The sequence below is a fragment of the Bufo gargarizans genome, chromosome 3 (assembly GCF_014858855.1).
Source record: "Bufo gargarizans isolate SCDJY-AF-19 chromosome 3, ASM1485885v1, whole genome shotgun sequence".
Taxonomy (NCBI): Eukaryota; Metazoa; Chordata; class Amphibia; order Anura; family Bufonidae; genus Bufo; species Bufo gargarizans.
Window position 1 is genome coordinate 286,906,316 of NC_058082.1, and position 144,179 is coordinate 287,050,494.

The 144,179-nt window shown below is 42.4% G+C and overlaps 1 protein-coding gene across 1 annotated transcript; it reads right to left on the bottom strand.

Moving 5' to 3' along the window:
* Window positions 1–15,412: 15,412 nt before the first annotated feature.
* On the bottom strand, window positions 15,413–103,635 carry APPBP2 (amyloid beta precursor protein binding protein 2). The gene is made up of 13 exons (XM_044286242.1): window positions 103,235–103,635; window positions 53,470–53,558; window positions 52,103–52,254; window positions 50,862–50,985; window positions 48,067–48,235; window positions 46,314–46,403; window positions 35,589–35,656; window positions 35,392–35,497; window positions 22,504–22,628; window positions 20,641–20,726; window positions 19,428–19,618; window positions 19,084–19,249; window positions 15,413–17,972 (listed from the first exon to the last, which is right to left on the bottom strand). The coding sequence occupies exons 1-13, from the start codon at window positions 103,370–103,372 to the stop codon at window positions 17,716–17,718; spliced, it is 1,761 nt and encodes a 586-aa protein (XP_044142177.1). The 5' UTR covers window positions 103,373–103,635; the 3' UTR covers window positions 15,413–17,715.
* Between the last annotated feature and the right edge of the window lie 40,544 nt (window positions 103,636–144,179).

Sequence of the window (144,179 nt, forward strand, 5' to 3'; positions counted from 1 at the left end):
CTAAGGCTACTTTCACCCTAGCGTTCGGGGCTCCGCTTGTGAGTTCCGTTCAAAGGCTCTCACAAGCGGCCCGAACGCTTCAGTCCAGCCCTAATGCATTCTGAGTGGATGCGGATCCGCTCAGAATGCATCAGTCTGGCACCGTTTGTCCTCCGCTCCGCTCAGCAGGCAGACACCTGAACGCTGCTTGCAGCGTTCAGATGTCCGCCTGGCCGTGCGGAGGCAAACGGATCCGTCCAGACTTACAATGTAAGTCAATGGGGACAGATCCGTTTGAATATGACACACTATGGCTCAATTTTCTAACGGATCCGTCCCCTATTGACTTTCAATGCAAAGTCTGGACGGATCCGTCTGAGGCTACTTTGACACTTAGAATCTTTTTTACAATATAATGCAGACGGATCCGTTCTGAACGGATCCACCGTCTGCACTATATGAGCAGATCCGTCTCAGACGGATCCTCTCTGAACGCAAGTGTGAAAGTAGCCTAAGACTCATAACTCTTATTTTTCCTCCAGTGTATCTGACGGAACCCTGTAACCCTGCTCCATCAGGATCATGCAATTGCGTTATGGGTGCCAGATGGGGGATAGAGTGAGATCGCTCCATCTTTAAACTCCTTAGCTACAGCATTTGCTAAAGACCGCAGCATCTATGGGTTACATAGCCAGTAATGGTGCTGGCACTGATTTCAGCTGTTGCAGCAGGGTGTATGTTACTGAAATGCTGTAAATGTTTGGCATGGTGCATTAATGTTCAGCTCACCACGCCATACGTTTACAGCATAGAGTGGGAAGGGGCTACAGGAGTTGTCGCAAATGTTTCAGAATATTCTCAAAATGACAACCTCAGATTGACTTCTAGAATTTTATGGGGTAACAGAACAATAATCCATGATCAAGAGAACACTTCTATAGACTGAGAGCTTGTAATACAAATAAGTCTACCCTATGGTCAGTGAAAGTCAAATAAACTATCTGCAGAACAATCATGGGAGCTAATGTAAGACCATGCTGACCTCTTGTGGTGGATTGCAAAAATGCAATACCCAAAATAACAAGTGTGTTTTCTGGGTTCATTACATAAAAATAAAAAAATTGATTTCTTTATCATCATCTGCAGCAACAATCAGTTTTGGTTCCAATCTGATCTAGGACAGAACATAATAAAAAGCAATAAGTAAACAAACACTGAATAGAACAGACCTAAACCTCACTATAAAATCATCAACTCCGATCAACACATTCCATTTTTGTTCTGCTGCCTTTAAAGGGAACCTGTCATCACAACTAGCTACATGTAGTATTGTCAGGCAGGCTGATTGGATCCCTTTCTTGCTTCTGTGTAAAAATTTAGCATTTTGGAAAAACACAGTATCAGTGTAATGCCAGCGCTGTCAGGCAGGAGTCTGATATAGTCATGATATGCAGGCTTCCCTGCCTGGCAGCCTTTGATTAACACTATTATCTCTATATAGTAATTAGGGAGAAAGCTGTCAATCAGCGGCATGAAGGATGTGGGGGCCTTTATGAATAACTCAGACTCCTGTCTGACAGTGAGTGAATTATGCTCAGTCTGTATGGATGGGCAGTATTTTCCTTTTTGAATGTGTTTTTTGCCTTCTTGTTTTTAACTGACAATTGCCTATCTTATTGATGTTCGTCTCTTCTTCTGTCCCTAATGTACAGCTCAACATCTGAAGATGTCTGTGCTAACTATGCCACAGTATTTAGAGGAATTGTCCTTAGAAAAACGGGTGTTTTTTTTAGGGGTGCACCGAAATGAAAATTCTGGTCCGAAACCGAAACCGAAAATTCAGGATGCCCTTGACCGAAAACCGAAACCGAAAAATGCCTTTTTGCCCAAATACTTTTAAAATACTTTTTTTAAGTAAAAAAAAAGGAAAGTGAATTAAAATATAAAGTTAAACAGATACATAGATATTATACACACAATGCCACCCAAAGGCGTTATTTAAAAAAAAAATGTCACTCTCCCCCTCCCTCCTTTGTCACTCTCTTCCCCCCTCCCTCCCTTGTCACTCTCATTTCCCCCCCTCCCTTGTCACTCTCATTCTACCCCCCCTTGTTACTCTCATTCTACCCCCTCCCTTGTCACTCTCATTCTACCCCCCCTTGTCACTCTCATTCTACTCCCCCCCTCCCTTGTCACTCTCATTTTACACCCCCCCCTTGTCACTCTCATTTTACACCCCCCCTCCCCCTCCGTTGTCACCTCTAGTGTAGCCTGTGTAGCGTGGCCGAGCTCTGTTCGGTCCGCGGTACAGGAGCATTTGTTTCTTGTACCCGGCCAGACTGAAAGGAAGTGCACACTAAGTGAGCACTTCCTGTCAGTCCGGCCGGGTACAGGAAACAAAAGCTCCTGTACCGCGGAACGAACAGAGCTCGGCCACGCTACACTAACAGCAGTAGCACAGAGCAGACAGAGCAGACACAGCAGGCTGCGCAGCACTGAGCCGGAGATTCTTGGCAAGCGTTTAGGAGGCACAGCATGAGGGGCGCCGCCGGCCGGCCGCCCGAACTTATATAACCCATATTTTCTGCCGATATGTACCAATATCGGCCGAAATGGATTAGGCCCATTTTCGGCCGCCGGAATTTCGGTGCACCCCTATTTTTTTTTTTTATTTCTCCTGGCTTAAAAGCCAATTAACACATTTAAGGAGGGATCTGCTACTTATAGCTTTAAAATATTTTTCTATGAGTAAAAAGACTTCAGATTCTGGGCAAGAGAGATCTAACTATACCAAAATAGTGAATTCAAAGTTATGACCCAAAGTTAGACAATAATTTTCTATTCAGGAAAGAGAATGGGGCAAATTTATTAATGCTGTCTAAAATTAAGACAGTGTAAACTTAACTAGACAGTCTTAAACTGTGCCAGATTTATCACAGTGGCTGATGCTGGATGATAAATCTGGCACATCTATAGGATTGTCTAGTTTAGGTTTACACCACCTATTTGTTGTCGTAAGGTCCATTTACACAGCTCAATTAAGCAGACGATTGTCGGGAAGGAAGGGTTCCTTCCTGGCAATCGCCTGCTCATCAGTGAAGGAGACCGCTGCATTTACATGCAGCCATACGCACGTCCCCATAAAGAAATATTGTTTGCTGGCAAGATTGCGTTTAGACAGCATGGTCTGCTGCTGGTAAATGATGAACGAGCAGTCACCTTTACACCAGCAGATAATCGCTAATGAGCGTTCCAGTGATTATCTGGCCTATTCTTAGCCAATGTAAAGGGGCCTTCAGTTTACTTAAAAAAATGGGCCAATTTTTGGCGCACGGTGTTGCATTTTAAACAACACCCCTTTCTGGTAAGCTTCAGTCATGGCCAAAATGCTACAATGGCATTTCACTTGTTGCCATTCTACCGTGTGTGCCAGAGTTGGCAGCTTGTGGGTTTAAATTGAGGCCATTATGTTCAATGGAGGTTCATATTGCCACTGCTTCCTGTATCCTGATGTGGGTTCTTGTGGGTATGAATTCTGCCATTTGCTTGTATCTCTGCTCTAGGCCATGTGATCAATGTACAATGACATCACATGTCCTAGGTAGAGGCCACAGCACTCAGTGCCGGCGTCTTCTAACAGCAGATCGGTAGGGTCCAACACCTGGGATCCCCAACGATATGATATTGATGACCTAACCTGAGGATAGGTCATCAATATTATCAGATAACCCTTTTAAATCTGCTATATAAGTTCCGAGTTCTGTGTCAGTCTGTAGATGTCTCGGGTGCTGTGACCTGTCCTGCTTGTGCAATTTGATAAATATAAAATATATGGAGTCTGTCTGTGCCCTGTGTTGGAGTTTATATCTCAAGTTTTTGTCTGAATTTGACCTAGTGTTGTATGCCATTATCCTATGTCTGTGCTATGCATTTTGCTTGACCTTGCTTTGGATTGTATGCGCTCTGTTAAAGTCTGTATGGAGTTTTCTATCTCTGTGTATGCTGGCTTTTGTCCGTATTTCTGTAACTGCTGTGTCTAAACTCTGTCCTAGTATTCTGTACCTGTTCTTGCTAAGTTTTTGCTCATGTATCTGCTATGTCTGAACTGTGTCCGAGTTCCAGAAGTCCACTCCAGTAGTCTGTATGTTTGGCTTATTTAGTCTGCCTGCATGGATTCCTGATCTGTTCGTTTGCCAGTGTTCCATGTATTGTGCCATGCCTGTGTCTCTGGTGTTTTTACCAGTGCTGCTGACCTCAGTAGGTCAAGCTGCCAAGTATACCGGGACCATCGCAAGAGATAGCGGTCTGGTTGCTAGCTCACAGTGAAGTCCATCCTCATACAGTGGTTAAAGGATGAATACCGGCAAGGCGTCAGAACAACATCTTTAGTGTTTGGCCCAATGTCAAACCAGTTACTTGGCACAGACGTTCCACAGCCATTGTACATACGCAAGTCTATAACACAAAACGTTTTGAGACTGACAGAAAATTTAGTTTCCACAAAGTTTGCCTTCATTTTCAAGACTTCTGCAATTCACTCTGGCATGCTGGAGACCGTGGAGAGCAGCTTCTGGGCCAAATGCTGACTGATAACTGATTTTTGTCTGTCATCTGTGATTTTTGTTTGTCCAGATGCTTTTTGAGAATTGATCACAGATTCTCAATGGGATTAAGATCTGTGGAGTTTCCTGACCATGGACCCAAAATTATGTTTTGTTCACCGAGCCACTTAGTTATCACTTTTGCCTTGTGACATGGTGTTTCATCATGCTGGAAAAGGCATTGCTTATAACCATATTGCTCCTGGAACATTGTGAGAAGTTGGTCTTGTAGGATGTTTTGATACCATTTTTATTTATGGTGGTATTTTTAGGCAAAATTGAGAGTGTTCCCACTCCCTTGGCTAAAAAGCAACCCCACCGTTCTTCTCCAATCATTTATCCAGATGTCCCAAATAGGCTGAAGGTAGCTTCATCAGAGAAAATAACTTTGGAGTCCAATCCCTGTATTTTCTGCCAGAATGTCAGTCTGTCCGTGCAGTTCTACTTAGGAGGGAATTGGCTTCTTTGTTGGCCTTCTTGATTCCAGGCCATCCTCCAAAAGCCTTCACTTGTGTGTGCCAGCAGTAAAGCATGCTGAGATATATGTGGGCTTGCTTCTCAATATTGCAATGTTCCAGCAGTCTTCCAACATTTTGCTACTGAAATGTTTTGTTTTCTTACCACTGCATCCTGGTCTTCTACAAGGATTTGCTTTCTTACCAGCAACAAGGGCAAACACACACTCTTTCTGCTATTCTGCACTAGCCTTGTACTGTGGGTCTGAAGGCACTTGTTTGGAATTCACTAACTGCTACTGACAGTTCACTCGAGAATTCTCCTGTCCAAAGTTCCCCTTAGCTTACTTATAAAATGGATAATAGTAATTCTTGGTCAAATTCACAACTCAAGAGATACTTCACATCTCTCCTAGTCCTCTCCCGTCCTGGTGTTCTTTGTTAAAGTAAAATTCTATTTTGTGGGATAGGCAGCTGTCCTGTCCCACAAATTTACTAATGGGAAACTCCGTCCTTGTGCCATCTTTTTCAAAATAAATTCTATGCTGCTGACAGAGCAAAATTATTACTGAAGACAGTCTCTGTCTGTCAAGTTAATGTTGGAGTAAGCATGACATCTCTTACAGGTGGTTAAGTGCACTCATTGACACAAAAATAATGCACCAAGAAGTTGTTGGAATTGAATGAAAATTAATATGTGTTAATGTAATAAGGATATATCTAACGTATTACAATATTAGAGTGATAGGGTAAGTGTATTGAGGAAAACTACAATTAAAGAGAGGCTCTAGTGCCCTGTTGGGCCACCTCTAGCCTGGATACAGTATGAGATATGGTTGGGCATGAAGGCTTACATGTTTTGGATTGTATCCTGCAGCACATTTGCTCACAGATGTTGCAGCTGGGCCTGTAGATCCTGCACTCTTGTAGGTTGCCGAAGCTGGCGTCCCAGCTAGTTCCATAAATATTCAATTGGTGAATCTGGAAAATGGGCAGGCCAAGGAATGGTTGCAATCTGGCTCATATATTCCTGTAAAAAACCCTTTCTGTATGTGTGTGACTATTATCCTGCTGAAAAATGCCAGTTAAAAGCCTTGTCATGAGAGGCTACACATGTGGCCGCAGGATCTCCTGCACATATCGCTCAGCTGTTAGTGTCCTTTGCATCACTATTGGGGGGTGACCGGTTAACATACGTGATGGCTCACCAGATCATCACACCAGTAGATGAAGCAGTGTGGTACTTCACAGCAAAGGCAGGATTGAGCACTTGCCACAAAGCCTCCACAGTTAAACCCGACCGTCAAATTTCAAACAGAACCTGGATTTGTTAAAGACAATGCTGCCCCAGTCCGTAGCAGTCCAATTTTCTTGTTCAGGACACCACTGCAAATGAAGGCAATGGTGGCTGGTTGTTAAAGGGACTCTGTCACCAGTTTCTAACCCCCCCTTTTATAACTATGGTTCTCTCCATGGTCCCCTTCTCATTACAAAGCTGTTGTTATAAGTTAAATCCGCCATGTAGTTTTCATAAAAATCGCTTTTATCTAACCTGTCAATCTTCAGGATAAGGTGCCCAGGGCGTTTCTGATGGTCTGAATCTGCCGCTTTTCGCCGCCGCCGTTGGTGCCCAGCTCCTCCCATGATCCTTTCAGCGCCACCTCGATGTAATGCAATCCGCCTCCGGCTCTCCTCAGTGCCCCCTCCTCCTTTTCAAAGATCTCGCGCGTGCGCACAGGCCTGTGCCTGATGCGCCCGTGCGGACGTTTAGATTCTGCCTCGTTGAGCGAAGTGCGCATGCGCGAACATGCGCGAACGCGCCCAAATGCGCACTTCGCTCCACGAGGCAGAATCTAAACGTCCGCACGGGCGCATCAGGCACAGGCCTGTGCGCACGCGCGAGATCTTTGCAAAGGAGGAGGGGGCACTGAGGAGAGCCGGAGGCGGATTGCATTACATCGAGGTGGCGCTGAAAGGATCATGGGAGGAGCTGGGCACCAACGGCGGCGGCGAAGAGCGGCAGATTCAGACCATCAGAAACGCCCTGGGCACCTTATCCTGAAGATTGACAGGTTAGATAAAAGCGATTTTTATGAAAACTACACGGCGGATTTAACTTATAACAACAGCTTTGTAATGAGAAGGGGACCATGGAGAGAACCATAGTTATAAAAGGGGGGGTTAGAAACTGGTGACAGAGTCCCTTTAATGCCAAGACACCATTTCCTTTTGCTAAGCACCTGGTACGGCTAGAGATGGGTGTGTTGAAGGAGGCTTGAAGGTAATGAAGGGGTCACTTGTGTCTGGATGGCAGACAACAAAATTGTGGGAGCAGCTTGTGCTGGTTGTCAGATCAAATGATCCTTTCTACTGGTTGTATGTCTGGAGCCTGTTTGCCATGTGTGCATGCCCTCACATATTCACTGCTCCCAACTAGGTCAGAAGGGCCTAGATAACAGGCAATTCACCAAAACAACCATCCTGCTTCTCTCAGTCAAATCTGTTCCCTCTCAAAAGTCAACTGGGCAAAATCAAGTGTGCTGTAGAGGCATGTTCAGCAGTCAACAATCTCCCACCAAGAGGTACAGAGTGAGAGTTCTGTACAGTATTAGAATGTATTGGCTCCGATGAGCCTCTTTGTGCACCGTAGTTGCCTTGTCATACATTTGATGTAGACGCGGCTTACAACCAATTTTATTACAAACTTAACAGTAAAACTAAGATATGCATTGAGATCCATATTTAGTTTTTATTCGCATAAGTAAAAAAACAGTTCACATACTAGCATATAGTAGAAGAAACATATTTGTTTATTTAGTCAGTATCTTTTTTTATCTTTTTATTTTTAGCAATGCAATTACATGTTCTCACAATGCCAAATACAAACATTTTCAGTATGGCTGGATGAACACAAGTAACCTGGCATGGACAAATGCCTAGAATGGTATGAAAGTTATTCTTCACACAAATAGAACATCAAGATATGTCTCATTTTGGGTAAAACTGTGAACCAGTAGCAGATATAATTTAGTAATTTTTTTCAATATTATAACAAATATATTATTGAGGACATGAAAAACTTTTGGTTTATAAAGAATATGAAAAATATTAGTGAGGTGTGCAGCCACACACCTGCACAGACATACCCATCATACACGCAAGTCACCATTTGTCATCATATAGAACGTCTCAAGTGACAAATATTGAATTAGAAATTACTGTACCACTCACGAGTCAATCAATACAAGCAGTTTTCATTAATAAACTTGTGCACCAATAATTTTTTTTCTCTAGATACCTATGTATATAGTTTTAGTTTTTCTTGAAATGTACATTAAAAAAAACAGTTTATTACAAACTCACTAAGGCCACTCATGCATTAAATATGGGTAGCAGCTTCATCTATCTCAGATACAAGGACCTTAGAAAAATGCTTGGTTAGTGAATTCTGGCATATAATGTTTAGTTTGCCTTTACGTGTGGTGTTTTTTTGGGGGCATTCTCCGAGTGTTTAATACTGATGGGCTCAGGATAGGTCAGCAGTATGTGATCTGTTGGCTCTGACTCCCAGCATCCCTATCTATCAGCTGGATGAGGAGGCAATGAGGCTCTGTTGGGCGCCGCAACTTACTGCGAGTGCTTGGTAGTGCAGCTCAGCCCAATTCACTTGAATGGAACTAAGCTGCAACTAGGCAGTGTGACTAATGAAGAGGGCGTCTCTACAAAGAGCTGATCGTCGGGTTGACACCCCCCCCCCCCCCCCCCACACACTCAGTATTAAACACTCTGACAACCTATTCAACCTGGTTGACTCTTTTATCCCTCTATACGAAAAAGTGCCAGACTGTCAAGCCTGATGTAAAACACCACAGACCACCTGCATGAGATACAGAAACGGATTCAATAGATAGCATGTGACCATCAAAAGCACACCCTGTAGAAAGCATTATGCACAGTACACAAACTACATTACTAGAAGACTGGCACGGTATCAGTCATCATATGACCGGAAATACAAATTCGACAAAGTCAAACCACTTGAACCTCAGTGCAAAATGTAACGTAACTGTATTCCAAAACACAAGGACCTCTTTGTATACATTACTTAAAAAAATGTGGCTAATGGAAAAAATATCTCCAATTACTATCCAATAAGAAATCTCCCGTTCGGATAGTATTTGCACATATCCATGCAGATAAGAAGCAAACACATACAGTCTAACAATGGCATTTTAAGAAATACAACAGGATTATCGCATAATGAAAAGTCAAGCTTAATAGTTAAGCCGTGCAATTTCTGTACAGTTTTCATGTAAACAGCTGATACACAAAAATTTATGATGCAGTAAGATTGGAAGGACACTTATGGGCGAGAAAGGGCAACTTAAACAAAAATCAGCCGGTGTGACATTATTCAAGCAGATAAAAGAAATACATGCCAAGACAGCCCAATGTACTTAAAGCTGTGCAAGTACATATTTCATTATCAGTATTATAAAATGTGTGCCTAACAATCTCATTCTAACAAACCTTAATAAAAAACTCAATATAATAATGTGTTGTGACATAGGGTTAACTACCATATGGAAACCTTCAGAATCCCATTATCTTAAAACATCAAAAAGAAAGACCCATACGAGGTAAACGTAAGCTCTGGGTTCTCAGAGTATAGGAAGTGTCATATTAAAATACATATCCCTATGTGCTCTAACAGAATCGTAGAAGAAACTCTTGCCCAAAAATTAATCTCCCTATTGTAACTGTCCTTCATACGTCTAAGGAACACGTTTTGCCAACCCTGAGCCTGCTACATAGCAGCGAAAAGGTTTCAAGTGGCTGTCTGAACTGATGCCACGGCCAGTGAATAAAACCACCAAAAGTCCACTCTACTACAGACTCAATACTTGGGTCTTCCCAATGCCACAGCATGGATTGTCAGATAATTTTGTTTTTAAAACATTTTATACAAAGCAAGAACATTTTTGGTTTAGTGGTCCTTTAATGTTATGATGTAGAAGCCATTCACAAAATATTGAAGTGCTATTTAAAATAATTCTGCAGATATAACCTAAAATATATCCTCTAATGTATTAGGCTACTTTCACACTGGCGTTTTGGCTTTCCGTTTGTGAGATCCGTTCAGGGCTCTCACAAGCGGTCTAAAACGGATCAGTTTTGCCCTAATGCATTCTGAATGGAAAAGGATCTGCTCAGAATGCATCAGTTTGCCTCCGTTCCGTCTCCATTCTGCTTTGGAGGCGGACAGCGGGTGTCCACCTGACGAAACTGAGCCAAACGGATTAGTTCTGACACACAATGCAAGTCAGTGGGGACGGATAAGTTTTCTATGACACAATCTGGTAGAATAGAAAACGGATCCGTCCTCTATTGACTTTCAATGGTATTCAAGACAGATCCGTCTTGGCCATGTTAAAGATAATAGAAACTGATCGGTTCTGAACAGATGAAGACGGTTGTATTATCTGAAAGGATCCGTCTGTGCAGATCCATGACGGATCCGCACCAAACGAGAGTGTGAAAGTAGCCTTATTTACAATGGGGTTGACAATGTAGAGATCTTTAAGCAATATTTCTGGTTCTTGCAAAGTATTATCATGGAGTATAACCATGGTAAAGCAGGCAAGGGTATGCCTAGAAATCTCTACATCCCAATACCCCCCAGGTAAGAAAGAAAAAAACAAAAAAACTTAAGTTGTAATTTGGGTTCCACAAAAACAGTTTTCAAACCACAACCTGGATCTGAATACTATTGTAATTGCGTGTAATTAAAACGTATTATAGCTACCAGTGGCGTAGCTAGAAATGACTGGGCCCCACAGCAAATTTTTGAATGGGGCCGCCCTCCCCCAGTATTTGTTTCGCAACCCCTTCCTTTCATGCCGCCCCCAGTCCTGTGGCTAGTAAAGATCGCTCTCTCAGACCAGGGCCGGCAGCTGGACCATCCGTCTATACTGCCACTGTATATAATGTCATTGTGTAATACTGTTGAGGGGGTCCTGACAAAATCTTTTAGTCCTCCTCCTCCTCCTTAATGGGCCTCAAAGCAGCCGCTTCCCCTACTTCCCTTATAGCTACGCCCCTGATAGCTACTGATTTATTCATTGAAATCTATTTGTATAGCGCCATCTGCTGTTTGCTCTTTTCTTATTTCTCTGTCCTGCTCACATGCTCAGTTCCATCCCTCAATTGCCACTAGCTGCAGCAGAATGGACACATCCCCTGAGCTGCCAGCTTCAAATAAATTTAGCAGAACAATTGGAGCAATGAATGGGGAGCGCTCTCTGGAACCATAGGAGGTACAGGGCTGTAGCTTTGTTGTAAAAAATGAAAAATCATACATGACAACCTCTTTCTATCAATCATGGGATAACCCCTTTATCTTTGCCAATTCCTTATAATACATGCACAATACATGTTTAAATCAGAAAAAAAAAGCAATAATGGAGTAAGTCCTAGCCAAATAATGGATTGTACAATAGCTAAATTGCTATGAAGATATGATTGCAGAATTGTGTGTTAAATCTATAAACCGAACATTAGCTAAAAACAGGAAACTCACATACTTACTATAAATAAAAACACTATACAAGAGCGTACAAACAAATATGAAAATCAGCATTATGTGATGTTTCAGATGGAATAGAAAACAGCCTTTTTTTAAATGCCAATCAATGGGAAAATGGAATGTATGCGAGATGTAGGAAAATAAGTATAGGTTTTTTAAGTACGAAAAAAAAGTCTCAAAAAGTTTAACATGTCAAAACATAAGGCATTTACAAAACATCATTCTATGGGGAAGGGGTTCTCTCTCTATGATGTTCAATACATAGGTTACCATCATCATTATGGCACCAAATAGCTTCCAATATACTACCCACTTATTGGGGGTGGGCTCAAGTGATAAAAATAAACTTCTTAAGAGTGAGAGTGCTTGTGTGCTTCTTCTAGACCAACTGTCTCCAACCTGTTGCTCTACCTATGGCGGAACTACAATAACTACCATGCTTTCAGAGGCACAAGAGGTTAAAGCATACTCAACAGCTGGAGACCAGGGATGCCCTACCTGCGGCCCTCCAGCTGTTGCAAAACGACGACTCCTAGCTTGGACAGCCTACAGACATCAGTTCCTGTTGGGAGTTGTAGTTCTGCAACAGCTGGAGGGCTGCCGGTTGGGCATGACTACTCTTGACAGACACTTTTAAAGGAGTTGTCTGGGATTGAAAAAAAATGTCTGCTTTTTTCCATTCTAGAAAGAGCCCCTGTAGTCCAAGACCTATGCCTGATATTGCAATGAAGCTCCGTTCAAAATAGATGGGATTAAGAGCCATCCCATCTATTTGAACAGATACATGACATGGACCATACACAAGGGTGGCACAGCTTATTGTATTAAACATACAAAAAAAAAAAAAAAAAAAAAAAAACTTGCTAAGCCTGACAAACCCATTAGGGTGAGGGCGTGCAAAGTCATTGAATATCCCAAAGGATAGGGGATAACTATTAGATCAGTGAGGATCCTACCTACGCGAGTCACCCCCCACATGAATGGAGCGGCAGGTCAGGCATTAATCTCTATGGGAGTTCCAGAAGTGGCTAAGAGCTGTACGCACAACTCTATGAAACTCCCATAGAGATGAATGGAGTGGAAGTGTGCATGCCCAACCTGCATCTCCCTTCATTTCAGGGGGGACACCCACAGGGTAAAGGATCCTACCGCTGGGACCCCCACCAATCTAACAGTTATCCCCTATCCTGTGGATAGGGGATAACTTTTCACAACCAGAATACTCATTTAAAGGAATACTCCTAGAAGACCTGTATTCAAGCCCTTTAGTATGTTCAACATAGTGGGAAAAAAAAGGTAGAAGATCTTATTGTGAGCTAACAGTTCAGCGCTTTCACAATCAAAATCCATATTTCAGTTTCCAGGCATAGGGTAGAAAAGCAGAGAAGCGACGAGGACGGTCACTATGAGGCCTAATGCACCTATGAACACAGTAAGCAGGCAGAATACAGGGCTGGGAGACTTTGTAAAAAGAATCATCGTAAAGGAGCACTTCTCACACATAGGCTTGAACCTGAACTAGTCATAACTTGATCAAACAATAATTGACAGAAATAATACACTGAAGGGATTCTGGGAGTCCCTTTTACAGATCATATACTTGACTAACGTACAAGTTACATTTACCACTGATTTTGCATTCACATTGTGTGACAATAATAGTATTAATTCTGAAATTATACATTACTCAGCATTTATATAAGAATGTCTACTGCTGAAATGCATAAAACGTATCACTACAATTTTATTATAGAAACTGCCGCCAACATAAAAGACCAAAACAAAATACACAATTCTGTTGGACATACATAGGGTACAGTGATCAGATTTATTACTGAAAGCACCTTCATAAAACAGGTACATATAAGAAATATGAAACTTAGTGTGAGATTTGGATTCCAACACTGAAGTACGCAAAGAAATGTCTGACAAACTTATTTTGTGGACCACATTAAAGCTACAAAGATACACATATATTACAATAATACTGTAGCTTTTTATATTGCAGTAAGCCATCTATAACTAGTTTAAGCAGAAAAGTGCATATTTACTATAAATTCTAAAAAATATTAGCTAAAGGAGGTGAGATGCAGGTCATAATGTACACGTGATAGATTTTACGATACCAAACATCATATTAGTGTGCACTTAAGTTGCAAGTACAATTTATTCAGCAAAACACTAATAAAAAAAATATTTTAAAAAAAAATTAAAAATATCGAATTGTACTTTTTAATAAAAAAATGCCCCTATTATGTGTACAAACACTGCTATTTCTAAGTGTTATGAGACAAAAAGCACTTTAAAGCCATGCCTGCCATCTATCTGAAAAGGACATTTCGGATGACCACCACCCAGGGCGGGTGGACTGGCTAATTTGCCCTAAGCACAGTGCTCCTTCCCAAAGATCCTTTTCAGTTGGATGTGAGGCACAGAATACGGTACTCAAAGTTTTGGTTACTGGAAAGTGTATCTTACTGGAAAGGTCTGCCATGGATTTTGATGTAAATCCACAACGACTTCCGCACAAGTTACATAAGGTTTAGATCCAAATTTAAAATCCACACCACATCAATTTCTAGGCTGGTTTTTCTAATGCAGAGTGTGGAGGAGATCAGCTTAAATTTCATCCACTTTATGGCTACAGTAAAATGCAGCAGATTTTCCACAGCAGAAAATCTGCAGATTACACACTGTGTGGATGTACTATTAAGTGTGTAATTTAGTAAGAGCCTAGCTCATTTTATCTAGATGAAGTGTAACCATGGTGAGAAACAAATTTCATATATTATAAATTCTAATTCTCCATTGTAAAAAAAAAAAAAAAAAAACTGATATAAAAGGGTATGGCCAGTTTACATTACTAGCTGCGCATATGCTGGAAACCTATGCTGGTGCACATGTGCTAGTTCCGATGAAGTGAATGGAGGGCGCTGACTGATGGTACCCTCCATCAGCGGCCATGTTCGGAACGAAGCACCCAGAAGAAGGGGAGCGCATCTGCATGTAAATATGCATTAGAGTTTGGCTATATGGCGATCTTGGTCGTCTGCAAGGATCTTAGTGTAGTGTTGTAAGCATAGAACCCAGAATTGCAAAAAACCAACACTCCTGGATTTTTTTGCGATTCTGGGGTTGCCGTCAACTTGAGTCGCACTTGACTTAATTTAATTCTATTTATCTAGCCGAACATTTAGTCTTCTTAAACTATCGGACATCAGTGCCGATGGTTTAACAATGCTTATTACTAGCTGCATGCATGTGATGTTCCTAGCTCATGTGCAGCTAGTAATGTAAAGTAGCCAACCCTTTTGAGAAACAATGTAATGCCAGTACTCATATCTAAGGGCTTGTTCACATCAGTGCTGTATTTTCGGTAATTTAGAAAACCAGGAAAAAAATAATTATATGTTAAATAGATTGAATGATGGATACAAATATAATTCTATAAGTCAGTTACCGACTTCAATGTTTGGAAAAAAGACCAACAAATCGTAAACAGAAAGCTTTGTTCCATTAGGTTTCAGTTTTTTTATTTTTAGGAAAAAACAGCAATAGGCAGGACTTTTCTCCCATCAAAAATAACCGAAACTGACAGAACAGATATAAACTGCACATAACTGATGCCCAAAATAACCCACTCAAACCAATGTGGATTAAAGCAAATGTTTTTCTGTTCCTGATGGAAAAGAAATAGGGAAAACACATGACGTGAAGAAGCCCTTGTATTTACACTAGATATGAACTTTGTGTTTTCTTTATTTTTTAACTATATGCACAATTAAGGTATGTCCACTTATCACAATTTAGACAACAGCGAATACAAATGGAGCAGATGCTGACACATGAGAACTCCTTTTCTTGTTTTCTATGCTCTCAAGCTTTTTTTTTTTTTTTTCACGTGAAATGTAGTCTAAACCAAAAGTAAGTGAAAATATGATTGTTTTATTTATTTTACTTTATACCTACATTATAATTCCAAGAGAAGAAAGAACACGAATGTACATGCCACCTAAGTGCTGTATTTTAGGAGACTTCCTAAAGGAAAATGAGGTCATTGTTGGCTAAAAATGCGCAAAGATACGCACTCTGTTCAGGTTTTACTCCATTCTATTATATGTTCCATCAAAGCCTGGCAATGTTCATATATTATATATTTTATATACTGTTTATATACTTTTTATATATATTTTACAGCCAGGATTTTTTATTTTATTAGTGGGTATATGTATCTGCTTAGTCCTATCTATAAACTAAATTTCTCTGTCTGCTAACATCATAAATGTGAAAAGCAGAAAGAGGCACTTACTGGTTATACCAGTGAAAAGTGGAAAAGGCACAAAACTTTCACCCAGTACGCCTACTAAAGTTAAGCAGCAAATACAGACCATTGGGTACGGACATTTCATAGCCACCAATCCCTAAGCTCATGTCAAAGTTCTAGAAGACATATTCTGTCAAAGGCAAATTATGCTGGGACTAAGACAGGGACATTTGTGACTTGTGTTACACACATACATGAGAAGAACTCTCCCACTTTAGGAGGAAGAGGGGAAAAAAATTGACTAAAATAAAAGTGCAATGGGATGTTAGCTATAGTAGCAGCCCAAAAAGTCATCTACAGTACAAAAAGCTCCCAAAAATTTTTCACTGCACATTATCGATAACAGATACCAGGTGTGGGTGGACGTTGGGTGGCCCTCTGAGGATCTGTCCGAAACTGTGCAACCCATTTACATATATGGCCTTGCGCATGGGGTGAGATTTTATAGATGATAAAATAGCTTTGTGCATAACTGTAGTCCACAAGCAAAACTTAGCTCAGGATCTGTAACGGATACTTACAAATCTTTATTTTATAAGGATATGCTTATATAGGTTAAGTGTTTTTGTACTTCTTCCATTTCTAAATATCTTATTAGATATAAATATATAAATAATTGTTTTTTCGGTCTGTATCTCCTCAAACCTTCTTGCCCAATGGGTCACTGCCAACCGTCAATTCTACAGCTTGCTGGTCAAATGTTACGACAATTTAAGATTCAGTTTGCATTGCTTGTGCTTGATGGCCTACGCAGTGTTTTTTTGGCATTTACCCAACACATGATGAATGTGGTCCTAATACACAGCTCACATACACACTACAGCATACTAAAATCAAGAACTAATAACATGTAACATTAGAAGAAAAAAAAAGTGAATTGCTGCAATACGTGAAAGACAATACAGGTTTTAGGGCTCCTTGGCACAGACAATTTGACTATTCCTTATAGTACTTCATAATAGTATAAAAGTTCTGTTAAATTGTACAGTTAGTAATGAAAAACATTAGTACTAAGGCGCTGCAAGAAAAAAATAAAATACAGAAAATAAAATGAGTTAATTAGAATAGATTTCCTTCAAACCCAAAGAAAGACAGATTTATTGCTGTATGGAGAATGGTACCATCGTTATCTATGTGAGTATTTTCTTGGTAGTGAATGTTAATGAGCTGAACTTACAGCATTCCGAGATGTCAAAATCCGCCGGAAATGGATTACGTAGAAGCGGTAAGGTATTGTTTAGCATGCGCTGTGAGCAAAAGGAAGCAGCTAAAAGGGAGAGCAGACTATTGCCCTACAGGATTTCTATGAACACTATTTTTTCTCCTTCAAGATCTGGCATTAACAAGACACAGAAGAACATTAACTGGAGTCAGCCATTTTGAAAACAGAGCTCCCGCGATCATGAAATAATAGGTGGAGTGAACGATCAGTACATCATATGTAACACCCTGCCCCAATGAAACAGGGAAACGCATCTCTTATAAACTCTTAAACAGTTTTATTTGCATCTGCTTCTTGGAGCTGCAAAAGAAATGGAAACACTAGTTCTTTGTCCTGTGACTTTAAGTAGAAATGGTGGATTACGATGTGAACATTCCTTATGGGACTAGGCATCAAGCAGACACGTGACGGTTATCCAGGCCATTTTTCCATAGGACAAAGCTAGAGTTGCATCTGTGTGTTTGCTTGCAATTTCACAGTATGAACTTTCCCAGTACGTTGAGAAAAACAGCTGGCATAGCTGAAGAGTTTTTTTGTTTTTCCTTTAATTAACAAGTCGGCCCTTCCGTGGTGCTCTGTGACATGAGAAAGGATTGCACAACTTCTTCTGTTGACAAGGGACTGGCATTTACATCCTCAAGGGCATCAGTGACTGAAAACTGACGATCTCGCAATCGGTTCCAGTTTGCCAATATATTATGGTATTCAAACACTTTCTCAAAATTACCCACAGAATTGTACAGTTTAATGAGGCCCCTGTAGTCATATTCCAGTCCACTGTAACCTTCACCAAATAACTTCTTACCTGGAGAAAATACATAAAAAGACACACGCTATCAAACCAAAATCAGTAATGGAGTACTAACTGAAATAATATTACACCATTGTTAAAGCGGTTGTCTGAAAACTAGAATCTTAAGCGGCCCCTGTAAACAGGAGTGCACCACCAATGAGGCCAGGTGAGGCCATGGCCTCAGGCACCACCAGGTAGGGGCAAGAGGCGGGCAATGGAAGGGCCATGGACAATAAGCCCTTTCAAGTGGTTAGGTTAAAAAAAAAAAAAAAAAAAAAAAATGCCAATGGGGGGAGAAGGGGGGTGCAGTTTCATTTTTTTCGCCTCAGGCAGCAGAAAGGCTAGGTGCTCCCCTGCCTGGAAATTGTCTAAAATACCAAAAGAATCAATACCCCGTCCCCTTTCTCCACTGATTCTTTAAATCGCTGAGCTCCAGTCCAGATGTCATCTTCCTGGCTGCAGCGTTGGTGTTCCATGCAAAAAGCACGCAGCCAATCACTGGCCTCGACAGTGTATGGGAGGTCACTGCTGAGGCCAGTGAATGGCTGCAGCGGTGACCTGTTTGCATGGGACATTACCATTGCAGTCAGGAAAACAAACAGCAGTGGGTAGGACCAGAGTAATGCAGGAAGAAGCAGTGGAGAAAAGGGGTGAGTAGCGATTCTTTTGTTATTTTAGACTATTTACAGGGAATGCTTCAGTTTCTATTTAACTCTTGCCCACCGGTAGCCAATCAGTATTACAAATGTTGACCATTTATAAAAACCATTACTGCAAAGAGGTATTTCCCAAGAAAGAGAACCATCTTGCCAGCTCCACCTATTGGAAGTGGCTCCCTATGAGTCAAGATCCAACTTTCCAACAAACCTTGTCTAGTCCCAAGGCTTGTTAAAAATTGGATCTTGACTCAGAGCCACTGGTGGCACTGGCAAGAGGGTTCTCTTTCTTGGGAGACACAGTTTTATATATTTGTTTCCCATGGTGCACTGCCAATAAGTCTCCATACCATGGTGTACTTCCAGTAAGTCTCTATACAGGACTGGTTTCTAAAGAGATTCTGCACCGTTCCTGAGCAGTTAACACCATTGGAAAAGACATTACAGTGAAATCCTGCTCTACATACCAATAGCTATAGACCGAAGGTAGAGCTTCTCTGCATTTTCATACTGATTCATGTCATAATTATAGAGAGAGGCCAAATGTCCCACTGAGAGTGCTACTTCATAGTCTTCTTGGCCAAGCAGTTGCTCCTTAATCTGAATAGCCTTGATGTGCATTTCCTCAGCCTCCTAAGTGACAAGTCAGAAAGTATGTCACTAAGGTTATAATCACTGCCAGCAAATATTACAGATTAGGTTGTCACTAAAAAGACTTCACAAATGGAGAATTTAGAAGTGGACTGCTTAGAAGTATCAGCTTAAAAAAAGTACCCAAAAACAATTGGAAGTGCTGAGAGTATATGCTCACCTTAAACTTTCTCATGGACTGATACAGCCTGCCAAGATTTCCGTAGTGTTTTGCTGTCTGTACATTGAACTCACCAAAGGCTTTTTTAGCAAGTTGTAGTGAAGAAAGGTGAAGATCATGAGCTTCTTGAAGAAGTTTTTGCTCAGTCTCCTTGTTGTGACAATCTATAGCAATCTCCTCTAAGATTAGTGCTTTGGATGGAGAAGAGGAGAGAAAGTTAAATATAATAAAACTGCAACATTTACAATTCAATAAAATGTACTATAAAAATTACTGAAGTTGATATTTACACAGGTACTATACATATACAGGTAGCATACAAAATACTCTTCCTAGTAGTGCTAGTATATCTTTTGTGGTAAACCAATGAAATAGTACATAGACTGAAAACTATTTCTTTTGACCATGTGTGTTGTTGATCCTCTGTTGCAGACGAGGTGGTCAGAGGGTGGACTGCCTGAGCATAGTTTTCAGGGACTCACTTATGGGCAACTTCTGTTTCCCTCTGCAACCATGTAAAGTCAATAAAAATTTATAAGGAAATGCTCAATACAATCTGAAATCTGTAGTAGTGCCACAATTTTACTTTAGATCCCAGGTGAACCTGTAAAGATCTAGCTGTAGAGCCATGTGGTCTCCCATTTTTGTCCCGAATCCTGCATGACTGTGGCTATAAAAACTGTGTTTAATCACAAACTGCATTAATAAACATCAACTGCTGAAATCAATTATACCACTAATAGGGAGATCTTTAATATAGGATATGCCATACATGTCTGATAGGAGCGGAGAACAATCTTACAAATGGGAACCTAAAGGGAATGGAGAGCAAGGCACTCATTTGGGGGCCATCCTCCATTCACCACTATGGGACTTACGAAAAAAGGTAAGAGCTGGCTAGGCTACTTTCGGTAGACCATTAGCAGTGAATGGAGGAGTGGCTTGGCGTGCATGTCCTGCTCTCCATTCAGTGCTAGGGGACTTCCATACACAGCCTAGTCTGCTTGGTCAGCTATTTTCAGTAGTTCCATAACTGTGAATGGGGAGGACACCGCACATGCTCAGTGAGCTCTCGATTCATGGAGGGGCCCTGTTCTTGAAACATTTATCGCACATCCCATACATGTCCCAGATGGGACAACCCCTTTAATATTGAGTAAGAAAAAGAACTACAAGTAAAGAAAATAAAAAAAATAATGGAAATTATGCATACCTTTAACTCTTTTTGAAGAAGCTAATAAAAGATGGTCTTCTGGGAGTATATGAGTGATGATATCTATGGCACGTTCTGCATGAAATCTAAAATAAAACACAAGTTATATATACAATAAGACATTACCGTAAACATTAGAGGGGTTATCTGGGAATTGGTGGGGGTCTGACACCAGGGACCCCCCCGTTGATCAGCTACCTAGTTGCAGCTCAGCCCCATTCAAGTGAATAGGACTGGGCTGCAATACCAAGCACAGCTACTATACAATGTACAGCACTGTGCTTAGAGAGCAGGCTGCCCTCGCCAGAGTTCCAGTAAGCACAGCGCCTCCTTGAGGCACCTGATCAGTGGAGGTGCGAGGACTCTGACCCTCACTGATGTGATAATGATGACCTATCTTGAGGATGAGTTATCATTATCAATTCCTCGATAATCCCTTTCCAAGTTCCACTGCAATCCCAATTTTTTTTAAAAACCCAATTGTCTTGCTTTAGAAACAATCACAACCTTCTTAAAGGGGTTGTTATGATTAGAAAACATAGCTGTTTTTCCCCCAGAAACATAATCACACCTTTCTAGATGTTAAAGAAAAATTATGTTTTCTAATCCTGGAAATACCTTTAAGCAGGCTGTGATTGGTTCTGATAAAAGAAAACCCTCATTGTCTTGTAAGGTCAATCACAACCTACTTAAAGGGGTTGTCCGGGATTAGAAAACCTAGCTGTGCCCCTTTTTTGTGTGTAAAGTATTGCAGACCAGCCCCAGTTGTGATGCAGTTGGGCTGCAATACCAAACACAGTCACTAGCCAAGTGTGATGCTGTATCTAATCATGTACAACCCTCCTGCAACCATGAGAAGTGACTAGCAAGATATGGCATCACAATGATTTTGGAGGTGCCAATCTCAGCTGTCAAGTAAGGAAAAGCTTTTTTCCCTGTACAGCTGTGTACCCGTTACCCACGGAGCGGAGAACAGCAGCAGTCAATGGGAATGTGTTGCAGCTGCCTGCTACGTCCATGCAGGGAAAACCTGTTAAGGAGCCACAGCGCTTAAAGGGGTTGGCCACTTTCTGGTTCTTGTCACCAATGTGTATGCAAGACAAATAAATGCCTCTTAATATCAACAAAGGCTATTTTAGTATGTACCATTTTGTATATTTTAGAAGCCGTGTCCTCTTGTTAGGCAAATCTTTTGTACTGTTCGCGTAGAGGTCCTGTCCATAAGATGGCTGCAGATTGAGGGTCATGTGACAGATCAACTCTATTCAAACACACTGCACCTGCTCTAAACATCCAACAGTGAAGCGCAGATAGCAGGGGCAGTGTATTTGAAAAGAGGAGACATCACACAGAGGTGATATGCCTGGTCACATGACCCTCCATCAGCAGCCATTTTATAGATATGACCTCTATGAGGACAGCACAAAAGACCTGGCCATCAAGCAGACATATCTTATGAAAAATAGAAAATGGCACAGAATTTCAGACTATATTAGTAAGTGCCATATAGACATCTAATAAACACATTGGTCAACAGTAACCAGAAAGTGGCCAACCACTTTAACTAGCACTGCCAACCACTTTAACTAGTTCTTCTAAAGTGCACCGTCCCACGCAACATTTGCCGTATTTACAGTGTTCCTCATTACATAAATGTGGAAGTTTAGGATGGGAATTCTCCGCTTAAACAGACATTTTTCACTTTATTTTCTGCTCATTCCCCAAACCAATTTTGGCAAGAAAAAAAAAAAATAATCCAGACCGGAACACAGACCAAAATACAACTATGTAAAAGTATTCCTTACTCACAAGTACTGTGAAAGAGACAATGGCAGGTAAAAAGAAATAGCAGAAAATACTCACAATGCATTATCAAACTTCCCTGAACTGTACTGATGGACATAAGAAGAGTAGGCCAAGTCTTCATGAGCTGTTGCCACGTGGATATTTTTTCCTCCAAATACTGACTGTCTGATATCAAGGGCAGTCTAAAATCATCCAGAGGAGATATTTTAAGGATTAAAAGGGCCACTAAATCCAGAATTCAAACACAAAATAAGAACAACCAACAAAACCAGTTGTGTGCCTTTGTTCTTTGCTTTTGTTTTGCAAGAAAAATACAATAGAAAAGCAGTCCATTGTTCTGTCAGGCTGCAGCCATGTCTTCTCCCCCCTCTGATGCTAGCGCAGGTGATACAGGAAAATTAGGAGTTGGGGGGCTGGGTTTGGTCTGGATAATTTTGTCTACAGAGGGAGCGTGGTCATTTTGTTGGAAGGAATCTCTTAGTAATAGTACAAAATAGATTTGTTAACAGCACCAACTGTAGTATCAGATGTAGTATATATATTGTAACACCCAGCTTTCCCAGACTGCTGAATTACACAATTTGCCTTATTAAGTGGTGATAAATCCCTTCATATAGCTAGACCAACTTGCCATTCAGGGTCCTGGAAAAGCTAAGTGGCAAGACTGTGCAGCTAAATTGGTGACAACAGATTATGTTGCTTTGGTATCATATGACAGATTCACACAATATATCAGGGGGGCATTGTGTGTATTTTATATAACCAATACTCCCTCATCACTGCCCCACAATGATCGTTACCCAGCTTTCCCAAACGGCAGAATGCCAGATCACTTTCAAATAAAATATTCCCGGAGCTCTTCTCCATAATAATAAAAAAAAAAATGATGATTTATTTAATCTTTGTTAAAACGTTTTCCACTACTATATATGTGATAACTAAAATGACTTGCGCGTTTCAGTTAACTCCTGTATACTTACTCATGGCCTGAATAGTATATACTAAAATGTTTCATGTTGACATGTCAGCTGCAATGAGCCATTTTTTACAGACACATAATTGGGATTTGACATACTTACTAATATATGGTTGTAAAAACATTTTTAGACCATGACTAGGGCATGGACATTACATAGAAACATAGAATGTGTGGGCAGATGAGAACCATTTGGCCCATCTCGTCTGCCCAATATATGTATTTTAATTGAAAGGCACAATAAGTACAGTATATATTATATATTCTATTCTCTTGCCAAATAATATATCTGGCATACACATGAAATGTTTTGTGTCTACACATAAAATGTTTTGTGTCCTTCATAGACAGGGTTAATTTTTAGTGATGTGTTCTATGCACACCTGACCTGTGAACAGCAATGGGTGGGAAAGTATTACGAGACTTAAATGAGTTGGGGTACACACACACACACACACACACACACACACACACACATACACACACTATTCAGAACATGAGAAAGGATACAGGAGGTGGGATCCGCGTCCCCACCTATCCCTTGGTTGAACTTGATGGACGTTTGTCTTTTTTCAAACGTATTAACTATGTAACTATGAGTTGTTTTTCGAAACGCGTAGAATGTTTTATTAATCACATATATGGTTGTGGAAGATTTTAGAACATTAACCACCTCAGCCCCCCTAGCTTAAACCCCCTTAATGACCAGACCACTTTTTACAATTCTGCACTACACTACATTCACGGTTTATTGCTCGGTCATACACCTTACCACCCAAATTAATTTACCTCCTTTTCTTCTCACTAATAGAGCTTTCATTTGGTGGTATTTCATTGCTGCTGACATTTTAACTTATTTTTTATATAAAATCTAAATTGACCGAAATTTTTTCAAAAAAATGACATTTTTCACTTTCAGTTGTAATTTTTCAAATAAAACTACATTTCTATATACATTTTTCTCTAAATTTATTTTTCTACATGTCTTTGATAAAAAATGCAATAAGTGTATATTTATTGGTTTGCGCAAAAGTTATAGCGTTTACAAACTATGGTACAAAAATGTGAATTATCGCATTTTAAAGCAGCTCTGACTTTCTGAGCACCTGTCATGTTTCCTGAGGTTCTACAATGCCAAGACAGTAGAAACACCTCACAAAAGACCCCATTTCGGAAAGTAGACACCCTAAGGTATTTGCTGATGGGCATAGGGAGTTCATGGAAGTTTTTATTTTTTGTCACAAGTTAGCGGAAAATGATTGTAATAAAAAATAAAAAATAAAATAAAGTCTCATATTCCACTAACTTGTGACAAAAAATAAAATTTTACATGAACTCACCACACCCCTCACTGAATACCTTGGGGTGTCTTCTGTCCAAAATGGTGTCACTTGTGGGGTATTTATACTACCCTGGCATTTTAGGGGGACCTAAAGCGTGAGAAGTAGTTTGAAATCCAAATGCGTAAAAAATGCCCTGTGAAATCCTAAAGGTGCTCTTTAGAATTTGGGCCCCTTTGCGCACCTAGGCTGCAAATAAGTGTCACACGTGGTATCGCCGTACTCAGAAGAAGTAGGGCAATGTGTTTTGGGGTGTATTTTTACTTATACCCATACTGGGATGAGAGAAATATCTCTGTAAAAGTCAACTTTTCCCATTTTTTTTATACAAAGTTGTCATTTTACAGAGCTATTTCTCTCACCCAGCATTGGTAGATGTAAAAATACACCCCAAAACACATTGCCCTACTTCTCCTGAGTACGGCGATACCACATGTGTGACCCTTTTTTGCAGCCTAGGTGCGCAAAGGAGCCCAAATTCCAATGAGTACCTTTTAGGAGGGCATTTTTAGACATTTGAATTCCAGACTTCTTCTTACGCTTTAGGGCCCCTATGCCAGGGCAGTATAAATACCCCACATGTGACCCCATTTTGGAAAGAAGACACCCCAAGGTATTCCGTGAGGGGCATGGCAAATTCATAGAATATTTTCTTTTTTAGCACAAGTTAGCGGAAATGGATTTTTTTTGTGTTTTTTCTCACAAAGTCTCCATTTCCGCTAACTTGGGACAAAAAGTTCAATCTTTCATGGAGTCAATATGCCCCACAGCGAATACCTTGGGGTGTCTTCTTTCCAAAATGGGGTCATTTGTGGGGTGTTTGTACTGCCCTGGCATTTGAGGGTCTCCACAATCATTACATGTATGGCTAGCATTAGGAGTTTCTGCTATTCTCCCTATATTGAGCATACGGGTAATGAGAATTTTTTTTTCCGTTCAGCCTCCGGGCTGAAAGAAAAAAGTGAACGGCACAGATTTCTTCATTCGCATCGATCAATGTGGATGAAAAAAATCTCTGCCAAAAATGGGGAAGGCGTCTGTCAGGACACAGGAGCTCCGCCCAACATCCAAACCCACTCAGCTCGTATGCCCTGGCAAACCCGATTTCTCCATCTACATCAATCAATGTGGATGAATAAATCATTGCCAGAATTTTTTATTTTTTTATATACAAAGTGTTTGCCAAAGCATATGAACACCGCCCCTCAGCTCATAAGCCTCGGCAAACTTATCTTTTTTACTGCAGAGGAGAAATAACAGAAAGAGAAAAAACAGGCCGCAACGCAATACATTTATTAACTTTAGATAACATTTGAAACAGAACATCAACTTTGAAAAACTTTATTGAACTTTTGGAACATTAACTTTTTTGCTTACCTGTGATTTTATTTTATTTTTTTTAACCTTTATAGGACAAACCTCTCCTTCCCCATGGGACAATGTGCAAAGTACAAATCGCCCAGAGATGTGGCGAAGTACATTATGCACTTTGTCCCAGGTGAAAGGAGAGGTTCGCAGCAGCTGTGAGTGAAAGGGCCCCAAGAGCCCTGTGTGCCTGTCCTGTGTGACGCAATCCCTATACTAATAGTGTACCTGTGTGTGGTACTCCCCTAAACATAGGGCAGGGTGGTCAGGGCAGTCAGGACAGAAATAGCGGGTGTCACGCCTTATTCCACTCCTGCTACAAACACAACATTTTTTTCGGGGTGGCGGTTGGTTTGAGGTACCAGCAACGACATTGGGGAAATGTCGCTCGTGTAGACTGCTCACTACACTGGTGGTTGGGGCCACAGAATCTCCTGGATACAGGAGGTTCTCAATGATCTCTTCCTGAAATTTGAGGAAGGATCTTGTCCTCCCAGCCTTACTGTAGAGAACAAAACTATTATACAGTGCCAATTGAATTAAATATACAGACGCCTTCTTATACCAGCATCTGGTCCTGCGAAAAAGTAAATAAGGAGCCAACATCTGGTCATTGAAGTCCACCACTCCCATAAGCGAATTATAGTTGTGGACACAGAGGGGCTTTTCAAATGACTCCAGTTGCTCGTTCAATTTCGATTGTCGGGTCTGCGTGAATGGAGGAGAGCATGTAAACGTCACGCTTGTCTCTCCATTTCACCGCGAGCAGTTTTTCGTTACATAAGGCAGCCCTCTCCCCCCTTGCAAGACGGGTGGTAACGAGCCTTCGGGGGGGAAGCCCCGGCGACTAGGTCGCGCGGTGTCACAGCAGCCAATCTGTTCTAAATGCCTGAAGAAGGGCACACTTGTGTAGAAATTGTCCACATAAAGATGGTACCCCTTGCCGAATAAGGGTGACACCAAGTCCCAGACTGTCTTCCCACTGCTCCCCAGGTAGTCAGGTCAACCGACCGGCTCCAGGGTCTGATCTTTACCCTCATAGATCCAAAATTTGTGTGTATAGCCTGTGGCCCTTTCACAGAGCTTATACAATTTGACCCCATACCGGGCACGCTTGCTTGGGATGTATTGTTTGAAGCCAAGGCGCCCGGTAAAATGTATAAGGGACTTGTCTATGCAGATGTTTTGCTCAGGAGTATACAAATCTGCAAATTTCTGGTTGAAATGGTCTATGAGGGGCCGAATTTTGTGGAGCCGGTCAAAAGCTGGGTGGCCTCTGGGACAAAAGGTGGTGTTGTCACTAAAGAGCAGGAAACGCAGGATGGTCTCAAATCGTGTCCTGGACATGGCAGCAGAGAACATGGGCATGTGATGAATTGGGTTTGTGGACCAATATGACCGCAATTGATGCTTTTTTGTCAGGCCCATGTTGAGGAGAAGGCCCAGAAAAGTTTTAATTTCGGAAACTTGGACGGGTTTCCACCGGAAAGACTGGGCATAAAAGCTTCCCGGGTTGGTATAAATTGAGTGGCATACCGGTTTGTTTCTGCCACAACTAAGTCCAATAGCTCCGCAGTCAAGAACAGCTCAAAAAACCCCAGTGCCGATCCGATCTGAGCCGTCTCAACCCGAACTCCAGACTGGGCGGTGAAAGGGTGAACTACTGGTGCGGCTGTAGTTGGGGGCTGCCAATCAGGGTTTGCCAGCACCTTAGGGACTCTAAGGGCCTCTCTGTGCGGTGGCTGCGACGGGGGAACTAATGCATGTGCCACCGTACCAGCTTCAACTGCCCTTCTGGTGCTCGCCACTTCACCATGTTCTACGGCAGTGCTGGTACTAGGTCCAGGATGGGCTGCGCTGCTGGTGTATGCCTCACCACGTAATCTGACAGCGCCAGCCCCACTCTGCTGACCTTGAAGCGGATCCTGCGCAACCTGTGGTCTAGCAACACGGGGTCGGGCACGCCTGGTGGTATCAGGGACCTCAACCTCATCGTCCGAACTTTGGGTCAGACTGCCACTGCTTTCTACAGGTTCGTATTCTGACCCGCTGGATTCGTCAGATGAGGGTTCCCATTCCTCATCCGACTGGGTCAGAAGCCTGTAGGCCTCTTTAGAAGAATACCCCTTACTTGCCATTTCGTCAACTAAATTTAGGGGGCATTTCCTGAGACTACCCAAGAAAAAATGCAAGCCTGTCTTACAAATGGGAGGCTAGCGAAGTACCAGAAGCCGCTGCAATTGATAAAAAAAAATATCAAAAATGATTTTTTTTATCGCCGCAGCGCTTGTAAAGTGATTGTGCAGTGATAAAAAAAAAATAATAAAGAATTTTTTGTCACTGCGGCAGGGCGGGCGTGGGTGAACGCACATGTGGGCGACCGATCAGGCCTGATCAGGCAAACACTGCGTTTTGGGTGGAGGGCGATCTAAGGAGACACTAATACTATGATAGATCTGACTGTGATCAGTTCTGATAACTTACAGATACTATAAAAGTACCAATGCTGATTAGCAATAAGCTAATCAGAAAATCAGTGACTGTGGTGCGGTGGGCGCTAACCGACACCAACTACCTAACAAAGGGGCCTAAACTAATCTAAAACCTAACAGTCAATACTAGTCAAAAAATAAAGTGACAGTTTACACTGATCAATTTTTTCCCTTTCACTAGTGATTGACAGGGGTGATCAAGGGGTTAATTGGGGTGATCTGGGGCTAAGTGTAGTGTTTGGTGTACTCACAGTGATAGGTGCTCCTCTGCTGGGACCAACCGACGAAAAGGACCAGCAGAGGAGTACAGAAGCCATTTAACACCTTATATTTATAAATATAAAAGGTGTTAAAAAAAATTGAATCAGAAGCCATTTAAAAGTCACCAACCTGCCAGTGCTGATCATTGGCTCCGACGAACTTCTGATTTAACGATTCCCGGCCCGCACTGCGCATGTGCGGGCCGGCTCTGCCCGAAATCTAGCGTCTCGCGAGAAGACGCATCGGCGCATCTAGGAGGAACAACAGTGCCGCCGCCAGGAAGCAATCCTGCGTGCGGCTGTCCTGAGGTGGTTAAATAATGAAATAAATAAAGCATCAAATTTTTTTTTATGGAGAAGAGTGCTGGGAATATTTGACTTGCAAGTGGTTGAACTGGATCTGAAACGGAGGAGCCCGTGCACAGCTCTCATGCGCTGGGAGGATTGTGAAATTACAAACAGGGCTGCGGTGAGCTGTAACATTTACTTATTCTTTAGTACTTAACGCAAGAATGCCAGATCAGCCTATTTATGAATAGGTAAATCCCCAGGGTTGTGGAATACCTAGCTGGATTTGCTAGCCTCGGTCTGTAAAAGCCGAGTAAGAATCCCCGTCACAATTACACCTTGCCGTAGGATAGCTAGACAGATTTGTCATCCAGGGTCCCCGGAAAGCTGGGTAACATATAAGGAGCTGTAATAGGGACTGCTAAATACTAAGTCTGCCTAAATAAATCCTTCTTCTCCCTCCTAAATAGTGACACAACTAGGCAGATTTGCATTTTTGAGTCATCAGAAAGCTGGATTAAAACCATGTGGAGCTGTAAAACAAAATTCAGAATACTAACTTTACCAATATCAATTCCCCTCCTTATTCCTAAGTAGTGCCATAGTGAGGCAGAATTGCCCTTCAGGGTCCTAAGAAATCTGGGTTATAAACCATGTGGAACTGTTACACTGAATCTACAATGATAAATCCCCCTCCCCACTCAAATACATACAAATGCAACCCAGACAATGGTTTGTAGCAACAGTCAGTGAGAGAAAAACGCCTGTTCTGTCGAAACCTTTGCATCTGTCAGAAATGTAGGAGATCTTACTCTCTAGTGATCATTACTGGAGCATGTAAGGCTGTGTTCACATCACGTTTTTGTCCTACGTTTAAACATATACACATTATGTATACGGCTGCCTCAGAATGTCATACGGGGTCAGTTACCATAGGGTTTTATTGTAAAAAATAAATAAAAAATTATACATCAGCATATACTTTTTTTTGCTGGACTTTGGAAAACTACGCTTTTCCATCCTGCAAACATATCTATTTATATGTTAAACTTGGGAGAAAAACATAATGTGATCAGCCCCTAATGGGTATCGCTAGAGAAGTGCTCTGCAGGATTTGTGGTAAAGATCCAGTATGGACAGGAGGACAGTGTAATGTGAAGGCTTTACTGATGTCTGTATGTTTGGTGTGACAAATCTGACAATCAGGACGTGGGTGCATTTCTGGGACATGACTTAAATAAAACTGTGTCATTCGGCACAGAGGGGACTAGATGGCGAGTGATTCTCGGAATACTTTTCTGGGGGAAATAAATCCATATGTCACAATCAGAGAGCAAGCATGCTCTGACTGATGGGAAGACTGATTACATGCACAAAAGTCCATGTTCGCTTTCTCCCACATATGTACGGGAGGGCTCCATCAGGAGCCCCTGTTGCAAATTATGTTAAACATATAGAAAAGAATAACACAGCATTCTACGCCTTCTTGTCTGTTAAAATGCTACATACACACACACACACACACACACACATATACACACACAAGCTTTCATCCTTTACAAAAAACACATCCATATAATGTACTGGTATATACAAAGAGCTGTAGCTGTAGAAACCAGTTAATTGTACTTCAGGACATATCAAAGATGGGAAGAGTGAGGTTTAGGGCCTATTCACACAACCAAATTTTTGGTCCGAGTTCAATACGTATTTTCTACAGATCTATAAATTTTTATGGGGCCACAAAAATGTGGACAGCACATGGAAATCATTCATTTTGCGGACAAGAATTGTCATTTTTTTTCCAATGGGGACCACAAAAAAAAACACAGGATGCACACGAACCGCATACAAATTTTGCGAATCCGCGATTTGCAAACCGCAAAATTAATACACAGTCATGTGAATATTAATAACAGTGCACTCTGTAGCCTACTGATTATAGCATAAAGCCTCATTCACACGTCCGTGCTCAAATCTGGTGGTCAGTGAGGCATCTGTGAAGCTGTCTGTAAAGGATCCATGTTGGGTCTGCGTGTCCGTTTTTTGCTGTCTATGTTTCCATGTTTCACTGAAAAGCTGAAAAATCATTTTCAAAAGCATCTTTTCTTAATGATAAGGGAAACACGGATGGCATCTGTGGTTTTCACGGACACATAGATTATAATGTACGTGATGGGTCTGTGAACAAATACAAAATAGAGCATGCATCTGTGCTAAAAACACAGACCCATGGACTGGGCTAAAGCACTGATGTCTAAAAACACACATTAATATGAATAGGGACGTGTGCTGTCCGTGGAGAACACATACAGCACATGTCCGTGAAACACTGACGTGTAAATGGGTCTTCAATACAGAAGGGTCAAGACCCTGCAGTGACCATTTAAAAGTAGAGACAGATAAAAAAAGTTAAATATACAAAGGTATCCCCAAGCATATATGGAGTCAGCCAGAGAGCAGGGACTCCCAAGCCATATCCATGAACTATATATGGAGTCAGAGCATACAACTTTGCGAAAATCAGTAATACAAGTGACCACAAGAAACTTGGTAATATGTGAGAAATGTTCTCCTGTTATCAGTTTTGGGAAGCACCTTGGAGATAAAGCGGTGTGCGCACTATAGATTAACCGTATTTGTGTTATTTATGTTTTTCAGAGTTTAGTGTCCCTTTAACCCCTTCTACCCTGGGCAGGTTTTCGCTCTTCTGCCCAGGCCATTTTTATTTACAAATGTGTCACTTTATGTGGAACACTTTTACTTATCCAAGCCATTCCGAGATTGTTTTCTCGTGACACATTGTACTTCACGATAGTCATAAATGCGAGTCAATATATTTCACCTTTATTTGTAAAAAAAAAAAAAATCCAAAATTTACAAAATTTTTTGAAAATTCCCAAATTTAAAAGTAGAGAAATAGAAATTTGAAAAACAGTTAGTTATGCCTCCTAAAATAGTTATTACTTCACATTTCCCATATGTTTACTTCATGTTTGGATCATTTTGAAAATGACATTTTATTTTTGGGGACGTTAGAAGGCTTAGAAGTTTGGAAGTAAATCTTGAAATTTTTCAGAAAATTTCCAAAACCCACTTTTTAAGAACCAGTTCAGGTCTGAAGTCACTTTGTGAGGCTTACATAATAGAAACCATCCAAAAATGACCCCATTTTAGAAACTACACCCATCACGGTATTCAAAACTGATTTTACAAACTATGTTAACCCTTTAGGTGTTCCACAAGAATTAATGGAAAATAGAGATGAAATGTCAGAATTTCACTTTTTTTGCAGATTTGACATTTGAATCCATTTTTCCAGTAGCAAAGCAAGGGTTAACGGCCAAACAAAACTCAATATTTATTACCCTAAATCTGCGGTTTACAGAAATACCCCACATGTAGTCGTAAACTGCTGTATGGCAACACGGCAGGGCGCAGTAGGAAAGGAACGCCATATGGTTTTTGGAAGGCAGATTTAGCTGAACTGGTTTGACGCCCCCCTGATGCACCCTTTGAAAACCACGGGATAAGGTGCCAGTTTTATTGGTACTATTTTGGGGTACATATGATTTTTAATTGCTCCATATTACCATTTTTGTGAGGCAAGGTAACCAAGAAAAATTGATGTTTTGGCACCATTTTTATTTTTAACAACATTCATCTGAAAGGTTAGATCATGTGCTATTTTTTATAGAGCAGGTTGTTACGGACGCAATGATATCAAATAGGTCCACTTTCTATGATGTTTGTTTCAGTTTTACATAAATAAAGCATTTTTGAAAACAAAAATTAGTTTTTTGTATCTGCATTTTCTGAACGCCCTATTTTATTTTATTTTTCTGCCGATCGTCTTGTGCAGGGGCTCGTTTTTTGCAGGAAGGATTGATGTTTTTATCGGTACCATTTTTGGGTACATATGATTTTTTGATCATTTATTATTACAAGGTGACCAAAATATTGGTTGTTTTGGCGCAGTTTTTATTTATTTAAATTTTTACAGCGTTTACCTGAGGGATTAGGTCATGTGACTTTTTTTATAGAGCAGATCGTTACTGACGTGGAAATACCCAATATGTCTACTTTTTCTTATTTAAGTTTTACACAATAATAGCATTTTTAAACCGAAATAATTATATTTTAGTGTATCCATAGTCAGAGCCATAGCTTTTTTTATTTTTTGACTAATTGTCTTAGGTAAGGACACATTTTTTGCGGGATGAGGCGACGGTTTGATCGCTTGGTGTTGCAAATTTTTTTTTTACAGTTATTTTTTTATTTTTATTTTAGAGCTGGTTGTTATGAACGTGGCGATACCCAATATGTATTATTTTTTTATGCATTTCACTTTAGCACAATAATAGCAGTTTTGAAACAAAAAAAAAAAAAAGATGTTTTAGTGTCTCCATGTTCTGAGAGCTATAGTTTTTTATTTTTTGGGCGATTGTCTTAGATAGGGACTCATTTTTTGCAGGATGAGGTGACTGTTTTATTGATACCATTTTGAGGGACATATGCCTTTTTGATCGCTTGGTGTTGCACTTTTTGTGATGTAAGGTGACAAAAATTGCTTCATTTTTTTTTTTAACACCTTTTGAATTTTTTATTGGTGTTTATCAGACAGGGTGGATCATGTGATATATTTATAGAGCCGGTCATTATGGACGCGGCGATACCTAATGTGTTTTTTTTTCAGTTTTTTATTATAAAATAAGGTATACAAGTTATACATTTTATCACTTTATTTTTGATGTTCACTTTTGAGGGTCTGATCTCCTCTGCAATGCATTACAATACATTTGTATTGTAATGCATTGCCTGTTCGTGTACAACAGTGAGTAGCACACTAACAGGTTGCCTAGGAGACCCAGCCTGAGGCTGCATCTCCTCAGCACTCGTAGAAGGCAGGTCCCGATGGCGTGCAAGGCATTGGGCAGCCTCTGCATGGCATCGGGCTGCCTTCTGACACATCAAGTACCCGCCACAGCAGCGCGGGGACTCGATGCGCTCCCTTACCCGACACAAACCCCTTCTATGTCACGGACAGCGGCACAGAAGGGGTTAAAGGTACTTTCACACTTTCGTTATTCTTTTCCGGCATAGAGTTCTGTCAAAAGGGCTCTATGCCGGAAAAGAACTGATCAGGCATAGCCCAATGCATTCTGAATGGACAGAAATCCGTTCAGTTTGCATCAGTATGGCTTCCGTTCAGTCACTGTCAGGCGTTTTGGCCGGACATAATATTGCAGCATGCTGCAGTATTATGTCTGTCCAAAATGCCTGATCAGTTGCCGGAATGCCGGATCCGGTATAAATTCCCATTGACTTGCATTAGTGCCGGATCATTGCAAAACAACTGAAGGACGGATCAGTCCTTCCGGTCTGCGCATGTGCAGACCGGAAAAACTGTGAAAAAGACTGCAAGACGGATCCGTCCATCCGCATGACATGTGGAGAGACGGATCCATTCTTGCAATGCATTTGTAGACGGATCCACACCCGGATCAGTCTACAAATGCTGTCAGTTGTCACACTGATCGGCAGATCCGGCAGGCAGCTCCAACGACGGAACTGCCTGCCAGATCACAATAACGCTAGTGTGAAAGTACCCTAATCCGCCGGCATTGGCTTTTACAGCGATGCTGGCGGATACAGCAGGGGCCTAGCTACTAGGGACTGCCGGGCCCATACAGTGATCGCGCGCACACTGCTCCAGTGCCCGCCCGATCATCATGACGTACCATTACGTCAAATTGCGGGAATGCAGTGGCTTCCATGACGTAAAAGTACATCATGTGTTGGAAGGGGTTACGAGGGAACAATGTATTTAACATATAACCTCCCAAAAGAAACTATACATAAACTAAGAAATATTAAATCATGTGATAATAGTTAATTACTGAAAAGCTTATTCATATGGGGAGTTACCGTACTGTTAGTCTGTGCATTTTCTAAGTGTAGCAACAGAGGGTTGGGATCAATCAAGCATCATTTGCACTACATTTTTGTTCCACATGCAAGTCTAGCTTTCACCATATGGGAGTTTGCAAATGTCTGCTCTGATGAAAATACTGGAGCACTTGTGACGGTCTGTAAATAGCTTTCACACTAAATTTCAGAATCTGAGCATTGCTTGGACTAGTACTGTACAAGATGGCACATAAGCTTGCAAATTTCTAGCCTCCTATTCTCAGCAACAAGTGGGCAAATTATTACCAATGTACCTGATATATTGCAACGGACTGGCATATGTTGTCAACATTGAGAAGGTAAAATCCATAATCTAGTAATGTGTCCGAATATTTAGGATGCTTGGAGCCAAAATTTTCCCTAAACAAAAAGCAAAATACAAAAACATTGGTTAGCATAAAAAAAAATGACCATCGATAGTAAAGGTGTCAGAAAACAACTCTAGTCTTACCGGGCAAGGTATACTGCATGCTTTATTAACTGTTCAGCTTTCTTGAACTCTCGCTTCACTACACATGCCTAAAGGGAACATTAAGATATAGTAAATTAGATGCAAATATAGGAACAATTTCATTTTCAAAATCTCTAAAAAAGAAGGTGATTTTTTAGAAAATATACACAATACACTGACTATTGTGCACATTACTGGGAAAGATTATCAGTATGGTGCTGGCCAGTAACCACCCAGGGGGCTGATGCACAGCAACATAAAAACAGAAGTCTTGTGTTTTAATGGAGATTACCGGAAGTTAGAAAGATTACCCAAGAATGACTAATCACCCATCTATAGGACAGGGACCCCTTTACATTGGCAAATTCAGCAGGCGATTGTTGGAAAGAAAAACGTTCCTTCCTAGCAATCGGCGGCTCATTAGTGGAGAAGACCGCTGCTATTACATGCAGTAATCTCCTCCTCAGTATAAAGACACGTTGTATGCCGGCAGCAGAGCGTGTTTTGCTCGGTCAACGGGTAATCTACACCGCCAGATAATTGCTAATGACGTTCCTATGAATGCTCGTTACCGATTATCTGGTGGATTCATGGCCTGTGTAAAGGGCACTTAGGTGAATCTGACTGGCGGGGGCTCCTGTCATTTGACTAGAGCAGCATTCGAGCATGTACACTGCGGCTCTATTCAACATCTATGAGACAGAAGGAGACAGAGTACAAAGTATATATCCAAAAGAAAAATACATGTGCAATTAAGTGTAGGCATTACCAATTCATTCATCCAAAAGTGTTATCAAATATAAGCACATTACACACTATTTAACTATTTATACGGGTCGGCAATAACAAGCCTAAAACTCCACAAAACCCCCTCCAATCCAATAGCGAACTCCCTCAACAACAATCAAAAACATGAAGGGAACATCACCATATGCAATAAATAGCACAATATAAGGAGCTATGTTAATTGTCAATCCTACAATAGTGCAAATAAATACAGCCAAAAAATAAATATACCTAACCACCAAAGAGAAAAGATAAGCCAGAGGCAGATGTAGGAGGGGGTTTGAGACAGAGCCCCACACATACTGCCTCTCAACCAGTGATTTCCTACAGGACTGCGGGGAAACAGCTGAGCGTTGTACTCTATTTCTGAGTGACTGGCAGTGACCATCACTCCATTCAAATGGGGACATTCTGCGGTCAGACATTTATCACCTATCCTGGGCATAGCTGATAAGCTGTCATTCTGGGCCATCCCCTTTAATAGGCTTTAGGCTGTAAGCTCTCATAGGCACAAAACTCAAGGATTTGTTTTAAATTTACGTTTTATTTTATGCTATTATGCTACAGGCATCACAATGCATATAATTGATTAAAAAAGAAAGAAAAGAAGAGTAAAGTATATGACCACAAGAAGAAGAAGAGGAATGGGGACACAACTGGGGGACACTGAAATATAGTACATTTCTATTAGCTAGAAATAGACACCATCACTTGTTAAAGCCACTTAAAACCCCAAAAAAAACAGCCACACATCTCAATATGATGGACCACCCCCCAACATATCAACAAGTCCAAGTCCTATAACACATGACAAGGGGAGGAAAAACAATGTAAGCAAATAGCAAGGCATTTGCATGCTGATAAAGCAGAGGTGGAAAAAAAAAAAAAAAAAAAAAAAAGCACTGGGTCTATTCACACGTCCGTAGTGTATTGCGGATCCACAATACACCGGGCCGCACTAAATAGAGAAGTCCTGTTCTTGTCCGCATCTGCGGACAAGAATAGTACATGATCTATTTACTTGCGGAGCTGCGGACTGGAAGCTCGGGGCCGCACTCCGGAAATGCGGATGCGGAAAGCACATAGTGAACTCTCCGCATCCATTCCGTCCCCATAGAGAATGAATGGGTCGGCACCCGTTCCGCACAATTGCAGAACGAAATGTTTCCATTCACATAGCTGTATTGTGGCTTGTTTTTGCAGGAATTTCTAATGGCACCACTTAATAGTCCATATGATGTAGTAGGACACTGAAGAAAAATTCTAAAAAGGGTGGAATTGTGGATAAAAATGCAATTTCACCATTCTTTTATGGGTTTCATTTTTATTGTGTTACTTATGAGGTAAAACCGATTTGTTAACTTCATTATGCGGATCAGTACGATTACAGCAATATCAAATTGTTATAGTTTATCTTGTGTTTTTATACCGTTAAAAACTAGTCTCGTTCGTATGTTTAACCACTTCAGCCCCGCTAGCTAAAACACCCTTAATGACCAGGCCACTTTTTACACTTCTGCACTACACTACTTTCACCGTTTATTGCTCGGTCATGCAACTTACCACCCAAATGAATTTTACCTCCTTTTCTTCTCACTAATAGAGCTTTCATTTGGTGGTATTTCATTGCTGCTGACATTTTTACTTTTTTTGTTATTAAATCGAAATTTAACGATTTTTTTGCAAAAAAATGACATTTTTCACTTTCAGTTGTAAACTTTTGCAAAAAAAAACGACATCCATATATACGTTTTTCACAAAATTTATTGTTCTACATGTCTTTGATAAAAAAAAATGTTTGGGTAAAAAAAAAAAAATGGTTTGGGTAAAAGTTATAGCATTTACAAACTATGGTACAAAAATGTGAATTTCCGCTTTTTGAAGCAGCTCTGACTTTCTGAGCACCTGTCATGTTTTCTGAGGTTCTACAATGCCCAGACAGTAGAAAAACCCCACAAATGACCCCATTTCGGAAAGTAGACACCCTAAGGTATTCACTGATGGGCATAGTGAGTTCATAGAACTTTTTATTTTTTGTCCCAAGTTAGCGGAAAATGATGATTTTTTTTTTTCTTACAAAGTCTCATATTCCACTAACTTGTGACAAGAAATAAAAACTTCCATGAACTCACTATGCCCATCACAAAATACCTTGGGGTGTCTTCTTTCCAAAATGGGGTCACTTGTGGCGTAGTTATACTGCCCTGGCATTCTAGGGGCCCAGATGTGTGAGAAGAAGTTTGCAATCAAAATCTGTAAAAAATGACCGGTAAAATCCGAAAGGTGCACTTTGGAATGTGTGCCCCTTTGCCCACCTAGGCTGCAAAAAAGTGTCACACATCTGGTATCACTGTACTCAGGAGAAGTTGGGGAATGTGTTTTGGGGTGTCATTTTACATATACCCATGCTGGGTGAGATAAATATATTGGTCAAATGCCAACTTTGTATAAAAAAAATGGGAAAAGTTGTCTTTTGCCAAGATATTTATCTCACCCAGCATGGGTGTATGTAAAATGACACCCCAAAACACATTCCCCAACTTCTCCTGAGTACGGCGATACCACATGTGTGACACTTTTTTGCAGCCAAGGTGGGCAAAGGGGCACACATTCCAGAGAGCACCTTTCGGATTTCACCGGTCATTTTTTACACATTTTGATTGCAAACTACTTAACACACATTAGGGCCCCTAGAATGCCAGGGCAGTATAACTACCCCACAAGTGACCCCATTTTGGAAAGAAGACACCCCAAGGTATTCCGTGAGGGGCATGGCGAGTTCCTAGAAAAAAACATTTTTGTCACAAGTTAGCGGAAAATTATGATTTTTTCTTTTTATTTTTGTTTCTTACAAAGTCTCATATTCCACTAACTTGTGACAAAAAATAAAAACTTCCATGAACTCACTATGCCCATCACAAAATACCTTGGGGTGTCTTCTTTCCAAAATGGGGTCACTTGTGGCGTAGTTATACTGCCCTGGCATTCTAGGGGCCCATATGTGTGAGAAGAAGTTTGCAATCAAAATCTGTAAAAAATTACCCGTGAAATCCAAAAGGTGCACTTTGGAATGTGTGCCCCTTTGCCCACCTAGGCTGAAAAAAAGTGTCACACATCTGGTATCGCCGTACTCAGGAGAAGTTGGGGAATGTGTTTTGGGGTGTCATTTTACATATACCCATGCTGGGTGAGATAAATATATTGGTCAAATGCCAACTTTGTATAAAAAAATGGGAAAAGTTGTCTTTTGCCAAGATATGTATCTCACCCAGCATGGGTGTATGTAAAATGACACCCCAAAACACATTCCCCAACTTCTCCTGAGTACGGCGATACCAGATGTGTGACACTTTTTTGCAGCCTAGATGCGCAAAGGTGCCCAAATTCCTTTTAGGAGGGCATTTTTTGACATTTGGATCCCAGACTTCTTCTCACGCTTTAGGGCCCCTAAAAAGCCAGGGCAGTATAAATACCCCACATGTGACCCAACTTTGGAAAGAAGACACCCAAAGGTATTCAATGAGGGGCCTGGCGAGTTCATAGAATTTTTTTTTTGGGCATAAGTTAGCGGAAATTGATTTTTTTTTTGTTTTTTCTCACAAAGTCTCCCTTTCCGCTAACTTGGGACAAAAATTTAAATCTTTCATGGACTCAATATGCCCCTCAGCAAATACCTTGGGGTGTCTTCTTTCCAAAATGGGGTCATTTGTGGGGTGTTTGTACTGCCCTGGCATTTTAGGGGCCCTAAAGCGTGAGAAGTCTGGAATATAAATGTCTAAAATATTTTACGCATTTGGATTCCGTGAGGGGTATGGTGAGTTCATGTGAGATTTTATTTTTTGACTCAAGTTAGTGGAATTATTTGTAAGAAAAAATTAAAAATTTCCGCTAACTTGGGCCAAAAAAATGTCTGAATGGAGCCTTCCAGGGGGGTGATCAATGACAGGGGGGTGATCAATGACAGGGGGGTGATCAGGAAGTCTATATGGGAGATCACCCCCTTGTCATTGATCACCCCCCTGTAAGGCTCCATTCAGACGTCCGTACGTGTTTTGCGGATCCGATTCATGTATCCGTGGATCCGTAAAAATCATACGGACATCTGAATGGAGCCTTACAGGGGGGTGATCAATGACAGGGAAGTGATCAGGAAGTCTATATGCGTGATCACCCCCTTGTCATTGATCACCCCCCTGTAAGGCTCCATTCAGACGTCCGTATGTGTTTTGCGGATCCGATCCATGGATGCGTGGATCCGTAAAAATCATACGGACGTCTGAATGGAGCCTTATAGGGGGGTGATCAATGACAGGGGGGTGATCAATGACGGGGGGGGGGGGGTGATCAGGGGTTCATAAGGGGTTAATAAGTGACAGGGGGGGTGTAGTGTAGTGTGGTGTTTGGTGCTACTTTGCACAGCTACCTGTGTCCTCTGGTGGTCGATCCAAACAAAAGGGACCAGCAGAGGACCAGGTAGCAGGTATATTAGACGTTGTTATCAAAACAGCGTCTAATATACCTGTTAGGGGTTAAAAAAAATCACATCTCCAGCCTGCCAGCGAGTGATCGCCGCTGGCAGGCTGAAGATCCACTCACTTACCTTCCGTTCCTGTGAGCGCGCGTGCCTGTGTGTGCGCGTTCACAGGAAATCTCGCGTCTCGCGAGATGACGCGTATATGCGTCGCTGAGCGCAGGGCTGCCACCTCCGGACCGCAGATCTGCGTTAGGCGGTCCAGAGGTGGTTAAAGAGGACCTTTTACCGCTCCGGACATTCCTGTTTTAATAGCTTCATGCATTCCCCACATACTAACAATTCTGGAACATCTATTCTTATGTCTGTATGTTGTGTCATTCCTTTATTATTTCTACTAGAAGTTATAAATTAATTGCTGTAAGGGTACAGAGGGTTGTTACCAGTTGGGGGTGTCCCTGTACACACTCACTCTATCCAATCAGTGCTGACATTTTCAGACTGTGCAGGTACACACCGCCAACTGGTTACCTCCCCTCTGTACCCTTACTGCACACCCCTAGCAATTATTCATAACTTCTAGTGGAAATAATAAAGGAATGTCACAACATAGAGCCATAAGAATAGATGCTCCAGAATTATTAGTACATGGGGAATGCATGAAGCTATTAAAATAGGCATGTCAGGGGTGGTGACTGGTCCTCTTTAAGTCTATGGAGCTGTGTAAGGGTTCATTTTTTGTGGGGCGAGCTGTAGATTTTATTGATACCATTTCTGGGTGTGCATGAATCTTTCATCACTTTTTCTCCAATTTATTTTTTTATTTTTTAAAGCTGAAGCGAACAATAAATAGGTCAGCCATTTTGATTTTTGATTTATTTTTTTCTCATCACCATACGGGATAAATAGTTTAATATTTTAGTAGTTCAGGCATTTTCAGATGAAGCGATACCAATGATCTTTTTTTTTCTTTGAGATTTTTAAAAACTTTTGAAACTTCTTTTTAATTTCATTTTTAGTCCCCCTGGGGGGCTTTAACATGTGTTCATTAGGAAAAGCACTGTGTAGGACTTTACTATTGCATACACAAAGACAGAAGATTGCAGCTCTCACCTCAGATCCCTGTGAAGCACGGAGGATAGGGCTTGAACCCAGCCACATTTGAAATGTCCAAAAACAAAGGATCGACTCCAGCTTCTGACGTATAAAAATAATTGGTTCTTTATTGGCTTCCAAAATTTAACATCCGACATACATCACATGGAAAGACAAGTTGTAGTTGTGACGCGTTTCGGGCTATGGTATTGAGCCCTTAATTCAAGACAATACAACATGTACTAAAAGCAAGTACTTATATACAACACAGTTACAATCCTCCTCCTTTTTCGATTGGCTGACGGTCACACCCCCAGCCCAGGTGTTCCTGGGTTAGGTGAGAGAATCAGCCAGGGAAAAGATGGGAGGGGGAGGCAATGAATTTAACATCATGAATTAAAAGTCACAGACTGATGAACTACATATATTGCAATGTTAAGTCATATTTTCTGTTTAAACCCTTCGGTGTACAGGTATCCAAAATAAACATCCAAAATGTTTCTCTGCTTAATAACTTCTGTTTACGATCACCTCCTCTAATAGGTGCAGAGACAACCTCCACGCCCTGCACAGAAAACGCAAAGGTGTCGCCTTTATGAACAGTGGCAAAATGCATAGTTGCCGCTGAAACATTCCGGGACATAAAATGAGGGACATCACTTAAATGCTTCCTTATCCGAACTTTTAGATCATTTGTGGTACAGCCCACGTATTGCAATCTACAAATTTTGCATGTTATAACATATATTACGTGGTCTGTATTGCAATTTATATACTGCTTCAACACATGTCTATTATTATTAGCCATAGATATGACCTTTCGAGATACACATGTGTTGACAGCAGATACATCTTCTGCTACCACATTTATAGTTTCCATTGGTTTTTGGCCAGGTACATATTTTGGGGATCTTTTCCATAAATAAACTTGGACTGATTTTTTGTCCCATAGTGGGAGCTCTTTTTGCTATACATCTTATTCCTGCAGATGCTATATTTCTCCATTCCTCATTATAGTTCAAAACCGGAAGATGTTTCCGTAAAATTTCACATATCCTAAAATAATCTCTACTGTAATTAGTGATGAAGGAGATAGGTTCATCTTTATTCACATTTTTTTATTTTATTTTTAGTCTTTTTATGCTTATTCCCTTTTCTTTTATTTTCATTTTTGTTGCCATTACTTTTATCATTCCCATTAGGGAAGATGAGGGTCTTTCTGTCTTGCTAACTGTATGCCTTTTATTTATGCTGGTTTGGGTATATCCTCTCATCTTAAGTCTAGCTGCAATACTATGGACTTCTCTTTCAAATAATTCCTTGGTGGAGCAGTTCCTTTTTGCCCTTATCATTTCCCCCTTAGGGATATTTTTTTATAACGTGTGGAGGATGGCAGGAGGAGGCAGAGAGAATAGTATTACCAGCTGATGGCTTCCTATGGGTGTATGTAATCACCTCATTACTGCCCTTATCCACTTCCAGACACAGATCCAGAAAGACAATTTTATCCAGATCGCTGGAAAGGGTTAATTTTATGGATGTGGTACAATTATTCAAGTATTCTATACATTCACCTATTCTCTCTTTGTCCCCCTGCCAAACCCACAACATATCGTTGATAAATCGACCATACCATTTAAAGTGTTCTCTATAGGGGTTATCATCAGAAAAAAGATACCTGCTTTCCCACCACGCCATATATATATTTGCGATCGATGGTGAGTACTTCGCTCCCATAGGGATTCCTGATTGCTGAAGGTAATATTTTTTTTATTAAACATGAAAAAGTTATGTTTCATCAAGAAATCTATGCATGAACATAAAAAATCCTGCAACTCTGGAGTATAGTTACTATAACATTCTAGGAACCATTTTAAGGCAACAATAGCCGACTGATGTGGTATATTCGTATACAATGCAGTAATATCTGCTGTTACCCAGGTAAAATTCGTATGCCACTCAAAAGAAAAAAAGTTTTTTAATACTGTGCCTGTATCCCTCAGATATCCTGGTATGAACGGTACAAGTGGTTGTAGCAGGAAATCTGCCCATTCCGATAAATTTTCGGAATATGAGCCGATGCCTGCCACAATCGGACGTAATGGAGGTGGAAAACCTGGTTTATGAACTTTTGGAAGCGCATGGAATATTGGTGTAATGGCATGTTCTACATATATAAGTTCAGTTTCTTTTTTACACCTGGGCTGGGGGTGTGACCGTCAGCCAATCGAAAAAGGAGGAGGATTGTACCTGTGTTGTATATAAGTACTTGCTTTTAGTACATGTTGTATTGTCTTGATGAAGGGCTCAATACCATAGCCCGAAACGCGTCACAACTACAACTTGTCTTTCCATGTGATGTATGTCGGATCTTAAATTTTGGAAGCCAATAAAGAACCAATTATTTTTATACATCAGAAGCTGGAGTCGATCCTTTGTTTTTGGACAGGTCTTTACTATTGTAGACCTTGGGGCCTTCAGAAGGCCCCATGCTGCTATACCAAATGACTCCCACAACCTAATTGCGGGGACCATTGTTAGCACTGCTCTCGTTAATTAACCTCTCAGATTACTATGGTCATAATCATCTACGGCATCTGAGGGGTTGAAAGTCTGATCGGAGCAGTTTCCAATCACAGACTCTACCAGCAGCTGTCTGCTTTGTAAAAAAAAAACTGGATGTAAACTTCAGTTGATGCTATTGCAGTGCCCCTCGAGGTGCAAACCCCCTTTAAAGATCAGACTGCCATGGCTTTGGCATTTTTGCACTGGCACTTCTTGGTGTATTTTTTGGCGCAAAAATACTAGCTGAACGTCTATGTGAAACGCAGGACATACATGAGATTCTATTTTGCTACAGATGTTTGATGTTTTTGTTAATTGTGTGGGGGTGGGGTTGTCTCTCAGCAAGATGAAGCTTTTGGTGTATTTTTTCCATACATCTCCTTCCCTACAGGGGGAAAAAATAACACCAGGAAAAAAAATGTGTTGTTCACACAGTGGTATAGAAAATGCCATAAAAACTGCATGCAGTATGGAAAAACACGCAGTTTCTATGGAGTTTTTTTAGTGAGCAAAATACATCAGAACAAATCTGAGTATTAGGGGGCCCAAAAGTACAAAAAAAAAAAAAATGCACCTCTGTTCCAGCTACAACTAGCCTCTTATGTTAATGGCCTTGGACTACTTTGATTATATATTGGGGGTGATCAAAATGTAAACCTATGAGAGATATTTAATCCAACTGAACAGTACAAGATTAAAAGCTGGTAGGCGCTTTACCAGATTCACCCTAGCCAACAGTGGACTGACCATATCCGGTATGTATGGTGTACATATGTACACTTTACATTTTCTGCAGTAATAAAAATACAAACAAAATTTTACAGTCACATTAGAGTTCATATAACATTGTACAAGATGAAAAAAATCTAACTATAGGGCCCGATATCTGACGTAGTTTGGTGGTTGATTTATGTCCAGCATCAGGAACACCATGCTAAAAGAACAATATTTGGGACGTCCAGAGTAACAATTAAAAGAGTGGTTCAGAAACCCCGGGAACTCCAGTTGTTTGGACACTACAAATTCCAGCATGCTTCATTCATTTCTATGGGAGTTGCGAGTACAGCCGAGCTGGAGTGCCGGAGGCGGCTGCTGTTTGCCGGATTACTGATGTCTTGTGTTTTCCTCCTTTCCTTGGGATAGAATCTATACATTTCTAGTGCCACTTGGTAAGAAATGCCATGTAAACAAAGAAGACTGACATCTGCGGCACAGCTCTCCAACAGGCTGTTCCGTCTAGCCGGATGTAAGCGCACACCCGCCAGCCCCATTGACCAGGATCCGGCCGGACAAACATAATTGTGTGCAGCATTTTTTGTGAGGCCAAATCTTGGCTTATTTGCTGGGTAGCGGATGGATCTCCGCCAGACGCATTAACATCCGGCTTACCACTAGAGCTCTGGCTGGCTGTTCTCTGCCGGAAAAACCTGCCATGGAGTTCAAACACTAGTTTGAAAAAACTCCATAAGGATTATTAATTTGAGGGTCATTTAGAGTCCCAATTGAGCCATTTCTGCCCCAGTGGTTTCTAAGCCGTGGCCTGATTATGTTTGGCCAGTTGTTTATCAATGTCGGCCACAGAGTAATAAATACAGATCTCCAAGCTCTTGTGGAGCACATCTGGATACATCACCCACATTTTCCTATGTGCTGCAAAGTCGTCAAGGTTTGGCTGCTGTTTTTCCCCCACAAGTAGCTTTTATGGAAAAGGCAAAAGATGCAGCAACCACAGTGTCTACAAGACCAGATCAGTGCACTCTTCAGGTGCAATTTACATTTACAGCGAAAAATCTAAAACTTGCAAGTACCTTAGATGCTTGTCTCAACACATCGACTATCACCTTCACAGGAAGCCCGCTGGTAATTTCTTTCATGGCTTCTATACACCATTTATAAGCCTAGTAAATAAGAGAATCAGGGAACATTACTTTTCTACCATGTTAAAGAAACAAAGTAAGTGTCAGTGCCCTGCAATTACGGTTATGGTCAGAGATGATTAAAGGCGCTTTCCCAGTCATTATTCATTCAGCAGGAAAAGCTCTCTAAATTAGTGGGAAGGGCACTTTGCACTTGGCAAAGCATCACGGCCACATCAATCACATGACTGGCAGAAGTCAGACCCATTCCGATTTACCCAAGGATAGGCCATCAATAGCAAATTCACAGACAACCCCTTGATGTACATGTATGGAACAGGTGTGTGAAGGGTGTATTGATTGGAATCCGAAGCTGAGCTGTTATTTTCAAAATTGGTCCTGGAGGGGTTAATACAATTGACAAGGAAGCATTAGAATCATTTCACTTTGAGAACTACCTTTGTCAGCAATAAAAAAAATAAAAAATGCTTAAAATGGGTTCTCTCACTTCTGTAAAGAACTTACGTAGAGAAAGTTATTACAAGGCACTTACCAATGTATTCTGTTTGCCCATAGTGTTTCCTTGGCTGGCTGGATTCATTTTTGCATCACATTATAAACTGCTTGTAACCAGGAGGTATGAACACCCTGCAATCCAGTAGCGGTGGCCGTACTTGCACACTGTAGAGAAAAATTCCGGCCAGGACTGTAGGAACACGCATACACAGCTGCTTCCGTCCCAGCCACCTCATATCTCACCTGCAGCGGTGGCCATAGCCCCTGGATATGAGCAGTGTATAATGTGATGGAAAAATGAATCCAGCCAGCAAGGGAGCCAATATGGATAATAACAATACATTAGTAAGTGCCTTGTATTAACTTTCTCTACATGATAAATGCCACTTGCTGAAGCGAGACAACCCCTTTAAATGGAGTAATGGGCAAGCAGAAGCCCCTGCTGGACTAGTATAAAAGGGAAAATATAAAGTGTTCACCACAATAACCACTTGCAAATGCAACTTATGCACTATGGTATCAAAGGTAAATTACTCAACCTCAAATTATACTATAAGTACACCGTTTAAACATAAGCTATACTTTAAAGGATATGGACACCTTTGACATGGAAATTGATTTTTACATATGCTTGCGGTTACAGAGTTTAAAAAATTTCAGGCTGCAATTTTCCTTTGATAGATCATTATCAGAAACCTTGATAAGCGGTTTGCAACCTGCTTCTAGTTTTAGACTTTTCTTATTTGCATGTCCCTCCCTGTAACACAAGCTGGATGGATGCAAGACCAGGATGCTGCTGCCTTCACTAGCTCTCATATAGATTTATTCCCGAATAGACTTGCTTTACGACCTTTGCACTTACAGATACTGATGCTGAGGAATGTGTGAGAGTCAGCTTCTCTCTGTTGGGAGCAGTCTGCTGTTGGATTGTCAGATTCAGAAGAGCAGTCAGTTGAATGAGTGACTCTAATAACAGTAAACTTGTAAGATTCTTTAAATAAAGGCTACTTAAAAGTTGGATCATTTTGGATTTAAGAAGAAAAATAAGCAATAAACAGGGCAATGGTGTCCATATCTTCTAAATTTGTAAAAAATTAGAGAGGCAAGCTTTTTTGCACAATTTAGGAAGATAGATATATATCTCTATCTCTTAACTATATATCAATCACAGTCGAGAAGAAGCACATACCTCATCATAATGACTTTTTGCAAATAGCAGAGCACACAACTCGCCATACAAAGCAGCTTTGTTTGCATGCTGTCCGTGCTTTGCTAGCTTCTCCATATAACTCTGTGCAAGTTTAAAGGTTTCTTCTCCCAGGTGGTATTTGCAGTTCCCATTTCGAACATGCAGCAATCTAGGAAGAAAACAAAACAAACAATACTTACACCACAGAATACATATTTATCAAAATCATTTGAGCCCATCTACCATGGCAAGGTGACCTCTTTGTAGATGGGATCCTCTCTTTAATGGCTTCTTTCTTTATGCCAACAGGCCTCAAATTAATTCAAGGAGAGCAGGCTCTCCCTATATACTGCACTAATGTAAAACAGCCTGTAGGAAAGACGAGTTTGTTAGGAGTGCATGACCAAGACTGAAGCAGTCACACGAATATGAAAAATTCCCATGTGACGGACATTTAAGTAACATCCATTAGGCCATTTTTACAACCAGTTGAAGTCTATACACATAGCTGAATAGCAACCGTCAAAAAAAACAGGACATGTCCTATTTTTGGCCATTTTGACAGCCAGATGAACACCACTGAAATCAATGGGCCTGTTTAATGGCCCTTTAGACAGGAGTGCACCCATCTAATCACCGTTAAAAACAAGTGCATTATGTTAAAAGAAAAAGCCATTCAGGGGTTACAATACAAAAGGTATCAACTCATCTACTTGATGGCACTTCATGTAAAGCCATGATACTGGAAGAGCCAGGGCCTGATGTCTCCAGTGAGGAGGGAGCATTCCCATGCATGCAAGTGGATGGAGTTTTTTTTTTGGCACAGGCAGAATGGGTGAATAAGGGGACAATTTTTTTATACTGTGGGGTACTAATGGGGCATTAATAATACTGGTGTCACTAATGTGGGCATTATTAATACTGGGAGGCACTAATGGTGGAATTAAAGGTGTTGTCCAGGATCAGGGTGGAACCCGGACATACCCATATTATCACCCAGGCAGCCCTCTAATGTTAGCATCGGAGCATTTTATGCTCCGATGCTCTCCCTTGCTCTGCGCTAGATCACGCAGGGCAAGGGCTTTTTTATTTACAATAACACACTGCCGGACGGAAGCTTCCACCCAGCAGTATGTTCGGTGACGTCACCGGCTCTGATGGGCAAAGAAGAGCACCGGGAGAATGAAATGCTCCGATGCTCTTGTCAGGGGGGCTGCCTGGGTGAAAATATGGGTATGTCCAGGTTCAGCTCTGAACCCGGACAACCCCTTTAATCTTACTGGGGGCACTATAGCGGGCATTACATATATTAAGGGCTCTCCAGGGTTTGGGATAAAAAAAATAAAAATAAAATTGAATTCCATTGGTTTTTAATGCCAATTAAAAACAGACGCAAAATGGCAGGTAAAAATGGACAGACAGAAAATGGATCCACAAATAGTTTTTTAAAAAAATGGCCATAAAAAACGAAAAGCATGTCAGTTTTTTTAACAACTGTTTTGAATAAAACCCTTGTTTTTTGTTTTTCAGTCTGCATTTGGAGGGGTAGCTGCCTCCATCTTGGTTGTGCACGCCAAAGAAAACCCATCTTTCCATAGGCTCTTTTAGTTTGTGCAGTATACAGCTGTAGCCTGTTCTTCCTGAATTCATTTGAGGCCAGCTGGCACAAAGAGGAGTCATTATTGAGTAGAGTCCCATGTGAAAGACGTCACCCTGCCGTGGTAGACAGGCACAAATTATTTTTATTAAAATATATTTGCTAATTACCTCATATTCATGTATATGTTGCACACAGAACATGGCCTTTGTTCATATAGTCAATGTTTGTGTTCTGTACAGTTTTGTATTTTCAGCCATGGCGACAAAAACCTGCTTCATTTTACAGGATGTGCTGACTAACTTGGCGTTTTGTTTTTGCAGTAAACAATACCTACACAGTACACTACATCCATGGAAGATGATCCAGCATCTTAAGACGCCACAATGTCATAAATGTAATGTAAATGTCTCATGTACACATATCTATTACACTGTCCCTTTAAACAATTATATACACACACAAACAAACAGTATTCGGTTATAACTAATCAATGTCTGCTTATTATATTACAGGGGACTGTGTAATGGGGTGGGAGCTGGTGAAGCATGGCCTTGTAGTTCACCTGCTGCCTGTTGCTAGGCTGCCACCTAAATTGGCGTAGATGCTGCCTAACCAGAAGTGTTTTCAGAAATTATTCATTAAAAGGGAACCTATCACCTGGATTTTGTGTATAGAGCTGAGGACATAGGTTGCTAGATGGCCACTAGCACATCCGCAATACCCAGTCCCCATAGCTCTGTGTGCTTTTATTGTTTAAAAAAAAACTATTTGATACATATGCAAATTAACCTGAGATAAGTCCTGTCCCTGACTCATCTCACCTACAGGACTCATCTCAGGTTAATTTGCATATGTATCAAATAGTTTTTTTTTACATAATAAAAGCACACAGAGCTATGGGGACTGGGTATTGCGGATGTGCTAGCGGCGATCTAGCAACCCATGTCCTCAGCTCTATACCTAAAATCCAGGTGACCGGTTCCCTTTAAGTACTCTAAGGCTCTTTAATCAGTCATTTCAATAGGATGCTCTTTTTTTTTTAGCAGTATTTCAACTGAAGTTTTATTTTTATCTCATAGGATTTTTAATACTCCAACTCTGTCACTGTAGATCGGGCATTCCGGCTGTTGTGAAACTACTACTCCCAGCATGCTCTATATAAATATATAGATCAAATAACTTCAGCTCCCTATACCTGACACAGCACTCCACTGCACGAAACCAATGCAGCATTTCATTGTGAAGAGTGCAGAGCTGTAGACATGACAGGAACACCTTCTCAGCATCGCCGTACCAGCCTGCATCCGAGAGAAAGCCGCCTGCAATGTGAAAAAAGAAACCTATAAAACAAACCCTCATCGGTCTCCAAAACTCACCCAACCCCTCCCCAACGTGAAGGAAGCGAGGCGCGGCCCCACTCCATTCACTGCTGTGGGCGCTCCAAAATAGCTAAGTGCTGGCTTGCCATTTCTAGCAGTTTTATATAAGTAAATGGAAAGGTGGATGCGCATGCCCTGTGCACTCTTCATTCACGGCTATTGGACTTCCGAAAATAGCTTACTTGGCTGTTTTCGGCATTCTCATAGCAGTGAATGGAGAGCACCCATGCATGTGCGGTGTGCTCTCCTTCACTTCGGGGGCCCCATTCTTGAGACAGGACCAGGTCCCAGAGGTAGGACTGAACCTATGTGACTTTAATGGCATATCCTAGCAATATGCCATAAAAGGCTGAGACCCTTTCAAGGGGTTTTCCAGGCTCCTGATACTGATGATCTATCCTTTGAATAGAAGTGGCCGTGCTGGGTTACTGCAGCTCAGCTCCCATTCAAGTCAACAGTAACCCGCAATGGCAACTACACTTTGAACTGAGCTGCGCTTCCGGCTCTATTTAAAGTGCTAGTTCTGATGCCAAGGCTGCAGGGAAAAGCTGATTAGTGGAAATACAGTGTGTTGGATCCCCAGTGATAGGATATTGATGTCATAGATATCAGGAACCTGGAGATGCCCTTTAATGGGGGACACAATATGGATCATTATGGAGCCTGCCTTTGCGCACCTTCATAACAGATTTTCACCTCTCACATCCATAGCATGCGGTGCTCCACAGTTTCCACATAGATTATTAACAATGGTGCCATTCAACACTGCAGCACGCCATCAGTTCAAAAACTGTGCAGTGTCAGAAATACTCCCATCCTTGGCACAAAAGCCAATCATCATCCTTTTTGCAACTCTGATAAAATCGCCTTTTACCCTTGATAACAACGAGGGATATGTGTGCAGACAGCCTATCGCACACCTTACATATCCATCAAGCCAGCTCACGACACAACTTCTTTGGTGAGCTACACGCTACCAACGTCAAAAGTAAAAAGTGCTCATAATATTGTGACTCAACTGTGTATCATGTATGATGCTGTAAAACAAATGACTTACCAAGAACAAAACCAATCTGGATTGCCTTTTCCTTAACTTGAGCATCAGACTCTGCGATGTACGAGCACCGTCTGCTAAAAGAATATGCCAACACAGAGGCAACCTTCACTCCATGGTCCATTAAAGCCTGAAAGCAGTGATGTAGTAAATGTCTGTAGAGGACAAACAATGGTACAGGGGTTTAAAGGAAAACAATCCATTTTGGACCAAACATTCAAACAGTACAGCAGCTTCTAACCATGCAAAACTGCTGACAGCACTAGGTAGGGCTGGGGAGGGCAGTGCAATCATACCTTTTGTGGAGTTTGTATTATCAGAAGTAGTGCGAATATGAATTCTTATTCTGCTAGATTCTGCTCCTGCAAGTGCAATGAAGGCAGAGCTTCACTGTCAAGTGCTCTCAGCATTAAACGGCTTTACAGTCCCTACCCTCTGAGCCAATCTTATAGAGCGGCCCTCTGCTCTGGGTAAGGGTGGGTCCCGAGTTCCCCTCTATGACATCTACAGTCCATAACAGGATCTATGGACAGGAGTAATTGTTTTGGGTAGACAATTTAAATTACCTAATTTGAAGATGCATTCACCCATTAAATTGGAGATTGTAGAAATGAACAACGAATACATTTACCACAATCTTAGACGGACCAGAAACCTAAATTACAATGTATCTTAGGGGATGTTATGCCTAGGAGACAACAACCCCAATGTTCCTAATGGTTCCCCCAGTAAGGCATCGCTCAAGCAGATGTGACTGCCGAGGTGTGTGATTGGCGGCAGTGGTCATAGGACCAAGCCACTTCCTGGTCCTACGGGAACCGGAAGCACAGGCATGGCAGGAACATGGACAGGTGAGTGGCCTTTATTTATCCTTACATGGGGGACACACGAGATGCATTGGGTTTGTCTGCTCCTAGGCCATACAAAACCTTTAAGAAGTGGCACGCACACACCACATTAAGGCTCCATTCACACATCCGCAATTCCGTTCCGCATTTTCCGCATTTATTTCTATGGGGCTGCACGATGTGCAGCCCGGCTCCGGAAATGCGGACCCGCCCTTCCGGATCTGCAATTTCGATCCCGAAAAAAATAGAACATGTCCTATTCTTGTCCGCAATTGTGGACAAGAATAGGCATTTTCTATTAAGTGCCGGCGATGTGCGGTCCGCAAAATGCGGAACGCACATTGCCAGTGTCCGTGTTTTGCGGATCCGCAAAACACACACGGATGTGTGAATGGACCCTAAACCAGTGAGAAGTGAGAAGACTGCTTCAGAAGAACTGGGACAGCAAAATAAACAGGTCTAAAAATGCACTGGGAGCAACATGCAAAATTGTGGGAGCCTGGGGTTGTTTTGCTGACTTACCTTTTATCTAATGCGCGTAATACTTTTGCAAAAACTTCTAATTCACAGAACTCACTTCCAAGCTGGCAAAGTCTTCCTTGCTGGTAAAGCTGAAATAGAAGACAATGGCAGGTTTAGAGCTGTATTGAAGTGCAGAGAACGTACAGTGTAATGAACCTATACTTCACTGAGGCCTCATGCACACAACCATATTTTCTGTCCGTGTCTGATCCACCCATTAATTACTAAAGGGCCACGAAAAATGTGCGCAGCACACGGACATCATCTGTACAAGTGAAATTGTTCCTAGCCTCAGAAATGTATGGATTATCGGGCCAGTGCTTACTGCACCATTCCTCCCCACACAGCACCATTCTCATCGCATCACTGGACTCACTATTCACCAACAGACTGCCACTACAAGACAGTCCGAAACGTGACCTCCGTCTGCTTTCTTCAAATCTCAAAGTAGTAGTACTCAAAAATATAAAGCAGTCCTTCAAGTAGTCACAGATCCCACAGATAAATGAAAAAACAAAAACAACTAGACAAACAAAAATCTTAGGTGGAACAATACTGGCAGTAGGAGCACGTGGCAGAAGGATGGCAGTGGTTGGCACGGCTGTCTTGTAGAGAAATCGGATAGTTGGTTCCCCAGCCAAATGGCTACAAAGCATATACATGCAAAAGAGGGACACTCAATTGCAGGCCGCAGTATAGAAATGGAACAGTCACATTTCCTGCAGAAAGCGAGACATGCCATCTCAGTACCACAAACAAGCTGGAGAGGCATCATTGCTGTACGTGCAGTCTAAAGCCTTCTTTTTTACCATGGGTTGTTTTTGGGCATTTCCTCTGATAACCACGAGGCTTTCATCTAGTTTACAGCTACATGCTTGTCATTGATCTGTTCCTCTATTATTCTGATCGCTAATAACTGGCCAGCCATTAGATTTATTCCATCAACTTCAATGACCGATTTACATCAAGATCAGCATTGTCAAAAAGATATTGGGGGGGGGGGGGGGGGGGAGAGTCTATAGAACTAGTGCTCAGAACAGGAGAGCTGGAGCCTGAGTAAAGACCTTCAACCCACCTTCACAACCACCCCTCCGCCCGACCCACACACTCACTCACTTTATATGTATCTCCGGATTAGTTCAGCCTCCGGAATGTTAGGTTTCACCCCGCTTTCCCAACCTCTGTGCCTCAGAACAGCCTCCCATGGACAATCGCTGCCTACTGAGGGGACGGCGTACTCGTATTCCCCTCTATGGTCTCAGTAAGGTAAGGGACCATAGGTACAGTCAGGGGGACTGAACCGCCATCATCTTTATCACTGACAGGAGCCTATCTATATGAGTCACATGTAGATCCCCAAGCGTGGTTCACATTGTAGCTCGGCATCCTCCCCGGCACAGTATTTAGGCAGGTAAGAGACTGATGCATAGAAATCCGAGGACAGCGCCTGTAGGGAACACTGGCACATTGTAATCTATGGGACAATTCACAGCATGCATCGCTTAGGTCTGATTCTCCCACAAGACTTGTACATTATAGTGAACAGGGGTGCAAGAAAAAACAGACGTCATCCACATGTGGTCCGTTTTTTTTCAAGGATGAGTTGAAGCTTTTTGGTCTGAATGTGTCCTTAACCCCTTAGGGACACAGCCTTTTTACACCTTAGGACCAGGCCATTTTTTGAAAATCTGACCAGTGTCACTTTAAGTGATGATAACTTTAAAACGCTTTGACTTATCCAGGCCATTCTGAGATTGTTTTTTCGTCACATATTGTACTTCGTGACACTGGTAAAATAAAGTTAAAAAAAATAATTTTTTTTTGCATAAAAAAATGTCAAATTTACCAAAAATTTGGAAAAATTAGCAAATTTCAAAGTTTCAGTTTCTCTACTTCTGTAATACATAGTAATACCCTTAAAAATTGTGATGACTTTACATTCCCCATATGTCTACTTCATGTTTGAATTATTTTGGGAATGATATTTTATTTTTTGGGGATGTTACAAGGCTTAGAAGTTTAGAAGCAAATCTTGAAATTTTTCAGAAATTTACAAAAAAACTATTTTTAGGGACCACTACAGCTCTGAAGTCACTTTGTGAGGCTTACATAATAGAAACCACCCAAAAATGACCCCATTCTATAAACTACACCCCTCAAGGTATTCAAAACTGATTTTACAAACTTTGTTAACCCTTTAGGTGTTGCACAAGAGTTATTGGCAAATGGGGATGGAATGAGAATTTAATTTTTTTGCCTAATTTTCAATTTTAACCCATTTTTTCCACTAACAAAGCAAGGGTTAACAGCCAAACAAGACTGTATCTTTATTGCCCTGACTGCCGTTTACAGAAACACGCCATATGTGGCCGTAAACTACTGTACGGCCACACAGCGGGGCGTAGAGTGAAAGGTGCGCCGTTTGGTTTTTGGAAGGCATGTTTTGCTGGACAGTTTTTTTGACACCATGTCCCATTTGAAGCCCCCCTGATGCACCCCTAGAGTAGAAACTCCATAAAAGTGACCCCATCTAAGAAACTACACCCCTCAAGGTATACAAAACGGATTTTACAAACTTTGTTAACCCTTTAGGTGTTGCACAAGATTTAATGGAAAATAGAGATACAATTTCAAAATTTCACTTTTTTGGCAGATTTTCCATTTTAATATTTTTTTTCCAGTTACAAAGCAAGGGTTAACAGCCAAACAAAACTCGTTATTTATGGCCCTGAGTCTGTCGTTTACAGAAACACCCCATATGTGGTCGTAAACTGCTGTTCAGGCACACGGCAGGGCGCAGAAGGAAAGGAATGCCATACGGTTTTTGGAAGGCAGATTTTGCTGGACTGGTTTTTTTGACACCATGTCCCATTTGAAGCCCCCTGATGCACCCCTAGAGTAGAAACTCCAAAAAAGTGACCCCATTTTAGAAACTACGGGATAGGGTGGCGGTTTTGTTGGTACAAGTTTAGGGTACATATGATTTTTGGTTGCTCTATATTACACTTTTTGTGCGGCAAGGTAACAAGAAATTGCTTTTTTGGCATCGTTTTTTTTTTGTTATTTACACCATTTATCTGACAGGTTAGATCATGTGGTAATTTTATAGAGCAGGTTGTATACATTTTTTTTTATTTATGTACGTTTTACACAATAATTTCATTTTTAAAACAAAAAAAATGTTTTAGTGTCTCCATAGTCTAAGAGCCATAGTTTTTTAAATTTTTGGGCGATTATCTTAAGTAGGGTCTCATTTTTTGTGGGATGAGATGACTGTTTGATTGGCACTATTTTGGGGTGCACATGACTTTTTGATTGCTTGCTATTACACTTTTTGTGACGGAAGATGACAAAAAAATGGCTTTTTTTACACCGTTTTTATTTTTATTTTTTTACGGTGGTCATCTGAGGGGTTAGATCATGTGATATTTTTATAGAGCCGGTCAATACGGACGCGGCGATACCTAATATGTATACTTTTTTTTTATTTATGTAAGTTTTACACAATGATTTCATTTTTGAAACAAAAGAAATCATGTTTTAGTGTTTCCATAGTCTAAGAGCCATAACTTTTTCAGTTTTTGGGCGATTATCTTGGGTAGGGTATGATTTTTGCGGGATGAGATAACGGTTTGATTGTTACAATTTTGGCGTAGATGCGACTTTTTTGATCACTTTTATTACCTTTTTTGGGAAGTAAGGTGGGCAAAATCCAATTTCATCATAGTTTTTAATTTTTTATTTTTATGGCGTTCACCGTTCGGGTAAAGTAACATTACCGTTTTATAGATCAGGTCGTTACGGACGCGGCGATACCAAACATGTGTAGGGAATTTTATTTTTTTCATTTTTAATCAGTGATAAATGTGATTTTTGATTTTTACTTTATTTTTCACTTTTTTCACTTTTTTTTTGACCCAGACCCACTTGGTTCTTGAAGATCCAGTGGGTCTGATGTCTGCATAATACAGTACAGTACAATATATATTGAACTGTACTGTATTTTACTTACACTTTGTCTGAACAGATCTATGCTTTCAGCACAGATCTGTTCAGCACCATGGACAGCAGGACGCCTGAGAAGGCGTCCTGTTGCCATGGGAACCTTCCCCGTCTGCTCAGTAGTGGCCAGAACTGCGCAGACGGGGAAGGGTAAGGACGGGGCTTGGGGGTCTGCCTGGAAGCTCTCTCCCTCTCCATTCCGGGGACTGCAAAGGCACAGCAGCCCCCCGATCGGAGAGGGAGGGAGCTCCCTCTTACTGTTAACCTTTTCCATACAGCGGTCCGTACGGACCGCTGTATGGAAAGGGTTAAACGGCTGACATCGGTGATGCGATGTGCTGGCACCCTGGTATACCCACTAGACGCCAACGATTACGCAATGGGAGGCGGGCGGGGGATCGCGATCCCGCCTACCGCACCGCCCGCCTCCCGCACCGCCCGCAACCCTCCCCCTGCACCTCCCACCGTGCTCGAATAACTCAGGGGTGCAGGGGGGAGGGATACAGGAAACAATTTTTAATCCTAAAGTTTCTGATCCCCGCGGTCAGGGATTGCGGGGATCAGAAACTGCAGAAATCGCAGCAAACCGCAGGTCTGAATTGACCTGCGGTTTGCCGCGATCGCCGACATGGGGGGGTCACGGGACCCCCCGCGCATTTAGCCTAGGTGCCTGCTCAATGATTTGAGCAGGCACCGGGTTCCGATCACTGCCAGCCGCACGGCAGTGATCGAAAATGCCCAGGGCGTACATGTACGCCCTGTGTCCTTAAGTACCAGGGCACAAGGGCGTACCTGTACGCCCTGTGTCCTTAAGGGGTTAAAGGGGACGTTCCACAAGCAATATTCTTAAGTTTTCACACCAGCACCTGGATCCGAATACTTTTGTAATTGCATGTGATTAAATATTTAGCATAGCCACTGAGTTATTCAATAAAATGCATCTGTTTAGCGCCACCTTCTGGTTGTTCTTTTCCTTATTTCCCTGTCCACCTCGCTCAGTTCAATCCGTCAACGGCCACTATCTGCAACAGACAGTACGCACCCCCGAGAAAAGACATAACCCCTAAGCTGCCAGTTTGAAATAATTCTAGCAGAACAAATGGAGCAATGGGGAGATCTCTGGATCCATGTGAGGTACAGGGCCGGTTCTAGCTGTGTTAGAAAGAGATTATCATGTATTAGATTACGTACGATTTTCATGTTTCACATTAATAATGGTATTACTCCTTAAATAAACACATGGGAAACATTAGTTTCGGCTGAAGGGAAATCTCCCTTAGTGTGTGGATCCATTTACATCAATGTCTACAGTGGCTTGAATAGCGGCATATATGTTTATAGGTGGGCACAAGAATAAGGATGGTGACTAGAAAACGCCTATGGCAAAAGTGACAGAACCTAGAAGATGCAATGTGATCATCAAAACAGCACAATAACAGCTGTATATTCATTGACAACGCAGCATAGAATACAGTTTAGGCCTGCAGTAAATGATTATTTCAGTAATTGAGTATTCTATTGAATATTTTATATGATTAATTGAGTAATCTAATAAGAAAAAAAATGACTGTTCCTTTAAAAAAAAAAAAAAAAAAATCAGACCCCCTGCCATCAGTCCCCAACACCCTTCATTCCCCCCCTGTGCGATCAGCCCAAGTGCCATCAGCTCCACTATCCCCAAGTGCCATCAGCTCCACTATCCCCAAGTGCCATCAGCTCCACTATCCCCAAGTGCCATCAGCTCCACTATCCCCAAGTGCCATCAGCTCCACTATCCCCAAGTGCCATCAGCTGCACTGCCCCAGTGCCATCAGATCAGCCACTCCATGCCCCCCACTACCCCAGTGCCATCAGATCAGCTCCTCCATGCCCCCCACTACCCCAGTGCCATCAGATCTGCCCCTCCATGCCCCCCACTACCCCAGTGCCATCAGATCAGCTCCTCCATGCCCCCCACTACCCCAGTGCCATCAGATCTGCCCCTCCATGCCATCCATTGCCGGCTGTCCCCCTTCAGTGCCATGTCCCCTGCGCCAGTGAAATAAAATACTTACCTTTCCTGTAGGGACACCGCTCCACCGCTCCTTTCTCTTCTTCTCCGCGCGCTGCACTGTATCCTCACGTCACACATCGTCGGGTCATAGTGCGCGCTTACATGCACTATGTCCTGATGATGTGTCAGGATCCAGTGCAGCGCGGTATGGGCCGGCGGGTGACCACGGAGAGGTATGTAATAGCAAGCGCTTCACTCCCGCTCCGTGGTCACATGACACAAACAAATCATTGATGCAAAAAATTTGCATCAAATGATTTTTTGTGTCGAATTACTCGATTCAATCGAGTAATCGTTTCAGCCCTAATACAGTTTATAGGACATCCGTCAGCAGATTTGCACCTATGACACTGGCTGACCTGTTACATGTGCACTTGACAGCTGAAGACATCTGTGTTGGTCCCATGTTCACAGATGCCTTCAGCTGCCAAGTACACATGTAACAGGTCAGCCAGTGTCATAGGTGCAAATCTGCTGACAGATGCCCTTTACAGACTTTTTTAACATGTTCATTGTGCACTTATAAGGTTATTTTTGAAGTACAACATTGATCACCTATCCTTAGGATTTGACATCAATATCCGATCAGTAAGGATTCAACAACTGGCATTGCCACTGATCAGCTGTTTGGAGAAGCCATGGCACAGAGGAGAGTGCTGCATACAACCACAGGGCTATACGTTGGATAACCGCTGTGCTTGGTATTGCAGCCCATAACCATTCACTTGAATGAGATTCAGCCGCAAAAAGGACATGTGGCCCATGAGCGTGACATCACTGGCCTAGATAAAGGCCGCAGCTTATTTTAACAGCTGATATGTGGACCATCTTCCGGTACCCTGGCCTAAGGATAGGTCATCAATATTGTACTCCTGAAAAACCCCTTTAAAAGGCTTGTATTTTCTTTGGCAAATCCTTTTCTATGACGCATTATATTGATGTCTATAGGCAACATATCCCACTGTACACCTACATATGAAGAGTGTAATATATTATCGGTTTTATTGATCTTATCGGCCGATATTGAGGATTTTAACAGTTATCGGTATCGGCATTTATTTTGCCGATATTCCGATAACAAATCGGGAACACAGATCGCGCTGCTGACAGCGCTCTCCGTGTTCCCTCTGCAGCACAGGGGAGAAGGAGCAGTGTCTCCCTCCCCCCTGTGCTGCTGTTGCCGCTGTAGCCAATGGGAGGACAGGGAACAAGAGGAGAGGAGGAGCTATGGCCACTGCGCACCAATGAAGATAAGTTTCTCATTCATATACAGGAGGCGGGAGCTGGCTGCAGAATCACATAGCCGGCTCCCGACCTCTATGAGCGGTAGCTGCGATCTACGGTAGTTAACCCCTCAGGTGCCGCGGATCGCAGCTACCGCTCATAGAGGTCGGGAGCCGGCTATGTGATTCTGCAGCCAGCTCCCGCCTCCTGTATATGAATGAATGAGATTTATTTTCATTGGTGGCGCAGTGTGCCCGCGGCCCCCCCCCCAGTATTAATCATTGGTGGCAGTGGCCACAGGATCCCCTCCTCCTCCGATCGGAGTCCCAGCAGTGTAATGCTGGGGCTCCGATCGGTTACCATGGCAGCCAGGACGCTACTGAAGCCCTGGCTGCCATGGTAAGCTCCCTGCTGCTGTGTGCACTATGCACAGAGCAGCAGGGACAGTGTGAAGTCCTATTCACCCTGATAGAGCTCTCTATCAGGGTGAATAGGACAAGAGTTCTAGTCCCTAAGGGGGCTAAAAGTTAGTAAAAAATAAAAAAAAAAAAAAAAAACCCCACACCAAAATATTAAGTATAAATGAAAAAGAAAGATTTACAAAAAAATAAATAAAAAATAGACATTAACAATATTCATTCATTTTCAGCAGGAATTTTTTTTTTTTTTTTTTTAAACGAAAATTCACATAATATCGGTATAAATTATCGGCTATCGGCCTAAAAGTTCACAAATTATCGGTATCGGTCCTAAAAAAAATCAATATCGGTCGATCCCTAATATATACACACACACATACATATGTCAACTCTTCCTTCAAAAAAAACTAGCCCCTGCACAAGACGATCGGCAGAAAAAATAAAAATAGTGTGTTCAGAAAATGGAGATACAAAAGCCTAATTTTTGTTTTCAAAAATGCTTTATTATGTAAAGCTGAAGCAAACATCATAGAAAGTAGACATATTTGACATCATTGCGTCCGTAACAACCTGCTCTATAAAAATAGCGCATGATCTAACCTGTCAGATGAATGTAATAATAAAAAATAAAAAAACGGTTCCAAAACCTAAAAATTTTTGGGTTACTATGCCTCGCCAAAAACATAATATAGAGCAATTAAAAATCATATGTACCCCAAAATAGTACCAACAAAACTGCCACCTTATCCTGTAGTTTCCAAAATGTGGTCACTTTTTTATGTTTCTACTGTAGGGTGCATCAGGGGGGCTTCAAATGGGACATGGCATCAAAAACCAGTTCAGCTAAATCTGCCATCCAAAAACCATATGGTGTTCCTTTCCTACTGCGCCCTGCTGTGTGCCCGTACAGCAGTTTACGGTGTGTCTGTAAACCGCAGAATCAGGGTAAAAAATATTGAGTTTTATTTAGCTATTAACCTTTGCTTTGCTACTGGAAAAAAAAAAAAAGGAAAATCTGCCAAAAAAGTGAAATTCTGAAATTTCATCTCCATTTTCCATTAATTCTTGTGGAACACCTAAAGGGTTAACAACGTTTGTAAAATCAGTTTTGTATACGGGTGTAGTTTTGAAAATGGGGTAATTTTTCGATGGTTCCTATTATGTAAGCCTCACAAAGTGACTTCAGACTTGAACTGGTCTTTAAAAAGTGGGTTTTGGAAATTTTCCAAAAAATTTCAAGATTTGCTTCCAAACTTCTAAGCCTCCAAAAAATAAAATTTAATTTTCAAAATGATCTAAAACATGAAGTAGACATATGGAACATGTAAAGTTATAACTATTATATGAGGTATCACTATTATAAAAGTAGAGAAATTGAAATGTGAAAATTTGGGAATTTTTAAAAATTATTGGTAAATTGGGGATTTTTTTCACAAATAAAAGGTGAAATATATTGACTCAAGTTTATGACCATCATGAAGTACAATGTATCATGAGAAAACAATCTCAGAATGGCTTTGATAAGTAAAAGTGTTCCAAAGCTATTACCACATAGAGTGACATGTCAGATTAGCCAAAAATGGCCTGGGCAGGAAGGTGAAAACGGGCCTGGGGTTGAACGGTTAAAAAAAAAAAAAAAAAAAAAAAAAGTATATGGTCATACTAAATTATGTTTTGCGGTCCATTTTTCACGGATCCGTTGTTCCGTATCGGAGGTTCTTTTTTTTCTACGATTTAAGTCCTCTTCCGTTATTCCACAAAACATATCCGTATGGTTTCCGGATGCGACCCGTTTTTTGCGGATCAGAAACGGAAACAGTAACTTATTATCAAACACATGAGCAATATGGGCTGGGCATAGCATTTCTACAGTATGGATCAGCAAAAAACGGATGACATACGGATATTTTTGGCGGACCCATTGACTTAAATGGGGCCCTTGGACTGTGATTGGCGGACAATAATAGGACATGCACTACATTTTTGCGGAACGGAAACAGAATGCACACGGAGTACATTCCATTGTTTTTGTGGACCCATTAAAGTGAATGGTTCCGCATACAGTCCGCAAAAAAAAAAAATGGAACAGAAGCGGAAAGAAAATACGTTTGTGTGCATGAGCCCGAGGTAAAATAAGGAGATTAGCCACAAATGACCTACCCAGCCTCGGCACCATTATAAACGCTTTACAATCGGAGTCTATTACAGTGTTGTAATGACTTTTTTAGCATCGTAGAAACTGCTAGAAATCCAAACCAAAAATAGTCTGAAGAAACTGAAATAGCACTGAAATCATTTGCTAAACTGATTTTTACTGAGCAACCACAATAAAACTGTAACTGCGTGAGAAAGCGAGCGATGAAGCGATCCCCATGGATGATTTGGAAAACAGTCAGAAAGACATGTTTTTAAGCACGCCTTGCCAAACACTAGATCATTTTCTGAATCAGCCAAAATAGTGAATGTTTTCAGGCGCTCCTTTATACAATCTCTAGATTTGCTCTGGAGGATAAGGTTAAACTACGGCGTCTTTAGGACACAATGCAAAATAACTTAAAGAGTAACTAAAAACTTTTAATAAAGTTTTTAATAAAATGTCCTAAATAATACTTTTTGTAATATACATCATTAATGCATTTAGTATTTTTAATAGAGATATTCCCCGCCCCCCCCCCCCCCCCAAAACGCACCTACCACTGCACACTTAAAATCCACTTTACTCCACACCACTTACTGCTCAGCAGTGTACGGAGTACAGGCTCTACACTTTATGAATAGGGCAGCAGAGAACGGCGTACGGGCAGGAGCGCACATTGCTGTTCCTGCCTGCTCCCCCCCCCCTGCCTGCACCTGGTTCGATAAGCTAAAAGCAGAAGCCCTCTTAACTCAGCTAATCCCGGTATAGCATGTGGTTACAGGGTACCCATGTACTATGCCAGGATTTAGTGAACCTCGGGGGGAAGACACAGGCAGGAAAAGCAATGTGTGCCCCCTCTTGGGGGGTGTTTTGGAAAGCAAAATGCACTCCTGCCCGTACTTGCTGCTCTGCGGTCCCATTCATAAAGCGTAGACGCCGTACTGTCAGAACTATTGAGTATGAATAAAGTCCATAATTATAAGGCCTATATAAGTGAATGGACATGAGCCTAAGGGACAACCATTTTGTCTTATTTTAAGGCAGAGTGAATTCAGGATTTTTTTTTTTACTCTGAAATTGCTAACCTAAGGTTTACGATATATACCAAAGTGTTTACCTAAGTCTGTTTTGTGAGAAGGAGATGTCCCAAGGTCTAATGAAATGTGATGGCCTAGATAAGACAATGTATTTGAATTCTGATGATTTTAGTAAATAGAAAGACTCTAATCTTTCTTTGTGATTTTTATATTAATCAATATAGGAGTAGATTGATTTTATATAATCAATTTTAATAGGTGTGCTGAATATATAGTATATATATAAGAGTATAGTCCTCATAGATATATTCAATTGTAAGATTAGAAATGAGGTATAAACTCCTCTGTCATGTTTAGAATCTGTCTCAGTGGAACACACGAATTAATTATTTCTTTCCTGGAATGGATGTGGACACAGGTGATCATGAACAAACCCTGTCTCATCCAAGAACAATGAATTGAGATAGCCATATTTGTTTTGATTTAATCAAGTCTGGTCAAAAGACTTAAGGATACACAAGTTAGTTGACCAAGTATAAAACTCATTGTCTCTTTAAGATCTTCTCAAGGTTTCGTCTGAAACCTTAGATTAAATTTTATTGCTAGTATATGAAAAAGAGAAATAAATTAATGCTTCGATTTTTGTATGGAATACTAGTGCCATCTAGTGTTAGGGTAACAAAGATCTAGGGTATATTTTTCCCTAGAGGGAGGTTCTATTAATTATAAAGTGAGGTCACTAGTTAATGATAAAACTTGGCCAAGCCCTTTCTAAGAGAGGATAAAAAGATGGTATGGGCTGACAGAAGGGGTCGATCTCGCTCTCTCTCTGGACATCATCTTGACCATCTTGCCAGTCATTGGAGGCAGCCATCTTAGAACCATTGAAACTGATTTCTGCTAGCTGACATTTTGGTATAGTATAACCTTACCTATATTTTATAGGATAATTAATTAATATAATACATATCTATAGATATATTCAATTAACCATACTTTGTGTATAGTATCTGTTTTGGAATAAGATTGGGGTGTACCTGCAGCATCATCCTGAAAATTAATCCAATACAGGGAGATTAAAAAGATACTAGTGAAAACACGGTATTATCTCCAAGGAACTGAATTCAGTTCTAGGCCAGTATGGTTGATAATATATATATATTTATATAGATAAAAGATAAACCAGATTTGGGTTTAATCGGACATTTGTCGGCTGAGAGAAATCAAGTATTAAATTGACTTTTAAAATAAGTGAGGGGTATTATTATAAGAAGGCATAATTGTGTGTATATATATATATATATGTTCTCAATTATTTTTGTCTTTACCACTATTTTGCATATCATTGAGTGAATTTTATTACCGCCAATTTTATTATATATATTATTTTGCACTATAAATTGTATTAATAAATTACATATATATTTTGTCTGTAACTGGGTTTTGTCTTCAATTCAACGCAGATCACGAGCTTGTTTTAGCTTGATATTTATGATAATAAGTTAGAATCTCCTTTATTGCCGATTTTAATTTATTCACATAAATCATATAGACTGTCAATCGGAGACAGCATAAATATTCCGACATTAAATTGGAGGTCCCTACCGAGATCTGCTTGTAATAGAAACAAAATTTTGGGGTGCAAAATATATATTTGATAAAGTTATTGTGGTACTTGTAGTGCAACAAGTAAAAAAATGTCTGATAACAATGGCGAGGCTAGCCAAGGCATGCAGGCTGCTGCTGCAGTGGTAAAGACTGATATGCATGATAGAAAGACTCAAGAATTAATTGAATATATTGTGTTGGGTCATATGCATGACAGGTTGGATATTAAGAGAGAGTTAAAGGATTGGAGGTTTGAATTGGAAAAGAGAGCTGTAGAATATGCAGATGATATCTGGTCTGATAAATCCCGATTTGCTGATTATCTCTGTCACATTTCCCAAGCTAAACATAAGAAAGATAAGGATTCATTAATCCTTCAATCTTGGCCTGAATTTGTATATTTAGTTATTGAAATAGCAAAGCAATTAGAAAAAGCAAAATATAAAAATGTTGAACAGGCATATGAAATTGATAAATTTCAAAAAGATTTATCTGAAATGGAAAATAAGGCGGCCATGGTTTCTGGTGAATTAGCACAATGGTCTGCTAAATTATCAGAATATAATGACAGAGACAGTCAACAGCAGGAGGTTATTAGGACTCTGGAATGGAAATTAAGTCAGGCTACTAATGAATTGTCTAAATGTCAATTGTCTATGGTGGATCTAGATGAGGAATGTAAAAAGTTGTATAAGGACAATAGAAATTTACAAACAGAATTAGATAACCGGGATCTTGACCCTCTTCAATTCACACAGCCTAAGGATTCTAATAGAGTGCAGGTAAAATATTCCAGGGGGGAATTAGATGCAGAAAGTAAATATGACAACCCCTTTAATGGAGAAGAATTATTGGCTCTGAGAGAACATTCTCTTCCTAAATTAAGACCGATTTCACCTCCTAGGTCCTCTAAAAGTTCAGTACAGAGATCTTATCAACCCATGATAGACACTACTAAAGTGATCAAATTTCTCAAGGAAACTGTGGGTCAATTTGCAAAAAAGGGTTCACCCTCCATAATAAGTCATTTGGAAATATATGAGGAGGCCATGAAAACTTTACATTTAGAAAAGGACATACAGAAACTTGAATTTATTACCTGGGTTTTCGAACCAAAACACCGGTATTTTTTTAATTCCCTTAGAGATATGGGTAGGGATTCTTGGTCAGATGTGGTCGCAGAAATAAAAACTGAATTTGGTCCCTATAAGTCCACTACTGCTGCAAGGAGGGCCTTATTTACCCTGAAATGTAGACATAATCAAAGTCCCAGGGAATTTTTGTCAGTCCTCAAAAATGCCTATAGTTTATCTGAAAAAGATCCCAATTTTGAAGGTAGTGAATTTATCCAGTTATTTTATGACTCTTTGCCCAATAAAATAAAATTTATTTTGGCCAGGGATTACCATCCCACAAAGACTCTGGATTGGTTACTCACTGAGAGTACAACTCTGTACGCTGCAATACAAAATTGTGATGAGTCTCCTGATAGAAAATTTAAAAAAGCGAGTGAGGAAATAGCAGAAACTCACATAAAAAGAGATCAGGGAAAATTTGAAAGCCCTAAAAGAAGTTATGCTGATGTGTTAAAAACTCCTAGACCTTCTGAGCCAAATAAAATTCAGCCTAGGCCAGATGGGAATAAGGGTCCAAATGTTGCTGAAAAGAACCCAAACCACCAGAAGGAGTTTAGAAATAGACGGTTCCCTCCTTTTCAAAGATATCAGAATAATTATTATAGGGGATATCAACGTAGGCCAGAAAGGGCTCAAAGTGGTTCTGAGTCAGATGGTTCTGGGAGATCACAATCATATCGGTACCAAAATCAATCTCCCAAAGATTATGGGAGAAAGAGAAGTAACCTATATGATCGAATGGATCAAATCCAAGATCAGTTTGGTATGTTGATGCAGCGGATGGAGGAATTGTCTAAAACAATCACTGCTAACCCTAAAAATCCTTTTTTAGGGGTAACCCCTCCTATAGAGAATCCTCCCCAAATATAAAGGGGGAGAAGCAGGTAAGTATGTCAAATGTTGCAGAGGTTGATGACTTAAATGTATGTAAAGTGGAGCAATCTAATATAATTGTCTTTCCCTTTAAAAGGAATTTAACCCTTACAAAGCCACATGGCAAGGGGGAGGGGAAACCTGTTTGTTCTGTCTTACAGCACACAAAGTCTTCAGCTGCACAGAAGAAGACATGCGATCCTGCTCATAAAAGGAAGGAGGAGGAGTCGAGGACAAGTCTAACTGCTGAGCAGGAAAACCATTTCAATAATCATGCCAAATATCTTTGTTCCATACAGGAAATAGATAATAGATATTATATGAAAGTTGAATTATTTGATAATTTCTCGCCAATAATAGCCTTGATAGATACAGGTAGCCAAGCAACTTTATTATCTGTAAAATACTTCCAACAATTGCAGGATGTATCTTCTAACAGGTATAAGTTAAAAAGTTTTAATGCTAACCTGGTAAGTGTCTCAGGCAATGCCCTCAAGGTTTTAGGTAAAGCTTGGCTGGATTTTAAAGTAGGAAACAAAGTAATTAGCCATCCTACATTGATCGTGGATATGCCCATTGATAGATTAATTATTGGCATCGATTTCCTGAAAAGATTAAGTCCAGTTATTGATTTTATTAATAAGGTGATATGGTCTCAAGTGAGGATGCCCATTAATTATGAACAATCACAATCCTATCACAATAGGCGTAACTGCCATGTGATAGAGGAAAGGCCGGATTCCATTGAGGTACATTTCCGAAATAGCCAAGTCCCTGATGTCTCTTTCTTGCAAATCACGCCAAATTCCACTATAGGTGAACAGGAAGATAACACTATATGTGTGTCTCCTGAACGAGTAAAAGATGTCTGTTTGGAAGGGGATGTTCTTACAATCCACCTACACCCAGAAACTGACCCTATTGGGTTTAATGGTCACGAACAATTCCTAGTGGGAATGGAAAAGGTGGATGATGAGATGTTCTTCCCAGTACAGGTGAATGACTTAGGAAGAACTAAGAGGGCTAAATTGGATTTGCGCCATGAAAACAGTTATATTAGTAGGGATCTACTAAATCAAGTGGCCAATTCTAAAGTGATTCGATATCCAAATCCACAAGATAATTGGATACATGACTTAGATAATGATTCTGATGATCATAATATAATTGCAAAAAGTATATTAACCATTTCTATTGCAGGAAAATCGGCTACTCATTTATTCCTGGTGCTTGATGAACCCAGATATCCTATGTACATTGGCAATGATATTTTACATCGTTTTGCTATCCATGTGGATATAGTGAATTCCACATTGTGGACAAGATTAAAAGGGAATCCTGAAGGTTTTATGGATGAACATGAAGCACTCAAGTCATCCCAGATACTGCCTTATGCAGTCAGTGTATTAGTGCCACGAGATATAATCATCCCTCCAGGTACTAATAATTTCCTGTTACCCATTCAGGTATCAAAAGGCCAAAAATTAAAGAATAGTGATGCATTGATATGCCTATCAAACAGAATGCAACAATTAGGTATTTCAGTAAATCATACCCCTATGGTGAATTTACAAACCTTTAAAACCCAAATAATTGTGAATAATGGGATGCCAAATGAAGTTCATTTGTCTAAAGACACTATCATTGGTATGGCATTAGATTCAGATTATTATACTTTTGGGTTTCAGAATATAATTATTGGCCTAATACCTGAATCGTATCTAACAGAAGAACAATTGGTTGAACAAACATTTTATTCTTCTCCTGAAGGATTGTTCACCATTAGTTCAGTATATCCTTTTAATCTTAAAGAAGGTACCTGTAAGGTAGAGGAATCCTCTCTTACCTTTGATCATACAATCAATGAGCAGGAAGCCCAGGAATATCATGAGTTTGCTGAAAAAGCAGGTAAGTCAAATCATGACCTCACTGACAGGTTGGAGGAAACCTATGAAATAGGTCAACCAGAAGTTTTTCCAGGGTTTATGGAAATGGTCCAGCAACAAATTTCATTAGCTGATGGATGCTCCAATGACCCAGAGCGACAACAACTAAAGGAAGTTCTCTTAGAATTCAAGGATATCTTTGCTAAAGATTCCTTTGATTGTGGTCTGACTGACATACACATGGCCAGGATCCAGACTGATCCTGAGGCACCTCCCGTTTATATCAAGCAATATCGTCTTCCACTAGCTTGTTACGACTCGCTAGCGGAAATAATCCAAAATCTCAAGGAGAGAGGTATTATAAGACCAGTGCACAGTTCTTATAACAATCCTATTCTTGGAATTCTTAAACCGAATGGTCAATGGCGTTTATGTGCTGATCTTCGTCAGCTAAATAAACGTGTATATATGTCCGGGTGGCCCGTGCCGTATATAGACCAATGCTTGGTACAAATGCAAGGCGCTAGGATCTTTACCACCTTAGATTGCGCTCAGGGATATTGGACCATCAAAGTAAGCCCTGAAGATCAATACAAATTAGCCTTTACTTTTGGTAAAGAACAGTTTGCCTGGACTAGACTACCGTTTGGGTACATAAATTCAGGTCATGAATTTGCTGTATTTTTACATAAGGCTATGCCTGATGCCACAGAAAGAGGAAATTTAACTTATGTAGATGACATTTTGATGAAAAGTACTTCATTTGACCAGCATATTCAAGAAATTAGGCATGTACTGAATCAGTTGAAAGAGGCAGGTGTGAAAATTTCTTTACAGAAAGCCCAGTGGTGTCGAACTAAGGTAAATTTCCTTGGACATGAGGTTACCTGTGAAGGCCTGAATCCCCAGAAGAAAAAGGTGGAGGCTGTTATGAAATCTAAAATGCCTACCAACATTAGTGAATTAAGATCATTTCTGGGTATGATGAATTACTCCCGTAAATTCATTGATAACTATGCTGAGATTAGTAAACCATTGCGGACATTGTTAAAGAAAGGTGTACCCTGGACATGGGGGGAGGATCAGGAACAAGCTATGTCTGAGCTTAAAAGGAGACTCACCCAAGCCCCATGTCTAGCTTATCCCGAGGGGGGTAAACCCTTTTATCTGGAAACTGGTTTTACAAATCTTAGTATTAGTGCTGTCCTATGCCAAAAACAAGATAAATTGCATAAAGTTATAGCTTATGCAAGTAAATCACTGTCACCAGTAGAAATAAAGTTTAGCAACTGTGAAAAAGCTTTACTAGCCACAGTCTGGGCGCTTCAAAACTTTAGAAGTTTTATACAGGGTGAGAAAATCATTGTTGAAACGGCCCATCAACCCCTACAATATCTACAGAGTGATAAAATTAGGGATGGTAACTTGTCTAACAGCAGGATCACTGCTTGGACCTTGTCTTTACAAGGATGGCCGTTGGAAGTTCAGTATAAGCAAAATAAAAAGTGTCCAGTAGCCCAAGGACTTGCTGAACTGCATAATTGCGCTGATAATTCTCAAACGGAAGAACCGATAGATGATTTTCTAGAGGAACAAAAATCTTCCCCTTACAAAGTGTATGAAGACGACTATTGCTCTCTACTCCCCTGTGCGTACATAGATGGTTGTGCTTACCATGCCATTGTAGGGGATGAAAGAAAACTAGTGGCAGGAATTGGAATTACGTGGATAGATGGGTGCCCGAGTATTTCAATAGGTTATAGTATTGGTGCTAAGAGTAGCCAGGTAGCCGAATTAGCAGCTGTCTACAAAACCGTTAAAATTGCTATAGAGCACAATATAAAGGAATTCGTCATTGTTACTGATTCAAATTATGTGCGGAACAGCTTTGTAGAATATATGCCCACATGGAAGAGGAGTCATATGTTACGGTCCAATAACAAACCAGTGAAACACGCCAAGTTGTTTTGTGCCATAGATGAGCTAGTCCGACATAATGATCTAACCATTTATTGGAAAAAGACTAAAGGTCATTCCAAAACCCAAAATAAAGATAAAGAGGGTAATGACCTAGCTGATAAACTAGCTAAACAAGGAGCCATAAGTGGTGATCATGTGAATATAGATCATTTACTAGAGATGATTCCCATTGACGCTATCACTAGACAACAAACTAAGGCCCAAACTGAAAATAGTATAGTTCAGTGGAGCCAAGAATCTTCTAGTGAGGATCTGATTAAAAGCCAGAAGGAAGATCTTATATTGGGAATCTTCTATAAACATATTGAGGATCCTAATAATAATCCCATATCGGAGGATAATTATACCCAAAAAGAAGACCTCCGATTACTGATGAAATCCAAATCCCAATTTAGTATTCAGGATGGGTTATTAATGAGAACCTCTAAAAATGGTATTCAGCAGTGGGTAGTTCCTACTACATTTAGAGGTTTAATGTTACAGCATGCCCATGATGCACCTACAGCTGGTCATCGTGGAGAAAAGATTACATATGAGTCACTACGTGATTATGCCTACTGGCCTCATATGTTAAAGGATGTCCAAAGTTATTGTCAAGGTTGTTTGGTATGTGCGCAATTTCAACCGCAAGGTCCTAAACATCGTGCTCCACTCCAGAAGAAAGGTTTTTCATTACCATGGTCTGACATCCAAATAGATTTTATTGGTCCTGTTACCCGGTCATCCCGAGGAAATAAATACATGTTAACCGTCACTTGTGTGTTTACAAAATGGGTAGAGTGTCTACCGGCCCGCAATAACACAGCCGAGACCTGTGCATTTTTGTTGATTAACCATGTATTTTCCAGATTTGGGTTACCATTAAGGATTGATTCAGATCGTGGATCACACTTTGTAAGTGAGGTAATGGCGAAGATGTGGAAGATGTTGGGTGTGAAGAGAAAATTACACATTGCTTATCGTCCAACATCTAGCGGATCCGTTGAGCGCTATAACCAGTCTATTGTCAACATCCTTAAGAAATATGTTAAGGAGTCGGGTAAAGACTGGGATATAAGGTTACCATTAGTACTCATGGCCATTAGAGCTACTCCAAGTACGGCTACCCAGATGTCACCTTTTGAGCTGATGACAGGAAGAAGAATGGTACTTCCTCAACATCTGTTGTATCGCACATCAGATCATAACCTGATCAATGCAGCCACGACACATCAGTATGTGGAGGACCTTCGTAAGTATCTTCAACACGCGTTTGCTTTCGCGCAGAAGAATCTTGAGAAAGCCGCCGTAAGTAACAAAACTTATTATGACTTGAAAACTACCAAAAAGGAATATGAGGTAGGAGATAGAGTGTATCTCTATAACTTTGCCCGGGATCGGGTAAAAGAAAGAAAATTTCTACCATCATGGAAAGGTCCGTATGATGTAATTGATAAAATATCACCTGTAGTTTATAAGGTGAAAATTAATACCAAAGATGGTTTCATCGAGAAATGGGTCCATGTAAATCAATTGCGAGTATGTCATCCAAGATCAGAACTGAGAATCATAGAAGATGACGCTGAATAAGAGAATGAATAAGGATGCGTTAATCTGATTTCTCTCAGTTCACAGATGTTCCAATTCTGGGGTTTCCATATAAAGCATTTTACATAGCAACGCTAGGGAAACTGTATATCAAAAGAAAAAATAAATAAATATATATATATACTGTATTCATACTTTCATTTTCCTTTATAGAAAAAGGACGGGCGGAACCAGACGTGATTCCTGGCGATGATGATGACAACAAAGATACAGATATCGTGCAGATGGTGTTGATTCAGGAGGTCCAATTAAAGACGGAACTAATCATCAACCCGAATCTACAGTCGTGCTTCAGATGTCCCAGGATTGTGAATGATGGCTAAGAAGATTATATTTCAGGAATCTTTGCGAAACTGGATCCAAGGACATTCATTGGATGAAGATATCGGATATCACCATTTTAGCTTGGGAAAGGAACCAAATTGGTACATTATGCATGAGAACAAAGTCACAGCAATAATGGCATGATTGGTGCCAAGTTTTGCATTTTTCTCACATGCTAAAACCATTGGACACAGAATTTCTGTGATAATATACTTTTCCAGGATTGACGTTATGATGCGATAAAAGACTCAGATACAATATTGATGAACATGAAAATTCTTCCGACCTTCTCCCAGTTAGGTCTTAAGGGGATCCTTGACTAACGTGGGAAGAAGGGGGGGGGATTTGTCAGAACTATTGAGTATGAATAAAGTCCATAATTATAAGGCCTATATAAGTGAATGGACATGAGCCTAAGGGACAACCATTTTGTCTTATTTTAAGGCAGAGTGAATTCAGGATTTTTTTTTTACTCTGAAATTGCTAACCTAAGGTTTACGATATATACCAAAGTGTTTACCTAAGTCTGTTTTGTGAGAAGGAGATGTCCCAAGGTCTAATGAAATGTGATGGCCTAGATAAGACAATGTATTTGAATTCTGATGATTTTAGTAAATAGAAAGACTCTAATCTTTCTTTGTGATTTTTATATTAATCAATATAGGAGTAGATTGATTTTATATAATCAATTTTAATAGGTGTGCTGAATATATAGTATATATATAAGAGTATAGTCCTCATAGATATATTCAATTGTAAGATTAGAAATGAGGTATAAACTCCTCTGTCATGTTTAGAATCTGTCTCAGTGGAACACACGAATTAATTATTTCTTTCCTGGAATGGATGTGGACACAGGTGATCATGAACAAACCCTGTCTCATCCAAGAACAATGAATTGAGATAGCCATATTTGTTTTGATTTAATCAAGTCTGGTCAAAAGACTTAAGGATACACAAGTTAGTTGACCAAGTATAAAACTCATTGTCTCTTTAAGATCTTCTCAAGGTTTCGTCTGAAACCTTAGATTAAATTTTATTGCTAGTATATGAAAAAGAGAAATAAATTAATGCTTCGATTTTTGTATGGAATACTAGTGCCATCTAGTGTTAGGGTAACAAAGATCTAGGGTATATTTTTCCCTAGAGGGAGGTTCTATTAATTATAAAGTGAGGTCACTAGTTAATGATAAAACTTGGCCAAGCCCTTTCTAAGAGAGGATAAAAAGATGGTATGGGCTGACAGAAGGGGTCGATCTCGCTCTCTCTCTGGACATCATCTTGACCATCTTGCCAGTCATTGGAGGCAGCCATCTTAGAACCATTGAAACTGATTTCTGCTAGCTGACATTTTGGTATAGTATAACCTTACCTATATTTTATAGGATAATTAATTAATATAATACATATCTATAGATATATTCAATTAACCATACTTTGTGTATAGTATCTGTTTTGGAATAAGATTGGGGTGTACCTGCAGCATCATCCTGAAAATTAATCCAATACAGGGAGATTAAAAAGATACTAGTGAAAACACGGTATTATCTCCAAGGAACTGAATTCAGTTCTAGGCCAGTATGGTTGATAATATATATATATTTATATAGATAAAAGATAAACCAGATTTGGGTTTAATCGGACATTTGTCGGCTGAGAGAAATCAAGTATTAAATTGACTTTTAAAATAAGTGAGGGGTATTATTATAAGAAGGCATAATTGTGTGTATATATATATATATATATATATATATATATATATGTTCTCAATTATTTTTGTCTTTACCACTATTTTGCATATCATTGAGTGAATTTTATTACCGCCAATTTTATTATATATATTATTTTGCACTATAAATTGTATTAATAAATTACATATATATTTTGTCTGTAACTGGGTTTTGTCTTCAATTCAACGCAGATCACGAGCTTGTTTTAGCTTGATATTTATGATAATAAGTTAGAATCTCCTTTATTGCCGATTTTAATTTATTCACATAAATCATATAGACTGTCAATCGGAGACAGCATAAATATTCCGACAGTACTCTGTACACCGCTGAGCAGCCAGTGGTGTACAGAGAAGTACATTTCAAGCGCACAGGGAAAAGTGCACTTTTCCACCATTATACACTGCTCGTTTCCATAGTTATGACCACCCTGCATACCATGAGCGGTGGTCGTGCTTGCACACTGTAGGGGAAAAAAACGGCCTCTCTGGTGGTGCACATAGACTGGTGCTTTCTCTTATAGTGTGCAAGCACAGCCACCGCTGACGGATTGCAGGGTGGTCATAACCATGGAAACAAGTGTGTAATGTGATGGAAAAATGAATCCAGCCATTAAGGGGTGAGGGATCCCCTTAAAATTTTAAGAATTGCTTCTAAAATTCTGAGCCTTCTAACATCCTAAAAAAATAAAAAAAATAATGACATTTACAAATTGATGCCAACATAAATTAGACATATGGGGATTGTTAAGTAATAAATAAAATATTTTATGGAGGTATCACTTTGTTTTAAAAGCAGACAAATAGAAATTTTGAAAATTGTGAATTTTTCAAAATGTTTGTTAAATTTGGTATTTTTTCATAAATGAAAGGGGAAATATATTGACTAGAATTTATGACTGTCATGAAGTACAATACGTCACGAGAAAACTGTCTCAGAATGGCATGGATAAGTAAAAGTTTTCCAAAGTTATTACCACATAAAGTGACATGTATCAGATTTGCAAAAAAAAAAAATGGCCTGGGCAGAAGGTGAAAACTAGCCTGGGGTAGAAGGGGTTAAAGGAAGCAATATGGATAATAACATTACATTAGTAAGCGCCTTGTATTAACTTTCTCTACATAATAAATGCCTGTTACTGAAGTGACAACCTCAAATATACTACGGAGTACTAATCTCATTAGAACTAAATTCACATTTTATTAAAATTCATTATTAAACAAAAAAATCACAACACACTTTACATACAGAATGTAGAGTAAACCTACAGTTTAAAAGTACCAGCGCACTATCAAAATCCATCAGTTGATAGGGGACTGACACCCACACCGAGCAGAAGTTAACAGCTCCGTTCTCTGCACAGTGCTGAGCAGAGTTATGGGAGCTGAGCAGTAGAAACCCACCAAAGACACCAGTGGCTGCTGGAAACCGCTAATTGGTGAGGGTGTTGGACCCAAACTAGTTGAATTTTCATGACTTATCCCTAGGAATATATCTGTAGTCCTGAAAACCCATTAGTTACTACAATAGTGCGACACATGGTTATATGTCAGAATGGACCTGCGCCAACAAGAAAGAAATGGACAGAATGCATCTGGCAACACCTTACATTCTCATGGACCTGCAAGCGGACTTACTTGCTTCCCTTGCAGGCTTGCAATGCTCCACTGGGCTCCATTGATGTCAACATCCGGTTTGACATCGCTGCAGCCAATCGATGGAGCCCAGCGGTGCATCGCAGGTCTGCAAGAGAACAAGCAGGGAGCCAGCGCTGGAAAACAGTCAAGTCATCTTCCCTTTGAAGGACCGGCAGAATGGGATGTTTTGCTACCCCCCCCCCCCCCCCCTCTCTCTTGTACAACCAGGTTGTTAATGTACAGTTCAAGTCAAGCCAAATCCGTCACCCACACAATAGAAAATATGGGCCAATCTGTCTAAACGTGGAGGGATGTCCACGTAGGAATGAGGTTATAGCATTTTCCATCTTCAAGCATCTCTAACAAGTCTTCTGAAAAATGACTCACACTAACCAATCTTTCTTACCAAAAACAGATTTGTCAGTAACCAGTCATTGTGTGCCTTTATTTAGTGAGCAGTGCACATGTCAATGCCAATTTCCTTCACTGAAACAAATGTGGCCACATAGTTTTGGCAAAGTCATGAGCACAAAGGTTCACTTTTTTTCTCTGCACTCTGGATGGCTCTCAATAAGACACAAACGGTACAACTGTTTGTGTGCTACAAGCTTAGTTAGATTGTGTTTGGTCAACAACGGTGACAAAACAAAATGCTGACAGCACACCATATGTCTATTCTGCAGTCCCGCAAAAAAGGCAGAACATGTCCCATTCTTGTCCATTTTGCAGTCAAGGATGGGCATTGTTACAATAGGTCCGCAAAAACAAAACGGATGCAACACGTCATCCGTATTTTTTGTGAACCGGTAAATATATATGGTCATGTGAATGCACCCCAACAGAGCAAGTTTAGAAACCTACCCAAAATATCACGTGCTACACAAGGGTTCTGCTGTGGATTTGAAAAGCCTGCATGCTTTTTTTCTGCAATGTGTGAAAAAAAGTTTCAAAAACTCCATTTGCTAATATTGTACTGAAATGTGCTGCAGATTTTTTTTTATAAGGACTATAAAAATATGAAAGAAAAAAAAATGCCTTATAGGCATCTTAGAGATGTTACTTACTGTTGCGGTGACATGTTATAAGGACATAACTTGTAGATACTAAATTCCACATATCCAACCGCAGATATGCACCATTTAACAAGCTTAAAGGTGTTGGCCACTTTCTGGTTACTTTTGACCACTGTGTTTGTAAGATGACTATATGGCACTTACCAATATAGCCTTTGTTTGAAATTCTGCACATTTTCTATATTTCATAAGCTATGCCCACTTGTTTGCCAAACCTTTTGTAGTGTCCACACAGAGGTCCTGTCCATAAAATGGCCGCTGATTGAGGGTGATGTGATCTCCATGTGATGTCTTCTCCATTCAAATACACTACACCCTGCACCTGCACTTGCACTCTTTGACCCTGCACTTAAACTCCAATGTGTTTGAATGGAGGAGACATCACATGGAGCTGATTTGCCTGGTCACATGACCCTCCATCAGCAGCCATTTTATGGACAGAACTTGTGTGGACTAGGATTGTCACTAGTGTTGAGCGAAGCGAGCTTCGGGTGCTACATCCGAAGTCGCTTCATTCACAACTAAAGATTAATACTGTACAGAGATCCGTCTCTGTACAGTATTAGAATGTATGGGCTCCGATGAGCCCAAGTTAGTTTTCCGCAAAGTCGCGCGTGACTTTGTTGAATATGTTCGGTAGTTGATTATTTAAAAGGTGGAAAACCACTTTAAAATTTGAAACCAAACTCTGCTTCGGTTTCGACTAGTACTTGAACGGGTCCGCAATCAGTTTTCTGTTCGTGCCTCCACACCGCAAAAAAAAATAGAACTTATTCTATTTTTTTGTGGTGCAAACGGATCACGGACACATTCATGTTGAATGGGCCTGCATCTGTCTGTGCCAGACACACGGATGGTGCCCGTGCATTGGGGACCACAATTTGCAGTCCCCAATCCACAAAACAGGCAGGTTATTGCAGAATACAGCTGTAATACCCTGCACTGTCGCCACCAGAATACACTAGAGTTGTTGCGATACCAAAATTTTGATTCGATTTCGATACCATGAAAAAGTATTGCGATACTCGATACCATTCGATACCACGCGAAAATAAAATAAAAACACAAAAAAGCCTTTTGATTACAGTGCATTATTCACAGTGTCTCTCAACTTCATAGTGATTTGCTTGTGGCACAATGGCCACATGATTTAAGGTCGGTCAGTGTGGTTCTAGTTGTGAAAAAAAATTATGCATATTTTTCAATGGCTTACAGGGATTCTGCACTTTTATTTAACTATCCTCTGGATAGATCATCAGCTTCTGATTGGTGGGGGTTGGACATCCGCCGATCAGCTGTTTGAGAAGGCAGCGGCACTCCAGCAGCGCCGCGGCCTTATCACTGACGTCACCTCACGACTAGTATCAACTAGCGTGGGCGGGGCTAAGCTCCATTCAAGTGAAGAGCTTAGCCCCGCCCATGCTAGTTGTGATGTCACTGGGCCGGCAGTAAACAGTGATAAGGCCGCGGCGCTGCTGGAGCGCCGCTGCCTTCTCAAAAAGCTGATCGGCGGGGGTCCCGGGTGTCGGACCCCCGCCGATCAGAAGCTGATGATCTATCCAGAGGATAGATCAGTTAAATGAAAGTGCAGAACCCCTTTAAACCACACCTCATTCACTAGGTGGGGTGTGGGTGGTGGTTGGGGAGGGGGAATGGGCTTCACAAAAAACGACACAGATTGGGGTTGCAAGAGGCTGAGGTCAGCTGCTACATGATATACATTGTGGTGCTGGGGCCACGTTACATCAAAGGGTAATTGTGATGCACAATTGCACAGGTCCAACCGTTCCTGGTGACAACCCCCCCCCCCCCCCATGTGCCTCATAATAATGAAATAACCCTATCATCAACTATATTCATATTCTTGCATAATGGTCAACATGGGGATAATGTATGAGCTACAACAGTCAATTGCTATTTGGCAGCACAGTCTTATGAATTCAATCTATGTGCCTCATATTAATAATGACCTGTATTCTGCAACTGACATTAACCCTATGTTGCCTATTATGTTAGGCTACTTTCACACTAGCGCTCGGGGCTCCGCTTGTGAGTTCCGTTCAAAGGCTCTCACAAGCGGACCCGAACGCTTCCGTCCAGCCCTAATGCATTCTGAGTGGACGCGGATCCGCTCAGAATGCATCAGTCTGGCACTGTTTGTCCTCCGCAGGCGGACACCTGAACGCTGCTTGCAGCGTTCTGATGTCCGCCTGGCCGTGCGGAGGCGTGCGGATCCGTCCAGACTTACAATGTAAGTCAATGGGGACGAATCCGTTTGAATATGACACAATATGGCTCAATCTTCAAACGGATCCGTCCCCCATTGACTTTCAATGTAAAGTCTGGACGGATCCGTCTGAGGCTACTTTGACACTTAGAATTTTTTTTAACAATATAATGCAGACGGATCCATTCTGAACGGAGCCACCGTCTGCATTATATGAGCGGATCCGTCTCAGACACAAGTGTGAAAGTAGCCTTAGGCTACTTTCACACTAGCGTTCTGCTGTCCGCTCGTGAGCTCCGTTTGAAGGAGCTCACGAGCGGACCCGAACGCCTCCGTCCAGCCCTGATGCAGTCTGAATGGATGCGGATCCGCTCAGACTGCATCAGTCTGGCGGCGTTCAGCCTCCGCTCCGCTCGCCTCCGCACGGCCAGGCGGACAGCTGAACGCTGCTTGCAGCGTTCAGCTGTCCGCCTGGCCGTGCGGATCCGTCCAGACTTATAATGTAAGTCAATGGGAACGGATCCGCTTGAAGATGACACCATATGGCTCAATCTTTAAGCGGATCCGTCCCCCATTGACTTTACATTGAAAGTCTGAACGGATCCGCTCAGGCTACTTTCGCACTTAGAAATCCGTCTGCATTAATATGATCGGATCCGTTCAAACGCAAGTGTGAAAGTAGCCTTAGATGGTACTTTGGGGGTCACTTACTATTAATGTGAGGCACATGGGGTCCATTCCAAAGACTCCAAAAGCATGCGCCCAGCCTGACATTAAAAATAAGTGACCCCCATCATGTTTAAAACATGGGTAGTGGCAAGATTGGGGTTAATGAGTCACATTAACCCCAAATCTTGCTGGCTGTCTTCCTTATAGATATGGTTTTTGCCTGCCTTTATTTTGAGGCAGGTTAATCATCACTCTTGCACTGGGTCTGGCTGTGGGCTAGGCTAGGTACCTGCTATGCTGGGCTGGCTGCTTTTCAGTGCTCAGTCTCACTGACTCTGGGGCTCGGGCTGACGCTCACTCGTCTCAGTCAGACGGCGCAGCACACAAGACAAACGTGAGTGACTCAGTTAGGAGTCAGGACGGAGGAGGAGGCTGCTCTGCTGCCGCTGGTGCCGTTCACTGAGCTCAGCGCTCACTCATCCCAGTCAGACGGCGCAGCACACAAGACAAGTGTGAGTGACTCAGGAGGAGGAGGGACGGGGGAGGTAATAAACTGCTGCGCCGTCTGACTCTGAGACGAGTGAGCGCTGAGCTCAGCGCTCACTCGTCTCAGAGTCAGACGGCGCAGCAGTTTATTACCTCCCCCGTCCCTCCTCCTCCTTTAATTAAACGCACAGTCATTGGTGGCAGTGGTGCAGGCATCTTCAGAGCCCGCTTACTCCATTGGGCTCAGCGGCGGCAGCGTCATAGGAGGGAGGGAATCCCTCCCTCCTTCTCCCTCTCCCGCCTTCTCCACTGTCTTTCTGGCGGAGCGCCATGTTGTGTCATAGGAGATAATGGGCTGCGCAGCCCAGTATCGAAAAAGTGCAAATCACAGTACCGAATCGATACTTGTAAAAAAGTATCGATTGGGTATCGATTTTTCGATACCCACAACAACCCTAGAATACACATACACATTATATATAGAGAGACAGACATATGTATACTACTCACAAAAAGTAAAAAAAAAAATAAAAAAAAGTTAGGGATTGGCTTGTGGGTGAAATTTCAGGATGCACCTAACGGACTCCAACCTTTACAGGTGAACTTAATGGGTTTCTATCCTCAGAAATTCTGTTATGTAGCTGACTGACATTAGCGATGTGCTAATGTCAGGCCAGCAGTACATACGTTTTCTTTATACTTTTGTCCCTGCCGCCGTTCTCCTAAAAAACACACTTAAAATATGCTAATTGATATTTAAACAGTCCTCCTCATCATGCTGTTCATGTTTTGACATCATGAGACCAAGAAGACAGCTAACAATTGATCAACAGTACCTCGCCATTGCGAGGCTTCAAGCAGGATGTTCTCATACAGAAGTGGCCACTGAACTTAGAGTGTCATCAGCAGGTTGCAACAGATAGACTGGAAGAGTCACAGAAAGGCATAGAAGTGGACGTCATTTGGCCACATCCCACACTGATGAATGCTTCATTGTGAACAATGCCCTGCAGAACTGGATGATCAATGGCACACAACTCCAGGCACATTTAAGGGAGGTTAGAGGCACCCAAGTGTCATGTCAGACCATACAAAACCATTTACATCAGACACAGGCATCATCGTTTTGCATGGGCCACGGAGCATCTACGCTGGATGAGGTGGGCCTCAGTGCTGTTCACTGATGAAAGTTGATTCAGGCTGAGCAAAAATGATGGCTGCCAATTATGTTGGAGACGTCAAGGAGAGCGCTATACATCAAGCCTTTGGTGGTGGTGGTGTTAGTGTGGGCAGGTGTGTCTAGTCAATACAGAACTGCCCTACACTTTGTGAATGGTACAGTGACAAGCCCATACTACTGGAATAACATCATGCCTCTACATGAACAACACAGGCCTAATTTCATCTTCATGGAAGACAATGCTCCAGCTCATCGAGGTTGCGTCATTAGGGAACAGCTGCTGGAGACTGGGGTACATCAAATGGAGTGGCCTGTACTTTCTCAAGTCCCGAATCCCATTGAAAACCTACAGGATCAACCGAGTCGCCGTGTAGAGGCTCGTAACTCTGTACCTCAGACCTCAATGACCTCAGGGCTGTCCTTCAAGAAGAATGGGATGCCATGCCTCAACAGACAATAAGTCGACTTGTGAACAACATGAGACGTCGTTGTCAAGCTGTAATTGATGCTCGAGGCCACATGACAAGTTATTGAGACAGTGACATTTTTGTGGAGGCAAGTTTGAGATGAGGAAATCACCATTGCACGCTTCTACTTAAATGCCCTACTTTCATAATATAATATCACTACAGTGTGAACTTTTTTACGCTTGGCATAAATTTCACCCAAAAGCCAAATATCCCTTTTTGTGAGACTATATATAGATCCATATTTCACCTAGCGGCACAGTAGTACTGTCACTGTGTGGAGCACTTTGTTTCTGCTTTCTAGCACCTACTGATCATCAGGACAGGACTGACAACTATCCGAAAAAGTCTCTGTGGGGACAGTCTCAAGTCATGTGCTGAATAAACAATTTGGGCTGCACTCACTGTCCAGGTAATGAGGTGCTTTGGTGGAGTGGATATAATCCAGGCATAAACAATAAGAAAACCACCGCACACTCGAGTGTTGTATGCCAAATAAAGTTTTGTTTCATTATGTAACCATAAATCCTCCAAAAAGGCAAAAAGTGGAACAATGGCCAATAATTAAGTTGTGACTGTTTTTCTTGATGTTTCGGTCACAGATGGACCTTGATCACAAGAGTCACTAAGGGAAAAGAAGAACACATTAGTGATAAGGGAAAGGGAGGATGGGGATTGGTCTGCTAGAAGTCAGATGTATCAGTAGAAAGGGTGGTTTGGTAACAGGTGGAGCCTGTATAGAAGGTAGTAAGGCTGTCCTAGATAGAAAAGTTATAGAGGGGTATATGTTGCTATATGTATCAGTGTAATGCGGTCACCTTGGTAAGGGTGCAGCTGAAGATCATAATAGAAAGGTAATTAAAAGTGAGGCATAGATATTGCAAAATTAAATAAAATAACACGTCGCTAGTGAATGCAGCATATTATTTGGGCAAGTAAAACGTGTGTGTGGGGGGGCACATAATGGCAATAGCTTAAGGGTGACCCATGATAAATAGTATGTAGACAATTATGCAGTGGAAGAGGGGATGATGGTAACAGGTGAGGGGTAGCACAAAATAATATGCAGACAATTATACAGTAAAAGAGGCAAAGGAGGCTTACCAGTGGGAGGATAAGGCAAACAAGGTGGTCCCCGTGGCACAGCTTGTAAGCGCTGCGGGCAAAGTTGGAGGCATGTGCAGCACTCCAGATGGCGACTAAAACGGTCGCCAATGCGCCTTAAAATTTGCAGACGGCGACCAAACTTTTTAGTCTTGTGGCCAGTTGCGAGTGGACCGCACTCAGCCCTGCAGCTGAAGAGCATATCGGGTTTTACTATTTAATGATACTAGGCTGCACAGCCAAGTATCTGTTTGAGAACATGGCAAGCGCCGCTCTCAGCGCGCGCCATGTTCTCCTCAGCAGCACAGGGGAGAAGGAGGCAGTCCCTCCCCCCGTGCCGCTGCTGCCTCTGCCGCCAATGGACTGATAGCAGGGAGGGACTGCGGCCACTGTGCCACCAATGAATATAATTTAAAGGGTAACTGTCATATAATTTTTATTTTTTTATGCAATTGGATTGGTCTAAGTTTACCTTAGTTCCCTAGTTAATACTTATGTATAGGTATTACATTACCTAGTAATTGCAGCATGTTCTTTCCTCCCCCAGGCATTTTAGTGGTGCAGCTAAAACAGTGTTGCTAGGTGTCCTCCGTCTCCTATCTTCTATATACAGAGGACATAGTAGTGGGCAGTCCAGAACGCTGCCTGCGCGCTTCTGTCGGACTGGGATAGTGCAGATATTCACGCTAATAATTCGCAATCAACTACTCAGGAGGAAGAGGGCGTGTTTAAGTCTGAAGAAAGCCGATTGGCTGGGGTGAGGCTGCGCGTTACAGAGATGAGATGAATGAATTCTGGGTAGTTAGGGAGGGAGGTCTTAGCCTCAGGGTAAGGGCATCGGCTGCCATCTTTAGAAGATAGTCAGAAAAAAAAAAGTCTTCTTAGGAGCGGTTGCTATGGATAGATTCTTATTAAACAAGTGGTATGTGAACACTATAATTAGTGATTATGGATTATCACCACAGCAGCAACAACATATGAAAATTGAATTTTAAGTGAAAATATGACAGTTATCCTTTAAGTGTAGACAGCGGGTGCCGGAAGCGGTATCACATGCACGGCACCCGCCCTCTATGACATGGCGCTGCAATCCCCCCTCCTGCCGTGCATGTGATAGCGCTGCCAGCACCCGCTGCCTACACTTACATTAATGTGTTAATTATATTTATTGGTGGCGCAGTGCGCCCCCAAACCCCCCAGTATTATAACTATTATACTCATTGGTGGCAGTGGCCACAGGCTCCTCTCCCCTCCTCATTGGTGGTGCAGTGGTAGCTCTGATCGGAGCCCCAGCAGCGTAATCCTGCTCCCTGTTGCCGTGTGCACAAAGCACAGGGCAGCCAATAACTGACCACTGTTCCCTTGCATTATGTTAAATGGTCATGTGATGCAAGGGGAGCAGATCTCCACTGTGGCCAGTGATTGGCTGCAGTGGCATCAAGATAAAAGATTTCAGGGAGAAACCCAAGACAAGCAGCGGAGGCCAGGAAGCGAATGAGCCAAGGCCCAGCACCTAGGGATCAAGGAAGCATGATCAGCAACCCGAATCTAGCTATTAGGCCTCTTTCACACGGGTGTCATGTTTTGGCTCCAGATGCGGGTGCATTGCGGCAAACCCGCGCTAGTAGGTATGCAATTGCAGTCAGTTTTGACTGCGATTGCATTCAGTTTGCAATGTGTTTTGCATGCGCGTGATAAAAAACTGAATGTGGTACCCAGACCCGAACTTATTCATTGAAGTCGTGTGCATGAGGCCTAAGTCGTGCTCAATCTGTGACATTTCTCTGCTCACCCCAGGTCTAAGAAAGTGAGCAGGATTAAGGCGGAGAAGGGGGCGAGCCTGTGCCTCTTCATAACTTCAGCGATCCACCACCAGAGCAGGGACTTTATTTATTAATAAATGACCCCCATAGACTTTTATTATAGGTTAAATGTGGAAAATGAAAAAAAAAATAATCTGAAGAAAAACACCTGGAAGTTTCTCAAACCTGGGATCTCTACATGCAAAATCATGCACTTGGCAAGCTAAAGTATTACCACATGGAGATGCATGTTTTTTCTATGCTTATAAGCTGACACATATTACTGGTGTCTGAAGAATCATATATCATGCTTGTGAATAAAGCAGCGATATGTAGATTAGCTTTCTGAGCAGATCTCAATTTGGTCATTTGTCAACCTGGAGTAAAGTAGAACTGGCTTAGTTGCCCATAGCAACCAATTCGATTCCACCTTTCATTTTCCAAAGGAGCTGTCCAAAATGAAAGGTGGAATCTGATTGGTTGCTATAGGTAACTAAGCCAGCTCTACTTTACTCCATGCTAGGACACAGCTCTGCCCTCAGCCTGATGTCTTGCCCTGTCAACCAAGGGGAAGGTGGAGTGTGCAGAGCACAGGGGGTGTTACATAGCAGTGCTCATAGGATTCAGACCTGCCTTCTGGTGCTCCAACTGCTCATTTGCATATGACTACAAACACTGATATCTCTGCAGCCGTTTGGCATACAGACAAAAGAAAGGTATTGTGTTAATCAGCATGACGAGCCCTACCCGGCAGCATGCCTGTGGTAATAGGAAGGATCCTGGTGACAGAGCCACTTTATTGTATGTAATGACTAACAATGACAAATTATTAAAATAATACATAGCTTTGTATGTGTTTTCTGTTCTTTAAATAAAAAGTTTATGCATCATGTTTAATGCATCATGTTTAGGAATACAGTATGCTATAATGATCAATCAGCACATTGAAATTATAGTAAAAACAGTAGATGTGGCGCACAGGAGTAACTACTGACCCAAGAGGTGCATTCACCCAGTCCACTCAATATAATGGAACAAGTATACAAAGATAACTGGGCACTCTCAGGATATCTGAACCATTTGAAATGTATTTGCATATAGTGGCTGGTAGATGTTTAGGATCGTCCCCAAAACTAGAGGGACACTACCTTAAGTGAGGAACACCATATTCTCACACACCGACTAGCAGATGAACATCTATCCCTCTGCAGCACTGCATCCCAACACCAGGGGTGACAGTCTACAGGCTCTTACCAAAGTTGCTAGAGCCTCTTTTTTGGATGCAGGGTCTTTTTACCCGCGGCCTCATATTTTGTATGTTTTTCCTATGTATACCACCTACCCTGGGGAGTCGACACGACAGAAACGTGCCACGTTGGGAGGTCTGAAGGAACGTATATTTTCCTAGTGCTAGTGATCAGGTCCCTAACTAGGGACAGGTATCCGGACGGGGTCGCCCTTTTCGGGGCAAGTGCTCTGTGTAGGTAGGCAGCATGGGAGCAGTCCCCTTCCGCTTCTGTTAGGGCTAGATAGGGCACAGTTCCATCATTGCATCCTCTGACACCACGCCATCACGAGACGACGTCCGGTCCAGGCAATACCTAAGTCAAGCTGATCCTAGCCATCTGGTTGGTCGGGTAAGACTGCTTGCACCCACACAGGTGTGGCAGATCTACTTACTTACCATAGTCTACCAGCATTAGGGTACCTTGGTTGGACCCCTCCTTTGTATGTTTGTTATGTTGATGCATCCTTGTGGTGTATTTTTATTGCACATTGTATTAAAAGTTATATATAAGGCTACTTTCACACTAGCGTTCGGGCGGATCCGTTCAGAACGGATCCGCCCATAATAATGCAGACGGAGGCTCCGTTCAGTACGGATCCGTCTGCATTATTTTAGCAAAAAAAAGCTAAGTGTGGAAATAGCCTGGGACGGATCCGTCCAGACTTTCAATGTAAAGTCAATGGGGGACGGATCCGCTTGAAGATTGAGCCACATTGTGGCATCTTCAAACGGATCCGTCCCCATTGACTTACATTGTAAGTCTGGACGGATCCGCACGCCTCCGCACGGCCAGGCGGACACCCGAACGCTGCAAGCAGCGTTCAGCTGTCCGCCTGTCCGTGCGGAGGCGAGCGGAGCGGAGGCTGAACGCCACCAGACTGATGCAGTCTGAGCGGATCCGCCTCCATTCAGACTGCATCAGGGGTGGACGGCTGCGTTCGGGTCCGCTCGTGAGCTCCTTCAAACGGAGCTCACGAACGGAATACCGAACGCTAGTGTGAAAGCAGCCTTAATGAGCATATTCCCCCCCCCCCCCCCTTTCACGGTGGGCCCCTACTCGCATTGCATCTTGCAATATTAGTGAGGCAGACTCACCTGAGCCTCATTCACTATTTGACTTCAGTTGTTGTTAAAAGGTGAGGCGTTATCAGCAGTGATGGCCAGCGAACACATGCGGGCTGCCATCTTTTCTCACGAGTCCAGTGATGCACAGGTAACCCCTTACCTGTGCCGGTCTGAAATCAAATGCTGTCACCGGGAGCAGGCAGTTCCGAGAACAGCCCGATAAAGGCCCCCGGCGGCTGTTCTCGGAACTGCCTGCTCCCGGTGAGCGCATTTGATTTCAGACCGGCTCGAGGCACAGGCAAGGGCTTACCTGTGCATCGCCAGACATGGATAGCTGTCACTGATAGTTGTACACAGGGGAGGTATTAGTGACTGATCGCATTCTCTGTGTTAGTGTGTATACAGAGATGGCCGTCAGTCACTGATAGTTGTATACAGGGTAGGCGTTATCAGTGATTGATAGCATTCTCTGTGCAAGTGTGTATACAAAGATAATTGTCAGTCACTGATGGCATTCTCTGTGTATGGCTACTTTCACACCAGGCCCTCTTATTTCCGTTGTTCTGCTCAGTTATAGAAGCAGAAGAACGGAAACAACGAAAATGCTATATTCGGCAAATACCTGAAACAAAAGGAGCCTAACAGACCCCACTGACTAGAAAGGGATCCGTTAGGTTTCTGTTCAGGAGAACATTTTTGTAGTGGACAGAAAATGATAATTACACTTACCGGTAATTAGATTTTCAAGAGTGCATGACAGCACCGAGAGAGGGTCCGCCTCCCAGGACAGAAAACCCACAGGTATATAAATAAAAATAAAAAAGGAGGAGCCGCCTCTCTCTTCCTCAGTGGTTTTCAGAGACGAGAAGCCCCCCATTATCCAATTTTCTGACTTTCCTCGCTTGCTTGGTTGAGGACATATGATCTCTTCACGTTTAATTATATCCTCTTTTTTTTTTGCAAACCTCGTGACCATACCCAAGAACCGTCAGCCAAAACAGAGGTAAAAAGGGTGGGAAATTTAGGGGGTGTCATGGACTCATGAAAATCAAAATTACCGGTAAGTGTAATTATCATTTTTTTCCCTATCGTCCATGACAGCACCATGAGAGATCCCAGAGAAAAACTAGGGTGGGAACACAGCCTGGAGAACCTTACGACCAAAGGACAAGTCAGAAGAAGAAGAAAGATCCAACCTATAGTGCTTAAAGGTCAAGGAAGATGACCAAGTTGCGACTTTGCTGATGTCTTGGATTGAAGCTTCTGCTCTCTCTGCCCAAGAAGTTGCCACCGCTCTTGTCGAGTGAGCCGACCATCCCCAGGGAACTGGCTTCTGTAGGGAAACTGCCTTACCCACCTAGCTAATGAATTCTTGCTAGCTGATTTTCCTTTATTAGGGCCTGCAAATTGTATAAACAAAGAGGTTGTCTTCCTCCACCCCTTGGCAGCCTCTAAATAAGGCAGAACACATCTCCTAACATCCAAATGATAGAGCTCAGATTCCTTAGGGCTGTTTCACACGAGCGGATGCCGTGCGTGACATCCGCTCAGTGAATGACAGCCAAGACCCGATGCGGACTGCAGAAGCACGGAGCATTAACATGATTGATAATGCTCCGTGCCTCTCTGTGATCTCTTTACTACGAAATCACAGTGAGATAAAGTTGTCACTGTGATTCCGTAGTAAAGAGATCACAGAGAGGCACGGAGCATTATCAGTCATGTTACTGCTCCGTGCTTCTGCTGTCCGCATCGGGTCTTGGCTGTCATTCACGGAGCGGATGTCACGCACGGCATCCGCTCGTGTGAAACAGCCCTTAGGGTGATCACAAAAGGAAGGGAGAAACACTTCCTGACCCTTGTGAAAGAAATGCTGGATCGGGGCAAAGAGTAATCCTGTCCTCCTGAATGGACATATAAGGAGGGTTGATGGAAAGAGCTTGCATCTCACCTAATCTCCTGGCCGATGTGATTGCACTAAAAAGACACATTTTAATGTTAGAATCCTAATGAGGACTTCAGAGATGGGTTCAAAGGGTGCCTTAACCAAAACCTGAAGGACCAGGCCAAGGTCCCATGGAGGGACCCCAGCGATGCTAGCCAGGGTTTTCCTAGCAACGGCCTTACAAAATCTAACAATCAAAGGATGAGCAGCTAGACTTGAATCAAACGAGGACACTCAGGGCCCAAATCTGAACTTAAGGCCAACCCCTTATCTAATCCCCTCTGGAGAAACTCTAAAGTCCTAGGGATGCTAAGCTGACAAAAAGGTGAAAGAGGTATCCCTAAAAACTTTAAGATAACTGACCATACTCTAGCGTATATGCCTGTAGTAATTTCCTTCCTACTCTTTAATAAAAGTAGAGACTACCGACCCCGATAGCCCCTTTTGGATCAGTAGCGACCTTTCAAAAACCAGGTCGTCAAGTTAAGGCCCATGACTGGGGGATGTATCACTGGGCCTTGACACAAGCGATTCGGAATTTGCCTCCATTCCATCTCCATTCCGCTTTGGTGTCCGTCTGACGAAACTGAGCCAAACTGATCCGTCCTAGCACACAATGCAAGTGAATGGGGACGGATCCGTTTTCACTGAAACAATCTGGAACAATAGAAAACGGATCCGTCCTCCATTAACTTTCAATGGTGTTCAAGACGGATCCGTCTTGGTTATGTTAAAGATAATACAAATGGATGCATGCAGTTGTATTATCTGAACGGATCCGTCCATGACGGACCCGCACAAAACGCGAGTGTGAAAGTAGCCTTAGATAACGAAGTGGCTCTTGCAGATAATCTAACAGCGTCTACAGAGGCATCTGCTAAAAAGTCAGCCGCCTTAGCAATAACTAGAATATGATGAACCTGAGTAGTAAGGCCTGAGTATTTTAATAATAAGAAATGCATATAATGCGACATAAAAATAATAAAAACAATAAAAAATGGTGAATACACAAAAGATAGCTATGGTACAATATAAAATAGTAACTGAGGTGGTTATACAGCAGTAATAAATATTGACAGCATGGATGGAATCACCGTTCCGATATGTAGCAGTATGTGTCTTATAATATAATTAGGATATTCAATACGGAGACATCGATATTGGATAGTAGCAATAATCGTAACTTATATTGCGTATAATGATCCCAACTCGATTGTTATCGATGTGCTGGCAATGAAAAATTCGGCATAAAATCGCTGATATATTGTGATTAGAATTCCCAGTAGATGGTGATAATGACGATTATAACTGGTATCGCATATACTGTTCTCAGCTCGATTATATATTATTGATATGTTGGCAATAAAAAAAAATTTGACATAAATTCGCTGACGGATATGCTGTGATTGCACTTCCCAGTATAAGTTAATTGTATTGCCGTACGACTTGCGCTCACAGTGGCGTGCCACGTGGCTTACAATGTCGGATACAGCGGTACCTGGTTACAAGTTGTCAGCTGGAACGACTCGGACGATTTGACGGTCACTAGTCCATACGGTCTCCAGTTGCCTTCCGGACTGTCTCCAACCGTGGGGATTATTCAAGTGGTGTCTCCCGATTGTCAGGACCGAATATTTAAATCGCAACGTTCCTTATATGCCAGGTAAAAATCGAGCTTCTACGATAGTGGACTTTGCATGAATGAGGGTCCAAATCCAGAGTATGTGGATAAATAGTTGTCCATCAGCTGATGTGCGGGGCTCTAAACAACCAGACGCGTTTCGGGGTCTTTTTCTGGCCCCTTCCTCAGTGGACCCACTATATAACCACCTCAGTTACCATTTTAGATTTTATATTGTACCATAGTTATCTTTTGTGCATTTACCATTTTTTATTGTTTTTATTATTATTTTTATGTCGCATTATCTGCATTTCTTTAATATTAAAATACTCAGGCGTTATTACTACTCAGGTTCATCTGTTTCTCCATGGGGCCAGGTGGTGAGTGCTCAGCCTTTATAGCTATTTTTTGTTACAATTCTTTATGACTGGGTGAGTCATCAGGCTTAGTAGCACCCAATCCATAGTTATCGACGGAGTGAGACACCATATTCCTATAATAACTAGAATATTCTCCAATAAGTGTTCTCTGGGGACTCCATCTTTAATCTGAGACTAGAGCTGTTTGATCCATAAAAATCAGGGCTCTGGCTGTGCAAGTAGCAGCAGTATTAGGCTTAGGGTACATTCACACAACCGTATTATTATTTTTTCCGCGATCGATCCGCATCCGTTGCGAATTTTGCGGACTAGAAGCGGACCCATTCATTCCTATGGGTGAATAAAATGTGCGGACAACATTCAGTATGTTGGTCGCATCCGTGTGTCCGCATTTCTATTCCACAAAAATATGAAGCTTGTCCTACTATTGTCCGTACAGATCGGTCCGCAGCACCATTCAAGTCAATGGATCCGCTAATTGCAGATGACATACGGAATGGTTTCCGTATGTCATCCATTTTTTTTTGTGGATCCATTTCTATATTTTTGAAGGCCTTAATAATTCTTATTTTTTTTCCTCTCTTTTTTTTTCCCTTCCGTTTTATGCGGACCGTAAAAAACGGAAGACATACGGAAGTGATCTGTCCGCAAAATGCGGACACACGGTTCCGTTGTTTGCGGACCTCAAATCGGAAAGGATTACATACGGTCGTGTGAATGTACCCTTAAAGGAGGCCCCCAGTGATTCCCATGTGCGTCTCAAAAAGTGGTCTGCCTTCCTATTCATAGGGTCTTTTAACTGACCCAAATCATCAAAAGGGGAGGGAGGATCTACGGGATACCCTTGCTATGGGAACATCAATCTTTGGGGCCCAATCCCAAGATAAACAAACAATCTGACTCCTCAAAGGGATACTTCCGCTTCACAGATGACGGAATCAAACTCTGTTTATCTGGATTTTTCCATTCATTTGATATTAACGAAGATACATTTTTATGAATGAAAAAAATTCAGCTTTTTCCCTTCTAGACCTTCAAACATTACATCCTGAATGGAAAGGACCTCTTTTTGGTCTTCAATGTTCATAGTCGCTCTTATTGCTTTTAACAGCTGATCCGTATCCTGAAAAGGAAACAGGGGTTTACCACCTCTGTCCCCCTCAGAAGAAGAATCCGAGCCCAGCTCCCCGCTTTCTAACAAAAAATCTGGAGATTGGAGATTTATCCTGAGATTTATGAGGAACCTTCTTGGATTTAAGCGCATTCCACACTTCCTCTCTAACTTCTTCATGCATTTCATCATAGAAGGTGATTCTTTTGCAATTGTGGACTCAAAACAAGGGGGCGACAAAGTAGCTTAGTATAGGCGGGAGCTAACTTTGCTTTACACAATCCACATTCTTTGTATTTTATTTTAAAAGGATGCCATTTTGGGTTTATCCTGAAAAACAACAAGACTGCCATAAGCCCGTATTCATAGAACGTCACATACCACCGTACATACCCTCCATCCATACCACAGGCGAGGGGTAGACGGCTCCTTCTGGTCACTAGTACTCTCCATGACCTTCAACAGCCTGAATCCGGACCTACCCGAAATAGATCTTGGCTTGTAGCTGGGTATCTGAATTTAAAAATCGATTTTTCTCCGCACTTTATGGCCTGCAGGAACAAATCTCATGGAATTTCACACGCTCCCGCGTCTCGCGCGCACATGACCCATCTAGCTATTCCTCTTATTATTATAATATGACTCCGCCCTCTCCCGTTTTGGCGTGACGCATTCTGTCTGGACTGCCGGAGATGCCCGCAACACCGGGGAGAGTTTAAACTTTTTTTTTACTTTTTATTTCATAACTATTAGCCTCCTTAAAGGGCTTCTGTCACCCCCCAAAAGTCATTTTTCATTTTTGGGCTAATTAAAATCCTTATAGTGCGATGTTTCAAAATATAGTGCTCTTACCCTTTTCTGTTGTCTAGTTTCTTTAAAACCCGCACCGTTATAATATGTTAATTACCTGGCTACCAGCAAGTAGGACGGCTACTTGCTGGTAGCCGCCGCATCCTGATTTAAAAATGACGCCCCCTCCTCCTGTTGATTGACAGGGCCAGCGAGCGCTCTCCTCCTCTGGCTGGCCCTGTCTGCGTTCCAAATCTCGCGCCTGTACCGTACCGGTCTTCAGACGGCGCAGGCGCACCGAGAGGAGGACCTCGCTCGGCCGCTACTTCCTCAGTGCGCCTGCGCCGATGATGTCACATCAGGCGCACTGAGGAAGGAGCGGCCGTTCAAAATCAAAAATGACTTTTGGAAGGGGGGGGGGGGTTGACAGAAGCCCTTTAAGGGCTAGAACCCTTGTCATATTCACCCTAATAGATCTCTATTAGGGTGAATAGGACTTTACAGTCTCCCTGCTGCCCTGTGCTTTGTGCACACAACAGCAGGGAGCTGACCATGGCAGCCAGCCTCTCATGCCCCCCCCAGCCCCTCCCTCTTATCAGCCCCCTCTGGTAACTCAAACCCACCCCCCTCCCTCCCCAGTATTAATCATTGGTGGCAGTGGCCACAGGGTCCCACCCCCCCCCACCCCCCCACCCCCAGCAGTTCCGATCGGAGTCCCAGCAGTGTAATGCTGGGGCTCCGATCGGTTACCATGGTAGCCAGGACGCTACTGAAGTCCTGGCTGCCATGGTATGTTAGTGAGCAGCATTATACTCCCGTGCGCCGTGGCCGCTCCTTCTCAGAGGTCTGTGCGGCGCATTGCTAATGCTGTAAGGAGCGACCGGCGGCCACGGCGCACGCGAGTATAATGCTGCTCACTAACATACCATGGCAGCCAGGACTTCAGTAGCGTGACTCCTGGCTGCCATGGTAACCGATCTTCACTACCGCTCCGTGGTCATATCGCGGTCCGGCGATATGCACAAAATCCATATCGTGGCACAAATTTATATCGCATATCGCCTATATGGCCCATCCCTACTTCCTAGGACAGCTAACTACTGAGGAAGAGAGAAGCTCCTCCTTTTTTCTACCTGTGGGTTTCCTGTCCTGGGAGGTGGACCCTCTCTCGTGGTGCTGTCATGGACGATAGGAAAATAGTCCTGCATGCAGGACTGAATCCAGCCAGCAAAAGAGGCACTATGGACAATCACAATACATTAGTAAGTGCCTTGTATTAACTTTCTGTACAGGATACATTTTATTTGCTGAAGTGAGGCAACCACTTTAAATGTACAAATTAAAAGTTTTAGCTATTTTTCCCCCCAGAAAACTATACATCAATCTGCTCAGCACCTCCTGCTCTACCTGCAGATTACACTGCATTTATTGGTGACACGTTCTGTTTAAAAACCCTGACCATGATGATGAAAGGTATTGAAATGATAATTGCTCATGTATGTGAACCAACATACTGGTGACAGATGCTGAGTGCATGATAAAGTGCTTACAAAACTTGCATCATTACAGTTAAACTTCACTGACAACCAATATGGCCACCATTACAAATCCTGAAATAGAAGAACTGCCAGTAAAGGTGCATTAAGGCCTCTTTCACACTTGCGTTGTCCGGATCCAGCGTGTACTCCACTTGCCGGAATTACACGCCGGATCCGGCAAAACGCAAGTGTACTGAAAGCATTTCAAGACGGATGAGTCTTCAAAATGCTTTCAGTGTTACTATGGCACCCAGGACGCTATTAAAGTCCTGGTTGCCATAGTAGTAGTGGGGAGCGGGGGAGCAGTATACTTACAGTCCGTGAGGCTCCCGGGGCGCTCCAGAATGACGTCAGAGCTCCCCATGCGCATGGATGACGTGCCATGCGATCACGTGATCCATGCTCTTGGGGCGCCCTGACGTCACTATGGAGCGCCCCGGGAGCCGCACGGACGGTAAGTATACTGCTCTCCGCTCCCCACTACACTTTACCATGGCTGCCAGGACTTTAGCGTCCCGGCAGCCATGGTAACCATTGAGAGAAAGCTAAATGTCGGATCCGGCAATGCGCCGAAACGACGTTTAGCTTAAGGCCGGATCCGGATCAATGCCTTTCAATGGGCATTAATTCCGGATCCGGCCTTGCGGCAAGTCTTCAGGATTTTTGGCCGGAGCAAAAAGCACAGCATGCTGCGGCATTTTCTCCGGCCAAAAAAACGTTCCGTTCCGGAACTGAAGACATCCTGATGCATCCTGAACGGATTTCTCTCCATTCAGAATGCATTAGGATAAAACTGATTACCTGATGAACAGGCGAAACGCGCATTCCTCGTGTGGTCCGGTCGCTCGTGCAGGCACCACCGTTCATGACTTCAGAGCAGCACATCGTGTAATCTAAACACAGAAGCTATGATTCGTTATGAGGATAAGGGATCACTATAGCGATCCCCCGACCTCATGCGGTGAAGGAGATTGCTGTGGTCTCCTTCACTGAACAAGCAGACGACCGGTCTGTGTAGATCCACCTTAAGGCTCCATTCACACGTCCGCAATGTGTTTTGCGGATACACGGAGACACGGATCCGCAAAACACGGAAAGCGGCAATGTCCGTTCCGCATTTTGCGGACCGCACATTGCCGACATGATAGAATATGCCTGTTCTTGTCCGCAATTGCGGACAAGAATAGGACATATTCTATTTTTTTGCGGAAACGGAAGCACGGATGCGGAAGTGCGGATCCGCAAATGTGGATGCGGACAGCACATTCCGTCCCCATAGAGAATGAATGGGTACGCACCCTTTCCGCAAAATTGCGGAAAGGATGCGGACGTGTGAATGGAGCCTAAAGGGATTCTCTCACCTGGATTTTAGTGACAGAGCTTTTATCATCACATCAGTCTGCTTGTTTTGTATTAAAATGTACTAGTATTACTACCCTAAGGCTCCATTCACACGTCCGCAGAATGTGTCCGCATCCGTTCCGCAATTTTGCGGAACGGGTGCGGACCCATTAATTCTCTACGAGGACGGAATGGATGCGGACAGCACACAGTGTGCTGTCCGCATCCGCATTTGCGGTGCGCAGCACCGATCTTTAGGTCCGCAACTCCGCAGCTTGCGGACAAGAATAGGCTTTTATATGGGGGTGACGGGCTGGTGTGAATGCAGCCTAAGGCCCCTTTCACACGGGCGAGTTTTCCGTGCGGGTGCGATGCGTGCGGTGAACGTATTGCACCCGCACTGAATCCTGACCCATTCATTTCTATGGGGCTGTGCACATGAGCAGTGATTTTCACGCATCACTTGTGCGTTGAGTGAAAATCGCAGCATGCTCTATATTGTGTGATTTTCACGCGACGCAGGCCCCATAGAAGTGAATGGGGTGCGTTAAAAATCGCATAGCATCCGCAAGCAAGTGCGGATGCGGTGCGATTTTCACGCACGGTTGCTAGGAAACGATCGGGGTGGAGACCCGATCATTATTATTTTCCCTTATAACATGGTTATAAGGGAAAATAATAGCATTCTGAATACAGAATGCATAGTAAAACAGCGCTGGAGGGGTTAAAAAAAATAATTTAACTCACCTTAGTCCACTTGATCGCGAAGCCCGGCATCTCCATCTGTATCCTTTGTTGAGCAGGACCTGTGGTGAGCATTAAATACAGGTAAAGGACCTTTGATGACGTCAGATCACATGCTCCATCACCACAGGTCATTTAGCCCACAGCTAGTAAAGAAGAGACCGGGAACTACGCGATCAAGAGGAGAAGGTGAGTTAACTTTTTTTTTTTTTTTAACCCCTCCAGCACTATTATACTAAGCATTCTGTATTCAGAATGCTATTATTTTCCGTTATAACCATGTTATAAGGGAAAATAATACAATCTTCAGAACATCAATCCCAAGCCCGAACTTCTGTGAAGAAGTTCAGGTTTGGGTACCAAACATGCGCGATTTTTCCTCACGCGAGTGCAAAACGCATTACAATGTTTTGCACTCGCGCGGAAAAATCGCGCATTTTCCCGCAACGCACCCGCCTCTTATCCGGGCAAAAAAAACTGACGCCCGTGTGAAATAGGCCTAAGTGTTGTCATTTGTCTAGAAAATCTCTTTTCTTAATATGGTAATTCAGGGCTTGACAAATTTCCTTGGAATCTAGGAGCCAGCTAAAAAAAATTAGGAGCTTTTTTTTCTATATTTACCTTATAAAGCCTTAATTTCAGCGACAAAAATAACACCTCTTAAATTAACATATACAGAAGTCAACATGGGCATTAACAACACATACAGTGGCAGTGTACAGAGTAGATTTGTTGCAATACCAAATTTTTTATTCGATTTCAATACCATAAAAAAAGTATTGCGACACTCTATACCATTCGATACCACGTGAAAAAAACAAAAAAAGCCACGTGCATTGCGCATTTTTTTATTTATTTTTTAAATGGCGAATTGTGCAGTTTTATTAATTTTTTTCTGTTCCGGCGTTCATCGCTTAGATTTCTTTTATATTTTAATAGTTTGGGCTTTTCTGACATGGCAATATGTGATATTGTTTATATATGAAATTGGGAAAGGGGTTTATTTATACTTAATATATCCTATCTTTCTTCAGCAGGACCTGCGCTGACGTCACCACGATTATGTCAAAGGTCCTTTTGCAGGTCCAGAAAGAAGAACCAAGAGGACGATGCCATCTGCGCGATCAATTGGATAAGGCAAGTTAATTTTTTTTTATTTTTTAACCCCTCAATGGACATTTTAGTAAGCATTCTGTATTAAGAATGCTATTATTTTCCATCATAACCATGTTATAAGGGAAAATAATAAAATGAATAGAACACCCAACCCAAACCTGAACTTCAGTGAAAAAGTCCGGGGTCTGGGTACTAGTCAGCTTTTTATCACGCGCGAGCAAAACGCATTGCACCCGGTTGGAAAAAACTGAACATCAGAAAGCAATCACAGTCAAAACTGACTGAAATTGCGTGCCTTCTTGTGCGCTTTTCCCGCAATGCACACACGACACATCCGGAACGCCCATGTGAAAGAGGCCTTAAGGGACAGGAAGCAGATCTCAACACAAAGAAGTCTAGGTGATAGCCTCTGTGGTGGCTGTACTGCCAGAGAGAGATATGTCAGATAGAAGTGACTACACAGAAGAGGACAACGCAAACGTATTGGATTCTTATATTTTCAGTACACTATTAGCATCTATTCACACAATTTGCACATAAATGTCTGAGGTGCAAGTCCTGGAGGTGGGACCTGCCCCTACCTGCAGAACAGGGGTCCACAAGGACCATGGCATTACCAACTACCACACCAGCACTGACAAGTGGCCCACACAGGGCTTTACTGGACCGGATATACTATGAGACCCAAATCACAAGTACACGGATGTCTATAGATCAACAGTCTGAAACCTGCGGCTGAGCAGATGTTCGGCCCCTTGCAGACGAGCGTTCCTCCCGCAGCGAGTCCACATCGCAGCACCGGGCCTGAACTCCCATCGCTGCAGGGGTCACATAGCATCATAAATCAATATAATGCTATGTAACCCTTACAGTTCTGGAATGTATTGGTTAACACTGGCAGCATTATGCCACTGTTATCCAATATATTCCAGAACTGAAAGGGTTACATAGCATTATATTGATTTATGATGCTGTGTACCCAGTCAGTGCTGGGAGGTCAGGCCGGGTGCTGCGATGGGACCCGCTGCAGGAGGAACGCTCGTCTGCAAGGGGCCTTAGACTACAACTTACAGTTTCAGCAAAAACATTAGAGGGCAAGCTGGGAGTTGTAGAGCCCCGATCTACAGAGATGATGCCATTTACACAAAATACTCAAGGGGAGACTTATTAAAACTGGTGTAAATGAAAAGTGACTTAGGGTATACAAACTGATGGCATTTGTCAGACGGATCAGGATCCTGATGCGTCTGACAAATCCATTGAAATGCTGAATCCGTCTCTCTGGTGTCATCCGGAAAAACGGATCCGGCATTTATTTTTTACACATTTTTATGTGGTCTGAACATGTGCAGACCGCAATGCCAGATCCGGCATTAATTTATGTCAGTGGGAAAAAATGCCGCAATGTTGGACGGAGATAAAACCGTAGCATGCTGTGGTATTATCTCCATCCTGAAAAGTCAAAATGACTGAACTGAAGACATCCTGATGCATCCTGAACGGATTACTTTCCATTCAGAATGCATTAGGATAAAACTGATCAGTTATTTTCCAGTATTGAGCCCCTAGGACGGAACGCTGCCTGAAAAGAAAAACGCTAGTGTGAAAGTACCCTAAGTTGTCCATAGCAACCAATCAGATTCCAACTTTCATTTTTCACAGCTCCTTTGGAAAATGAAAGGCTCGCTCTGATTAGTTGCTATGGGCAACCAAGACAGTTTTCCTTTGCATCAGCTTTGATAAGTCTCCCCTTCAGTGTCAAATAACATCCTTGATACCAAGACCATGAAAAATTAGCATGATAACTATAGAATTCAAGACATGGCACTGGTAAAACTGGCAAGCTGAGCGCACAGACAAGGAAAAGACCGTAGCAGCAGGTGAAATACATAAACCGTGAGCGAGCCACACTGCGCTATATAATGTACATGAGATCCATACCGTACAGGCGCACACTGCGCTATATAATGTACATGAGATCCATACCGTACAGGCGCACACTGCGCTATATAATGTACATGAGATCCATACCGTACAGGCGCACACTGCGCTATATAATGTACATGAGATCCATACCGTACAGGCGCACACTGCGCTATATAATGTACATGAGATCCATACCGTACAGGCGCACACTGCGCTATATAATGTACATGGAGATCCATACCGTACAGGCGCACACTGCGCTATATAATGTACATGGAGATCCATACCGTACAGGCGCACACTGCGCTATATAATGTACATGAGATCCATACCGTACAGGCGCACACTGCGCTATATAATGTACATGAGATCCATACCGTACAGGCGCACACTGCGCTATATAATGTACATGAGATCCATACCGTACAGGCGCACACTGCGCTATATAATGTACATGAGATCCATACCGTACAGGCGCACACTGCGCTATATAATGTACATGAGATCCATACCGTACAGGCGCACACTGCGCTATATAATGTACATGAGATCCATACCGTACAAGCGCACACTGCGCTATATAATGTACATGGAGATCCATTCCGTACAAGCGCACACTGCGCTATATAATGTACATGGAGATCCATACCGTACAGGCGCACACTGCGCTATATAATGTACATGGAGATCCATACCGTACAGGCGCACACTGCGCTATATAATGTACATGGAGATCCATACCGTACAGGCGCACACTGCGCTATATAATGTACATGAGATCCATACCGTACAGGCGCACACTGCGCTATATAATGTACATGGAGATCCATTCCGTACAAGCGCACACTGCGCTATATAATGTACATGGAGATCCATACCGTACAGGCGCACACTGCGCTATATAATGTACATGGAGATCCATACCGTACAGGCGCACACTGCGCTATATAATGTACATGGAGATCCATACCGTACAGGCGCACACTGCGCTATATAATGTACATGGAGATCCATACCGTACAGGCGCACACTGCGCTATATAATGTACATGGAGATCCATACCGTACAGGCGCACATCACACACTGCGCTACATACAGTACACATACTCTACATACAGTACACATCACACACTACAGTATACCATCACTTGATACAGTATACACTATATACACCACACACACTACAGACAGTAAACACACTACAGACAGTCAGTAGACAGCACACACTACATCAGAGGTGGGCAAACTTTTTGACTCGTGGGCCACAATGGATATGGATATGGATATATATAGATATATATATATATATATATATATATATATATATATATATATATATATATATAACCAGAGGAACAGGCAAGGGAGACGCCTCTCCCCTGCTCCTCCGCACCATTCATCTGTATCAGTGTCCTGAGGACGGCGATACAGATGAATATGGAGATGAGCGCTTCCACAATGTAAGCGCTCATCTCCACTCCTGCTACTCCGGACAGCTCTGCGGGCCGGATAATAAGGTCCGCCGGGCCGTATACGGCCTGCAGTTTGCCCATCACACAGTACACACTACAGACAGTACACACTACAGACAGTACACATCACACACACTACATACAGTACACACACTAGATACATCAGACAGTACACATCACACACTAAATACAGTACACACACACACTAGATACATCAGACAGTACACATCACACACTAGATACATCAGACAGTACACATCACACACTACATACAGTACACATCACACACTACATACAGTACACATCACACACTACACACACTAGATACATCAGACAGTATACACTACAGACAGTACACATCACACACTAGATACATCAGACAGTATAAGCTACACATCACACACTACATACATCAGACAGTATACACTACACATCACATACAGTACACACAGACTAGATACAGACAGTATACATCACACACTAGACAGTACACACACTAGATACATCAGACAGTATACACTACAGACAGTGCACATCACACACTACAGACAGTACACACATCAGACAATATACAGCATACACTACATACAGCACACACACTAGATACATCAGACAGTACACACATCACACACTACAGACAGTACACACATCACACACTACAGACAGTACACACATCACACACTACAGACAGTACACACATCACACACTACAGACAGTACACACATCACACACTACATACAGCACACACACATCACACACTACAGACAGTACACACATCGCGCTGTCACCTTGTAGTACACGTCGAACTGGATGTTCTCGGGCAGGCTGCGGATGTCCCTACGGGCTCGGCTGTAGTTATCCACCACTGCGGAAATAGTCGTATTGTACAGGGTCTCCGGAATCCACTCCAGCTCCGCCGCCGCCATGATCGCCGGTGGCCCAGGGCAGAGCCCACCGCTCCCCCTACTCTCCGGTTACAGCAACGGCCCGGGAGCTAGCCCCTCCCTCCTTGTCAGGCACAGCTATAATTTCCGTCCTCTGCCCCCCGCCGCAGGGCACGGTATCACTAGCTATCCTAGGCTGCTCCTCCCCGGTACTGTCACGCAGGGGCGCCGCTCTTATTTATTGTTAGAAGCGAACATTTAGCTTTCTATATCGCCTTGATCGCAGAACGTGAGCGGCAATGACGTCATCGCGCACTGGGGTAGTGGCGTAAGAGGAGGGTCTGGGATGAGCTGGCTGACAGGACGGTCACGTGGTCTGAGGCGGCTGCCTCTTCTAGAAGAAGTAGAGCTGATACTTCCGTGACGAGATTCTCCGCGTATTCCACAGCAGAAACCGCTGCGGTTTCTTCCGTGGCTTTCATGTGACAGCCTAGCTGCGTTGAATAGAACTAAACATTGAGCAGGCTCCTTCTGCAGCTTTGCGAGGGGGTTGCAACGCAAACGTGCCGAAATGGACCTCTACATCTTGGCACCGACTCGAAAACTGCCGGGCAAAAACCCTGGTCCTGGTGTCTGCACAAATCCGCATTGGAACCATCAAGTGAAGATTCAGTGCTGAAAGCCAGGCCAAAACTGCGCTGAAATTGCCTGCCTTTGTGTTTAACCCCTTAAAGACTCAGCCCTATTTAACCTTAAGGACCAGGCCATTTTTTGCAAATCTGACCAGTGTCACTTTAAGTGCGCATAACTTTAAAACACTTTGACTTATCCAGGCCATTCTGAGATTGTTTTTTCGTCACATATTGTACTTCATGACACTGGTAAAATGAAGTCAAAAAAATTATTTTTTTTGCATAAAAAATACCAAATTTATAAAAAAAATTGAAAAATTAGCAAATTTCAAAGTTTCAGTTTCTCTACTTCTGTAATACATAGTAATACCCCCAAAAATTGTGATGACTTTACATTCCCCATATGTCTACTTCAGGTTTGAATTATTTTGGGAATGATATTTTATTTTTGGGATGTTACAAGGTTTAGAACTTTAGAATCAAATATTGAAATTTTTCCAAAATTTACAAAAACCCAATTTTTAGGGACCACTACAGCTCTGAAGTCACTTTGCGAGGCTTACATAATAGAAACCATCCACAAATGACCCCATTCTATAAACTACACCCCTCAAGGTATTCAAAACTGATTTTACAAACTTTGTTAACCCTTTAGGTGTTGCACAAGAGTTATTGGCAAATAGGGATGAAATTGGAGAATTTCATTTTTTTGCCAAATTTTCCATTTTAACCCATTTTTTTCCACTAACAAAGCAAGGGTTAACAGCCAAACAAGACTGTATCTTTATTGCCCTGACTCTGCCGTTTACAGAAACACCCCATATGTGTCCGTAAACTACTGTACGGCCACACAGCGGGGCGTAGAGTGAAAGGTGCACCGTATGGTTTTTGGAAGGCAGATTTTGCTGGACTGTTTTTTTGACACCATGTCCCATTTGAAGCCCCCCTGATGCACCCCTAGAGAAGAAACTCCCTAAAAGTGACCCCATCTAAGAAACTACACCCCTCAAGGTATTCAAAACTGATTTTACAAACTTTGTTAACCCTTTAGGTGTTGCACAAGATTTAATTGAAAATAGAGATACAATTTTAAAATTTCACTTTTTTGGCAGATTTTCCATTTTAATATCTTTTTTCAAGTAACAAAGCAAGTGTTAACAGCTAAACAAAACTCAATATTTATGGCCCTGATTCTGTAGTTTACAGAAACACCCCATATGTGGTCGTAAACTGCTGTACCGGCACACAGCAGGGCGCAGAAGGAAAGGAATACCATACGGTTTTTGGAAGGCAGATTTTGCTGGACTGGTTTTTTTGACACCATGTCCCATTTGAAGCCCCCCTGATGCACCCCTAGAGTAGAAACTCCAAAAAAGTGACCCCATTTTAGAAACTACGGGATAAGGTGGCAGTTTTGTTGGTACTAGTTTAGGGTACATATGATTTTTGGTTGCTCTATATTACACTTTTTGTGCGGCAAGGTAACAAGAAATAGCTTTTTTGGCACCTTTTTTTTGTTATTTACAACATTCATCTGAAAGGTTAGATCATGTGATAATTTTATAGAGCAGGTTGTCACGGACGCGGCGATACCTAATATGTATACTTTTTTTTTATTTATGTAAGTTTTACACAATGATTTCATTTTTAAAACAAAAAAAGTTTTAGTGTCTCCATAGCCTAAGAGCCATAGTTTTTTCAGTTTTTGGGCGATTATCTTATGTAGGGTCTCATTTTTTTGCGGGATGAGATGTCTGTTTTATTGGCACTATTTTGGGGCGCATATGACTGTTTGATCGCTTGCTATTGCACTTTTTGTGACGTAAGATGACAAAAAATTGATTTTTTTAAACCATTTTTATTTTTTTACGGTGGTCACCTGAGGGGTTAACTCATGTGATATTTTTATAGAGCCGGTCGATACGGACACGGCGATACCTAATATGTATATTTTTTTTTATTGATGTAAGTTTTACACAATGATTTCATTTTTGAAACAAAAAAAATCATGTTTTAGTGTTTCCATAGTCTAAGAGCCATAGTTTTTTCAGTTTTTGGGCGATTATCTTGGGTAGGGTCTCATTTTTTGCGGGATGAGATGACGGTTTCGCACTATTTTGGCGTACATGCAACGTTTTTGATCACTTTTATTACCTTTTTTGGGAAGTAAGGTGGGCAAAATTTCAATTTTCTCATTTTTTTTTATTTTTATGGCGTTCACCGTGCGGGGAAAGTAACATGACCGTTTTATAGATCAGGTCGTTACGGACGCGGCGATACCAAACATGTGTAGGGATTTTTTTTATTTTTTTTTTCATTTTTAATTAGTGATAAATGTGTTTTTTGATTTTCACTTTTTATTACTTTTTTTTTTTACCCAGACCCACTTGGTTCTTGAAGATCCAGTGGGTCTGATGTCTGTATAATACAGTACAGAACCCTATATAGGGTTCTGTACTGTATTTTACTTACACTGAACAGATCTATGCTTTTAGCATAGATCTGTTCAGCACCATGGACAGCAGGACGCCTGAGAAGGCGTCCTGTTGCCATGGGAACCTTCCCCCGCTGCGAAGTTGTGGCCACAACTTCGCAGACGGGGAAGGGTAAGGACTGGGGCTTCAGGGGGCTGTCTGGGGGCTCACTCCCTCTCCCATCGGGGGGCTGCAAAGGGAGAGGGAGGGAGCCGCATCTTACTGTTAACTCTTTCCATACAGCGGTCCGGCTGACATCCATTCACAGATGTCAGCCGTTTATACCAGGGTGTCAGCAATGTGCTGACACCCTGGTATACCCACTAGAAGCCAACGATTATTCGGCGGGAGGCAGGCGATCCCGCCTGCTGCACCGCCCGCCTCCCACACCGCCCGCAACCCCGCCCTCCACCTCCCACCAGGCTAAAATCATGCAGGGGGGGGGGTGATAACTATATATTTGTGCCACACTAAAGTTTCTGATCGCCGCGGTCAGGGACCGCTGCGATCAGAAACAGCAGAAATCGCAACAAACCGCAGGTCTGAATTGACCTGCGGTTTGCTGCGATTGCTGATACGGGGGGGTCATATGACCCCCCCAGGCGTTGTGACAGGATGCCGGTGCCATGGCCATGACCGTGACTCCTGAACCGCATGCGGTTGTCAGCGGTTTGGTTTTGTTGTCAGTCACAGGTGAGGGCTGTGGTATCTGCCTCACCTGTGGTTGCCGCTGGCAACAGTATTTGTGGCAGCATAGCAGCCTGATCTGTATCCTTGCAGCTTGCTATGTTGTGCATGCGGTTGCACTTGGCTTGTGTGTGCACTAGGACTCTTCCCTTCACTGTGGCAACGTTTGGTTGGATGTGTACATGTGGTGGCAGTGTCCCGGCCTTCGGGCTGACTCCCAGGACATGGTTGCCACCCATGTCGTTGCCTGCGGCAACAGCCACAGTGTGATCTTGGTTTGGACACTTCCCCTTTAAGTGGTGTTTTCCCTTCCCTGGTGTTGGAAGGGGTAACTCCCTTTCTCTGTGTGTGTGAGACACTGGGTGTGTCTGTGTGGGTGTGGCCTCTTAGTTACCTGTGTGTTATGTGTGCTGTGTCCTCTAGTTGTTCTGTGGACAGTAGTGCATGCATGGGTTCCAGTCAGCGTGGCTGTGACAGGTATGTGTGGAACTAGTTATTCCCCTGTCATATCTGTATGTTGTATGTGTTTCCCCATTCCTTGTAGCTTGGCCAGTGAGACCCCTGTTCCTCCGTGTCCAGACGGAACAGGCCGTCTTACCTTGACTCCTAGTTCAGGGACCGGTCGGAGGGTGTGTTAGGGATCCGAGATTCCTGAGTATGGGCCCTCCTACCTTCAAGGTCGGCCCATGCAGCTAGGAGTTAGGGTCAGGTTAGGGACGCTTTAGGAGGTGACCTGCTCCCTAATCCTGCCGTCCTGGCCGAGCAGCCTAACATCTTCTGGCATCGCACGGCTGAGGGTTTTCCCCATCCTCAGCCGTGACAGCCGGCTGAATGATTTCAGCCGGCATCCTGTGCGGATTAACCCCTGGGGCGCCACAATCTCATACCGGTACGTCATGGGTCCTTAAGGACTCGGGATCCATGCCGTACCGGTACGTCATGGGTCCCTAAGGGGTTAATAAGAGGCAGTGTCGCGGTTCATGTGGCTGATGATGTTTGCCGCGTGGTTTCCAAGACCACGTCAAGAGTAGTGCTGAGCGAACTTGTGTTTTCAAGTTCCGCGTACAAGGTTCGGTTGAATTCCGTTACCGTGGACCATAACTTATGGTACGTGGTAGCGGAATCGATAACGGAATTCTTAGATAATACGAACTTTTTACGCTGAACTTGAAAACAGAAGTTCGCTCATCCCTAGTCAAGAGTGTACAGGTCCATTCTTGGCGCAGTAACTGGAGCTCCTTCTAGAGCGGGTCCGCATGAAAACCCATAGCGCAACGGTTTGTGGGACTCATGGACAAAATCCTCCATGTGAACCAACCCCTAGAGGCCTCTCACATAAGTTTTTTTCTGGCAGAATCTTGGAGCAGACATTACATCGAATTGCGGGCGTGTCATTTCGGTCTCTCACTCTTTTCAATGGGAGGCAGTGCTGAAGATCGCGGAGTGAGGCACGCGTCGCTTCTTAGCACTGTCACTGCTTTAAACCGCCACTCCACAATCTTTAGCGCTGCCTCACATTGAAAAGAATAGGAGGCAGAAGCAACATGGATGTCAGGTGACGTTCAGCACGGTGTCCACACCAAATGTACCCCAAATAAAATAAAATAAATACTTTGTGAACAGTGCTAAGGGTAAACCTTTGGGGTAAATGCACACATTCAGGATTTATGTGCAGAGAATCTGCAGGTGTTCACAAGGAAATCCATACCAGTAATCCACATCAATTGGTGCGGATTTACATGCGGATTTTACTCTCCCTATTGAAGTGAATGGAGAAAATCCGGTCAGGAAAAATTTAAAAAAATTGACATACTGCGGATTTTAACCCTTCAGTGACATGTGTCACTTTATGTGGTAATAGCTTTGGAACGCTTTTACTTATCCAAGCCATTTTGAGATTTTTTTCTCATGACAGATTGTACTTCATGACAGTGGTAAATTTGAGTCGATATATTTCACCTTTATTTATAAAATAATCCAAAATTTCCCATATGTCTTCTGTATGTTTGCATAATTTTGTAAATGTCTTTTTATTTTTGCAGGACGTTAGAAGGCTTAGAAGTTTAGAGGCTATTTTTCAAATTTTAAACAAAATTTCCAAAAACTTTTTTTTAAGCATCAATTCAGTTATAAAATGATTTTGAGGGGCTTACACAATAGAAACCACCCATAAATGACCCCATTTTGGAAACTACACCCCTCAAATTATTCACAACTGATGTTACAAACTTTGGTAACCCTTGAGGTGCTCCACAAGAACTGACGGAAAATGGAGGAGAAATTTCAAAATTTCACTTTTTTGGTAGATTATTTATGTTAATAATTTTTCATTTTTTTAACACAGCAAGGGTTAACAGCAAAATAAACCTCAATATATATTACTCTGATTCTGCAGTTTACAGAAATACCCGATATGTGGCGGTAAAGTGCTCTATGGGCACGTGGCAGTGGTCAGAAGGAAAGGAGCGCCATATGGATTTTGAATGCAGATTTCACTAGAATGGTTTTTAGGCACCATTTTGTGAGACCCTGACACACCCCTACAGTGGAAACCCTCAAAAAGTTACCCCATTTTGGAAATTGCACCCCTTAAAGAGTATATTTATATCCAATAAGTTTTATTTTTCAATTAACAGATACAATCAATTATCAGTCGTATCATACATCAGTAAGTAATCCAATGTACATAGGCTTTACAATTCAGAAATAGAAAATAGAAGAGCAAAAATCCAGGGTACTAAAATCAATAAAGAGAAGCGCTAGCTCTGGAGTTAGTGTTAGTCTGTTGGGAATAAAGTCATCTAGTAACTTCTGTACACTGTCCCACAGCAGCGAGATCTTGAACATGACCATAGTATATTGAGGAGAGATCCCCTATGTCTACAACCCCTCCAGCAGTCAGGCTATGAGGATGGGCACATTATGTGAAGTCTGGTAGGTGTAAAGTACCATCGTAGGCTAGTTTTAAATACTGGAAGGTATGAAGGTAAGCAGGCACACTCATATAAGGGGTGTATATAGCTAATTTATTAATATGGGGATAGGTATATGTTAAATAGCTTGGTAATGAAATGAATTCAATAATTATTCCAAATTGTAAATCAATAAAAATGTGTCTTGAAATAAAAGATCAAAAATGAGGAATGCAAATAAAATAGAGAATGATGTGATAAAATTGCCACATATGCATATAAGTATGAAAAATGATGATAAAAATAATGATAAAAATAGTAATAATAATAAAAATAGACCTCCGTGGGATAGTCCTTCACAAATAAAGATATGTAGTAATGATATAGGAACAATCTTCCTTAATCTAAGGCTGTATGTGCCGTATTGATGCAGTACAGTCAATAATTGTGATCCTGCATGGTGCTGTGGGAAAAAGAGAGGTGCTCTGTGCCTAAGCTTGGCATCCCACGCTGTCTGCGGCTACAGAGATCACTTACCCACCCACAGGCGGTGTTGGAATAGGTCCTCCTATGGCTGTCGGCTGTTCCTGGGAAAGTACGCGTTCCTTGTGGTGCCTGGGGCGTGGTTTGCGCGTCTGCAGTATGACGCGGATGATCACGTGATGGCAATCTTTGTGATTTTTTTCGGAGCGCTCCTTGTGATGTAGAAAAAGTGGTGCACTTAGGTTAATCGTTAACAATCCTCTATAGGCTTCTGCTTAGACGCGTTTCGGGAGACTCTCCCTTCATCAGGTCACCCGCTGAAGATCTTACTAGCAGATCACGTCAGACCTTGCGTACTTTCCCAGGAACAGCAAACCGCCATAGGAGGACCTATTCCAACACGGTGGGTGGGTAAGTCATCTCTGTAGCCGCAGACGCCACGCCACGCTTAGTCACAGACACCTCTCTTTTTCCCACAGCACCATGCAGGATCACAATTATTGACTGCACTGCATCAATACGGCACATACAGCCTTAGATTAAGGAAGATTGTTCCTATATCATTACTACATATCTTTATTTGTGAAGGACTATCCCACGGAGGTCTATTTTTATTATTATTACTATTTTTATCATTATTTTTATCATCATTTTTCATACTTATATGCATATGTGGCAATTTTATCACATCATTCTCTATTTTATTTGCATTCCTCATTTTTTATTTTTGATCTTTTATTCCAAGACACATTTTTATTGATTTACAATTTGGAATAATTATTGAATTAATTTCATTACCAAGCTATTTAACATATACCTATCCCCATATTAATAAATTAGCTATATACAACCCTTATATGAGTGTGCCTGCTTACCTTCATACCTTCCATTTAATACTGTCCTGACTGGGTGAGTCAGATTTAGCAGCTCTGCACCTCTACCATTTGCTTGAACAGTAGAGCCGTCTATATCAATTACCAGTTTTAAATACTGCTTCCTGATGGGATACACTATGGAAAGCAGTAGTGAACATGCAGAAGGCAGTATACCATTGTTCTGCTGAGAAGGATTTTTGGAGGTCAGTCTTCAATTTTATCAAGGGAGGCGGCTTAGACCACTCATTGCCTAGGAGATTATAGAAGAGGGATATTCCGCCTCTTCTGGGATGTCCCTCGTGTAGGTATCTCAGTGCCATTTTGGGGATTTGTAGTGAGGTTTCCTTCAGTTTTTACCAGAAAGGATCTAATCTGCAAGAATTTATAGAATAATTTGTGGGGTATTTGATAGGTGTCATGTATGTGAGAGAAGGACATTAGGTTATCTGGGCCTAACATATCTTGTGTATTCCCTATTCCCCGAGCTATCCATGCGTGGAGATTCAATCCCGGGATGTGGTCTGTAAGGCAGACTGCAGATATAGTGGTGGCAGGTATAGTCCCTTTATCATTTGATATCTCCAAGTAGCTCTTCAGGCTTTGATAGATGTTCGTACTATGAGTAAGGGGGATACATATGGGCCTAGTCTCCAGGCGGTGCCTAGCAGTGGGGAGTGCGGAGTAGAGAGATTAAGGGAGCCCCTTTCTAGTGATACCCAGTGTTTGTCTGTAGTATCCTTCCACCTATGGACTCTTAAAGAATATATTAAGGGGGGTACTGTGCACTTTAACCCCCTAAGAGTTTTACGGAACTTGGAAAATGAAAAAGTTTGTTTATTCCAATAAAATGTTGCTTTAGCCCCAAATTTTTCATTTTCACAAGGGGTAACAGGAGCAAAAGCACTCCATAATTTTTTACCCATTTTCTTCTGAATATGGCAACACCCCATATGTAGTGGTAAACGGTTGTGGGGGCACATGGCAGGACTCAGAACGGAAGGAGCGCCATATTTGGATGGATAGGTTTATGGGTGCTATTGTTTTTTTTGGGGCGGGGCGAGTGTCTTAGGTAGGATCTCATTTTTTGCGGGATGAGATGAGTGTTTGGTACCATTTGATCACTTGGTATTACACTTTTTGTGAGGCAAGGTGACCAGAAAATTGCTTTTTTGACACAGTTTTAATTTTTTTACAGCGTTCACCTGACGGGTGGATTATGTGATATTTTTATACAATACAGACCCGGCGATACGATATGTCTACTTTTCTTTTTTTCCCTATTTAAAAAATAATAATTTTACTTTATTTGGGGAAAAGGATGCTTTTTTTTTACTTGAAACTTATTTTTTTTTTGTAAAACTTAATTTTCTTAACTTCTTTTTTCACTTTATTTTTTTTGTCCCACTCTGGGACTTCAACTTTTGGGGGTCTGATCCCCTTTAGAATGCATTACAATACTTCATTGTAATGCATTGGCTGTAAGTGTATTACTCACTGTAATACAATTATAGCTTCCTGCCTGTGAGATCCAGGAGGCTCTCACGGAAGGCAGCCACGATGCCTAAGAAAGGATCCCTTTCACAGCAGCGCGGTGACCCGATGGACACCCCGCACCCGGCAGGATACCACATGTGCCGCAGTCAGTGCTGACCGCGGCAGTGCAAGGGTTAATGCGCCGGCATCAGTGTTTTCACCGATTCCTACGCATACAGCAGGGGTCTGGCTATCAGTGACTGCCAAACCCCTGCAGCTGATCAGGCGGGTGCAGTTCCTGTGCTGCCCGATCACAGCGCCGTAGCTGTACGGCGCTGGGATTTCTGTTCCAGTTTCTAGTGCCGTAGATGTGTGACGCTGGTATCCTACGGGTTAAAATCTGCATTGTGTACATGAGAATTTCAAATTCTCATAGAATACAATCTACATGACCTACGGTGCGGATTTTCCACACGCAAATCCCCCCAGAAAATCCACATGCAATTCAGATCGTGTGCATTTAGCCTAAGGGTTCATGCACACGACAATATGTATTTTGCAGTATACAAAACACAGATCCGCAAAATATACGGATGATGTCTGTGTGTATTCCGTATTTTGCGGAACAGAACAGCTGGCCCTTAATAGAACAGTCCTATCCTTGTCCGTAATATACATGTTCTATTTTTTTGCAGACATATGGAAACAGAATGCACACATCGTAACTTCATTTTTTTTTTGCGGACCCATTGAAATGAATGGTTCCAAATTTGGTCCGCAAAAAAAAAAAAAAACTGAACGGACATGGAAAGAAAATACGTTTGTGTGCATCAGCTCTTAGATTCAGGATGGGAGCCTGCAGGTTCACGCTGGACCTTCTATCAGCTCTCCGTCATCCAAAACTAATCAATCTTACTGCCACCACTCGTCATATCAGGCTGGCGAGACACCTTGCATTAAATAATGCCCTAGTACACTTTTCAACTCACTATGCAGGCTAGCATTCACAGGTTAATATATCAATGTAGGTAAGGCTTCTTCTAAGAACACAAGAAGGCTCTTATTAAAGCAAAGTTTTAATATTAAAAAGGACAGTGCGTACAAACAATGGGGTTATGATAGAAAATATAAAATATACAGACATATGCATACAGTGCAAAATAACAGTTTGGAAAATAAAAGGGATAAAAACAGAACTTAATACGTTACGCGACAGATAAGTCCGGTTGCCTGGTAGAAGCAGAAATATCGGTCAGTCCATCAAGCTAGTTTTCTATCCTGCACATGTGTTAAAAAGGCCCTGTAGGTTCCCTCACATGCCCCCCCCCCTGTGATACAAGGAGGAGGCCAGTGAGTATGGCAATGACCTTTTACAACAGTGTTTACGACATCTGTTGCACGCCAGGTCTGCCTCAAAATCTTTGTATTAAAATATTTTTTCGGGCATTCATCCTAGCAATGACATATTAGGCTACTTTCACACTTGCGTTCGGAGCGGATCCGTCTGGTATTTGTACAGACGGATCCGCTCCTATAATGCAAGCGATGGTATCCGTTCAGACGGAACCGTCTGCATTATATTTCACTAAAAATGTCTAAGTACAATTTGTATTCAGACGGATCCGTCCAGACTGTACATTGAAAGTCAATGGGGGGCGGATCCGTTTGAAAAATGCACCATATTGTGTCACCTTCGAACAGATCCGCCCCCATTGACTTACATTGTAAGTCTGGACAGATCCGTTCGGGTGTCCGCCTGCTGCGCGGAGCAGAAGCCAAGCGGAGCCATACTGATGCATTCTGAGCGGATCCGCATCCACTCAGAATGCATTAGGGCTGGACGGATCCGTTCAGGGCCGCTTGTGAGAGCCTTCAAACGGAACTCACAAGTGGAGCCCCGAACGCTAGTGTGAAAGTAGCCTTACCTCCATCCTAATGTCCCGCACACGTGCATACTAAACATGGCAGAGGTAATGGCAGGAAAGATGGAGTTATCTGAGATGGGATTGATTTGAGTTTGATACCATAGAAGCATATACATGTCCTGAGTTGTCAGGAGGAAGCACATGGCCCAAAATATGGACTAGGCCACGTATTTCTTTGAAGCATATCGCAAGATAAGGGCTTTATGTATGACCTCGGCTGGAGAGGACACTATCATTTTGCTGACCCCTCTAACGGTTCTGGTCTGTGTAAGGCTTGTGTATGACCCCCACACTATCTTCAAGTTTTATGATAGCTGTCTCTGTGAAGTGGTTCCATCTTACAGATTTTATTGCTACAATCTCCTGACCTGGCTTTGCGAAGGGGACATGGACGGACCCCACCGATCAGATACTGATGAACTTTCCTGAGGAAAAAAAATGCAATTCTCCACTAGTTTTATGGGTTCCATTTTTATTGCATTCTCTATGAGGTAAAACCGACATGTTGACTTAATCCCGCAGGTTAGTATGATTACAATGATACCGTATTTTTATCATTTTCCTTGTGTTTTAATACAATAATAAAAAAAAAAAATCAAACTTTAATAAAAAAATTTTTTTTTTCTTTGCATCACATTTTATTCAGGTTTTCGGGGAGGCAACACTGTAGCTGGCTAGATAAGACCTATCCTAGGTTGCTAGTATAGCTTATATGTGTATACAGCTAAACCTGCTAATAACCTTAATACAGTTCCTATGTTTATGTGTTAAAGAAAAAAGCTGAGTTATTTACTGTGACATCATGATTTGGATGTCATATAACTGTTATATTTTGTGTTCACAGAAGCAGAAAAAGATAATATGCCTTTAGGATTCATTTTATAAAGTAGGGTAAGCTCAATGACACAGCAGAAACAACAGAAAGTATAGTGTTAATCTGTTGTTGCTGGGCAGAAGTCTAGACCAATCACAGCCAGCTTCTCACACAGCAAGAGTTTTCACCAATCACAGACTCACAGACAGCCTGTCTGGGAATTCCCCTAGCAGGAGCTGCTGGAATCATTACTCACCAGAGAGTGGAGCTGAACAGACACACAGTTCCAGTCAGAGTCCAGTTTTATGGGAACAAGAGGCCACAATAGATTTTTAGAATAGTTATATAATGTTCATATTGTTAGTGTTGTGTCTAGAACTGTATACTGAACTATATATATGTGTTTACTTACAGTTTCACCAATTGCAAATACAAATCAAAACCAATTGCAAATACAAATTGTAAATAGAAATTGCAAGCAAACAAACCATATTCCATACAAATTGCATACAAACTGCGAACTGCTCATACCAGATTATAAGCAATTGCATACTGCAAACCAAGTTGAGCAAGCAGAACTATTAGTTAGACCTCAGATATACCTCTCAGAGAGATCATAAAGTGCTTAAATAACTTAAAGTGACAGTACAGATAATGAAGAGAGAAATATATCTACCATTTTATGTTGAATGACAATATTGAACAGTTGACCCACCATTTTAATCATACCGCCATTTTGTGATATCTTTTCAACACGTGTTATGTACATTGACAATCTGCTGTAGAGGTGGCAGTGTTATATGAAGAAAAGTTGAAGTTAATAAAGAAGTTATTTTAAGCATTTGGTGTGCTCTTTAAACCTACTGTTTCCATAGAACAGTGCTAGAGGAATTACAGAGTAATAGACAGTCTGGTTAGACTAAAAGTAGGAGATAACAGAATTCTTCTAATGACACAGCGCAAAAGGCACTTCATAGTACTGCGCCTGCCACAGTGGAACTATTGCCCTCAGAGGGCAAAGTGATAGCGCTCCTCAACTTGCACAGTAAAGGGCGCAATAGAGCAGTGGAGTGCCACAGGTGAAGCCAAGTACCTCCTCAGCTAGTCAGGCCCATACCAAGCAGAATACAGACAGAGCAGAAGACTAATACCTGCCAGATCTATAGGCGTATGTACCAGATGCAGAATATAGAAACCAAAAAAGAATCACAGCAGCACAAGACCGGAGATACAGGTGCAAATCCTCTCAGCCGTAGGCTCAAACAGCTATAGGTAAGTATAGTATCCAAAGGATGAGGCAGCACTCCAGTTAAAGTGAAAAAATGGTGGATCTTTTATTCCCCTCTGCAACGTTTCAACCGTCTCAATGCGGTCTTTCTCAAGCATACCACAAGGTGTCATACAAGGGTATTTATACCCACAATACATAGGAAACAATTAAAGTGACAATAATTCAATACAGGATATAATGAAGTATAAAATACAGCATACAATACATTACATGTGGAGATTACATCAGTAATGATTTACATAGTGCAATACATTGTGTACATACATAATAATCATAATGCCAACATAACTATGAATTAATTGGTGACAATAAGATCCATCAACGCAATGTGCTATCACCTGTGTATACATATACAAAGTGGTTACAATTAATAAGATTAAAAAGACTCACACGGCGGTGCATGGACAGGGGCACCAAAATCCGCGTCCTCACAGTCGAACCGCGCATGCCCAAAGTCCTAACAACGTCACCCACAGCGGAGAAGCCAAGCGCCGTCACCATGGAAACGTGGGAACCACATGACCAGAGCGACAGTCACGTGACCAATCCAAGGGAGGCGTCTGGCCAAGCCACGCCCGCGTCGCCTGGCCAACCACGCCAGTCATACCGGCGTCGTTGCCCTAGCAACAACAAGCCAAGCAGCGCACGCAATGACTCGCCTCAGACAAAGGGCCGGCGCAGGAAGGCAGGAGCTGAGAACGGCGAGGGGAGAGAAACACAGGGCACAGCAATTCAAAGAATAAATAAACAAACAGGCGGGAGCCAATAAGCACCCCACCGGGTCACTGTATACATGGTTTAGAGATTAGAGTGAACGTGGTACAGAGTATATCGGCACTATGGGGAACCACCTACATGAACTGTGCCATACTCATACTGAAAGACAAAGGGACAGGGGCCAAAGGTCACGCCGTTCTCACGACCATGACCACAGTTCCATTAAGGGTGTGGGATCAGGGACACGTCCATGCCAGAGAACCCAAACACCATCCCCTAAGTCTATGAAATCAAATAAATGAGAAAACCACATTTCAGAACAAACAATGTTATTACAGTTGACCCACGCGATATATAGCATAAAAGCATTTAAAGGGGTTGTCCAAGTTATATTTATTGATGACCTATCCCCAGGATAGGTCATCAATATCAGATCGGAGGGGGTCCGACACCTCCTCCAAACAGCTGTTTGAAGAGGAGACTCGCACGGTGTCAGCTCTGCCTCCTCTTCACTGTTTACCTTCTAGCCGTTGCATCTGCAGTGGTGAGCAAGTGTAATTACACCCAAGCCTTCCTATTGAAATGAATGGGAAGGCTTGGGTGTAATCACACCTGCTCACCACTGCAGATGCAACCGCTAGAAGGTAAACAGTGCAGAGGAGGCAGCGCTGACACCGTGCGAGTCTCCTCTTCAAACAGCTGATCGGAGGGGGTGCCGGGTGTCGGACCCCCGCCAATCTGATATTGATGACCTATCCTGGGGATAGGTCATCAATACATATAACTTGGACAACCCCTTTAAAGCATAAAAAGCATTTATGTGCCCCAAGGATCTCCCCCATCACCAGGATTTCAACAAAGAGACGTAGAGGAGGACGCCCACTATCCATAGACAACGCCAATGGAGCACCAAGAATCTGGAGAAAGAAAAAGAAAGTATATAAAAAATAGAGCAGTAAAACTGTACATCTAATTAGAACAAGTTAGTTCCATAGTTGATGACACCAATAGAATTCACACATCACAGGGCATAACAGGGAGAGGATCAGAAGAGAACAGCGAGGAGCCCCACCCTATATCACACTCCACTTAAAATCAACGGTCTCAGTGTATTAAGGCGATGGATCCATCTCAGCTCCCTCTGTTTGAGAGCCAATGTTCTGTCTCCTCCCCTTCTAGACGGAGTGATCTGGTCCACTATCATACATTTCAAATCCCTCTCCTTATGATTGGCTTCTACAAAGTGTTTTGGAACGGGCAGATCTTTTCTTTTTTGTCTAATTGAGAACCGGTGATTGTTCAGACATGCCTTCATGTCACAGGTGGTCTCCCCAACATATAGGAGACCACACGGGCAGGAAAGCACATAGATCACATAGGAGCTGTTACATGTCAAAAAATGACCAATCTCATACTGGATCCCCGTAACCGGATGAGTAAACCTGCCCCCCTTGGTCATGTAAGGACAATTAACACACCCAAGGCAAGAATAGGAACCCCTCCTCCGAGAGCCAATATGAGATTGTACCAAGGTCTTGGCAGGAATATCAGCCCGAACCAACTTATCACGAAAATTGGCAGAACGCCTATAGGAAAGCAGAGGCGGCACAGTGAGAGCTGTAATGTTAGAAAAATTGCTTTTAAGTATTGACCAATGTTTGCGGATAATACGAGCAATTTTAACACTCTGTTCTGAATATGTAGATATAAATGGTATCCTTTCCACTTTACTGCATGTATCGTCAAGTGGTACCTGTTGTGAATCTCTTACCCTAGTAAGATGTTTATTGATCACCCGAGTAGGGTAACCACGTTCTTTGAACTTATGTACCATCTGTGAAAGACGAGTAGGGAGTATGTCCGGATCCTGTACCACCCTTTTAACCCTAAGTAATTGACTGTATGGTACCGAATTAATAATTGACCTCGGATGACAACTTCCGTAGTGTAGCAACGTGTTACAATCCGTGGGCTTGGTGAAAATATCAGTAGATAATTGATTACCCACAATAGTAACAGTGGTGTCAAGGAATTGAACATGGGTGGCCGAGTGTACCAGGGTAAAGCTAATGTCCGGGTCTATGTTATTCAAAAAATCATGAAAGCTCTCCAAAGAAACAGAATCACCATGCCAGATAAGGAAGACGTCATCTACCGCCACCACCCCAGGACATTACTGAAGTGGTGGGACACATAAGGTCGTCCTCGAGGGCCGCCATGAAGACATTGGCATAGGTGGGTGCCACATTAGACCCCATGGCGGTATCACGATCGGCGTGACTATCACATACGTGACACAGAGGGAGGGAAAGAGGAAGGCCCTGCCCAAGTGAGAGGGAAGGTGGTGACCCCTGACTCACCTTGCGGCTGGCACCTGGCTGCCCTGACATCCCTAGACGGGTTCCTCACCCGTACGCCGATCACGTGCCTAAAACCCTGGCTTTCCCTAAGATGAGCCCTAGATAGTGAACAGGGCGGTGGGAACACTAGTCCGCACCACTAGCTCTAAAGGAAAACACCAAGGGGAGGACAGACAATACAGACTCAACATATAATCCCAGGTGGGCGACAACAGGAGACAACAAAAAGCCCAACAGGGATCCGGAGGGTAGCACTCTGGAACAACAACCAGGATTCACAGCTCCAGTGGGTCAGTATAGAAGTCCAGGCAGGAAGCTCTATAACTGGCAACTAGAGAAGTGTGAGAGGAGAATATAAGGAGGTTGGGAGTGGCAGACAAGAAACAGCTGAGGAGGAGAAGCTACGGATCCCTGAGTGAGACAAAAAGGATTGCAAGGCAAACACAGAAAACAATCACTAAGAAACAACGTGATCTTTAGACATAGAGCGTGCAGCCACCCGCTGCGACTTCCTGACCCCGGGTATAACGGAGTCAGACGTGGCTCTTGACACCCTCGTGACAGGCGGTCCCTCGTAACTGAAGATAAAAGCTCTCCATAAACAGAAAATAGTTATTTCTCAAGACCAAATTCAAAAGATGGATGATGAAATCCTGACAGTGTGGAGAATGATTGCTGCCAGATAGCTGTCTCCGGACTGCAGCCATCCCCCTATCGTGGTCAATGGAGGTGTACAGACTCGTGACGTCAAAAGACGCCAAGAGACAATCATCCGGCAACACAATATCAGAGATCTTGTCAAGAAAATCACCGGTGTCCCTAATATAGGACCTGGCGCTGACCGCATACTGCCGGAGTAGTCGATCTAGAAAAATTGAGATGTTGGAAAAGATAGATCCAGTGCCCGCAACAATGGGGCGACCTGGCGTATCAGTCAATGATTTATGAATCTTAGGGAGCACGTATATGACCGGTGTACGTGGCTGTGACATGGTTAGAAACGAATAGATCTCACCATCAATAATGTCCTGACCCACAGCTGCGTCAAGGACCTTCTTGATGCGTCGTGCAATGTCAAACCTCAGATCACCAGCCAATACCCTGTATACACTCTGGTCACCCAGTTGTCTCCTAATCTCCTGGATATATTTAGAGGTGTCCATGACAACAACCGCACCACCCTTATCGGCTGGTTTAATAGTGAGGCTGCTGTCATGGCACAAACCCTCCAATGTGACAACCTCAGAAGTAGTCATGTTGGGATATTTCAAAGGCATATTCATGACCTCATCGCGTAAGGAGGCTATATCAATAGAGACAGCCTTCTTAAACGTGTGCAGAATATATATATATGAATTCCTGCCACATATTGCCAAAACCTGCTGGGACCCAAGACTATTGCTGTAACTTGTATGGATTCAAAGCTGCATTAAGTAAAGACGAGTTGGACGATATTCCCTGTCTGGATCTTAATTATTCCATCAAAACTCCTATTAACAACACTCATTTTTTTGCATGTGAGCCGGGATACAGGAGTCCAGCCATACCAAGGTAGGAGACACCGTTGACACTATACAGAGACATTATTTCCCCTCTGGCATTCCTCACCTGGTATTTGAGCTATACCATCTTAAAGGGCCCTGCTACAGTACCTGCGCAAGCTGCAACTGGCGTCACGAACTTATACACATATAAAACTGACCCACTGCATAGCAACCCCACTGACCCAGTGTCCTGCTCATTGCATCAAGTGGCGTCACGAACAGGATCGTATTGTATTGTGTGTCCATCCGTAACAACAGAACCGCATCTAATTGTGCGCAAAAAACGGACTTAAAATCGCATGTGTCACAGTATAATGATAAGGGCTGAAGATTGGGCAAACAGCGCCAAGAAAGCGCCAAGAAAGCGCTACATGTGCGCTGCAGCACTTTAAGAGTTAATTCGACATTGGAAGCTGTGGAGCTGTGCTGCTGTGAAGTTTGTGTCTTCAGCTTTGCATCGGTCCCCTAAACCAACGAGTGAACTTTTGCAGCCCCCGCAGGAAGCTGTTCATGGAGATGTCGATCCGGACCCAGCAAATCGCTTGAACCAAGGACGGGCAAGTTTGGTGAAAATTATCTGTTTAAATGCCTGTGGTTATAACACCTAACTAACTGAATAGGGGCAAAGTGCCGTGGTTTGTCTGCTAACAACATTAACAAATAGCACAAGCTGAATCCTTGTTTTTTTTTTTTTTCCTACTGGCTCCAGCAGAAGGCTTCATTATTTTATATCTGAGGGGGGCCCTGGCAGTGCTGTGCTGCTGCAACAGTGATCTCACGGCGCCTTGCCGTGTAGGCAGCGACTCCACAGTGCCTGATGCCTGAGTAGTGACTTTATAGTGCCCTGCTGTTTTGGCAGTGATTTAGTAGTACCCTCCCATTTCAGCAGTATCCCTACAGTGCCGTGCTGCTTAGGCAGTGATCTGGCAGTACTCTGCTGTTGTAACGGTGACTCCATGGTATCCTGCTGCCTTGACCTCTACAGTGCTTTATTGCTCTGGCAGTGACTTTATAGTATTCTGCTGCCCTGGTGGTGACTTCGTGGTGCTCTGTTGCCTTAATAGTGACTTTATAATATTCTGCTGTTTTGAAAGTGACCTTACAGTGCCCTATTGTTTTTGTGCTGACCCCACAGTGCTCTGCTGCCTAGGCAGTAACCTCACAGTGTCCTGTCCTCTCGGCAGAGGCCTTGTAGTGCTCTGCCGCTTCTTCAACAGTGACCTCACAGTACTCCATAGTTTTTTTAACATGGCCCCTAAAGCACAAAATAGGAAATGTGGATTAAAAGCCATATGATCAATGGCTTGATAAAGAGGGAAGATTTGTATTCCTATATGGCCGGTGGAAGAGACTGATATGCGTACTTGTATATATTCCTCCCCCTTTCTCCTCGGAAGTACTTAGGAAATTTGCAGAGTATTTATGTAAGTAGGATCCGTGTCCTATATTAGTGTCGGGAGACTTTAATTCTATTATGGATAATAAGGACAGGGTATCCGAGTATAGCGGAAGGGGGAGTATTAATGATCAACCCACGATCCTTAGCGGGATCTGCCAGGAGATGGGTCTTATAGATGTGTGGCAGTTCTTGTACGGGAAAAAAACGGCCTTCTCCTGTTTTAGTAGATCTTGCAGGGCCATGTCTAGGATAGATCTATTTCTAGCAAGTGCAGAATTTTTGGAACTGATTAAAAAAATGAAGTACGAACCACATGGTATATCCGATCATACTCCAATGTTAATTTCGAGGGCAGACTCTCTACCCCCCGTGGGGAAAAAAACCTTTAGGCTAAACCCACATTGGATACAGGTGGTCGATGACCAAGAAAAAATTGGGAAAGACATTTCAGAATTCTGGGCACTAAATTATGGATCCACACACATACATTACAGGTCCTTCTCAAAAAATTAGCATATTGTGATAAAGTTCATTATTTTCTGTAATGTACTGATAAACATTAGACTTTCATATATTTTAGATTCATTACACACCAACTGAAGTAGTTCAAGCCTTTTATTGTTTTAATATTGATGATTTTGGCATACAGCTCATGAAAACCCAAAATTCCTATCTAAAAAAATTAGCATATCATGAAAAGGTTCTCTAAACGAGCTATTAACCTAATCATCTGAATCAACTAATTAACTCTAAACACCTGCAAAAGATTCCTGAGGCTTTTAAAAACTCCCAGCCTGGTTCATTACTCAAAACCGCAATCATGGGTAAGACTGCCGACCTGACTGCTGTCCAGAAGGCCATCCTTGACACCCTCAAGCAAGAGGGTAAGACACAGAAAGAAATTTCTGAACGAATAGGCTGTTCCCAGAGTGCTGTATCAAGGCACCTCAGTGGGAAGTCTGTGGGAAGGAAAAAGTGTGGCAGAAAACGCTGCACAACGAGAACAGGTGACCGGACCCTGAGGAAGATTGTGGAGAAGGACCGATTCCAGACCTTGGGGACCTGCGGAAGCAGTGGACTGAGTCTGGAGTAGAAACATCCAGAGCCACCGTGTACAGGCGTGTGCAGGAAATGGGCTACAGGTGCCGCATTCCCCAGGTCAAGACACTTTTGAACCAGAAACAGCGGCAGGAGCGCCTGACCTGGGCTACAGAGAAGCAGCACTGGACTGTTGCTCAGTGGTCCAAAGTACTTTTTTCGGATGAAAGCAAATTTTACATGTCATTCGGAAATCAAGGTGCCAGAGTCTGGAGGAAGACTGGGGAGAGGGAAATGCCAAAATGCCTGAAGTCCAGTGTCAAGTACCCACAGTCAGTGATGGTCTGGGGTGCCATGTCAGCTGCTGGTGTTGGTCCACTGTGTTTTTATCAAGGGCAGGGTCAATGCAGCTAGCTATCAGGAGATTTTGGAGCACTTCATGCTTCCATCTGCTGAAAAGCTTTATGGAGATGAAGATTTCATTTTTCTGCACGACCTGGCACCTGCTCACAGTGCCAAAACCACTGGTAAATGGTTTACTGACCATGGTATTACTGTGCTCAATTGGCCTGCCAACTCTCCTGACCTGAACCCCATAGAGAATCTGTGGGATATTGGGAAGAGAAAGTTGAGAGACGCAAGACCCAACACTCTGGATGAGCTTAAGGGCGCTATCGAAGCATCCTGGGCCTCCATAACACCTCAGCAGTGCCACAGGCTGATTGCCTCCATGCCACGCCGCATTGAAGCAGTTATTTCTGCAAAAGGATTCCCGACCAAGTATTGAGTGCATAACTAAATATAATTATTTGAAGGTTGACTTTTTTTGTATTAAAAACACTTTTCTTTTATTGGTCGGATGAAATATGCTAATTTTTTGAGATAGGAAATTTGGGTTTTCATGAGCTGTATGCCAAAATCATCAATATTAAAACAAAGAAAGGCTTGAACTACTTCAGTTGGTGTGTAATGAATCTAAAATATATGAAAGTCTAATGTTTATCAGTACATTACAGAAAATAATGAACTTTATCACAATATGCTAATTTTTTGAGAAGGACCTGTATGTGTGGGATTCCTTGAAGGCCATGATAAGAGGGGCATATAGTATGAGGATTATGCGGAAAAGGGCGGAATATGCTAACACTGAAAAGGAATTGGTAGAGAGGGTCGGGGCGCTTGAGGCGGCCTTGGCCAAACAAAATGAGAATGGCACTCGATCATTACTAATGGAGGCAAAGAGGGAATACCAGACTTTTCTTTATGAAAAGGTGCAACATAGACGCTTCTTTGCTGGACAGCAAGATTTCTTTGAGAAAGGCAAGACAGGTAGAATGCTGGCATCGGTGATTGCTAGTCAAAAGGCCCAAATCCCAATAAAGCAAATAAAACTGCCAACGGGTGTACTAACTAATGACAGCTTTAAAATCAAAACTGCCATCGTAGAACACTATACTAAAATGTATCGGTCGGACCTCGGGGTGGATGACGGAGCCCAGGCTCTTTTTTTTGAAGGTATGATAAAGATAATAAAGATAAGACAGAGGTGGGGGCGTATCGCCCTATTTCGCTACTCAATACCGATTACAAGATACTAGCGAAAGTACTTGCAAACAGGTTAAGGGGGGTTGTTCACCGTCTGATCCATTCGGATCAGACGGGTTTCATCCCAAAACGAGATATACAATCTAATATTCGCAGGGCCTTTCTTAACGTATATGTTGGGGAGGATGAGGATCGCTCCATCCTGTCTTTGGACGCCGAGAAGACCTTTGACAGCGTGGAGTGGCCCTTCCTGTGGGCGACTTTGGATAAAATGAATTTGGGCGAACATTTCATTAAATGGATACAGTTACTTTATTCAGATTCTAGGGCCAGGGTTAAGATAAATGGGATCGACTCGGAACAGCTTCCCCTACAGCGAGGTACACGGCAGGGTTGTCCCCTTTCACCTTTGATATTTTCCCTAGCTCTGGAACCTCTCGCTTGTAAAATGCGGCAGTCTAATCAGATCATAGGATTTGGAGGGAGAGGAGAGGAAGATAAGATTAGTCTATACGCGGATGACATTCTTGTATTCCTGAGGCAGGGATGGAAAGCCGTTACACCTGTTATGAATATCTCGAAAGAATATGGGGCGATATCGGGGTATAAAGTAAACTGGGATAAATCTGAACTTCTCCCTCTGGTCCGAGTGCCCCCTGACAGGCCCTTAGGCATTAAGTTACTCAGACTAACTGATTCCATCGGATATCTGGGTATCAGTATAAGTGCGGACCTGTTTCGATATAATTCCTTAAATATAACTCCTATGGTTAATAATATCAGGGAGAAGATCCGGTCTTGGCAGAAGCTGCCCCTGTCACAGGAGGAAAGGATTGCACTGATTAAGATGGTGGTCCTCCCTATTGCATTATACCCTCTGACAGCATGCCCGATATGGATTGATGATTCAATTTTTGCGTTATTGGACAAATTGATGAACAACTTAATCTGGGGGAGGGGAAGGGTTAGGATTAAGCAAAAATATCTCTGTATATCGGAGAGAAGGGGTGGCCTTTCCCTTCCATTCCTCCAGGGATACTATATTGCAGCACAGATAAAGTGGTGTTTGGGAGGGGGGAGGGCAGAAAGCCTTTTTCTGTCTTGGAGACTGGTCATTTGGATATGAGGAAAAAACAATGTTTGATTAGCTAAATAAGGTTTGGAATAAAATAAAAAAAATACTGGGTGAGACATTCCCTAGTAATTTTACCCCACTTTGGCACAATTATAATTTAAAAGAATTTAAGTCAATTGTAGATTATAAATACTGGAATTCCCGCGGAATTAACCGCTTAACTCATATAATATCACACGGTAATATTATTCCCTTAGATGAATTAATAAAAGGTACACCGTCCTTCTTAGATAGATATAGGTATGCACAAATTAGTCACGCATATATGAGCACTCAGGATAAAAGTTTATTGGCCATTAGGGCAAGCCCCTTTTTGGATTATTGTTTCAGATTTAAGGATGCTCAACTTACACTCTCTCAAATATATCATAAACTCCGGGACTGTTTGGGGGAAATAACTATATTTAAAAGTGAGGGAGACTGGGAAGCTGAATTGGGCGAGGGGAACAGCTTGGAATGGGATATGGTATATCAAAACATTAAAAAAGTATCGATCTCTCAGAAATACAGATTGATACAGTTCAAGATTGTTCACCGCCTATACTACTCCCCCGCCAAGATATATAAGGAAAGGAAGGACTTGTGTTGGAAATGTTCATCAGAAAATGCGGAGTTAGGTCACCTACTATGGAATTGGCCAGAAGTGCGTGGGTTTTGGACTAGTATTTATGAGGAATTATATTAAAGATATAAGATCAAATTGACGCAAAGTTTTACGCAGGCAATATTGGGTCTTTTCCCCCGCTCTGAGCTGACCCTCTACCAATTACGAGTTAGCATGGAAGGTTTTATGGTGGCAAAGGTCTTGATAATTAAATATTGGGGTACGAAGAATAGCCCTAGTTTTTATGAATGGAGGGCTCGGCTAGACACTATTGAGGCCTATAGAAGAGTGGCAAGGAAATTGGAGTGATGGCTCCCCGAGGGGGCAGGCTCTCTTACTCGCTTCAGGCTTCCAAGATCCCTTATACTAGGAATTTTTGGAAACATAAGTCAAGGTAGATATTAAAATGCGGACGGATCCCGCAGCAGGGAAACAAAAGGGATGGGGTGGGTTAAAAGGAACAAGTGTATTAACTTGTATAAAGTATATTTGTAAATTTTAACTGGTTGATATGAGAACTTGTATATTTGCTCCAGAAAATAATAAAGGATAAAAAAAAAAAATGAGTTAATTCGACATTGTGGAAATTCGCCATATTCGTTTTAAGATGGCGCTTCATCTTCATGCCAAGGAACAAAGGAACGCCCTCCCAAGAGCGCAAAAATGAGGAATACGCCCCCCAAAAGCGGGAAAATCTAGTAACACCCCCTACAGAAAGGCGCGAAGATGTCGAATACGCCCCTTCAGGAGCGGGAAAAATAGAGTCCGCCCTCCATGACCTTGTTACTGACCTGGCCCGAGGTGATAAAGACTCCACCCTCTGCGTCCCTCCCTTAGTTCTGGCGATTAGTGTGTGCAGGAGAGCAGCAAGCATGGCTTACCCGCGTCCCAGGTGGAACAAAATGTCCATCGGCGGAGAAGACGTGTACCCAGAACAGCCACTGGAGATCCAATTTTCCCAACTATTACAGAGACGTGGACCGTCAATCTTTGGTGCCAGGCCGGAGGCCGTGGATCCCTCCGTGCCCAAAGACCCAATCTCACCTGCCCTGTCCAGTATCACAGAGGAGTCGGAGAAGGCCGCCGCTGAAGCCCCGATCCCTGATGCGGAGAACCAAGAGGTGTTCAAGTACCCGGAGGCCGTGGATCCCTCCGCCGATGCAAGTACCCCCGCGGAAGGCGACACAGTCATAAAGATGGAAGTGGACGTCGATCCATCCACCGCAGGGGCCGCCGCTAACGTCACCAGCATCCAGTCTGCGGCGCAGACAAAGATGGAACTGCAGGAGCGTGACCAGAGGACACCGGAACCGGCCGCCCGGCCGCGACAGCAGGTTGGAGCAACCCCGCTCCCTGAGGCCCACTCCGTGTCCGTCCCAACGCCACATCCAGAGACCCCAGCACCTGCCGTCAGGCCCAAGCCTGCACCGCGTCTCGCGACACCTTCCAATGTCACCGGACCCCAGCCTGCACCTCTGTCTGTGCATCCTGGTGTGGCGGAGGCGGCTGGAGATTCCACTCCGCCGCCCAGCTATGAGAAGCTCTGCAGCCTAAATCCAGATGTCCCACATGAAATTACTGCATTCGCCCAGACCACATGGGAATATAAGTCAGCGGTTGAGGAATGGGTGAAACAAGTAATTGATGACCCCCAACCAGGAGACCCCAATTTGGCCAGGAGGACTGGAACCGTCCTATGGTTTTCGGTAGAGAGAGGAGTGGGGTTCCTCCAGGACAATTATTCAAGGACTGAGGTGTTTGTAGGCCGCCGGTCCGTGAAGCGCCACTATTTGACCCAGGAGAGACACAATTTGTATGTGGGGGATCAAGTCGAGTACACCCCCATGCGGTCCATGCAAGGACTCTTTGCAGCAGGAGTCTCTCTATTACAGAAGCCACTCTCCCCTGCCATCACCCCAGAGACCTGGCAGGAGGATCCAGGCTCTGCGGGCAGGACCCGTTGTCTACAAAAGACCCCGGATGGCCGTCTGCTATTCAGGGAAAAGGCGCAACCTGCCCCTGCACCCTTGATTCCGGATTTGTTACCGTCACCAACCCTGAAGGTGGGACAGATAAACAATAGCGTATTAACGTTTAATCCCAAGGTGCAGCCCTGCTTCATGCCGCCTTATATGCTCCCCTGGAAGCAGCCACAACAGCCACAGTCCAATGTTCCAGCTCTCCCTGAGCCTTTGCAGCCAGAAGTTCTGCCACTCCCTGCACCGGCTGTGGATCCCGGCTTGCAGCGTGTCACTACAGCTTTGTCCAGGCTGTCTGCAAGATCTATCCCTACTGTCACCGGTAGAGGGCGGTGGCGCACTACCAACGCTACCCTGTGTTTCCACGAGAGGCTGGAAAATCCTCTCATGAGGTTTAGCAGCTCCAGCAGTGACGAGGCGCTGGACACCTATTTGTAAGGTGTCCCCACTAGAGAAAGAAAAATAATATCAGTGACATTGTTTAGGAGCCACACCATGGACTGCTACCTGACGGGTGAGGACCTGTTTGGCATTTGTGTGTTGTTTTAACCGTTTTGTTCCAGGTTGCCAGTGTTTGTCCTCCTCCAGATGGTCATGTCAGTAAGGACTCCCCTCATCAGCACTTTAACCCCCTCATGTCCAAGTTAACCGTTTTATCCCCTTTCTCAGGTTACTTGATAGCCTTTGCTGCTCTTATTGACTTTTAACCCTTTGGATTACAATTTACTCCTTTGCCCTGTGGATTGCAAGGAACTTTTACTAGATTCCAGAGGATTCTACAACTTTAAGCACTTCCAGGAAACAGGACTCAAGTTATTGTTGAGCCTCACCTGGCATTGACATTTGCACTATTTTATAACATGTTTTATTGCAACGTAAAAATTTGCACCCAAAGAAAGGACTCAAACATGATACCTGAGCTCTTTGTGATTTTCATGCTATTTAAAAATTTTTGCACAATTGTACCAGTTTACAAGTTTGGTAACATTCAAGATAACATGCCCATTGTGTGTATTCTCCTTCTAGGTGCCGCAATGTGAATTCATGTACTGTCTACCATGATTGCACTTACCATTGCACTTAACAAAAATTGTAGCAACTTACTTAAAGTGTGCCTTTTTACAGCTCTTGTTCTCTCCCCCCTTATACGGACTGTCAACATAGGGACATTGAATACTAATGTTCTACATCGGGGTAGGACCAAGTGGTAAGTCCAGGCAGATCCAGTTATACAGGTACCCCTGCTGCTTCGGGAATCGTTAGAAGCCCTAGGCTGCTCCTTCCCGCTTGTTTTATGTTCCGGATTGTTCCCATCCAGAGGTGTCTCATTTCCAGGAGCGCACTGGATTAAAGACCCTCCTCCTGTGACATTGCCAGAAGACATGGAGATGATACATACCTCCCCTTCTGAGCCTTTTGCCTAAGGTATGGTACCTCAAACCTTAGAGCCACTATTTAGCTTCCTCATAGACATCATAGTGATCGTGCTACAAGCCAAATTTCTTCAGGCTATGGTGCAGGGAAGGGAATACAGGATAAAGCCACCATTCTATTTGCGGGCTTTGCATTTACACAATGGTGGGGTTATGGAGTAAAGACACCCCCATGCTTTCTTTGGTATTGGTGGACAATATACAAGGTCAGTCAGTGATGCATGCTTTGTGCAGTATTAGGTTACCTGGTTATACCAAGATAAGGAAACTGTGTGTTGGACACCTTATTCTAGCAGGCAGGAACCTCGAGGAAACTGTTATACGTCTTGACTTTGTTTGTCATTTTATGTAATTCATGCAGCACATTGTATTAATTTGGGTACCCAGAGCTGATTCCTCCACCCTCTTAGCATACGCCGAGGACGGCTTATCTTAAAGTAACGGGGTATGTAACATCCCAGAGTATGTCACTAAAACTCTGTCACCCAACTACATTATGTTAAAGTGTAAATGTGTTATCATCTGGTGTAAACTGGATGACAAGAGAAGCAGCATCCACAGAACAATAGATCTCCAGGAAGAAGACACCCTACCCTGCGAGCTGTCCTGTGAGTACAGATCCCCAAGTCCAGGAGAAGCCAAGCCTCAGGCCCATACCAAGCAGAAACAACAAAATTCAAGTGGGAAATATATATCAAAATATCACTTTATTCTCAGGTATAATAAATACGGGAAAAGACAGGATGGAAAACAGTATACAGAGAGCAGTATAATAATCATACCAAGCAGAATACAGACAGAGCAGAAGACTAATACCTGCCAGATCTATAGGCGTATGTACCAGATGCAGAATATATATATGAATTCCTGCCACATATTGCCAAAACCCGCTGGGACCCAAGACTATTGCTGTAACTTGTATGGATTCAAAGCTGCATTAAGTAAAGACGAGTTGGATGATATTCCCTGTCTGAATCTTAATTATTCCATCAAAACTCCTATTAACAACACTCATTTTGTTGCATGTGAGCCGGGATACAGGAGTCCAGCCATACCAAGGTAGGAGACACCATTGACACTATACAGAGACATTATTCCCCCTCTGGCATTCCTCACCTGGTATATGAGCTATACCATCTTAAAGGGCCCTGCTATAGTACCTGTGCAAGCTGCAACTGGCGTTACGAACTTATACACATATAAAACTGACCCACTGCATAGCAACCCCACTGACCCAGTGTCCTGCTCATTGCAAGTGTATCAGAGGCAAAACATTTACCCACACACCCATAAAGGTTGCATTGCAACTGATTGAAAAAATATGAGACTTCTACTGTTATAGCTGGCTAAGTGTACATCTATACACATGATAGCTGCCCCAACACACCCATCACTGCTATATCTCTATATGAAAGCTGTCCCAGCACACTCAGCTCTGCTATATCTCTATATATGAGCAGCTGTCATGTGTATAGATGTACACTTAGCCAGCTATAACAGTAGAAGTCTCATATTTTTTCAGTCAGCAGCAAGGCAGCTTTTATGGTCTTGTGGTTAAGTGTTTTGCCTCTGATACAGAAGGCAGTGGGTTCGAATCCCAGCAGAAACTTTTCTGAAATACATCACTGACTCCATATATGGACATACAGGGTGGGACACAGGAAGAGGCTGACATGGAGGTAAGTATAAGTGTTTATTATTATTTTTTTATACCCGACTGTTACTGCCATGGGGGGAGCTGGAGGCACTTGATACTGGCACATGGGGGGAGGGGGGTTGGCACCTGATACTGGCACCTGGGGGGGAGGGGGGTTGGCACCTGATACTGGCACTTTTTTTTGGGGGGGGAGATGGCACTATGATACTGTGACATGGGGGGAGGAGAGAGGCACTTGATACTGGCATGTGAGGGGGGGGGGGTTGGCACTTGATAGTGGCACATGGGTGGGTTTAGAACTATGATACTGGCACATGGGGGGAGAGAGGCACTTGATACTGGCACTTTTTTGGGGGGAGATGGTACTATGATACTGGGACATGGGGGGAAGAGAGAGGCACTTGATACTGGCATGTGGGGGGTGGTTTAGCACTATGATACTGGCACATGGGTGGGTTTAGCACTATGATACTGGCACATGGGGGGGAGAGGCACTTGATACTGCCACTTTTTTGGGGGGGGAAATGGCACTATGATACTAGGACATGGGGGGGAAGAGAGAGGCACTTGATACTGGCACATGGGGGGTTTGGCACTATGATACTGGCACATGGGGGTGGGAAGGAGAGAGGCACTTGATACTGACACATTGGGGGGGGAGATGGCACTATGATACTGGGACATGTGGGGGGGGGAGAGAGGCACTTGATACTGGCACATGATGGGGGGCATCTATGGGGACACTTAGTGGCACATTATTGGAGGGCATTATGGGGGACGCTAGACCGGCAGCCTATCAGAGGCCGGACACTGAGGGGCATCTACTGGGGCACTATATATGGGGCATTTTATACTGGTACATTATGGGGGGCACTAGCAGGAAGGGGGGAGAGGAGCACTATGGGGGAATTTACTGGGGGCACTATATAGGGGTATTTTATACTGGCATATTATGGGGGCACTATGGGGACATTAGCTCAACTGGGGGCATTACAAGGGGGTATTTTTGCACTGTCACATTATAAGGAGAATGGTAGAGATGGTAGAATTATCTGAATCAGAGTTTATAGCAGCATATGTCAACCTGCGGTCATTTACTACACCTTCCCAGAATATTGTAAGGAACATGGACACGTACTGCGGTCACTAAAGATTTGGTACAGCTCATGAGAGAACTATAATCTGCAGAAAACTATGATGAAGTTAAAGCAAGAAGTAGAATGAATGTGCTTTTTATGAGAGACTATGCTAGGTCCTTAGGTGGTACCACAATCTCAAGTGTGACTTCCTTTGCTAGCAGAAGTGCCACCCATATATCAGAGTCCTCAAATACTTCAGCCAAAAGAAAGAAATTAGCTGAACAACTTGCTGTCAAGAGCAGAAATTGAAATGGAAGCTGCCATTGAGGCGCAGCGCCAACTAATGGCTTAAAAGGAAGCTGAAAAGGATGCACAATGCCATCAGATGGAAGGTGAAATTGAGGCACAGCACGAACAGATGAAAAGTCTTGAAAGGCAGAAAGAAGTTAAGATCATAGAAGCCAGACTCAGAGTACATGAGGAGGATATCAGTCAGAGTAGTCAGAGGTTCAAATCTGTACTAAGTGAAGAAACAGACTCCTACTTTCCTTCATATGCCCAGGAGAATAGAAGGAAATCTCCAGCATGTAGTGAAGAAATAAGTTATTATCCTTCCATCCCTGCTCATTAAAACAAAGAGAGGCCTAGTCCAGTGTTAGGTAATAGGTGAGTGAATTTACCCTCTATCTCTACCGGAAAAGATGAAGAAAAGGACTTACCTAATTCAAAGGTAAGTGAGAAAATAGAACCGGATGATTCTATTCCTAGATGCCATGGCAGGAGAGTGTTACAACCATTGTCCCAGCAAGACCACAGAGAACAGTCTTAGCTAGAGTTTCCGTTCCGGAACCCACTGTATTTTCAGGAGATGTACTGAAGTTCATAGAGTGGAAGGCAAGTTTTGAAATGATCATTGAGCATCATTGCTTCAGTCCAGTTGACAAGTTATTCTACCTTCAGAGATATGTTGGTGGAGAAGCGAAGGAAGTTCTTGAAGGTAACCATCTATGGAAAAGACGAAGAAGCCTACAAACAAGCTTGGAAAAAATTGTATGCAAGATATGGTCATCCTTTCTTAGTACAAAGAGCCTTTAGAGAGAAACTGAATAACTGGCCTAAATTAGGTCCTAAAGAACACTTCAGACTCCAAAAGTATGGTGACTTCCTGCAAGCATGCAGCAATGCCATCCCACATGTTCAAGGACTGGAAGTACTGAATGACTATCTAGAAAACCACAGGATGCTAACTAAGCTACCTGAAGAAGTGGCTTCTAGATGGAATCGCTATGTGACTAAACAGTTAGATCTAGGTGAGAACTTATGGGGGATTCAGCCCGCACAACCCTATGCAGGTGCAGATTGCTATGGCGAAATACAGATACAAACGCAAAAACACAAATGCAATCACACTCTGCCACCAGCACTCTGCCCTGCCTTTATGCAGGATGTTGAATAAGGCATTGGTGTACATTTCGGCCAAAGCGTAATAAGCCACTCACCACGTCAAGGTCGCCTCCATGAGTGGTCCCTAACACTAGTTCCTACCTGTTATGGGCCATCTTTTCTTTGTAGTAAATATTGGAGGCGTGGCGATCTCCAAGCAGTCATGCACACCTGACCAGTTAGTATGCCCTGGAGGCTGGTTTTAAAGTCAGTATAAAACTGAGTCTGCTTATATAGCACCTACCAGCAGCCATTTGGCTCCAGGAGAAGTATATAGTGGGCTCAGCATGCATGTTGGTAATTGCATCCCTGGATCCAATGAAAGCTGTAATGGCACCGGACGGGATTAAAAGCAGAGTGTGCTTGGCGTGCATGCTGTGCCTACACTCCCTGGACTTTGTGTGGCTGTCATGGCCCATAACAGGTAGGAACTAGTGTTAGGGGCCACTTATGAAGGCGACCTTGACGTGGTAAGTGGCTTATTACGCTTTGGCCAAAATGTACACCAATGCCTTATTCAACATCCAGCATAAAGGCAGGGCAGAGTGCTGGTTGCAGAGTGCAATTGCATTTGTGTTTTTGCGTTTCTAGGTGAGAACTTCCCAAGTTTTAAAGAGTTCTCTGAGTTTGTCAATGAGGAAGCACGGATAGCATGTAATCCAGTTACATCATCTTACGTCTTAAAATCCTTAGAAGAAAGGCCTGCAAGAGAGATAAGATGTGCAAGAGCAACTAGCTTTGCAACCAACACAGCAGTTAAAGGTCCAGATACCTACGAGAGCAAGTTCAAAGTCACTACTGGGATCAGTAGAGAGACAGAACCGACAAATCTTCGGACTACCTTCAAGTGTATGTTCTGTGGGGAGAACCACTCCATACATAAGTGCCAACAATTGAAGGAGAAGTCCCTAGATGAATAGAAAAAATTTGTGCTGGATAACCAACTGTGTTTCGGATGCTTGGATGCTTAATAAAAGGCCATGTTACTAAGGAGTGTAAGAAAAAGGCCACATGCAGTGTTTGCAAAGGACGCCATCCTACACCACTGGATGAAGAACGTCCAAAGAAAGATAGATCCTCAATACCTAAAGATACTGAGGAAGGAAAGAAAAGTATCGGTATTCTCTTGCAGAGTGAGGGAAGAAGAAAGCAATGGCACATCAATGGTTGTACCAGTGTGCATTTCAAATCCTAAAAGAAGGAACAAAAAGGTATACGCCTATGTGCTACTGGATGCCCAGAGTGACGTCACCTTTATTGATCAAGAAAGTTTTAAGAAATTACAAGTGGCTACAAAACCAGTGAAGCTTAAACTCACCACAATGACTGGGAGAGACACATTAGTGAACAGTCAAAGGGTCAAAGGACTGAGAGTTAGAGGACTTCATTCAAACTGCACATTAGATCTACCTCCAGCTTATACAAAGACTACATACCTCTAGATCGAGATTGCATATCAACCTGTGAAACAGACAAGGAATGGGAGCACCTGTCATATATCAAGAAATGTCCGCGCTGAAGGAGTTTGGTGTTGGATTATTGCTAGGCTCCAATTATCCCAAAGCCTTGGTACAACGAAAGGTAATCACAGGAGGAAAGGGTGAACCCTATGCTGTTCAAACTGATCTAGGATGGGGTGTTGTTGGAGGAAAACAGCAGATCACAAACTCAAGACAGGTGACAAGATTGTGTCATCGAATATCTGTCCAAGAGTTACCAACTGTAAGTCCAGCAAAAGTAATCAAGATCCTTGAATCCGACTTTGCAGATATAAGTTCTAAAAAAAAAAAAAAGAGTGTATCCCAAGAAGACAAAGTGCGTACACAGAAGAAAAAATTTAGCAGAATCAACAAGGTCATCTTGAAATGCTCTTACCTTTTAGAGAGCGACCTCGTCTGCCAAATAACAGAAATCTTTCCCTAGCAAGATTGAAATGTTTGAAGAAAAGGTCGGGAAGAGATCGCAAACTCAAGAATAATTATTTGAAATTCATGGAAGGCATCCTCGAAGGACATGCAGAGAAAGTTAATAACAAACCTAAAGAAGGAAAAGTGTTGTACATCCCACATCAAGGTGTTTACCACTCAAAGAAACCAGATAAGATTAGAGTAGTATTTGATTGCTCAGCAAAGTACAATGGTGTTGCATTGAATGATCATCTACTAAAAGGACCAGATCTTCCAAACACTCTGCCTGGAGTACTCTGTAGATTCAGAAAGTATCCCGTAGCGGTCATGTGTGACGTTGAAAAGATTTTCCACCAGTTTCATGTGAAGAATGAAGATAGAGACTTCCTGAGGTTTCTATGGTGGGAGGATGGAGATACAGATACAGAGCCAGCAGAATACAGAATGAAAGTACACTTGTTGCTGGAGCAGCATCATCTCCAGGTTGCACCAATTATGGTATGAAGTACCTGGCTAATCAAAATGAAAAGGATAGCCCATCAGCAGCAAATTTTCTGAAGAAAAACTTTTATGTAGATGATGGTCTCATAAGTTTAGAGTCTACAGACTCTGCAATCAAACTAGTGAAAGAAAGCCAAGAGAACGTGCAGCAACAATGAAGAATGTAGATTCCAATTATGATCATCTTCCAGTTCAGAACGTACTTGGATTGGGATGGAATGTAGAGAACGACAAGTTCTTCTTTGACGTATCTATTGAAGAGAAAGTTGCAACTAGAGGAACCATTCTTTCCGCAGTGGCTTCTATATTTGATCCATTGGGATTCTTGGCCCCAGTAATCCTCAGAGAAAAAGAAATACTTCAAGAATTATGCAGACAGAAGTTGGGATGGGATGAGCCCATACCTGAAAATTTGAGGCCAAGGTGGGAGAGTTTGATAAGAGACTTGCAAAACTTGAGAGACGTTCGACTACTCAGATGTTTTGTACCTCATGATTTCGGAAAGTACAAGAAAATAGAACTTCATCACTTTTCAGATGCCAGTAGTTATGCTTATGGTCAGTGCTCCTACATCAGTAGTAATAGTAGAAGAAAAGATACACTGTGCCCTGGTTACGGGAAAGGCCAGAGTTGCACCTACTAATATTCAGACAATACCAAGACTTGAACTGACAGTAGCTGTCGTTTCAGCATCAGTAAGCAAGTTTCTGAGAGAAGAATTGAAATTGAAAATAGATGAAGAATATTTTTAGACAGACTCACAAGTTGTCCTAGGATACATAAACAACGAAGCTCGAAGATTCCATATCTTTGTCGCCAACGGCGTTGAGAAAATTTGGGAAATAACAAATCCAGAACATTGGCATTACATTGACACAAAGCATAACCCAGCAGACCAAGCTTCAAGAGGCCTGAATGTAACAGAATTGAAAAATTCAAACTGGTTCACAGGCCCAGAGTTCCTTTGGGAAAAGGAACTCACGCCCAGTAAAGGTTTCACAGAATTGTCTATGGGTGATCCAGAAGTAAAAGTTGTACAAACATTGAGCACTGCTGCCAAGTGTCAAGATGACATACTTGAAAGACTAGCCAGATGTTCAAAATGGAATACAGTCATAAATGTAGTAGCTCGAATTCAACGTTTGGCAAAAGGAATCAGAAAGAAGGAATTGTTGAATGTAGAAGAAAGAATAAAAGCTGAAGAGTCATAAGACTCATTCAACAGAGATTCTACAGTAAAGAGTTGAAGAGACTTAGACAAGAACCTAAAAGGCTTCCAAACAACCGCCCATTGTACAAGCTTAATCTTTTTCTGCAGGATGGTATACTGAAGGTGGGAGGGAGACTGGAAAATGCATCATTACCTAGCAGAGGGAAGCATCCAGACAATTCTAACCAAAAATTCTACCTTCACAAGATTGATTATTGATCACTACCACAACATGTCCTTGCATCAAGGAAGAACCTTTAGGCTCTATTCACACTTCCGTAACGTGTTTTGCAGATCCGCGGATACGCAAAACACGGACACCGGTAATGTGCGTTCTGCATTTTGCGGACCGCACATCGCCGGCACTAATAGAATATGCCTATTCTTGTCCGCAATTGCAGACAAGAATAGGATATGTTCTATATTTTTCAGGAACGGAATTACGGACCCGGAAATGGGTCTGCAATTCCGTTCCGCAAAATTCGTAACGAAATTGCGGACGTGTGAATGGGGCCTTACCCAGAGCTGTTTGAGAGAAAGTGTTCACTAGATTGTGAAAGGAAGCAAAGTTATAGCAAAATATATAAGTAAATGTGTAGTCTGCAGAAAGGCACATAGACCTACAGAAGAACAAAGAATGGCAGATTTACCGGCAGATCGTGTAAACCCATCACCACCATTTCTTTATAGTGGAATGAATTGTTTTGGCTCATTCATCACCAAAGAGAACCGCAAGGAGTACAAGAGATATGGACTAATATTTACATGTCTGAGTTCCAGAGCGATTCACCTGGAAATGTTAGAAGATATGTCAACTGACGCATTCATCAACGCCTTGAGATGGTTCATAGCCGTTAGAGGCACTGTCAGAGAGCTTAGATCTGACCAATGATCTAATTTTGTCGGAGCAAAGAATGAATTAAAGAAAGCTCTAAAAGAGATTGATAAGGCTACTTTCACACTAGCGTTCGATCGGATCCGTTCTGAACGGATCCGATCATAATAATGCAGACGGAGGCTCCGTTCAGAACGGATCCGTCTGCATTATTTTAGCATATAACAGCTAAGTGTGAAAATAGCCTCGTACGGATCCGTCCAGACTTTCAATGTAAAGTCAATGGGGGACGGATCCGCCTGAAGATTGAGCCATATTGTGGCATCTTCAAACGGATCCGTCCCCATTGACTTACATTGTAAGTCTGGACGGATCCGCACGCCTCCGCACGGCCAGGCGGACACCCGAACGCTGCAAGCAGCGTTCAGCTGTCCGCCTGTCCGTGCGGAGGCGAGCGGAGCGGAGGCTGAACGCCGCCAGACTGATGCAGTCTGAGCGGATCCGCTCCATTCAGACTGCATCAGGGCTGGACGGCTGCGTTCGGGTCCGCTCGAGAGCCCCTTCAAACGGAGCTCACGAGCGGACCGACGAACGCTAGTGTGAAAGTAGCCTAAAGAAAAAATAACTAATTATTTCTTACAGAAACAGTGTGATTTTCATATGAATGCTCCATATGCAAGCCATACAGGAGGAGTTTGGGAAAGACAAATCAGAACTGTGAGAAATGTGTTAAGTTCAGTGTTGAAAAAGAACACCGGAAGAATAGATGATGTTCACTTAGGACCCTATTCTATGAAGTAATGTCTATTGTTAACAGTCGTCCACTTATAGTTTATAACATCAACGATCCAACAAGTTTGGACCCTTTAACTCCCAACCATCTACTTCACCTTAAGTCTGATTACATCCATCCATCCACCGCCTGGTAAGTTCACTAAAGAGGATTTATATGCCATAAGGAGATGGCAAAGAGTTCAATATCTATCAGAACAGTTTTGGAATAGATGGAGGAAAGAGTACTTAGCCAATCTTATACTAAGACCTAAATGGCAAATACCCAGAAGAAATGTCCAAGTTGGTGACATAGGGCCAGATTTATCATTAGCTCAGGTCAGAATAATGGAGTGAAAAAGTCCCCAAAAAGTCCCAAATGCTAAAACTGCGCACAAATTTGCGTCTTTTTTTCTGCTCTGCACTATGCTCGCCAGTTTTCTGAAAGTGGGCGTGTTTTCTTATGTAAATTAATCTCTAGACAGATTTACTATTGGGACTATTTAAAAAGTCGCAAAAAAGTCGCAATTTCACTCCAGTGAGGACCATGCTTATCTTATGAGACTTTTTAATAGAACATGCAACTTTTTCATAAAAACTTGCAACTTTTTCGTAAAGATGTGCGACTTTTGTAAAGCTGCTTACTGACGGATAAACTGCTACCGTCAAACCACATTTATTACAGTCTTAGAGGGCCGATCATAAATCTGACTTGGCTAAAACTGACTTTAGCCATATGTTAAAGTGGAGTGAGCTGTCAGAGTCATCATAAAGCTGGCCCATAGTGTTAGTAAAAGAAGAAGATTTACCTAGAAGTTAATAGAAATTTGCCAAAGTTCTAGAAGTTCAAAAGGATGAAGACAAACTAGTAAGAAGAGTGGTATTACAAATAGGAGACTCAAAACTTGACCAAAAAAAAGGAAAACGACACACTACTCCACTCAAGTTAGTTGTTCTACTTGAGTGATAAAAGACACTTGTAAGTTGAGAACCTGATGGAAAATTCCTCAAATTCATGTTCAAGTCCTACCACTAAGAACAGGCATCCTCAAACTGCGGCCCTCCAGCTGTTGTAAAACTACAACTCCCACAATGCCCTGTTGTAGGCTGATACCTGTAGGCTGTTCGGGCATGCTGGGAGTTGTAGTTTTGCAACAGCTGGAGGGCCGCAGTTTGAGGATGCCTAAGAACATAGAATTATAGGTAATTTTGGTGGAAGTGTAGCTGGCTAGCTAAGACCTGTCCTAGGTTGCTTGTATATTTTTAGTATATAGTTTATATGTGTATATAGCTAAACCTGCCAATAGCCTTAATACAGTTCCTATGTTTATGTGTTAAAGAAAAAAGCATATAACTGTTATATTTTGTGTTCACAGAAGCAAAAAAAGATAATATGCCTTTAGGATTCATTTTGTAATGTAGGGTAAGCTCAGTTACACAGCAGAAACAACAGACAGTATAGTGTTAATCTGTTGCTGGGCAGAAGTCTAGACCAATCACAGCCAGCTTTTCACACACAGCAAGAGTTTTCACCAATCACAGAGAGACTGTCTGGGAATTCCCCTAGCAGGAGCTGCTGGAATCATTACTCACCAGAGAGTGGAGCTGAACAGACACACAGTTCCAGTCAGAGTCCAGTTTTACGGGAACAAGAGATTACAATAGATATTTAGAATAGTTATATAATGTTCATATTGTTAGTATTGTGTTTAGAACTGTATACTGAACTAGATATATATGTGTTTACTTACAGTTCCACCAATTGCAAATACAAATCAAAACCAATTGCAAATACAAATTGTAAATACAAATTGCAAGCATGCAAACCAGATTCCATACAAATTGCATACAAACTGCGAACTGCTCATACCAGTTCATAAGCAATTGCATACTGCAAACCAAGTTGAGCAAGCAGAACTATTAGTTAAACCTCAGATATACCTCTCAGAGAGATCATAAAGTGCGAGTACAGATACTCAAGAGAGAAATATATCCACCATTTTATGTTGAATGACAAGATTGAACAGTTGAACCGCCATTTTAATCATACCGCCATTTTGTGATATGTTTTTAACATGTGTTATGTACATGGACTATCTGCTGCGGAGGCGGCAGTGTTATATGAAGAAATGTTGGTTAATAAAGAAGTTATTTCAAGCATTTGGTGTGCTCTTCAAACCTACTGTTTCAATAGAACGGCGCTAGAAGAATTACAGAGTAATAGTCTGGTTAGACTAAAAGTCAGAGATACCAAAATTCTTCTAATGCCACAGCACAAAAAGGCACTTCATAGTGCTGCACCTGCCACAAACACATTAAGGAAGCATAACAATAAATAATAATGGAAGCACCGTTTCTATCAAATGATGTTCAATGTACATGAACAAAAACTAGAATGTCATCTTTATTTTCATCAGCAAATTACATTTACCCAAACAGGAAGTCCAAATTTGAAGGCACAAGTAGACAAATAGTACTATGGCATATATAGCATGAGACCCACATCTCCTTGAGGCATGTTAGAGTAGGCCCCATCTGATTAGAAGCCACCTTGTCATCTGGTAGATGGGCCCAACATATTTTTTATCAATTACATGCGCAAAGAGTTTCTAACTGCCCTTGCAGTAAGTATGGCCACTAAGCAGTTATTTTTTATTCAGTATTTGCTTATATCTTTGTGCAATTGACTAGTAGTGTGCTGTTACCTGTAGTTCTACTAATTCTATCCTTTGGATAGGTCATTCGTATCTGACTGGTGGAGGTCCGACCTCTCCACCTTTCCTAGGCCAGTGCAGTACTATGTATGGTTCTGTGCTTTGTGAGCACAGAGTAGACTGCAGTGCTCACAAGAGGGCCTTTTCAAAAAGCTGATCAGCGGGGGTCCCCGGTGTCAGACCCCCACCCATCAGATACTTATGACCTATCCTGAGGACAGGTCATCAGAATCAATTTTTATTTTGCATTTTAACCCCTTCACGACTGCCATACGGCTATATATGTCCTATCTGCACATACCCCATGCAGATAGCACTTATATAAACGTTCTGGTAGCTCTTTAATCCAAGCGCTGCAAAGCTCATGGATTAAAGCTTCTGCCCCTGCACTGCCACTGTCAGGGACAGTGCAGAGTCCAGTAATGCCGGCAAGGGACCAATCAGGGTGATCCCTTGTCGGCGATCGCTCCAATTGGTTAGTCTATGCAGACTAACCAATCAGATCGCGTCAGTGTAAAAATGCTGGTTTCAGGCTCTGATCTGCACTCTGCAAATCAGAGCATGAAATCAGACATTAGCTGATCTTTGCCCCAATCTGTGCGCTGTAATGTGTCATGCCAGCCCCTTCCGTGCCCTCTGCCCTATCAGCGCTAGCTGCCCATCTGTGCCCCCTGCTGTTAACTTTGCCGGCCGTGCTCTGCACATGCTGGCCCCTGGCTTTAACTGTTCACTGCCCCCATCTTTGCCCCCTGTTCCGGTCCGGCTGAATTTGATGGCGGTGGCTCAGTTCCTCACATGCGACCATCAGCTTGATATCCGTGAATAAAAGAACGGCCGTGCGCTATTAAAGGAACAGTAGTTAAAAATTGGGTTAAAAAACCTCAGTTCTGGTTATAATAGGTATAAACGACCACAGGCCAATAAATAAGGTAAAATAAATATAGATAAAATAAATAAAATTATATATATAAGTGACTCACTTCACAGAAAAATATGAATAAAATGAGGTCAAATAAATAAGTGAAGTGAGTCACTTATATGTATAATTTTATTAATTTTATCTATATTTTTTTGACCTTATTTATTGACCTGTGGTTGTTTAAACCTATCATTATAACCAGAACTGGGGTTTTTGAACCCACTTTTTAACTACTGTTCCTTTAATAGCGCACTGCCGTTCTTTTATTCACGGACCACATACACCTCCATACACCTCATAAAAAAACCACTCTAGACAATACAAGATCCTTAGTATCTCTCCCTATCCTACCTCATTTCACACAGGTGATTGGAGCCTATATTGTGGCTGGGTTCTTTTCTTATGTTTTTCTCTTGCTCTACTTGGATAAATAAAAGCATTCCAAAGTTATTAGCACATAATGTGACATGTGTCAGATTTGCTAAATTAAGCC

Excerpts from the sequence above, each read along its gene's own strand:
- APPBP2 (XM_044286242.1), bottom strand. The coding sequence starts at position 103,372 with ATGGCGGCGGCGGAGCTGGAGTGGATTCCGGAGACCCTGTACAATACG. Across the intron at positions 46,404-48,066 it reads CAAAAAGTCATTATGATGAG|GCTTATAAATGGTGTATAGA; the intron begins GTATGTGCTTCT and ends CTTATTTACTAG. Across the intron at positions 20,727-22,503 it reads GGGAAGTTTGATAATGCATT|ATTTCATGCAGAACGTGCCA; the intron begins GTGAGTATTTTC and ends GTTTTATTTTAG.